At 42.6% G+C, this 117,920-nt stretch overlaps 2 protein-coding genes across 3 annotated transcripts; one reads left to right on the forward strand and one right to left on the reverse strand.

Moving 5' to 3' along the window:
- Positions 1 to 8,717: 8,717 nt before the first annotated feature.
- Positions 8,718 to 83,668, reverse strand: LOC137321897 (kinesin-like protein KIF24). 2 transcript variants are annotated; one of them, XM_067984751.1, is made up of 13 exons: positions 83,254 to 83,668; positions 71,227 to 71,861; positions 69,459 to 69,648; positions 53,970 to 54,067; positions 47,633 to 47,848; positions 44,049 to 44,136; positions 41,013 to 41,134; positions 40,113 to 40,218; positions 38,480 to 38,551; positions 33,981 to 34,090; positions 30,721 to 33,330; positions 14,673 to 14,766; positions 8,718 to 8,997 (listed from the first exon to the last, which is right to left on the reverse strand). In XM_067984751.1, the coding sequence occupies exons 2-13, from the start codon at positions 71,838 to 71,840 to the stop codon at positions 8,851 to 8,853; spliced, it is 4,467 nt and encodes a 1,488-aa protein (XP_067840852.1). In that variant the 5' UTR covers positions 71,841 to 71,861; positions 83,254 to 83,668; the 3' UTR covers positions 8,718 to 8,850. The 2 variants fall into 2 exon arrangements, with proteins under 2 accessions (XP_067840852.1, XP_067840844.1); XM_067984743.1 differs by lacking the exon at positions 83,254 to 83,668 and adding an exon at positions 82,873 to 82,928.
- nudt2 (nudix (nucleoside diphosphate linked moiety X)-type motif 2) lies at positions 83,354 to 90,455 on the forward strand. Its single transcript, XM_067984779.1, has 2 exons — positions 83,354 to 83,527; positions 90,115 to 90,455. Exons 1-2 carry the CDS (start codon positions 83,398 to 83,400, stop codon positions 90,426 to 90,428), a joined length of 444 nt encoding a protein of 147 aa, XP_067840880.1. The 5' UTR covers positions 83,354 to 83,397; the 3' UTR covers positions 90,429 to 90,455.
- The last annotated feature ends 27,465 nt before the right edge of the window (positions 90,456 to 117,920 follow it).

Raw genomic sequence — 117,920 nt, forward strand, 5'->3', positions numbered from 1 at the left:
TAATTGTAACAGGATGTGTAAATGTAATTCAGTCCCCATTTTAAAGTCATACATTCTATCCTTATTTTATATTTCCATTAGAAACTCCTATGTAAACCTGCCACGTTGTAATTACATCCTCCCACCAGTGGTGGTGCTGCAGAATTTCAACTTGTAGGAAGATGTAATTACAAGTGTGACAAGTTTTTTAAAGTACTTTCCATTATGGATGTGAATATAGGAATTTGTAATGGGAAAAAAGTTGACCGAGGAAATGCATGCAGATATAACATTTTTAATATACTGTGCACCATCCATTAATAGTTATTACTCTTGTAAAGAGTTCAAGTTAAATAAGTTAAGTGGTAACAAAGATGAGTTGGGTGCATTTTTTGGTTTAATTCCAGTGCAACTGGAGATGGTGACAATTAATCTCTTGCTACATATTGCAAGTTTGTACATTTGAAAATTTTTCAAATCAAAATCATTTTTGTAATTAGATCCGGTCAATACTTGACTTTTTGAATGCTCTCCAACTCCTCCCTACACTCTAGCATATCCAAAAATCTGTTGCCCATGTCCTGCCCTGCAATAGATCTTGCTGAGCCATAATCCTTGCCCTTGCTGGCCTCCACTGTCTCCTAATGCATCAGTAAAAATCCTTGTCCTTATTTCCAAATCCTTCCATACCCTACCCTACCTTTGCAACCTCTTCCAGCAGAGTCTGATAGTCTTTTGACTCTGGGCTCCTGTGCATCCCTCATTTGATTTCAGAACTTTCAGACATCTAGTCCACTTTCTGGAACTTCTTCCTTAAACCCCCTTGCCTTGCTACTTCCCTATATTTTTAAACATCTCTTCAAAATCTACCTTTTTTGACTGTGCCTTCAGCTAACTCCTAAATCATCTACCATATGGTCTGTACCTCTATGTGAAGCGCCTTGGAAAATTTAATGCATTGTCACCAAACAAATGCAAACTGTTGGTAAAATGGAATTTCAGGTCCATCAAATGTGAATATTGGAAGTAAATCATGGATGGTACAAGTAAACATTTTTAATAAAAATTTATGTTCCTATCGAAGCTAAAATGTACCAGTGTTTTGCAAATCAACATGCAGTGAAGTGGATGCTTCAAATCCATTATCGAAAGTCCAATTTGAAATAATTTTTATTTAAATTCAACATAATAGTTTGTGAAGACCTGTTTGATAATGTGATGATTTAAAATGTTTGAAAGCTGTTGTATGTGTACAGTCTACTGGCTCTACTACTAGAGCTCCAATCAAAGGTCCTGGGTTTGAATCTCATCCTCAACTGTTTAAACTTGACATTCACTGATGTATTTTGTTGACTTTCTATCTGAATATATGGAGTAACTGAACCAAAACCACATAGAGGATTTTCCAAAGTCAAGATCACTAAAATTTTTGCAGTGTTTTTCACATTTTGTTCAAGTAAATGCTGACAGTAGAACCTCTCTATGATGAACTTCTAATTCAAATTGTCATCACAATTTTGTAGTCATCAATACTGTTTCAGTTGCATGTTCAATTTTATTCTTTATGTAACTTTACACAAAATGTATACATGAGGTAAAACAAAACATCCCTACCCACCCAGTACATTTTCTGCTTTTAACAACTGATACAATGCAGGACTTACAAAGTGTGCTCAATTTATGCAGACTGTTTGTATCACCACCATTTCCTGGATATGATTTTATTTTGTGTGGGCGGGGTGGCTAATAAATTTATCAATGGAACTCATAAGTCAGCTGCTGGGAGGTGCATAACAGCAGCCCGGTGTGGGATGGTGTTCTTTATTTTATTCCCCTCAAATCTGATCGCTGCTGCTGTGTACTACAGTTGACCTCCATGTGGGAACATAGTAATTGCTAGACAAAAAAAGATCACGATCCATCTAGTTCGCCTTCTACCATCCTGGTAGTCGCATGATACGAGTGAGATTCAAACCCAGAGAAATTGAGGACTTGAACAATCTGGCATGGTAGTACAGCACCAGTGCCTTTGTATGAACATAGGGTATGTATATTGGGGATTTTGATGGCGTACATTAAAACAACCCTAGATGCCTAAATATTTGCAAAACTGTTAATTTTCTCCCCACCCCCTTCCTCTCCTGACAGTGCTCTCTCCTACATGGGTATGAGTCTGTTTCTCTGCACCTACCCCTACTACCATTTGTCCATTGCTCATGTGTGAGCCTAGACAGTGAATGTTGACAGGCATTATTTAACAGGCATCACAGCCGAGTCTGATGCTGCCCACACATGCTCACTTATCCAGGTTTTCCAGTCCTAACGCTGCTGATAACCCATTAAAATGAATTGGTTACTGTTGGCATTACAATAGGAAAACCTAAGCCAGCAATTTTTCTTTTTTTAAAAATTGACTTTAGCTTAGGGGAAGATTTTAATATTTGAAAATGGAACACCGAGTCAGTGTCAAGCACACTCAGGTCATGTACAGCATAGTTATGTGCAAAGTAAAACGCCCTCTATCCCAACCTCAAGAGCAAACCCTACTTCACCACAGCAACATTTTCTATTTCATCTTTCTCCTGTGGTCTCTAAGTGAGATTGACAATTAATGTTGAATTAAGGCTTTCTTTTTTAACCCCATGGCCCTACATTAATGTCACAGTGAATAGGCAAGGGACCTTTTATCCCATCAGTCCAGGCAGGATATATATCCAAGTCCCAGAGCTGAAGGTAAGTGTGCTGATATACTGCATCCGAGTGAGTGAACAAATTTAAGGGCAGTGCATAAATTGTGGTGCTCTAGGTTTGTTGTGATGGCAACATGAAGCTGAGGTGCTTCATATGGGCTCTGGAGCAACAAAACTACTGTAATCACAAATTTCATAAAATACATCCTAGTTTAATGTATAATATCATTCAGTCGCATTCAAACTCTGTACCTTATACTTTGGAGCTGACAAAAAAAGGTGGTCTTGTATATTTTAGGTAAGGTGAGGATGTCTCCAAGGGGACCCTATAATGGATTTCTGGGCCTGGCTTGATGAAAATATTGATGTAGTACTTGCTCTAAAAGTGCCAACCAGTGCCAGCAGAACAAGTTCTGAATGTAGCAATTTAGGAACAGGAGCAAGCCATTCAACTCCCCGATCCTGCTCCATTCATAAGATCACGGCTGATCTGTACCTCAATTCCATTTACCCACCTTAGCTCCATATCCCTTGATACCCTGACCGAACAAAAATCTATCAATCTCAGTCTTGGAAGCTCTAATTGTCCCAGCAGCCACAGCCTTGCGAAGGTGAGAATTCCAGATTTCTGCTACCCTTTGTGTGAAATAGTGCTTCCTGATTTCTCATCTAGCTCTAATTTTAAGATGATGTCCCCTCGTTCTTGATTTCCCCCATCAGAGAAAATAGTTTCTAAACATTTTAAGCAACGAGATCAGATCACCCCTCAATCTTCCATACTCAAGGGCAAACAAGCCAGGTTTATGCAACCTTTCCTCAATATAACCTTCCAAGCCTCAGTATAATTCTGGTGAATCTGCGCTGCACCCCTCCAAGGCCAGTATATTCTTCCTGAGGTGCAGTGCCCAAAACTGAACGCAGTACTCCAGATTGGGTTTGACCAAGGCTATGTACAACTGAAGCATAACTTCCCTTTGTAATCCAGCCCCTTGAGATAAAGGCCAACATTCCATTAGCCTTTTTGATTGCTTTTTGTACCTGTCTACTAGCTTTAAATGATTTGCATACTTTGGCTCCCAAATCTCTCTGCTCCTTTACTGTTCCTAGTATCTCACCAATTAGAAAATACTCTGAACTAGCTTTTAGGTCCAGAGTGAATGACCGCACACTTGCCTACATTAAACTCTTATCTACCATATAGTTTGCCCACTCGCTTAATCTGTCTATTTCCCTTTGCAATGTCCTGCTCCCATCTGCACTACTTACTGTCCCTCCTAATGTATTTCAAGCTGAACTATTGAACTTGAGTTACTGCTTTCTCAGTCTCATCAAATTTTGTAATATTTAGTAAGTCTGTTCCTGATGTACTGATTTATATTGGCAAACAAGATTTAACTGGAAGTAGGATTCAATAATTTGACATTTATTTGAATTTGATAAGCAGCTTCCTTTTATGGAAAAAGCAAAATTGCATAAATTTACTTAATTTAAGATAATACATAGATGGATTCTACTAGTTTTTATTTCATTTTTTAAAAAATGGTACTTGTTTTGGGAAGTTCAACTTCTCAGCAGCAGGACTTCTCTTTTCTAAATAACTCCAGTTAGAACTCCTTTTTAAAAAAAATAATTAATGTCACAAAGGATTATAGTTTACCATACTTTTGCTTCAATGTTTCTGATGGAGTTTAAACATTTTTAGCCAAATGGGTGATTTTTCAGGTGTAATCGAGGAACTGTATTGACCATCTGAGGGACCTGATTTAATGCAAAGCACTTCAGCTGTGCATGATAGTTCTGTTTCCTCACACTGCTGAGTTTAGTAATCCTCCAAGTTGGTTTGCCCATGAGGTGGTTATTAGTATTATTTCAATAAATTTCAAAAAACAAGTATGCTGAAGCTAATGATTTTTTCTAACTTTTGAAAGTGGTACTGATATTTTTCAAATTATCTGCAGCCAATGTTTAAATAAGACAAACTTATTAAAATGTGTTCACTTTTCTCTACAGTCTTTATTTGAAATACAATTGATTAAATAATTTTGATTTAAACATTCATATGAAAATGTTCAATACAATTTTCAAACTGGAAAATATATACTACAGATATAGAAAAAAAAAATTCAAATGAACTTGCATGGTTTCAGCCACTTGCAATAAAATATTGTAAAATAAATGGTACTTCAAATATTTCATACAGCCAGTGTATGCCCATATGTAATCTGTATTAAAGTATTCAATTCTTGAAACATCAAGAACTGGTTTAATCCATTGTTTCCTGTTATCAATTCTTGCTTCTGGGTGGAGTGATTCCTAAAAGTAAGAGTTGAAAATTTTGCCTATCCGAATCGACAGTAAATATCAAATAAACTGAGGAAAACTGAATTGGAGTGTTTTCTACTAGCAATGAGATCAAGTAGACAGAGCTCACTTTTCTCTTTTGTCTGTAGTAGTGGTGTAATCATCATAGTGCAGCAGAGCTGGGATCATTGAAAAATTGTTTTCCCAAAGGATTGCATTTAGTTAACTTTTTCATTTCCTTCTTTGATCTCCACTTGCAATATTCCTCAACAAGATGTGTTTGTTTACATTTGGTCAAAAACAGGATCAACACACTAATATTGCTCCCAGCAGTGCTTTTATTAATAAATGTAAATTAAGATGAAGAGTCACAGCCCACAGTGTAACACATGATTCAAGTTGAAAAGAGTAAAGGGACTCAGCAAGTTTATCCAGTGCATAGCTGAGCAAAACAGAGCAGAGTATTTGTTTGTTGGACTGTATGTTTATTGGGGGAGAACAGGATCGGTTTTTTTTTATATGGCTGGTCCAGTTAAGTTTCTGGTCAATGGTGACCCCCAGGATGTTGATGGTGGGGGATTCGGCGATGGTAATGGCGTTGAATATCAAGGGGAGGTGGTTAGACTCTCTCTTGTTGGAGATGGTCATTGCCTGGCACTTATCTGGCGCGAATGTTACTTGCCACTTATGAGCCCAAGCCTGGATGTTGTCCAGGTCTGTGCTGCATGTGGGCTCAGACTGCTTCATTATTTGAGGGGTTGCGAATGGAACTGAACACTGTGCAGTCATCAGCGAACATCCCCATTTCTGACCTTATGATGGAGGGAAGGTCATTGATGAAGCAGCTGAAGATGGTTGGGCCTAGGACACTGCCCTGAGGAACTCCTGCAGCAATGTCCTGGGGCTGAGATGATTGACCTCCAACAACCACTACCATCTTCCTTTGTGCCAGGTATGACTCCAGCCACTGGAGAGTTTTCCCCTGATTCCCATTGACTTCAATGTTACTAGGGCGCCTTGGTGCCACACTCGGTCAAATGCTGCCTTGATGTCAAGGGCAGTCACTCTCACCTCACCTCTGGAATTCAGCTCTTTTGTCCATGTTTGGACCAAGGCTGTAATGAGGTCTGGAGCCGAGTGGTCCTGGCGGAACCCAAACTGAGCATCGGTGAGCAGGTTATTGGTGAGTAAGTGCCGCTTGATAGCACTGTCGACGACACCTTCCATCACTTTGCTGATGATTGAGAGTAGACTGATGGGGCGGTAATTGGCCGGATTGGATTTGTCCTGCTTTTTGTGGACAGGACATACCTGGGCAATTTTCCACATTGTCGGGTAGATGCCAGTGTTGTAGCTGTACTGGAACAGCTTGGCTAGAGGCGCAGCTAGTTCTGGAGCACAAGTCTTCAGCACTACAGCTGGGATGTTGTCGGGGCCCATAGCCTTTGCTGTATCCAGTGCACTCAGCCGTTTCTTGATATCACGTGGAGTGAATCGAATTGGCCGAAGACTGGCTTCCGTGATGGTGGGGATATTGGGAGGAGGCTGAGATGGATCATCCACTCGGCACTTCTGGCTGAAGATGGTTGCAAACGCTTCAGCCTTGTCTTTTGCACTCACGTGCTGGACTCCGCCATCATTGAGGATGGGGATGTTTGCAGAGCCTCCTCATCCCGTTAGTTGTTTAATTGTCCACCACCATTCACGACTGGATGTGGCAGGACTGCAGAGCTTTGATCTGATCCGTTGGTTGTGGAATCGCTTAGCTCTGTCCATAGCATATTGCTTCTGCTGTTTAGCATGCATGTAGTCCTGAGTTGTAGCTTCACCAGGTTGGCACCTCATTTTTAGGTACGCCTGGTGCTGCTCCTGGCATGCTCTTCTCCACGCCTCATTGAGCCAGGGTTGATCCCCTGGCTTGTTGGTAATGGTAGTCTGTGGGACAGCTCTCCCAATTTTGGCATAAGTCCCCAGATGTTAGTAAGGAGGACCTTGCAGGGTCGACTGGGCTTGATGTTTTGCCGTTGTCGTGTCCGGTGCCTAGTGGTCCGATGCCAGGTGGTCCGTCCGGTTTTATTCTTATTGTGACTTTTCGTAGTGAGATTTTACAACTGAGTGGCTTGCTAGGCCATTTCAGAGGGCAATTAAGAATCAACCACATTGCTGTGGGTCTGGAGTCACATATAGGCCAGACCGGGTAAGGATGGCAGGTTTCCTTCCCTAAAGGACATTAGTGAACCAGATGGGTTTTTACGACAATCCGGTAGTTTCATGGCCATCATTAATGATACGAGTATTTTAATTCCAGATTTTTATTTAATTGAATTTAATTAATTGAATTTAAATTCGCCAGCTGCCGTGGCGGGATTTGAACTCATGCCTCTGGATTACTAGTCCAGTAACATAACCACTATGCTACTGTACCATTATGATGCCTGTGGCCAACTAACCTAATGACACTTATTGCTGAGAAGCCCATAGAACCTATCCATTGCTTGGCAAGGACCAAGCATAGGGACAGCTAAGTGTCCAAAGGGCATTACAGTAGTTACAGCCGATTAAAACATTTTTACTTTCCAGGACAAAGCACTGGTAAGCTTCCTGCTGCAGTCCAGCCAGGACCACTGGCTCGCAGTGCTCCCTACAGCTGAGTGGGAAGGGTCCCAGTCCCCCGTTACAGGTCTACCCATCAAGCTCCCATAATCAGCCAGAATACCGGCCGATCATCTACAATGGCCTGGAGTACCTTGGACCTACCTAGCTCATATAGCAGATTACTGAATCTGGCGCACACACTTGACTTGGTCTTAATCTTCCCAATATAATTAGAGAAGTGAGGCTATTCAACCCATCTTAATTCATCCATCTCGAGAATCTCTACAGTTCTGCAATTGCAGCATCCAATTGGCTCTTAAATGATTCCACAGTTTTCACTGCCACTACTCTAGCTGGACGTTCATTCCATAAGAACATAAGAAATAGGAGCAGGAGTAGGCCATATGGCCCCTTGAGCCTGCTCTGCCATTCAATCAAATCAGGGCTGATCTTCAACCTCAACAATGTATTTTGACCTGAAGAAAAATTTCCAGAAATCAGTCCTACATCTGCACTATACTAGCCCGAAACTGAACCCCCTCATCCTGTTCCCACAGTTTACTTTTAAGCAATTTGCCAATATTTACTTTTCCACACTGTTAACTATCTTCGATTCTCCAGATCACCTTTGAGAAATGCTTCTTTCAAGGCTTTCCTCATTACTCAACCCTCTGACACTGGCAATATGCCTTGTGGCTCTTCCTAGTGCTTGAATGTATCCCTTGTGCCTCGGATCAGAAATGGGCACAATACACAAGGTGTCGTCTGACCAGAACACCATTCTGTTTGATCATGACAACCTCTGACTTGTATTATACTTTTTTGGCTTTATAGTTAAACATTCTATTGGTTTTGTTTATTGTTGCTCTGCATTGGTTGGATATGTTGAGTATACTACTAGGTTTAGTACCCAACTCAACTCCAAAGCAATGCAGTTTATCTTTTACCCACACCCCGCCAAGAAGATTGTCAGTAGTTGGTCAAGACATACATGAACAATGGCCACTTGGACGAGCTACCAGAAGGTGATGTGCACTCTGGGAACCCAAGTCAGCAAGGCTGAGGCATGGAGAATGGGGGAGGAAATATAGTTTTAAATTTAGGATTCCAGACCTTTTCTGCATAAACAAAGTTTAAGATTAGATCTCAAAATGGAGAAGATATGTAAAGATTTATTTTTGTAACTTGCATTTAAATGAGAACAATCACTGCAAAAATTGTAGAATGGAGGTCAAGATATAGGCACTGGTTCTCTCTAGCTATTCCACTATAACGTACACTAAAGCTAAAATACAGACGACTTGGTGATTGAATTGTCACACATTGTCCCAGGATAAATTTGATACTTATGGATCTGGCCTTGCATGCGCTGGACGCATTTAGCTTTTAGCATCATGATCTCTTCCAGCTGTGTTACATAGTCCTTGAAATCCTGCCAAGAAATACAAATTATTGTTCAGGCAATTTTCTAATGTTGAAAATACTTACGCATAAGATAGACTGCACACCTATGTATCTAAGGGTTTCCATGGGAGAAGATGTGTTTACGAACACATTTCATATATATGTCACTTACAAAATGTTTTTATGGAGCACAATTGATCCACCTGATAATATTGATTTTTCCACTGAACAAGAAGGGATCATTGTTATTCATCTACTCATTGCTGATTATCTGTAGACTTCTTCAATATCCGATGCACCTGAAAGATTTGCTTTCCCGTAGAATTTGGTATCAGACAATTATTCTACTTAACCTAGCTGAGGTCATTAATTTATATTTATATTCATCTTCTGTATTTTTTAGGATATATCCCATAACAAACTATTTCTCATACTGGTAGCTATGGTATTCCACTGGGACTTGCAGAAGAAGATAAAGGTTTTGTGATCAAAACGTTGGGAGGTGGGAACCTAATTGAGATCACCAAGACAGGAGTGATAGGGGAGTGGGACTTAGTATGGGATAAGGTGCAAGTGGTGAAGTTTTGGACAAATTGATAACGAAGGATGGAATGCGGAAGGCTGGCAAGGAGATCATTGGAGTGATTGAGCGTGGAGCTGATGAACGAAAAGAAAGCGTTTCAGAAGCAGTAGGAGTGAGGTAAGGGTGGAGGGGATCAATATGGGTGGAGGTGGAAATGGGAAATAGATTTTTCTTGGTGATGGCTGATTTTTCTTGATAGAGTAAATAAGGAGGAACTTTTTCCACTGGCCGGAGGGTCAGTAACCAGAGGATACAGATTTAAGATAATTGGCAAAAGAACTTGGAGGGAAATGAAAATTTCTTTAATGCAGTGAGTTGTTATGACCTGGAATGCACTGCCTGAAAGGGTGGTGGAAGCAGATTCAATAGTAACTTTCAAAAGGGAATTGGATATATACCTGAAAAGGAAAAAATTGCAGGGCTAAGGGAAGGGGAATGGGACTAATTGGACAGCTCAAAGAGCTGGCACAAGCATGAAGGGCTGAATGGCTTCCTTCTGTGCTGTATGATTCTAAGATATAGGGTTTGAAATTCAGCTTGACAGAGGCGGCACACAATGGAGATCAATAACCATGACATGCAGTTGCTCCTCCCATAAAATAAATTTCTGAGGGAGCTTATCAAGGGGGGGAAAATGGACACTGAGCAAGAAAATAAGGAAATTTGAGGAGAGGGAGAGACCAAAAGCAGAGATGTTATGTTAAAATTGTACAGAACCTTGGTTAGACCACACTTGGAGTATTATGCACAGTTCTGGTCTCCATATTACAAAAAGGATGTAGAGGCAATGGAGAAGGTCCAAAAAAGATTTACAAGAATGATACCAGAACTGAGAGGTTATAACCTATCAGGAAAGACTGACGAGGCTAGTGCTCTTCTCTAGAAAAGAGACCTAATAGAGGTCTTTAAACTTATGAAGTGGTTTGATAGGGCAGGCGTAGAGATGTTTCCATTTGTGGAGGAGTCCAAAACTAGAGGTCATAAATATAAGATAGTCACTAATAAGTCCAATAAGGAATTCACAAGAAACTTGTTTATCCAGAGAGTGGTTAGAATGCGGAACTTGCTACCACATGGAGTAGTTGAGGTAAATAGCATAGGTGCCTTTAAGGGGAAGCTAGATAAACATGAGAGAGAAAGGAATAGAAGGATAAATTGATAGGGTTAGATGAAGTAGGGTGGGAGGAGGCTTGTGTGGAGCATAATCACCAGCACAGACCAGTTGCACCAAATGGCCTGTTTCTGTGCTATTGGCTATTTTGCCAAACACTATCATTTAAATTGGATCAGTATTTGAAAAAAAAACATAAAATAAGAAGGGAAAAGGGCAGGAAGTGGATTAGATTAGGTAGCTCCATGTGAAGAACTAGTACAAGCACATATTGAATAGCCTCTTCCTTTGCTGTAATTTCTAGGATTCTATGATTGAATGGAGTAAATCGATCTCCTGCTGTGCCAGTGAGGCATGAGAGAATGTTTGATTTGTCATCAAGGTTTCACTTCAGTGCAGTAGTGAGGGAATGCTTCACAATCAGGGTCTTTACATAAGAGCATAAGAAATAGGAGCAGAAGTAGGCCATACGGTCCCTTGAGCCTGCTCCACCATTCAATAAGATCATGGCTGATCTCTAACCTCAATTCCACTTTCCCGCCCGATCCCCATATCCCTTGATTCCCTTAGAGTCCAAAAATCAATCGATCTCATTCTTGAATATACTCAATGACTGAGCATTCACAGCACTCTGGGGTAGAGAATTCCAAAGATTCACAACCCGCTGAAGAAATTCCTCCTTAGTTCAGTCCTAAATGTCCGACCCCTTATCGTGAGACTATGTGCCCTAGTTCTAGACTTTCCAGCCAGGGGAAACATCCTCTCAGCATCTACCCTGTCAAGCCCTCTCAGAATCTTATATGTTTCAATGAGATCACCTCTCATTCATCTAAATTCTAAAGATAATAGGCCCATTCCACTCAATCTCTCCTCATAGGGCAACCCTCGCATCCCAGGAATCAATCTAGTGAACCTTCGTTGCACCGCCTCTAATGCAAGTATATCCTTCCTTAGGTAAGGAGACCAAAACTGCACACAGTACTCCAGGTGAGGTCTCACCAAAGCCCTGTACAATTGCAACAAGACTTCCTTACTCTTGTACTCCAACCCCCTTGCAATAAAGGCCAACATACCATTTGCCTTCCTAAATGCTTGCTGTATCTGCATATTAACTTTCTGTTTCATGTACAAGGACACCCAAATCCATCTGAACACCAATATTTAATAGTTTCTCACCATTTACAAAATATTCTGTTTTTTAATTTTTCCTACCAAAGTGAATAACCTCACATTTCCCCACATTATGCTCCATCTGCCACCTTCTTGCTCACTCACTTAAACTGTTGATATCCCTTTGCAGACTCTTTACGTCCTCATCACAGCTTACTTTATTTCCCACCTCAGCACACTTAGATACATTACACTTGGTCCCTTCATCTAAGTCATTAATATAGATTGTAAATAGCTGAGGCCCAAGCACCGATCCTGCGGCACCCCACTAGTTACAACCTGCCAACCTGAGAATGACCCGTTTATTCCTACTCTGTTTTCTGTCCGTTAACCCATCCTCAGTCCATGTTAATATATTACCCCCAATCCCATGAGCCCTAATCTTGTGTAACAACCTCTTATGTGGAGCCTTTTTGAATGCCTTTTGAAATTCCAAATATACTGCATCTACTGGATAAGACATTCGAGGCCCCATCTGCCTGCTCAGGTGGTCGTAAAAGATCCCATGGCACTATTCGAAGAAGAGCCGGGGAGTTCTTCACGGTGTCCTGGCTAATATTTATCCCTCAACCAACATCACTAAAAAAAACATTATCTAGTCATTAACTCGTTGCTGTTTGCGTGACTTTGCTGTGCGCAAATACAACAGTAACTAAACTTCAAAAGTATTTCATTGGCTGTAAAGCGCTTTGGGATCTCCTGAGGTCGTGATAGGCATTGTATCAATTTGGTTGGGAGACCAAAGTGGTTTATGGCAATTTGAAAAAAGTGAACAAAAAATGCCTAAGGGAAGCAACATGGGGACAAATTTTTTGTCAGTTTCCCGTCTGACAAGCCAGCCTGATTGACGGGCTGGTTTCAGTCGGTCAGGAGAAGAGCAAGGAAGAGGCAAGTGAACAGGTAGGTCTTAGAGTGTATGGATGGGAGGGGGGCATGGAGGCATCGGCGGGCCTGGGGGTCACAGGGAGGGGACTTAGTTATGGTGGGGGGGTCAGTCATGGGGGGGGATGGGTCGGAATCAGGGTTAATCACAGGGGTCGCGATCATTAGGGAGGGTCGCGATCATTTATTTTCGGAAGGCTTTTGATAAGGTCCCACACAAGAGGTTAGTGTGCAAAGTTAAAGCACATGAGACTGGGGGGGAATATACTGGCATGGATAGAGAATTTGTTGACAGACAGGAAACAGAGAGTAGGAATAAACAGGTCTTTTTCCGGATGGCAGGCAGTGACTAGTGGGGTACCGCAGGGATCAGTGCTTGGGCCCCAGCTAGTCACAATATATATCAATGATTTGGATGAGAGAACTAGATGTAACATTTCCAAGTTTGCAGATGACACAAAGCTGGGGTGGAATGTGAGCTGTGAGGAGAATGCAAAGAGGCTCCAATGTGATTTAGACAAGTTGGGTGAGTGGGCAAGAACATGGCAGGTGCAGTATAATGTGGATAAATGTGAGGTTATCCACTTTGGTTGTAAAAACAGAAAGGCAGATTATTATGTGAATGGTGATAGATTGGGAAAAGGGGAGGTGCAACGAGACTTGGGTGTCCTTGTACACCAGTCGCTGAAAGCGATCATTCAGGTGCAGCAAGCAGTTAGGAAGGCGAATGGTATGTTGGCCTTCATTGCAAGAGGATTTGAGTACAAGAGCAGGGATGTCTTACTGCAGTTATACAGGGCCTTGATGAGACCTCATCTGGAGTACTGCGTGCAGTTTTGGTCTCCTTATCTGAGGAAGGATATCCTTGCCATGGAGGGAGTGCAACAAAGGTTTCCCAGACTGATTCCTGGGATGGCAGGACTGACGTATGAGGAGAGATTGGGTCGACTAGGCCTATATTCACTAGAGTTTAGAAGAATGAGAGGTGATCTCATCAAAACATATAAAATTCTAACAGGACTAGACAGACGAGATGCAGGGAGGATGTTCCCGATGGCTGGGGAGTCCAGAACCAGGGGTCACAGTCTCAGAATAAGGGGTATGCCATTTAGAACCGAGATGAGGAGAAATTTCTTCACTCAGAGGGTGGTGAACCTGTGGAATTCTCCACCACAGAAGGCAGTGGAGGCCAAGTCATTAGATGTATTCAAGAAGGAGATAGATATATTTCTTAATGCTAAAGGGATCAAGGGATATGGAGAAAAAGCGGGAACAGGGTACTGAGTTAGACGATCAGCCATGATCATTTTGAATGGCGGAGCAGGCCCGAAGGGCCAAATGGCCTACTCTTGCTCCTATTTTCTATGTATTGAGGGGGCGTTGGCAATCGTAGGGGGGGTTGCTGCAGGTAGGCTTGTTGGGCCTGGGGGAACTACGCCTGCTCCTCCGGGCCCACAAGCTGTGCCAGAAAGACACTCACCTGCAGTTTCCGGCCTTCTTGCCTCCACTCATGGGGTGTGGAGGAGAAGGCCCAGGAATCGCGGCCCTGAGGGGTTGAAATCGCAAAACTTTTCAAAATGGAGGCCCGTAGCCTCCTTGAAAGGTTTTCGTGACCAACCCACATCCTGAGTGCAGGTTGGGCGCCCGCCCCGGTGAAAAACGGAAATGGGCAGGTCTGAAATTGTTGCAATTTTCAATGCTCCCCATCCCAACCCACCCATTTTTCCCATTTAAAATCCTGCCCTATGTGTCTGTTTTAGAATAGCTCCTTTAGCCCACTTTGTTACCACCTGAGCTTTTTAAATGCATAATGAAAATTCCTGTGACTGGTGGTTTAAAATCGTTGCCCACAGTACGTGATTGAAAAGATTGCCTTTTATTATTAAAGAATGTAGTTGTTTGAAAATATTCCTCCGCTTTGCCTAGTTTTAGGATTAGGTTTTAAGAAATCTCTTACCAATATTGTTAGTTTGTTCAGCAAATGTTCTTCCTTTTCAAAAAGACCTAACATTTCTTCTAGCTGCTCACAATGGGCTTGGACGACAAGTTTCCTAGAGTGCAAAGAACAAATGGTTTGAAATTACTGCTTCTTGTTGTTGAACTAGAACTAGTACATAGAAAGCTTTATTTGCGAATCAGTACAGACAGGAGACACAGTAGCCGAGAAATAGCAATAGAAAAAGGAAAAACAAAAACAAAATAGACCAAAGCACTCCCGCTCCCATACATATAGTTAAACAAATGATAGAACATTCTGTATTACCAGAGGCTCTGAATAAAATAATAGTTTTTAGGTGAAAGTTGCAAGGAGACTTGAAGGTGAAGCCAGAAGGAAAGGCTTTTGGAATCTCTAATACAGGCCAAAATACTGTCAATTCTATGGTGCACACAAATCTCTCAGCTTTGAAATAATTTTCTTAGGTTGCATGAAAACACAGCTCTCTTGACCTGCAATTCATTGCCCCATGGAATAGTAGGGCACAGGATGTCATTTGTGATTCCCATTGTGGCACGTTCTTGTAATCAACTGTCTAGCTCACCCAGAGAGCTGCAGACTATGTAGTAGTCTACAAGGAGGGTGGGAAAAGTTAGTGGGTCAATTACCCTTTGCAACTCTTTGCATCCCTAATTCCCTATAAAGAGTATTTGTGGATGCTTAACATCAGGTTTCAAGTTCATATTCCCTACAGCATGTGTTTAGCTCATAGAAATGTAGAAAATCTCAATGCTGGAATAAACAACATTCGTGAATTTCTGAGGTTTTGGCCTCAGTGGGATCGTTATCTGGATGGGGGTTAGCAGGGATGGAAACTGTATTGGCGGTAGAGGGCGGGGAAGACCCATTTACACCAGGTCTTCACCCCATTTTGGATCTTGCTTGGGGAATGGGGGTGGGATTTACTGGCCACGTCAGAGAAAGAGGCGTGACTGGTGGGATGACGCTACCTAGCAAAATTCCCGCCAGTTCCACCTCTCACGGCCCCAGCATTGCAGGTTCCAGGTGACAGAAGTGGGGCACATCAAATATGGAAAGCCTGCTCCTTATCAACTGCACACAATTAATACAAAAATGCCTGAAGATTCCTCATACAGGAATTCGCCTCCAGGATACATTTGACTACAAAGCACATGTCAGATGTCACACGTTGCATGTACTAAAAAAGCAGGAGCTTAACAAAGATGCACTTAAATAATTTTGCTTTTTGTTACCTTAGTACATTTGTTATCGTGGTTAACCTAATTATAGAACACTCCAAATATTTTTATGAAATTATGATTCTGAACAATAGTTAATTCTCACTATTCTTATACAATAATAGGAAATGCTTAGAACTATGGTTCTTTATTACTGGTTGTAATGCTTTAGAAATGATTAGAAATAATATGTTTTGTGTTCATCTTTTAAAGTTAATGTCAAATTGTATACAGATTTGGATTAGCTGAATGTAAAGTAGGCACTATGTAAAAGCAAGTTGCTATTATAACATTTTTCACTCCCTAAATTACAATATACTGTACTTCTACTGCTGTCTTTCGGATGAGACGGTAAATCAAGGAACCATCCGCCTGCTTAAAATGGATATAAATTTATCTCAAGACACTATTCGAAGAAGAGCACATGAACATACAAAATTGACGAGCAGGAAAAAAACAGCTGGTCCATCAAGCCTGCCACCCTAAACAGGGAAGTTCTCCTCTGTGTCCTGGCCAATATTTATTCCTCAAGTAACACCACCAAAACAGGTTATCCGGTCACTTATCTCACTGCTGTTTGTAAGAATTTGCTGTGCACAATCTGGCTGCTATATTTGTCTAGATTACAACAGTGACTACATTTCAAACGTACTTAAATGGTTGTGAAGTGCTTTGGGATGTCCTGAAGTGCTATATAAATTCCAACTTCTTTCTTTCGATATATAGTTTATAAATCTTACATCTTGTGCACTTCTTGTTTACAAAAACTTATTTCCTTTCACCTTTTTGTGTCACCTTTTTTCTATTATAAATTCCTATGTCCATAATTATAATGGAAAGGGCCTATTTAAACTTGACACCCAGTAATTACATCTTCCCATCATTGGTGGCACAATAGCGCCTAGGTTTTGTATCTCCCAACTCCTCAGTTTATACTGCAAAGAAATTCCGATGTTCCAACCAAATCTACTTCTTTACTTCCCAAATTAATGCAAGCTTTGTTTTTCAACTATAAAATGAAATAAAACTATTATATAAAATTAATAAATATAAACAGAATGCATGACTTTAAAATAGGGACTGAATTACATCAGCATAACCACGCTAAACTTTAAGATTACATTTGGTCTTGACTCTCTTGTGCAACACCATGGAACTAGTAATAATAGCCCCTTTTAATGCAATCTTTAGGACAAGGATACAAAGTCATAAAGGGAGAGTTTTATGTAAGAAGCCGTAAATGTAGGTAAACGTTTGCATGGTTCTGCTCCTGGCACGGAGCCTTGCTTGATGGGAGCGCAAATAGGGCGGGCAAGTCAGCATGTCTGATTTGTGACAGTCCTGATTTCCTGGTAATTAATTTTAACCCCAGAAAATCAGTACTGCTGCAAATTGGACATGCTAACCTCGTACGTGATTCTCTGATCTGTGCTACGATTGAGTAAGGCTCCATGCTGGCAACAGAGTTTTACAAAATTTACCATTATATGTCACATCAGAAAGTGACAATCTAGCAATCTAGTGGTCAGCTTTATAATAGCTATTATTAAAAATATATAATCTGAAACGTGCAATGCCGCAATCCTTATTCCATAGAAAATAGTAATGATTAATGATAGAGATATATGAGCAAACTCATTACGGAATGAGGTGCAAGCTAGTGTCCAACTTAGACGACGTAGCAGTCATAATGTTTCACTCAAGCATGAAACTTTAGATTAATAGGTACAACAGGTTAATTCAGGACTTCAGAAATGGACAGAACATTTTTCAACTCAATCATAAATTGGCACAGTGCTATCAAACAGTATAATAACTCAAACTCAGAAGAAACAATGGAATTCATCATCCTGGAACAAGTTAAGTCAGTTCACCAGAGAATTCTTATCCTTCACTAGATTATTTTCACACTGTTGAGATTTATTATTTACACACATACTTAATTGGTGAGAAGTGCTTTACCCTGGTTTAGGCTGCCTAAAAATGCAGTTCATTAGCTCCTAGCTAGAATTGATGCTGAAAAATGCAAGGGTTTTAATTCTTTGGCAGAGACTTTCTGAATCTGCTGAAAGGGAGGTTTTCTTCCCACCTTCCCCAATTTTCTCCTCTCATTTCCTGAAGATACTGACTCCTGCTGGGTATAGTTCCATGGCATGACCGCCTCCACTACTTAGTCCAAGTGACTATTCATAAACCGTGTCAACAGGCTTCTCAGCTGTGGAAGGCATCACAGCAGAATCCTGTTTTTAACACAAGCACACTTTATAGTATGAATAATTAGACAGTAATCAGAAGCAGGAACCTTAGTTGATTTTTTCCTCCTTAGTCATTGTCTAATTAGAAGATTATGCTATTGGGTTAGATAAAGAGGGGTGGGACGAGGCTCAGGGGAGCATAAACACCGGCATGGACCAGTTGGGCTGAATGGCCTGTTTCTGTGCTGTGCATTTTATGTAATTTGCCAGCCTAACAAAGTTCTGTGTGCTGTAATGCTGTGGAAGGAACTGGAGGAGCGGAATACAATTTATAATTCTGTAATTCCGGTGGGCTGAACGTTATCTCCAGATTATTTTCACAGGAGAGCAACATAACCTTGACCAGCAACAGATATACTACTACTATTTTGTTTTTGAATTGATGTGAGGATTCTACAATCATTTCAATGAAAACTAAATACAAATATTCCTTTTGAGACTTGTTGGTGACTCCATTGAATACAAGTAGCTCTGAGATTGAGTTATTTGGGACAGATACTGCACACCATTGGGTGGCTTCTCCTTCAGCAGTATTCAGGTAAGATTTCTTATAGTGAATCATCACTTGTGGTAGAAATTGTTGACAATTTGTAAAAAAGTTTTTTTTTTGTAGTTTGTTACCATTAGACATGTCCAAGTGCAATTAAATTCCCAGAGTTGCAAATGAATTTATTCATTCTAGTTTCAAGTGTTTTTATATGTATAAAAGTAATCTGGTCATGTCATTGCCATAATGAAGTTGACCTTAAGTCTTTGGCCTGAAAACCCACTCGTTGGTGCTGGCTTTGAGTCCATGATTAACCCAATGTTTTGGCCATAGCTGGTGGAAACAGGAATACAAGAGAAAATTGGTGATAAAAATTAGTTAAAATTAGGTTTTTTTTTGTTAAAAAGGAAAAAGGATTAAAATAGATAATTAGGCAGTAAACAATTAAAATTAAATTTAATATGATGAAAATAGGACAAAGATTGGGAGAAAGGAATGTAAGGAATCTTACAACACCAGGTTATAGTCCAACAGTTTTATTTGAAAAACACAAGCTTTCGGAGGCTTTCTCCTTCGTCAGGTGAAGTGTGGGATTCCTTGAATGTTACCGCATTTATAGTCAGAGAACAATACCTGGTGATTACAGATAATCTTTCCAACTGCCCGTTGTCAAGGCAATCAAAGTGTTCAGACAGAGAGATGTTACATACCGGACTACCAAATATACAAACGGCCAGAACAAAAGACAGAGAGAGAGAGAGAGAGAGAGAGAGAAAAACATCCGAAAGGAAGAGAAAGACAGAGAATGACCCGTTGTATTAAAACAAGATAATTTTTTTTCGCTGGTGGGGTTACGTGTAGCGTGACATGAACCCAAGATCCCGGTTCAGGCCGTCCTCATGGGTGCGGAACTTGGCTATCAATTTCTGCTCGACGATTTTGCGTTGTCGTGTGTCTCGAAGGCCGCCTTGGAGAACGCTTACCCGAAGATCGGTGGCTGAATGAACAGCGAAGAATCGCATAGACCTCCTCAGAAGACTAACGCAACCAACAGAGTACTCTTCGTCGTCCAGTACTTCCCCGGAACGGAGAAACTACGCCATGATCTCCGCAACCTTCAACATGTCATCGATGACGACGAACACCTCACAAAGGCCATCCCCACACCTCCACTACTCGCCTTCAAACAGCCACCCAACCTCAAACAGACCATCGTTCGCAGCAAATTACCCAGCTTTCAGGAGAACAGCGTCCACAACACCACACAACCCTGCCACGGCAACCTCTGCAAGACATGCCAGATCGTCGACACAGATACCACCATCACACGAGAGGACACCACCCACCAGGTACATGGTTCATACTCCTGTGACTCGGCCAACGTTGTCTACCTCATACGTTGCAGGAAAGGATGCCCCAGAGCATGGTACATTGGCGAGACCATGCAGACACTGCGACAACGGATGAACGGACACCGCGCATCAATCGCCAGACAGGAGGGTTCCCTACCAGTCGGGGAACACTTCAGCAGTCAAGGACATTCAGCCACCGATCTTCGGGTAAGCATTCTCCAAGGCGGCCTTCGAGACACACGACAACGCAAAATCGTCGAGCAGAAATTGATAGCCAAGTTCCGCACCCATGAGGACGGCCTCAACCGGGATCTTGGGTTCATGTCACGCTACATGTAACCCCACCAGCGAAAAAAAATTATCTTGTTTTAATACAACGGGTCATTCTCTGTCTTTCTCTTCCTTTCGGATGTTTCTCTCTCTCTCTGTCTGTCTTTTGTTTTGGCCGTTTGCATATTTGGTAGTCCGGTATGTAACATCTCTCTGTCTGAACACTTTGATTGCCTTGACAACGGGCAGTTGGAAAGATTATCTGTAATCACCAGGTATTGTTCTCTGACTATAAATGCGGTAACATTCAAGGAATCCCACACTTCACCTGACGAAGGAGAATGCCTCCGAAAGCTTGTGATTTTCAAATAAAACTGTTGGACTATAACCTGGTGTTGTAAGATTCCTGACATTTGTCAACCCCAGTCCATCACCGGCATCTCCACATCAGGGAGAAAGGATGAGGAACAAGCAGAAATAAAGTTCATTTTTGCAGTTAGAATTAATATTACAATAATAAAGCTTCTCCTAGCATAGTATTCCCCAACATAGTATAACCCTCATATAAAAAACAGTACAATTACGTGTGCTCCTTATTGTCCATCACCCTTCCCGTGTCAGTACAGTATAACTTATTCATGTTTTCTGAGTCACACTTGCACTTGAATGGGTGAAATAAACCAGCAACAAATCACAACTGAACCGGTATGGAATGTGCTTAAACCGGCAATGAAAACTATCAGCAATTTCAAAAAATTTCCAATCAAAGTTCAATAGCAGTCACTAATAGCATAGAGCAGAAGCAGGGACAAACATTTTGTCTGCCTACACACTCTCAGTAAGCACACAGATTAAGGTGGGTGCCCTTCTTGCTACTTTAATCTGGTTGCATGAAGAAGAGGAGGAAGAGAAGGCTTCCCTGCCACAAGGAGCATCAGTTGGGTCTCTTAGAAGACAAGAAGTAAGATAGGCTGCTCGAAGAAGGCCTTACCCCGCTCCTAGGGTTTACAGGCCCTGAGTGACTTTCCCGGATCTATCAGAGGAGCAGTGCACGAGGAGGCTGCCCTTCTCCAAGCAGGTTGTCGCGGACCTCTGCAGCCTCCTGCAACAAATCCTACTGCCTGCTGGCCCAGGTGGCCATGCTTTGCCTGTGGCAGTCAAAGTCACCACAACCCATAACATTTTTGCCTCAGGATCTTTCCAGCTTGCTACAGGGACATTTCCTGCATCTCAGCCTGCAGTTCATACGTGCAAGAATTAAGCAGGTCACCAATGCCCTCTTTGCCAGGGCCAACAACTACATCTCCTTCCCAATGGACACCAGCATTCAAAATAAAAAGGCTCTGGGATTTGCTGCAGTGGCTCGATTCCCTTGTGTGCAAGTGGTCATTGCCTACACACATGTAGTCAACAGGGCACCATTCGTTAATTAGAAGGGATTTTATTCCATCAGTGTTCAGCTCATCTGTGATCACCAGCAGCAGATCATGAATGAATGTACCAGGTTTCTAGGCATCTGTCAAGAAGCGTTCATCCTGCACCAGTCATCCTCCACCAATCCATGCGTCGAGGAACTTTAGAGGATAGCTGCTTAGGGACAATGGCTACTCCTTCCACACATGGTTGCGGAGGTGTCTCATCAACCCCAGTCCCCTGAACAGCTGAAGCCCTGGGACTACCAGGATGATCATAAAGCAAACTAAGGGGCTCCTGAGACAATGGTTTAGGTGCCCGGATATGTCTGGGGGCTCACTTAAATACAGCCCACAGGGAGTCTCACGCATCACAGTAGTATGCTGCATGTCGCACAACCTCGCTATACAAAAAGGATTGCACATGGAGGAGGAACGGCAAAAGGAATACTCATAATCTGATGAGGAAGATCTGGGATAAGGCGAGGAAGGAGCAGAAAGGGAGGGTCATTACACCACTGCAGCCAGAGATGCCAGAGTTGACTTGATAGCTCAGCGCTTCGATTGATCTGCTCATTCCCCTGAAATGTTACACATTCCCCCTCTGCATTAACAGTCCTTGTTACCTCTTTCACCATTCCCTTGACCCTGCAATAAAGAACATTTGAAACGTTCATCCAACTATCATATCTATGACACCCTGACAATACAGACTCAGTTGTTGCTTTGAAACCACACTACAGACAAAATTGCCCAGTGTGAAAAGGGTAATGCTTTAATGTCAAAAACAACAGGCCAGATTTTGCTCTAAAAATAACAGCAAGCCTAACAGCGCTGACCGTTATTTCATTGCAAATTGGACAGCAACTTCCAGCGACTGCACGTGCGCAGTTAAACGCAGAAATCCGAAATTGCTGTACCAGATGCCCTGCTCCTCGAGAAGCTTTGCGGGAAGGGGATCTCACCGGCTGACTTACAGTTGAAATGACTGCAACAGCGTGAAGTTCCTCTACTGCCCTGATGGAAACAAAGTAATTGCGCAAGAAAAAGGTACGTCAAATTTTTTTAAGTCTAAGCAAACTTTTAACTTTTAATGACTGCCAAACAACCTCTCTGGCACTGAAAATTTACTTTTACAAGTGTAGAGTCTCGTTCATTCAGATTTTAATTGTTGGACATTTTTTTAAAAATTAATATTTTTTTTACTTTTTCTTTCTGTCTCTTTTAATTCAATATTTCTTACCCTCTCTTTATTTTGCTTTCTGTAAATGATTTGACATTGAATTTACTATTCTAACTTACACTTCCTGGTTCTGTGTCTGCACTGCTTATTAACATGCTTCAATCTGATTGAATAAGGGGATACAGCAACTTGCTCCATTCACACAGGTCACAGATACCCAGGAGAGGGCGCCGTGCTGGACTGAGGACCCGATAAGAGGAACTTGCAGCACAAAAGCCCATGAAAAAGGGCAAGTCCAAGTCTAATGAGCGGCGGGAGCCGTTCGTTTGCCACTCAGCGCAAAATTACCCAGTAATTGCCCTGAACTAATTTTTCACCCAAGTGTCAACCCACAGTGTTTTTCTTCAATGATGGTTACCTAACACTACCACTCCTACAAGGTGTTCCCCCATCAGCTTCAGCATAGCTGGTGGAAGGCTGCTCTGGTTCATGTAAGGACCTTGGAGATGCTCGTGGCAGGTGACCTCTAGGAGTTCAGACCTGAAAGAGCCCAGCAGTAGGCTGCAGCACTTCGACTTCTGCCGGAACAGTCTGGGTATTGGTTAAGGGACGGCGAAGGAGCTGGCGTACTGACATCCTGAGAGAGAGAGCAACATGCATCGCCCCCATTGTGATACTGCCACACCCATGGGGCTGTGCATCATCACTCCCACTTATCTGTGGGAGAGCAGACTTGAGCAGATCAGTGATGCCTTTACAGCTCCTATCAATGTGGCCCACCAGTGGAGCATACATTGGAGCCCAGAGTCTGGATAGCAGCAGTATGAGCTTCCATCAGTTTGAGCTGGTGACACAGGCTCCTGGTGTGAGGATGTCCACGGAGGTTGCCACATGCTCCATGGAAGACTGCAGAGCACTTATGCCCTGCGACAGGAAGCTACACAAGCTGGAAGTGGACTCCCCAAACTTTCAGACATGGTACGGCATCTCCTTGGCAGCCTTTCCAATACATCATATAATTGCATGTGTGCAGAAAAGAGTTTTCTTTAGAAGGCTGAGCAATTGAAGTCAACATCTCTGTCCTCCTCAGCAGAGCTTAGAGCAGAGCTTGCCCTCCAGCAAGCCATCACTAGAGCTGTCCTTTCCACTAGTCCCTGCTCATTCGTGCTGAGTGCTTCATCAAGTGCATACTCCTCTAACTTTGTCTAACCCATCTGAGGTGCCAATCTCTGTGATGGTGATTGGGAGGGATGGAGTACGTGACTGTTCATTTTCCGGAGGATAGTCCACCTCCAAATTCTCCTCGATGGGGTCCAGGTGCTGAGAAGGGCTTAGGGATAGGAAAAAGGGATAAGAGTTAGTATGGCATTGGCAGGTTAGGTAGTAGCAGATGACAGATCCATTATGCAACATGACACTGTTAAGCTGCTTGAATGTGCAACTGCTTGAAGTAAATGAAAAGTTACTAGTAATAAGCAGACACCTTGTTCAATTAAGCACCCAGGCTTGTCATCTCCAAAACTTGGCGCTTTGCTAAACTAATGATGTTCAGGCCTGCCAGCTCCATTTCACTCAGGACCTGAATGTTGGGTGTCCTCCCCCGAATGTTGTGAACCGTTTTATCCTGCAGAAGGGGAGAGGGTTAGTGAATGGCTATTGAGAAGGAATGGGCCTGCTTCTTCATTTAGTGCTTATGAAGCAAACTGCAAGCAGGATGGGGAGGTGTTCAATGGAGTGTGAAATGAGGAAGGAGTAATCAGAGGAGTTCCTTGTTCTGCAGTTACAACCATGCAAGATCAGAATGCTGTTAGTGACTGCTATGAAGGCAGCATGCAAGAGGTGAGTTTGTGTTTGGAATGAGAATAAGAAGCAGTATAGTGTCCCATGGTGATTGGTTGAGAAACAGGTGATGCAAGGGAGGGAAGCATTTAGAGTGCTGGGAGCAGGGGGATAGTACTGTTGCCAGGTGTCACACAGAGAGATGGAGAAATGAAGAGCTGCACTCACGCTTGCTGCTCTGGTCAGGTTTTTGAAGCATTTCCTGCATTGAATCCAGGTCCTGGGATGATGCTCATGGAAATGACCATCTCTGCCTCTTTTCTCCAGGAGTGCTGTACGTTGGCTGTTGGATTTTTCTTCCCATTAGTGAGAAAGATAACGTCCCACCTTGCCCTCACCTCTTTCACCAGTACCTCCAGGAAGGCATCAGAGAATTTGTGAGCAGCCTTGCAAGTCATTTCTTCCTTACAGCAGTATCAGAAACAAACCAGAAGTGAATGCAACCTCCCGTTAAGAAGTGTGTTCAGCCTTTATGGGCCTCTGGAGGCCCGTTGGAAATCCCACCCTGAAAGTGGGTAGCCTGCCAGTCAGATGCAAATGGGGCCTGTTGTTAAAATCAGCAAGGCCTCACATTGACGACGTCAGGCGGATTGGGTGCTCATCCTGGCTTTGCTAGCCTGAAACCTGCTCCCAGTTAAAATTCCTCCTTATTCTTTCATTTCCACTCTTACTACCTCACTAACGTTGAACATAGATCATGCCCATATAAACGTTGCTAGTGGTAAAGGCAGAAGTTGATTTAAAAGGCCCCAAAACTATTATGAAAAGATTTGTAAAAAGCTTATGGGTGTTAAATTGCATAATCCCTGAAAACGGGCACAGGGATTGAGGTACGTGATTAACCCGTGCCCGATAGTTGCAATGCAGGCAGCAAGTTACATTCGTGCTGCCTGCTGTTTTAAATGATTGCTGCGTGCAGCCAGCGTTAACTGCATTGTTGATTGTCTGCATGCATCAGCAGGGGCCCCCGATGTTGCGAGTGGCACTTCTTAAAGGCAGCCTGCACCTCTTAAAGGGGAGGTGCATTGTGGCTGCAAGCGGTGGGAGTCGTTTCAAAACTGAATCTGTGCATAGTACTTTGAAGAATGGCTGTGCCTGGGAGAGAGCGTGCACCAAGGTTCTCTGATGTTGCACTGGAGGCCTTGGTGCAAGAGGTGGAGAGAAAGAGGGGCATCCTGCATCTGCAGGACATAAGCTGGAGGAAGGAGCAGAAGAGGTAAATGTCAGGACCATAGCTCCAAGAACATGAATGCAATGTGGAAAGAAGTTCAATGATTTAACACAAATTGTCACGGTGAGTGAGTTCAAACTTCAAGTGGCACATCGTACCAACTGCACCACTAGCCTCATCCACTGCTCAATTCACTACAACCCCATCACCCACCTACCAACAATCTCTTTGTCAGTACTGAACCATTCAAATCATATGCTTTATCTTACCCTCACACACTTAGCACTGTTGCAACCGACAACTCACAGTTCACACACACCGGTAGCTATTCAACCATGACAGCCACATCACTCCAAACATCTTGCAGGACACTCACTGACTTTCTTGCAGGAGAAGGTGGCGGATAACAAGAGGCAGCAGCAAGTGGCAGTGGCTCCATGGAACACAAACCTGCTATCCTCTCAGGATGACAGCATTCCTGCTCCCACCCCTGCCATTCCGCCAGTGCCCTTCCTGTTGCCTGTTAGGTAGCCAGCCCACTCCCTGTAGATTTTTAATACTTTACCCAAGTATAGGAAACCTCCAAAAACACATACAAATGCACCAGCAGCCAGAAGAAATAATCCAGCAATTAACCTGTAACTCCTTCATGATCCCTTTGAATAGCGCTGGTGGGGGGGGTCCTTCATGCCTTTAAGTCATGTTCGGCTGTGCGAGGTTAAGGCAGTGCATTGGATGAAGTGTGGAGCTCAAAAATAGCAGTGGTCCCCTTAAATCATCGTTGCACACTGATTCGCATCATAATCTCCCTACTCTGCGTGCTGCCGGCAGTCATAGGTGCTCACGCATGCGAACCCCTTTACCAAGAGGATCCTGCACACTTCGCGTCGGAAGTGTGCGCAAGACTCTCGGACCCCATTTTCAATGCTTAGTTGGCAGTATAACGCCTAAAAACCGGGCGCTACGTGGCCCAATTTCAACCTGTGTCCCAGCAGATTTTGATTTCTTTTTTGTTTTTGTTTTTTTTTGTGTGGTTGACAATTGCTTCACCATCTACCTTTGTGCCTCTCGTTCTGCTTTGACACGAGTACAGAACATAATTTTCAGTAAAATCACTGGCAGAAAGAATTTCATCTCTTGGTGATCTGTAATTGTTGACTTGTATTGTTGACTCAGGGAGACTGTCATTTCTTTGGATGTGCCAATAGTCAAATAGTTGATATTGTCCTTTACAAAAAGCAGTAAATTTCATTTTATTTTGGGCTCTGCACAATGGGCCATCATTTGCTATAGCAGGGCATCTTACAGCATCTTCTGTTAGTTAGGCTTGCCCTTGCATGTTTAATTTTTTGTGTGGCAAGTTGCTGATAACGTTGCAGAGAGGAAAACAGGGCAGCTGGGACCTGAGTGAACAGGGCAAGGAACTGTGTATCTACTTAACCAATCAGATTGAAGGATTGAGAAATAAACAGCGCAAGGACTGAGAAGGAAGTGTGAATTAGAGTGGGTGAATTCAATGTCACATCAGGTACAGAAAGAAATAAGGAGAGGAAAAGATAAAGAGAGAGAGAAAAAATGGACAGAAAGGAAAAGTAAAAAAAAAATTGAAATTTAACATTTTTTAAATCTCCAACAATTAAAACCTGAAGGGATGAGACTTTGTTAATTTTCAGTGCCAAAGAGATTGATTGACAGTAATTAACACTCATCACCTCATCAAAAGGGTACTTAGAATTGAAATGACAAGACTTAACTTTCTGCGGCATAGAAAACATAGAAACATAGAAAATAGGAGCAAGAGTAGGCCATTCGGCCATTTGGCCCTTCGGGCTTGCTCCGCCATTCAAAATGATCATTGCTGATCGTCTAACTCAGTACCCTGTTCCCGCTTTTTCCCCATATCCCTTGATCCCTTTAGCATTAAGAAATATATCTATCTCCTTCTTGAATACATCTAATGACTTGGCCTCTACTGCCTTCTGTGGTAGAGAATTCCACAGGTTCACCACCCTGAGTGAAGAAATTTCTCCTCATCTCGGTTCTAAATGGCATACCCCGTATCCTGAGACTGTGACCCCTGGTTCTGGACTCCCCAGCCATCAGGAACATCCTCCCTGCATCTAGTCTGTCTAGTCCTGTTAGAATTTTATACATTTCGATGAGATCACTTCTAAACTCTAGTGAATATATGAACCCTGTGTGAGAACCTCTCTGGATACATCGAGGGCATCCTGAAACCCATCGTACAGGGAACCCCCAGCTTCTGTCGCGACACTACAGACTTCCTACAAAAACTCAGTACCCACGGACCAGTTGAACCAGGAACACTTCTCACCACGATGGACGTCTCGGCACTCTACACCAGTATCCCCCACGATGACGGCATCGCTGCGACAGCATCAATACTCAACACCAACAACAGCCAATCTCCGGACGCCATCCTACAACTCATCCGCTTCATCCTGGATCACAATGTCTTCACCTTCGATAACCAGTTCTTTATCCAAACACACGGAACAGCCATGGGGACCAAATTCGCACCCCAATACGCCAACATTTTCATGCACAAGTTCGAGCAGGACTTCTTCACTGCACAAGACCTCCAACCAACACTATACACCAGATACATCGACGACATTTTCTTTCTATGGACCCACGGCGAAGAATCACTGAAGAGACTACACGATAACATCAACAAGTTCCATCCCACCATCAAGCTCACCATGGACTACTCCTCAGAATCAGTTTCTTTCTTGGACACACGAATCTCCATCAAAGACGGGCACCTCAGCACCTCACTCTACCGCAAGCCCACGGACAACCTCACGATGCTCCACTTTTCCAGCTTCCACCCTAACCACGTCAAAGAGGCCATCCCCTATGGACAGGCCCTGCGAATACACAGGGTCTGCTCAGACGAGGAGGAACGCGATGGACACCTACAGACGCTGAAAGACGCCCTAGTAAGAACGGGATATGACGCTCGACTCATCGATCGACAGTTCCGACGGGCCACAGCAAAAAAATCGCATAGACCTCCTCAGGAGACTAACACGGGACGCAACCAACAGAGTACCCTTTGTCGTCCAGTACTTCCCCGGAGCGGAGAAACTACGCCATGTTCTCCGCAGCCTTCAACATGTCATCAATGACGACGAACACCTCGCTATGGCCATCCCCACACCTCCACTACTCGCCTTTAAACAGCCACCCAACCTCAAACAGACCATCGTTCGCAGCAAATTACCTAGCTTTCAAGAGAACAGCGTCCACGACACCACACAACCCTGCCGCGGTAACCTCTGCAAGACATGCCAGATCATCGACACAGATACCACCATCACACGAGAGGACACCACCCACCAGGTGCATGGTTCATACTCCTGTGACTCGGCCAACGTTGTCTACCTCATACGTTGCAGGAAAGGATGCCCCAGAGCATGGTACATTGGCGAGACCATGCAGACACTGCGACAACGGATGAACGGACACCGCGCAACAATCGCCAAACAGGAGGGTTCCCTCCCAGTCGGGGAACACTTCAGCAGTCAAGGACATTCAGCCACCGACCTTCGGGTAAGCGTACTCCAAGCCGGCCTTCGAGACACACGACAACGCAAAATCGTCGAGCAGAAATTGATAGCCAAGTTCCGCACCCATGAGGACGGCCTCAACCGGGATCTTGGGTTCATGTCACGCTACACGTTACCCCACCAGCGAACAAATGTTATCTGTTTTTAATATAACGGGTCAGTTGCTGTCTTTTCTATGTTTCTACCTCTCTATCTCTGTTTTTTTTTGTTTGTTGTTTTTTTTGGTGATTTGTATATTCTGAGACCTGGCAGGTAACACCTGTCTGTCTGCACACTGATTGCCTTGGCAACGGGCAGTTGAAAAAACTGTCTGTTATCACCAAGCATTGTTCTGTGAATTATAAATGCGACTTCATTTCGAGGACTTCATTTCCACATCGTTCACCTGAGGAAGGAGGTAGCCTCCGAAAGCTTGTGAATTTAAAATAAAATTGCTGGACTATAACTTGGTGTTGTAAAATTGTTTACAACTAGTGAATATAGGCCTAGTTGATCCAATCTCATGGTCAGAACAAAATTTTTTCCCGTGTTTAGTTCATATCTACCGCACAAATGCAGCAACTTCACGACATTCAATGCATTTCATTGGTGAGGCAGGCAGCGAAAGGCTGTTTTCGCGAAGCTAACAGCGAAGCTGCGCAATTCGGATAGCAACTTTTGGATATTTTAGTTTAACCGCACATCTGCCCATCACCTGAAATTGCTGTACCATTTGCTCATAAATAATGGTGAGTGCCATTAACCTCACCGTTATTTTGACAGCAAAATCTGGGCCACTATATAGTGTACAGGATTCACACTGCCAGCTATCCCTAGTCCAGAAACCACTAGATTGGGAATTAGATAAATACTTGAAAGGAAAAAATTTACAGGGCTATGGGGAAAAAGCAGCGGAATGGGACTAATTGGATAGCTCTTTCAAAGAGCCGGGACAGGCATGATGGTCCGAGTGGCCTCCTCCTGCGCTGTACCTACTATGATACTATGATTGCTGGGAGGTGTCTTGGACAGGATGGATTAAAACCTGTTACACTCACGAGGTTTTAATTAGATGTATTTTGTAGAGATGGATTCATCTGTATGCTTGCCACAAATAACAGGAATTGTATTATTGGCTTAGTTAGCAGCCATCCAGATTTATTTTAACTATTATTAAATAGTGACATTAGTAGAGATATTATAGGGTACCTCCACCTTTAAATAAGGAGGAAAATCTAATTTAAAAAGTATATTTATTTTCATACTTACTGTGCTTTTTCCATTGCCTCCAGGTGCTGGGCAATTAAACCTCTAGATTGGCCACCATCTGGCTGAGGACTTGTTACAGTTTGACCAGTTGCTTCGTTATTGTTTTTATTATGGCTGATAGAGTCTTTGGTAGTAGGAATTGAATCTTGCTCTGCATAAAGATGGCTAAACTGAACAGATGTATTCTGAAGTAATTTTTCTTTAAAAATGCCTATCAAATCCTTATGATTGGATTCACACTGAAGTTGAAATTCATATTCATTATGACAGTCATTAAGGACCTCTTCAGTACTGCTTTCAGCTACCAAATCTTTTGTTTGTTGCTGTGATTCTTTAATATCAGCACTGTTAATCTGTTCTGTTGGTTTGCTGTTTGAAATTGTTGGGGTGGAAATGCTATCCTGAATACTCATTTGGTTAAGATATGAAGCTGTAGTGCTCTGTTCTCCAGCGTCTGAACAATATTGATATGCCATGGCTTCGTTCCCATCAGAGGAAGCTACACCACAATGCAAGCGTAAAATGAAAGAACTAATTTCAGTTTCTTCAGTGTCAGCATCATAAAGCTCACTTTTAAAGCATTTAATCCCTTCTTTGTAATAGTTACATTCGCTTGTCTGACTAATGTCTTTGGAAAGCAGATTCCCACATGGTGAGGCACCAAGTGATGCTTCATGATTCAGGTCTTGCACCGATGGAATTTGATAACCTAAACTTTCATTAGATGACAAAACTGGTGAATTAGTTGTTAAAATGTTGAGGTCTTTACAAGAAGTCTCTACATAGTTAATATTTGAACAATGGTTATTTTCATCTTGTGCAGCCATCTGCACTTTAATTCCATCATTCAAAATAAGATTTTGATCGTGACAAGGCTGTTTCATGTAGAGGGATGGATCTGATGAAAATTTCTGATTTTTTTTAAGATGGTCATGTGATATCATCCAGTTTCCAAAATGAATGGTCGGTGGTGATGAAACCTCATCTTTGTTACAGGGATCAGCTGGTGAAACCTCCATCTCAGCAAAGAACTGGTTACATGAGATAGTCATTCCTTCATTGGCAGGAAATGCAACTTTTGAGAGTGGCCTCTCCGTGGAAAGAAGGTTATCTAAAACAGTCACTACATCTTCAGAAATGCAGTCAGTGGATGTAATTACATTATTGCTAATATTACACACCTGCTCATCTCTCATTACCCTTTTTATTGAAGACTGTGAGTTCAAATGGGAATCAATATTTCTGCTAGATTGAAGCAAAGTGGTGTCTCCAGCTTTAGCACTTTTTACATCTATAGCAAGAGACAAATTACCGTTCATCAATGAATGCTGTGAAATAACAACATTGTCATCTTGGTGATAAGTTGAAAAACAGTGTTGCTTTTTCTTCTGTGGAGTGTTTTTGGAGTCGAGTGATAAATTATTTGGGTTCTCTTGATCACTATCAATATTGTTTTGTGAATATGATGGTGTTTCTGTGGGGTTATCTCCTGATGAATGGGTGACTACGCAGTCTTCTTCTGTACTCCACTGTGAACTGTTTTCATTACTGTCTTCTGACCTTGGGCTAACACATTGATCTTGGAAAAACAGGAATTCTTGAACATTCTTTCTTCCACTTCCTTCTCCCTTTTCCGTTTCACAGAAGGAATCTTGATTACCAGCAGTCTGATTTTGTCTATTACTCACGCTTTGGCAGTCAGAAATTGAATCACAACTACTACTGCATTCATTTTGATCATACGACTTTTGGACAGTACACTGTAGTGAGGAAATGCACTCATTTCCCTCATCATTCATTCCAATTTTAGGTTGATAGAATTGCTTGAAAAGCTCCTTCAAGGGTTGATACCCAAGCTTCTGTTGCAGCAACGGTGGCTGCTGAAGTTGTTGGAGTTGCTGATGATAAAGACGCAAGTGTCTTTCCTGTTCCTTTTGCAGAAAGTGCATGTCCATCATTGACTCTGGACTCTTATGACACTCACTTTCAAAATTTTCAGCATTATTTTCTTTATTGGGTGAATCATTTTTTGTTACCTGTTCAGTAAAGTGAAGTCGGTTTCTTGAAATGATTTCTTTTTGAATGGGATAAACTGCTTGAACTTTCACATTTCTAGTTATACTAAGTTGATTTTCTGGAATCAGATTATTCCTTTGTCCACATTGCATTCTTCTGGATGCTCCAGGTTTGGGGTTATTCAGATAACCCTCTTTAGTAATACTGCTCTTATCGGTTGCATCCTCATCCTTTGTATTCTTGTTGACATCTAAGGAACCTCTCTTAAACATTCCCTTAATGGGTGTAGCATGACTAAGCCACACGTTCTTTGAGCTAGCCTGGGAAAAGCCATTTTTATTTGCTATTTTTGGTGTGGAACAGAGAAGAACATTGGACGGATGAAAAACTGAAGATGATGATTTAGGCTGCATTGCATTTTTAGCCACACAATGGGATTGTTGAATTCTCAGCTTCACCTTTTTCAGTACTGATTTTTCTCCCCATGTTTTACATGGTGTTTCTCTGGTACGTTTTGGAGATGGACTTCTAAATCCTTGACATCTAGTATAAATTGTGCTGGCTGTTTTGGCTCCTCTCTTTAATTCTTTTACCCTGAAAATGTTAACAGTCAAATTAGCTGAAAAGATATTATGCTAATTTAAAAAAAAGTAAAAGAAAAGATTCAATAAATGTATCTAATTCTAAAGCTTTCAAAGCATTAAATATATTAAAAATGTAAAAGTAAGCAAAATATCATCTTCCATGAAGATTTGATTTATTTCTCTTATTTAGGATATTTTATTTATCTCTTGAACTAGCCAGTTTCCCCTCCCGAATCCAAGGGCACCAAGAGTCCTCTTACCACTATCCCTGTTGAGACCAGCTAACTCAGCACTGGTCTGTATGGCTGGCTATTCACTGGATAAACTTGCTAAGGGGAGCTATCCAGATGGCCATGCCTCTTTCTGCCGGTACTACAAGACACCATTAATAATTAGTCAGAAAGCCCTAATAGACAGAGAAAAACAAGCCTGGAATTTTAAGCATTTCTTAATTTTACAAGTTATTAAATCTAGATACTGGGTGGAATGTGAGTTTGCACATAACCTTTTCCACTGCAATCTAGATTCAAATCTTGCCCATCTTTCTAGAAAGAGCCAACTGTTTCTTAATTAAACCACTATCTCACAAATTCCATTGTGGAATTTACCCATTAACTAATATAACAGTTGCAGTAAAAGAAGATGCAACTTGCTGCTCACCTGTCTGCATAGCGCAATGTGTTCAGTGTGTGTTCTGTGGATACGTGGCTGGGTGAAATATTAGCGATCATACAGGTCTTAGAATTCCCAATAAATGAGTCTTTCAATACCTTAAAAAATACACACATATATATTTAGGGACAACTAAAATTTTGTACTTACCATGAGAAGAAAACATAATTAAGCAAAGTGCAATTGCAGTTTAAAATCATTTAATTAATTGAAATTTTCTTTACAATACAAGAAGATTTTTAGATCAGCTGTTTTTAAGCTTAACATCGCTACATACAAACTAAGACATTGGGCGCTAAATTGGGCTTCTAGCATGACGTGCGCCGGATGCCATCTTGGTAAAAGGTTTAGTGCATGTGCAGAGAACGAACACCAGCATCACGTAAAGTAAGGAGAATATGCGTTCAGTGTGCAACGCTGATTAAAGTGATAGACATTTTTGGCACTTAACACTCCGCTCAACAGACTGTCTTAACCATGACCATCCAAACATGTCTTAGAGTGCCTGGAGGACCCCCCACCAGCGCTGTTTAAAGGGGACATGCAGGATTTACAGGTTAGATGCTGGATTATTGTTTCTGGCTGCTGATGCATTTGTACCTATTTTTGGAAGTCTCTTATGCTTGAATACTAGAATGAGGGGACATAACCTAACATTTAGAGCCAGGACGTGCAGGAGTGAAGTTAGGAAACGCTTCTACACGCAAAGGATGGGAAAAATTTGGAACTCTCTTCTGCAAACAGCAGTTGATGCTAGCTCAATTGTTAATTTTATATCTGAGATTGACAGATTTCTGTGAACCAAGGGTATTAAGGGATATGGGGTTACGGCGGGTTAGGTCACAGATCAACCATGATCTCATTGAAGGCGGAACAGGCTCGAGGGCTAAATCCCACTGCCACTTGCTGCCTCCTATTATGCGCCACCGTCTCCTGCAAGAAAACGAGAAGTGTGTCTGGTGATGTGCCTGTCATGGATGAATAACTGCCAGTGTGTGTGGCCTGTGAGTTGTGGGTGTGCGGTTTGCAACAGTGGTAATGTGTGAGGGTGAGAGACAGCGTCTGATTGGAAGAGTTGAGCACTGATTGAAAGAGTATTTGGTAGGTGGGCGATTGGGGGGGGGTGTAGTGCGTGGAGCAGTGGATGGGGCTAGTGGTGCAGTTGGTAGGAGATGCCACTTGACAGTTGACCTCACTCACTTTGACCACTCATGTCAAAGCATTGAACTTCTTCCTGCACTGCATCCATGTTCATGGTGCTGTGCGCCTGGCATTGACTGCATCCCTACTGCCTCTTGAGCATATGTTCGAAGGGCCTCTTGCCCCCCCCCCCCCCCCCCCCCCCCCCGCAGATATAGGATGCCCCTCCTTCTGTCCGCCTCTTGCACCAAGGTCTCTAGTGCATCAGCAGAGAACTTTGGTGCACGCACTCTCGCAGGCCTGGTACCAACTCGGACCGGCAGATTGTTGAGGTCTAGCGTGCAGATTGGAGGATGTAGGATTTAGTAGTGTGCAACCTTTATTCAATGTTTTAACATAACTCCTCAGTGTATAAACATAGGGACGGGACTTGCATCTGTGTTTTACATGTACGATGTCTGATCTCCGTTCAGACCTGTATCTTATTTTTAGCAAACAACAGGCTGCCTGTCAGAGATACAGCCTGCCTCTAAGAGATTTGGGCTCCCCCTGCTGGTGGAAAGTGCAAATGTCGCGAATCCTCGTGTCAAGGCCTGTTTTTTTTCACATACACGAGGTACGTTCTCTGGTAGCACGAATTTACGTTTTTGGGGGTAAACCAATCTAACCCCCCATAAATTTAGGTTACTGTTGGGATTGCCACATATGAGGGGTGGAAGCATAATCTTATACAGGAGTCATTGCAATGAATAGTACTGTCGCTCACTCAGGGGAATGCATTCATCTGCCCCAGGCCCAATTCCACAATCCTGTCTATTCTGGCTTCTCCTCTGCTCGTTGCTTTTTTCAGACTGTCAGTCTCCCAATCCTCTCTCTCAGACGCCCATTGCTCTGCTCCATCTGTGCACAGCTGTAGCATATGGAACAGTCAGCATGCATTAAAGTCAAATTTTCTGGTATCTGGGAAGCATTTGGTGACTAATCAGGCATCTTAAATGTGGTTGAAAATTTTATAGCGACAAAGGAAGAGGGTTACTTTATACATGAATTGCCTTATAGATGAGTATCTAATCAATAACCGAGGGCCATCAAACCAGAGACAAATCCTGCCATCGCCTGATGTCCACATAGGCGCACTTCGCAAGTTATGTTAAACTTATATAGAATCTTGGTTAGACCACACTTGGAGTATTGTGAACAGTTCTGGTCTCCATATTATAAAAAGGATATAGAGGCACTGGAGAAGGTACAAGAAAGATTTACTAGGATGGTACCAGAACTGAGAGGTTAAACCTATCAGGAAAGATTGAGCAGGCTGGGGCTCTTTTCTTTAGAAAAGGAGAAGACTGAGGGGTGACCTGATTGAGGTCTTTATGATTATGAAAGGGTTTGATAGGGTAGACGTAGAGAAGATGTTTCCACTTGCAGGGGAGACCATAAATATAAGTCCATATATATATATAGTCACTAATAAATCCAATAGGCAATTCAGGAGAAACGTCTTTACCCAGAGAGTGGTTGGAATGTGGAATTCGCTACCACAAGTAGTAGTTGAGGTGACTAGCATGGATGCATTTAAGGGGAAGCTAGATAAACACATGAGGGAGAAATGAATAGAAGGATATGCTGATAGGGTTAGATGAAGTGGGGAGGGAGAAGGCTCATGTAGAGCATAAACACAGTCATGGACCTGTTGGGTCGAATGGCCTGTTTCTGTGCTGTACATTCTATGTAATTCTATGTAACAAGAGTGGCCCAATTTAAAGCATAAAAACCAACAGGAAGAATGGACCATGTACGGTAAAGAAAGAACTTGCATTTATATAGCATATCTCATGGCCTCAGGACCTCCCAAAGTGATTCACAGCCAATGAAGTATTTTTGAAGTGTAGTCACTGTTATAATATCGGGAAATACGGAAGCCAATTTATGCACATCATGATTCAACAAACAGCAATGAGATAAATGACTAGACATTTGTTGATGGATAAATATTTGCCAGGATACACAGATCTTGCTTGCTGTTCTTCAAATAGTGTCACAAGATTTTCTATGTCCACTTGAGAGGGCAGGCTGGGCCTCAGTTTAACAGCTCATCTGAAAGACACCTCCTAGCATGCAACACTCCCTTGGCACTACACTGAAGAGTCATCCTAGATTATGTGCTCAAATCTCTGGAGGGGGGCTTGACTCCACAACCTTTTGACTGAGCCACCGGTGACACACAAGTACAACTATATAAATGCAACTTCTTTATTTCTTCCTTTATTTTAAAGTTTAAGCATATATTCTTTTCAAAAAAATTAGTCCTATATAATTATCATATTCTAGTCAGTGAGTTCCTGATCACAATGGGGTGGTTGTGTTTACTTTATCTGCTCTTTTAATGGAGCAGTTTTGCCTAAATCCCTAGATATTGATAGAATAGGTAATATAATGATTCTTTCACTAACAATCAGCATAGTTGTTCTGCACATTCTTAAAAGAAAAGAATTATCCACTCAAAAAAACTCTTTTTACTGCATTATTTTTGATCTGTGCAGGATGAGAACACTGCAGTTGCATATTCCTGCCTTGTTGCAGATGAACTTTACTTCTCACCATCACATTGTGCAGGGTTGAACAGGATACATTAGTCACTTTACTTGACCCTGTGTGATTATGTACAGGGGAGGTACTGAATGAATTCAGAGTGGACTACCCTACTAAAGTTAAAAGAATACTCCTGGCTGCACATTCAAATGTAAGCAAACTGGCAATTGTCACTGCTGCAAATGAATTTGCCAAGTCACCTATATGTTAAGAGCCCTGTTTTGTTGTACAATATGATTTAATCAAGTAAATCACTTGTAGGTTACAGGGATATGTTTTATGGATTGATGCTCCCGGTGCAGTTTTATGCGATTGGAACACATACCAATTTAGACTTAGAGGCCAACACACTCTACAGGATTTTCCATTTATTAAACTTAATGCACTGCCCTCTACACTTGAATTCCTGATAGGCATTCCCATCACAAAGTTCTACCCCATGATCTGCTTTTTGTTCTGCCACTGCTAAACTTACCATCTCAAAATGGCCTTCAGAAATATGATATGCTAGAGCCTTATAATCATTTCTTGCACCTGAAGTTCTCAAATTGGGGGTCATGAGGGTTGCTGTTTGCTATTTGAAGTATGTGAGTACTGCAGATTGAATAAATTGTGAAAGGTTTCCAAAAAAATGGGACTGGATAGTCACTGGTGAAAGTTTCAGTTCTTTTTTTAAAATCTCAACTCGTGTGCGATGCTAAGTTTTATGAAGAGGAATATCTGTATAAAGCCTTATAAGAAAATAAATAATTTACCAGTGTGAGTTTGCTTTGCCTAAAGGGTGTGTGAGCATGTTCCTGGTCCAAAGCTCGAATACACTCTTTAAGCTAAAAAAGGAAGAGAAACAAGCACAATTTTATTGTAGAATATGGGGTACACATATGGATACAAGTGAAATATCATGTTTATTTCATGTCAGGATCATGTTCCTCACAAATGAAATAACAGTGTTATTTCACGTGTTATTTCACTGTTCCTCATTGCAATTCTGTTTATGCAATAGCAACAAAACTGCCATTCCCCCATACCCATCTTTTCTGCTCAACAATTCCAATTAACACTATACATTCTTGTTTAGTCAGGAGGGTAATTTGGTTTGAATCACAAACCTCTTCATGACAAATCTCAATGCTGATCTTTGATCACCTTGCTGTCTATTTAACCTATTGAAAATCCCCCCACCACTTTGGGCCATAGATTTTCAAAACAATGTAGTATCCATGTATAATCTTCCTTCCCACCTTCGCCCATGTGTCCTCACAAGAGTTACAATCAATCACAGAAACTTAAGATTGTTAGCATGCCGAAGTTCATGGTAATAAATGTCTTGGGCATGAGTAGCAGTTTTAGTAGTTTAATTCATTTGTTGCATCTTAAGCAGTTCAATAAGGGTTGGTTCCACTTTTCTGGAGTATCTTGCAAATGATTTACATTTTAATATTTGTAAATAATATGCACTTTTGACATTTTTTGGGGAAGGAGAAATTGTGGGGTGGGGGGGGGGCTAGGGTTGATGCTCACCCAATCCAATTGAAACCCACTCCCAGTTAAAATCCCATCGCTCCCTCTCCTAGCATAGGTTGCCTCTCATGGCAATTTTCTCTTCCCCATGGAGAAGCACCTGTATCTATGGATGGTGTGGTGCAGGAAAGCAGTGTAGGGAAAAGAAACTTTGGGGGATGGGAGGATTTTAACCCCCATCGCCTTGGGGACAGGGCAGGTGCGCAGTTAAAATAGCTGTGCAAAGACCTAAGGCTCCTTTCCCGCAGGAGTCTCAATGATATATGCTAATCGGGATCCTATGACATCAATAGGGCCCCGATGGCATTGTTACACCCTGAGTAACACTTGGTGGGGAAGAAAAGGAGGCCCTCTAAAGCAAGTCAAAAACTTTCCTTAGTGGGGCCAGGAGGAGCAGGAGTGCTTCTCCGGGTCCCACACAGAAAGCATGGGCATCCGTTGACGCAGTTTCCCACCCCCATTCCCATCCACGAACGGGCCGTGATTGCCCCCCCTCCCCCCCACACCTCCCTGGTGACTTATTTTGGTGCCGATGGGCAGCCTCCAAGCTCCGCGATTTTGACCTGCCCAAAGCCGGCCAAATGCCTCTTTCCGCCCGTTTTGGGCAGACCGCTGGCTGGCAGGATGCAAATGAGGCCCGAACTGTTAAAATCGGTAAGGATTCCCACTGCGACTCCCAGCGGAAAGCCTGTCGTCTCTCCTCGGCTTCCCTTTCAGGAGCTAAAATCCACCCCTTCATTGCACCATTCTGCATTGCAGCACACTAATAGGGTGTATCTCCTGGCTACTTGTACTTTTTAGTTTTTAAAAAAAGGTTATATGTATATAATGTACTCTCAAGAAAAGTTTGCTGTACAAACAACTTACAGCTAGGAGACTCTGATTTATTTCTGCTCCTTCTAGTTTAGTTTGCTTGTCAGAATCCCTGGTATCAGCAGCTCTCTCGCTCCCAGCTAGGTCAATGAAAGAAATCCTGGGCAGAGAATCAATATTAGACACTGTTGATGTTCACAAACAAATATAACTCCAAAGATTTCTGGTTTGCTGTGGAGATCAATGTATTCAGAAAAACATTTTTTTTATGTTTGTTCTTGGGATGTGGGCAACATTTATTGTCCCTTCCTTGTTGCCCTGACAACTAGGTGGCTTGCTAGGTCACCTCAGATGTCATTAAGTATCAACCACAATGTGTGCAACTACAGTCACATGTAGCCATGGATAGGGGTAGCAAGTCCTCTTTCCTGAAAGACATTAGTGAACTAAATACTGAATGGGTTTTCAGACAATCCAGCAATATTCATGGTCATTTTTTTTTTAAATGGTGCTGGGCCAGGAATTATCATATTTATTGAATTCAATTTTACAGCCATGATGGGACCTGAACTCAAAACCTTCGGGTAATAGTCCAGTACCATACCCATGACAATGCTTTGTATCTTTCCAATACCATGTTTTTCTGATAACATACTGCCATCATTACTGTGTATAAAGAATCTAGTGGATCCAATTTTGAGCTCCAGTTACACTTGCTCAACTCACAATACTGTACTCCCTTATCCTAACCATAACCATGACCGTTACAACTTGCAGAAAGATGCTTCGATATAATACTGATAATTTTCACGTTAACAATATCATGAATCAAAGAAACAAATTATTTGTCCACTACTACTAAAATACAAAAACAATCATGCATTTACTATAAATTAATGTTTTACAATTGATCAGATTTAAAAATTATTTGAAATGCAAGTAAGAAAATTTCACCTTCCAACAATTCTATCAGCTGGGTCTTTAAGCTGAATTTGAATAATAGCATGTGAACGTGAGGAATCTGTATTTATCCCGGAAGCACCTGTACTCCGTGCTTTACTGCCCCAAGAAATCACCTGAAAGGAGATTCAAAAGAGGCTAAAGAAATCAAAAAATTGACTTTACACTTAGAATCACAGAAAAATCATAGAAGGTTACAGCACGGAAGGAGGCCATTCGGCCCATCGAGTCCGCACCGGCTCTATGCAGGAGCAATCCAGCTAGTCCCACTGCCCCGCCCTATCCCCTTAGCCCTGCACATTTATTTGTTTCAAGTACTTATCCAGTTCCCTTTTGAAGGCCATGATTGAATCTGCCTCCACCACTCCCTCGGGCAGTGCATTCCAGATCCTAACCACTCGCTGAGTAAAAAAGATTTTCCTCATGTCACCTTTGGTTCTTTTGCCAATCACCATAAATCTAAGTCCAATGGTTCTTGACCCTTCCGCCTATGGGAACAGCTTCTCCCTATCCACTCTGTCTAGACCCTTCATGATTTTGAACACCTCTATCAAATCTCCTCTCAACCTTCTCTGTTCCAAGGAGAACAATCCCTGCCTCTCCAGTCTATCCACATAATTTAAGTCCCTCATCCCTGGAATCATTCTAGTAGATCTCCTCTGCACCCTCTCTAAGGCCTTCACATCCTTTCTAAAGTGGAATGCCCAGAACTGGACACAATACTCCAGTTGCGGCCGAGCCAGTTTTATAAAGGTTCATCATGAATTCCTTGCTTTTGTACTCTATGCCTCTATTTATAAAGCCCAGGACCCTGTATGCTTTTTTAAACTGCTTTCTCAGCCTGCCCTGCCACCTTCAACGATTTGTGTACATACACCCCCAGATCCCTCTGTTCCTGTACCCCTTTTAGAATTGTGCCCTCTAGTTTATATTGCTTCTCCTCATTTTTCCTACCGAAATGCATCACCTCACATTTTTCCGCGTTAAACTTCATCTGCCACGTGTCCGCCCATGCCACCAGAGTGTCTATGTCCTCTTGAAGTCTATCGCTATCCTCCTCACTGTTCACTACCCTTCCAAGTTTTGTGTCATCCCCAAATTTTGAAATTGTGCCCTGTACTCCCAAGTCCAAGTCATTAATATATATCAAGAAAAGCACTTGTTGAGATCCAGGTCAAAACTCTTGCAAAAAATACTATAAGGAACGTGCCAAGTGCTGTCAATTAACCTGGGACGCTGAAGAATGTTTCAACAAAGCAGAGGCCAGCCCCACCTCTTAGCGTCAATGGGACCCCTGCAGTGAACCAAATATTTGTTGGACTGAAAGTGCAAAAGTGAAGTAATGAACAAGTGTCAAACATAGAGCAGCCCAGTAAGATAATAAAAATGCAGTTGCTTCTTGCCAGATCCTTGCAGCCTTGGATTATGGCTACCCATAATATTTTTAGCTGTTGGATTGTAGTGTTAACATTTGCCAGATTTTAACTGAGCCCATTTGTTTTAATGAATGACAGAGGAACAAAGTGTGGGTTTGCGCTTGTGATCCTCTATGTGGTGAGTTACTGATCTACACTGTGGTATTGTGGAGAGATGGATCAGAGGAGTCTCCCCGCAGAGAGGGGAAAAAGAAAAATCGAACAAGAATCAATCAGGGATGCTCTTGTACACCTTCCAGTGGTTGCCTGGTATCCTTAGAGCTGCAATGGCAGGGGACTAGGAAAAGGTTACCTGCCCTCTTGGATAAGAATAGTACATGGCACAGAAAAAGGAAAGGAAGAAAATATATTAAAGGATGGGGGGAGGGGTGGCGGTGGGCACGAGGAAGACACATTCACAAAAAGAAAACACAAAAGAAAAACTACCTGCATTGTAAGCAGGTAGAAATTTGTGGCCTTAATCAACTTGTTCTTGCAGTTGAAGGATTTGTAATACTGATGTTTTGACGCTCTTCTTAGGTCACATAGATGCATACTATAGAGTATTGGGGGACAAATATAAAAAGTTTAAATCCATGTTTGCATATATTTCAAGTTGCTGATACCAACAGATCACAGCGTTTGATTTGGATTCATTCACCAGTAAAGCAACAGTGCCAACAACTGTATTTTGTTGGCACTGTTGCTTTACTGGTGAATGAATCCAAATCAAACGCTGTGATCTGTTGGTATCAGCAACTTGAAATATATGCAAACATGGATTTAAACTTTTTATATTTGTCCCCCAATACTCTATAGTATGCATCTATGTGACCTAAGAAGAGCGTCAAAACATCAGTATTACAAATCCTTCAACTGCAAGAACAAGTTGATTAAGGCCACAAATTTCTACCTGCTTACAGAACAAACCAGCGAATAAGAAATAAGTGCAAATAGGACTGAGTTGCCGAGGATGCATGGGCCGGATTGCATAGGCAAAATTAGTGAGTGCCCAATTGCCCAATTTTTATCTACAAATGTAGACAACTGACACGAAGTCTGAAATGCTGATGGCTGGCATGTGTGTGCACAATGCAACACAAAGAAAAATCAGCCTTCTGGAGTATTGATATTTTACTTAAAGAATAAATATGCTGCCGATTCAAAATTACACATATAGCTAGTCTCCCATCTTAACAATTTGATTTTAACAATGCAGTCTCTTCCTTTTCTAATCACCTGACTTAAGACCAGCTTTTACTTAGTCTTTTCAAGACTACTTTTAGCTCACTTTCTTACATTGCAACAGTGACTACACTTCAAAAGTACTTAATTGGCTGTAAAGTGCTTTGGGACATCCTGAGATTGTGAAAGGCGCTATATAAAATGCAAGTCTTTCTTTCATTTTCTTTCACTTCATCCTAAGGGATAGAAATTAGTTGACATGGCTGACCTGCCTCACTGTATAACAAATGATATTAAACAGGGAGACAAGGGTAGAAAATTGTAAAGTTGGTACTAGATCAATGTTTGTAATATCAAAAAAGAAAATGTTGCTTATATTTATGGAAACTACAGAGTTAAACTAAATATGCTTCACAATTTTTTTAATTACCTCTAACAAAGACTTTACTCCTTCCACCTGAATTTCACGCAATCCCACTACTTGCACTACATGGTTGCCATCTTCCCTGGCAAACAGCCTGGAAATGAAAATATGAAAAAAGTCATAAATAAGTAACTAAAATAACACAGTGCTCTTACTTCTAAACTAATGTAAACAAACAACAATCACCAAATACTTCTGCGAGGAAGTACTTTAGTTGTTTAAATATATTTATAATTTTGCTACACATGGCGCAAAGAGGAAACCTTCCTTCTTAATCATATTACTGACAGTGGGAGATTTTCGGCTTCACAAATTAGTGCATTCTGATGTCTTATTACACAGAATTTTTGACTGGTGCTGGTGGGATCAGAAGAGTGAATTATTATAAAATGTGCAAATACAAGAGTCACCCCCCTCAAAAAAAGAGAATCTAACTGCAAAAATTCATATAAGTGAGCAGTTTAATTATTAACAGCTAACTTAAGTTTTTTTAAATGAAAGATACCAAACATAAAAGTTGACAGAGCAAAAGGAGGCCATTCAGCCTATTGTATTGGTACTGGCTCTGCTAAAGCTATCAAAACTAACCTCACTGCCCTGCTCTCTGCCCATAGCCCTCAATCTTTCTCTGCTTCAAATATTTGGTATTATTCTCTTAAAAGACGCAATTGTCTCTGACTTCAACAGTGGTAATTTTGACTTTGGGCTTTAGTGTAAGACGGGCGATATCGGATCAGCCGTCTGTTACAACTCTCATAAAAATAATTTCTCCTGATCTCTCTCAAGAATAAGTGGTTTTCTCATTCCTCCGACCAAAATGAACCACCTCACACTTTGCTATATTGAATTTAATTTGCCATTTATCCACCCACTATGCAAGTCTGATTATATCGTCCTATATTTTGGTGCAGTCTTTCACATTATTGGCGAGACCCCCCTAATTTGCTTTCATCTGCAAATTTCAACACCATACCTCCATTTATGTACATGGCAAACAACAGTGGTCCCAGCATGGATCCCTACAGGACACCATTTTCCACTTTCTGCCAGTCCGACAAACTTTCCTTAACTTCCATCCTCTGTTTTCTATTTTGTATCCATCTTTCAATCCATTCTGCGACCTGATTCCTGACTCCACACCCCTTGACCTTTGTCACGACTCTCTTATGTGGCACCTTATCGAAGGCCTTCTGGAAGTCAATGTATATCACATCCACTGGATTGAATTTTTTGAAGAGGTGCCTAAGGTAGTGGACAGGGGAATGTCTATGGATGTTGTTGATATGGACTTCCAGAAGGCATTCGATAAAGTCCCTCATAAGAGACTGTTAGCTAAAGTTGAAGCTCATGGAATTGAGGGCAAATTATTGACCTGGTTAGGAAATTAGCTCAGCGGCAGGAGACAGAGAGCAGAGATAATGGGCAGGTACTCAAATTGGCAGGACGTGACTAGCGGTGTCCCATAGGGATCGAGTTGGGGCCTCAACTATTCACTGTATTTATTAACGACTTAGATGGCGGGATAGAGAGCCACAAATCCAAGTTTGCCGATGACACAAAGATAGGCAGCATTGTAAGCAGTGTAGATGAAAGCATAAAATTTCAGAGATATATTAGTAGATTAAGTGAATGGCCAAAACTGTGGCAAATGGATTTCAACGTAGGCATGTGTGAGGTCATCCACTTTGGACCTAAAAAGGATAGGTCAAAGTACTTTCAAAATGGTGAAAAGATCAAAACAGTGGAGGTCCAAAGAGAATTGGGGTCCATGTACATAGACCATTAAAATGTCATGGACAGCTACAGAAAATAATCAAAAAGGTTAATAGAATGCTGGCCTTTATATCTAGAGGACTAGAATACAAGGGGGTAGAAGTTATGCTACAGCTGTACAAAGCCCTGGTTAGACCACACCTGGAGTACTATATTCAGTTCTGGCCACCACACCTTAGGAAGGATATACTGGCCTTGGAGAGAGTGCAGCATAGATTTAGTAGATTGATACCTGGACTCTAAGGGTTAAATTATGAGGAGAGATTAAACAAACTAGGGTTGTATTCCCTGGAATTTAGAAGATTATAGGGTGATTTGATCGAAGTTTTCAAGATATTGAGGGGAACTGATAGGGTAGATAGAGAGAATTTTTTCCCGCTGATTGGGGAGTCTAGGACTAGGGGACATAGCCTAAAAATTAAAGCCAGGACTTGCAGGAGTGAAGTTAGGAAACGCTTCTACATGCAAAGGGTGGTAGAAGTTTGGAACTCTCTTCTGTTAATTTTAAATCTGCGATTGATAGATTTTTGTTAATCAAAGGTATTAGGGGATATGGGGCTACGGCGGATATGTGGAGTTAGGTAACAGATCAACCATGATCTCAGTGAATGGTGGAACAGGTTCGAGGGGCTAAATGGCCTACTCCTGTTCCTATGTCCTTGGTATATTCTTTCTGTCACTTCTTCATTCTTCTGATTCCACCAGCACCAGTCAAAAATTCTGCGAAGAAAGACATCAGAATGCACTAACTTGTGAAGCTGAAAATCTCCCACACTCCGTACCTATCCAGTCACTTCTTTCAAAAACTCTTGAATTTGTCAAGCATGATTATCTTTAATAAATCCTTGCTGGCTGTTGTTGATTAACCCATGCATTTCTAATTGTTTACTAATTTTACTTATAATGATAGATTCTAAGAGTTTGCCCACATTACACTAACTGTTCTATAGTTACTTGGTTTATCCATCTCTCATTTCTTGAACAAGTGTGTTCTATCGGCTACTCTCCAGTCCCATGGCGTAATTTGCATATTTAATGAGCATTGAAAAATTGTGGCCCAAGCCTCTGCTACCTCCTCTGATTTCTTTCAACAGCCTAGGGTGATGCCATTTAGGGCCCAATGACTTATTTACCTTGAGTTCTGCTAATTTTTTTCAAAACTATAATACATTTATTATTTTTTGCCTCCCCATTTTCCAGTATATTGTCTCTAACATAGCAACTATTAGATAACAAGCCAAATTTAAGCCCATAGAAAGGATACTTTCAGTTCCTCAGCACCCAAAATGATACTAAATCTAAACAGGCCAACCAGTTCAGGACTGATGTGAAGATTCATAAAAAGAGTGATTAATACTTGCAACGGTCTTCCAGCTGAGTAGTGGAGGCAAAACAAATCTGGCGTCATTCAACAGGCGGTTAGGCATTTTAATAAAGGGAGTTGTCGGTTTCTATGGAAGGATGAGCTAGATGGATAAGCAGCTTCCCCTTCATCTGTACTTATTTTTCTGATCTTTGTGAAGGGGTGAGTGCACGATTTTGTTTGTTTACAAAGCATCACACTTATCTATTATGATTCTGTCCATCTCTCAAAGTCCAATAATGTGCAATTTGAAAAATATTAGACAAATGGTATGTCACTTTTTAATGCTCGTACAGAAATATATTCTAAAACATGATTTTGTCTTACATAAAATCAGAAATACCAAATGCCATTTTTCTAAAATGGTAATTTTTCCAATGTTGTATCTTTACTAAATACTGCAGTATGTAAATATTTTCATTTTGCCCTAAAATGTATATTTGCATTACCATACCTTTTTCGACTATTGAGCAAGTCATATAGTTGGCCACAATATATCTCATAGAAGCTTATCCAGATGAAAAGCACTCTGCTTGGCTCAGATGTCTGCAGCTGCATGAAGATGTCCTCAGCAGCAAGTGCATATAGCCCTGGATTTTGAAAAGTTCCAATCATGGTATGAGTTTTTCCAGCTCCTGTCTGTCCATATGCAAAACAAGTTGCCTTTCCACTAGGGAGTTAAAATTAACAAAGAAAATACAAAATGTGAAGTTTGTTTTAGGAATAAATTTGTTTTCTATTGATCAGCCGGCTATCTGCCACACATGGAAACCCATCACCATGTTTAAACGTCTCTAAACCAAGCTACTAAGAAATTCACACAGGTAGAGTTTTTGTTTGCCATACGTGGACAGCACACTGTCTTCCACTAGGGACACACCCAAGTTACCTAAGTCCAGAGAGCTTAAACACATCAGCTATATCATCCTAGAGCCAACTCAACCTCAACGAGATCTCACTTCTCTTCTTCCATCCCCTCCCCAAAGTAGTTAACACACTTAGAGGAATTGTACAGCTATTCCCAATGATGATTGGAGCTGAAAACTGGTGTTAGCATGTGGTACAAACATATGGAGCAACCTCCCTCCCAAAAAGAAATTGGCTACAGTAGTTTATCAATTAGGATTTCTGTGGCCAGGATGGCCTTAGCAAAATCCTCCCAACAGTGAAAAGAACTATCAATTTAGTTAAATTTACCTGCAAGGGGAAATTTTCCAACTTCATACATTGCACTGGTTTGAAAATCATGTACAGCGTTTACCGGCAGCACAAATTTGGAAAATTTCCCCTACAGTCTATAATTTGTACAGTGTATGTGATCCCAGAATCCTTATATCATCAAGGAGTAGACAATGATGTAGTTAGATACTGAAAAGAGAGAGATTTTTTACAGTAATATATTGTTTTGAAATCTGCATATATGGATCAGTCAATAATTTAATTGTTTTTGTTTCTGACTTGATCCTGGTGATGAGTCTCAACTGTCAAGAGCACACATCAGAAATTCTGTTGGGCAACAGGCAGTACTGATATATGCTCTTGGCAGAAGCACAAAGTTAGAAAATGACCCCTCTCGTATACACAACTAGGGTTTGCTTTCGCCCCCGTCATCCATATTCTCAAAAGGCAATACTCTTTGGATATCATAATGATGCATTCTGAAGGTGATATGAAGATTTCGTGTACGATGAATATTGTTTAAAAACTATACAAGAAGTGGGGGTGTGCTAGTTTTTCATTACATGTTGAACAAGTTACAGTTTTTTAGAAAATAAATAATGTATGCATACATAATTAATATACATACAATATTTTGAAGTGTGGTATAAGGACTCACTTCCTGTTAAACCACCCTAAATCACTTCCTCTTGTCATACTTCTGTCAACTATTAAACTTAACTTTATCATACTTACTTCTCAATTAGTCCTCCTAGTTGTGTTTCCAAGGCACGTGGTGCCATGGTGCAGTTCTCTACAGCATCACCTGCCTGAGGGTCACAAACATCAGACTCTCATCTGACTATTCCCCCTTGCTGCCTCTTCTTGCCCCTCATGTTGTCCTGGCCTCAGAATAGAGCCACCAAATTGGCCTCTTCTCCCCATCTGACCTGGCCCATGTTCTGAAATGTTGTGTGGTTGCCTCTTATCTACTTGGGCCTGGTTACTAGTGGAGTCCCATAGGGATTGATGTTGGGACTGCTGCTCTTTGCAATCTTTATTAGTTACTTGGACTAAAGTGTTGGGGAATTGTCCGCAAATTCATGGATATACAAAGATTTGACCGAGTATTAGGACCTTACCTGAGAAAAAACAATTACAATCAGATCTAGATGCGATGGGTAAATGGGCCTGCGTTTGACCAGTGGCAGCTGGTGACCTTTTTGACAGGTGAGGCACAGCTATAAATGCCTAACCAAGCCAGTATGTCACAATGGCAATGGGCACTTCTTGTGGAATCCTACCTCCCACTTTATCAGCTATATATTATCATTTTCTAATTGCATTGTTTAGCAGTTGTTTCCTTTTAAACCTTTACATCCAGGATTAGACTTAAAGCAACTAAAAACTTTGTAGAAAAAGACTAACTGGAGCATCACGAGACTGTTTTGCAAAATTTTGCTGCACAGAGTTGACTAAACTACAGTGACCATTACAGATCAGTGGTGATTTTTTTCAAATTCCCTAAGTTGGATGGAGCATAATATTATAACAATTTGCATTCACATTAGAAGCTCCATCCTGGAGCTCTGTATACCATGCAGGGTTCAGAGTTTAAGATTGTTGATCAGGAAAGCAACCTAGGTGTTATAGGGCACAAATCAATTAAGGTTGACGATCAGTGCCATGAAGCTATAGCAATATTAAGTAGAGTATTAGGATGGATTGCTAGAGCGATCCAACAGAACAAAAAGCACTGCACTATCCTTGTATATGACCTTGGTTAAGTCTCATTTGGAATACTGTGTCCAGTTTTTGTCCCCTCACATGGTAAATGATATTTCCTGTGGAAACAATTCAGAGAAGGCAATTATACTAATACCTGGGTTAAAGGCCCTTAATTATAATGATAGGCTTGGAGAGCTGGGTCTTTTTACTTTAGAAAAGTGTAGACTGCGAGAATATTTGATCGATGTCTTTAAAATAATGATGAGATTAGACTCTGTCCATGTGGATAGACTAGTTAGATAGATTAAGGAGTACCAGGGGACATGCATATAAATTACATAAGCACAGAATTAGGTTAGATGTTAGGTTAGATCTTTTCAGAGGGTAATCGACGTCTAGAACAAGTTACCAGCTTGTACAGTGAGTTCAGATTCATTGCAAGTGTTCAAAAGGAAGCTGGACGAGTTCCTAGTTAAGTCTGATATCACAGCTTACATAGAACTTACAGGACAGAAACAGGCCATTCGGCCAAACTGGTCTGTGCTGGTGTTTATGCTCCACATGAGCCTCCTCCCACCCTACTTCATCTAATCTTATCTGCATATCCTTATATTCCTTTCTCCCTCATATACTTATCTAGCTTCCCCTTAGAGGCATCTATGTTATTCGCCTCAACTACTCCATGTGGTAGCAAGTTCACATTCTAACCACCTCTGGGTAAAGAAGTTTCTCCTGAATTGCCTATTGGATTTATTAGTAACTATCTTACATTTATGGCCCCTAGTTTTGGACCCCCACAAGTGGAAACATCTCTACATCTACCCTATCAAACCCTTTTATAATTTTAAAGACTTCTGCTAGGTCATCCCTCAGCCTTCTCGGTTATGGAGAAAAGAGCCCCAACCTATTCAGTCTTTCCTTGTAGTTATAACCTCTCAGTTCTAGTATCATCTTTGTAAATCTTTTTTGCACCTTCCCCAGTACCTCTATATCCTTTTTGTAATATGGTGACCAGAACAGTACACAGTACTATAAGTGTGGTCTAACCAAGGTTCTATGCAAGTTTAACATAACTTCCCTGATTTTCAATTCTATTCCTCTGGAAATGAACTTCAGTCCTTTGTTTGCATTTTTATGGCCTTGTTAACCGGTGTTGCTACTTTTAATGATTTGTGAATGTGTACCTCTGGATCCCTTTGCTCCTCTACCCCATTTAGACTCTTATCCTCCAAGGAGTATGTGGCCTCCTTAATCCTCCCACCAAAATGCAGCACCATACACTTATCTATATTAAAATTCATTTACCATTTACACGGCAATTCTGCAAGTTTATTAACTTCTTGTATTTTGTCGCAGTCTTCCTCAATATTAACTGGTATCAAATTTTGTGTCAGCTTCTAAAATGTAGCTGAGGCATTGGACAATATGTCTCATGGTCACTGGTCCCCTGGATCTTGTCTTGATCACCCTCAGATATCGGAGAAAATTTCCTAGATTTTTTTTCTGCTCAATTGATCTGGGTTTTTTCCTCTAGTTTCCTGGCTCTCCCAAATCTTGTAGCCATTGAATGAGGGGTGGGGAGGGCAGATGGCGATGGGAGTCATTGTGCTCAATTGCACCATGACAATACGAGACAGGCTCAATGGGCCAGTTGGTCTTCACCAATGTGCCATCTTCGTATGTTGGCATGCTTCTCCCCACCCACTCCAACGTGGCCCACAGAGTCCTGAGGTGGCCTTTTCACCAATACCTCCCAATTGACCCAATCCTGTCCACATCCCTGAAGATTCCTTGAGGTGGCTTTTTCCCCCGGTAACTGTTGCTTCTCCCTTGCCTAACCAGGAACTGGTTTTTAAATTGCAATGGCTGCATTCCCTACAACTTCAGGGAAGCGCCTATTATTTAAACTACAAACTGAATTTTAAATAACAGAGCCATCTTCCAGCAAAATCTTTTGGAAGCCTGTTTCTTCATTTAAACCTGGGAGAAGGGGGGGATTAATGACTTATGGTCTTCAGTCTCCTGCCTCTCTCCCACCCTGCTGTCATCCCCATCCCCACTGCCTATACTTTCCTTCCACTCCAATCCCTCTTACCTCCATTCTCACCCATACCTCTACCCCTCAACACTCCCCGACCATCTCATCACTCCCTCCGCTGGTTTCAAGTGCTCCTTATCACCTCCCATTCCCTATTACTTCAACTCATTGTTCCCAACCTCACTCAAAACCGTAACCTTCACCCTGTTTTCCATTCACCGCCGGCAAATGCCCCTATTGCCACACTGCTAACTGTGACCCGCAAACTGGTATTGTTATTTAAAGCACGTAGAACCATAGAAAAGATACAGCACAGAAGGGGGCCATTCGGCCCATCGTGTCCGCGCCGGCTCGAAGAACAACCAGGTTCCCATTCTAATCCCACCTTCCAGCACCCGGTCTGTAGCCCTGCAGCTTACAGCACTTTAGGTGCAGGTCCAGGTACTTTTTAAGAGTTGAGGGTCCCTGCCTCTACCACCAATTCGGGCAGTGAATTCCACACACCCACCACCCTCTGGGTAAAAAAGTTTTTTCACTGTCCCCTCTAATCCTTCCGCCAATCAGCTTAAATCTACGTCCTCTAGTTCTTGAACTCTCCGCTAGGGGAAACAGGTACTTCCTGTCTACTCTATCTGGGCCCCTCATAATTTTGTACACCTCAATCAAGTTACCCCTCAGCCTCCTCTGCTCCAAGGAAAACAACCCCAGCCTATCCAATCTCGCCTCATAGCTGTAATTTTCAAGCCCTAGCAACATTCTTGTATATCTTCTCTGCACTCTCTCCAGAGCAATTACATCCTTCCTGTAATGTGTGACCAGAACTGCGCACAATACTCCAGCTGTGGCTTTACCAGCGTTTTATACAGTTCCATCATTACATCCCTGCTTTTGTATTCTATACCTCAGCTAATAACGGAAAGCATGCCACATGCCTTCTTCACAACCTTATCTACCTGTACTGCCACCTTCAGAGACCTGTGCACATGCACTCCAAGGTCTCTCACTTCCTCTACCCCTCTCAATACATTCCCGTTTACTGCGTATTCCCTTTTACTGTTTGCCCTCCCTAAGTGCATTACCTCACACTTCTCTGGGTTGAACTCCATTTGCCATTTTTCCACCCACTCCACCAACCCATTGATATCTTCTTGGATTACTGTGCTTTTACTAAGATCTACCTCCCACAACTAACAATCCCAGTGCTCAATGTTCCACCACTCCAATACATCCATCCCAGTGCTACCACAACACTCTCACCACTACCACACTCCAGCAACCGACTTGAAAATTTCCCACACACTATTCCAGTCCCCAATATATCCAGAATCATCTTACCATTGCTCCAATACCCAATGACTCATTCCCCAATACTCCCATGCCCCAATTTTCCTCGGTTCTTCCCACTCCGCACTCCCATTACTCCCAGATCTTAGAACACTCTCTGAACACTACCACCCCTTTGTGCCCTGTACTTCATACTCCTACCTATCTACATACAATGTGAAGCATCTTCCCCATGATGTCCTCTGCTTCCTAGACTTTCAAGAAAAGGGAAAACACAGAATTTAATACATATCTTATACTAATAATCAAGGCCTCAAATTTACAATTTCAATGAAAATGTAGACATGATCACATAATTTGAACCCGAAAATAGTGTCAACATCCCCATAATACTTTGTAATAAAAATGTAATTTTAATTATTCAATCACCAAAATTCATTGGCCCTGATCACACATTATACATTACGTGGCATGAAACAGCATATCCTTCGACTTAGTATGAACAATGCCATATGAAATTCACTAATATATGTACAAAAGAAAATCAAATGAGGACAACAATGATGAAATAAAAGTGACATACCCGTTGAAAACATGCTGGATGAGGGGGTATGCAGTCTTCAAGTACACATCATAATTGGTACAAGTCTCCTCAAATACTTCATCAAAATAAAAAACATGCTGAAAATGAATCACATATTGGATTTAATTTTTTGGAAATGGGAAATGATTGGTTAGAGGATTTCAATCTGAGAAATGTAGCACTTATAAGGGACTAGAGTTCTGGGCACTAGAGTTTGAGGATTATTTGGATCTCTTGCTGCCCACCTCACTCATTATGGTAATCAACTTTGGAATCTGAGAGAGAAATAATAGCGCCGATTTTAACCCGGGGTAGGGGGGAGTCCCCCTCAGACTCTTCGGCATGAGGTCTGGGCCATTTTAACTCCCAGGCCTCATTTAAATTTGACGGACGTACTGCTTTCCCGATCGCAAGCAGATCAGGCAGCTCGCCTATCTGCACACGCAATATCCGACGCGACTCCTGAGGCCTAGTTGAAGTGGGAATGCAACTCTTAAAGCAAGGTTATATTTCCTACTTGCATTTTTCATTGAACAACTCTGGAAAACTTTTTGGAAAGACTGATGAGTTACAGGACTGCCCCCTTCTTTTCTGAGGCCTCTGAAGGTCCTAGTGGAGGAAATGAGGGCCAGGAGGGAGCAGCTTTTCTAAAAAAGCCGTGAGAGCTGCCCCAAGGCCAGGACGAATAAGACCTGGAGAAAGGTGACTGACACGATCAGTGCCACCAGCATCACCCTAGAACCTGGCTTCAATCCAGTCCTCCTTAAATTATGGGGATGGTACCGGAGGACTGGAGGATTGCAAATGTTACATCCATTTTCAAAAAAAGGGAGGGGGATAAACCCGGCAATTACAGGCCAGTCAGCTAAACGTCGGCTGTGGGGAAACTTTTAGAGACAATAATCCGGGACAAAATAAATTGGCATTTGGAAAAGTATGGACTAATAAATGAAAGTCAGCACGGACTTGTTAAAGGAAAATCATGTTTGATTAACTTGATTGAGTTCTTCGATGAAGTAACAGAGGGTTGATGAGGGTAGTGCAGTTGATGTTCTGTATATGGACTTTCAAAAGGCATTTGATAAAGTACCACATAATAGACATGTTAGCAAAATTAAAGCCCATGGGATTAAACATAGGAACAGGAGTAGGCCATTCAGCCCCTTGTGCCTGCTCCAACATTTGATAAGATCATGGCTGATCTGTGATCTAACTCCATATACCTTCCTTTGGCCCATATCCCTTAATACCTTTGGTTGCCAAAAAGCTATCTATCTCACGTTTAAATTTAGCAATTCTGCTAGTATCAATTGCCGTTGGCAGAAAAGTTCCAAACTTCTACAACCCTTTGTGTGTAGAAATGTTTTCTAATCTCGCTCCTGAAAGGTCTGGCTCTAATTTTTAGACTGTGCCCCCTACTCCGAGAATCCCCAACCAGCGGAAATAGTTTCTCTCTATCCATCCTATCTGTTCCCCTTAATATCTTATAAACTTCGATCAGATCACCCCATAACCTTCGAAACTCCAGAGAATACAACCCCAATTTGTGTAATCTCTCCACGTAACTTAACCCTTGAAGTCCAGGTATCATTCTAGTAAACCTACGCTGCACTCCCTCCAAGGCCAAAATGTCCTTCCGAAGGTGCGGTGCCCAGAACTGCTCACAGTACTCCAGGTGCGGTCTAACCAGGGTTTTGTATAGCTGCAGCATAACTTCTGCCCCCTTGTATTCTCGTCCTCTTGATATAAAGGCCAGCATTCCATTAGCCTTATTGATTATTTTCTGCACCTGTTCATGACACTTCAATGATCTATGTACCTGTACCCCTAAGTCCCTTTAGACATCCATTGTTTTTAAACTTTTTACCATTTAGAAAGTACCCTGTTCTATCCGTTTTTGATCCAAAGTGGATGACCTCACACTTGTCTACATTGAATTCCATCTGCCACAGTTTTGCCCATTTACCCAATCTATCAATATCGCTTTGTAATTTTATGTTTTCATCTACACTGCTTACAATGCCACCAAACTTTGTAAACAATTTTACAACACCAAGTTATAGTCCAACAATTTTATTTGAAATTCACAAGCTTTCGGAGGCTTCCTCCTTCCTCAGGTGAATGTGGAAATGAAATCCTCGAACCCTTCGCATTTATTAATCACAGAACAATATCTGGTGATTACAGAAAGTCTTTCCAACTGCCCGTTGCCAAGGCAATCACAGTGTGCAGACAGAGAGGTGTTACCTGCAAGGCCACCGAATATACAAACAACCAAAAAAGAGAGAGAGAGAGAGAGAGAGAGAGAGAGAGAGAGAGAGAGAGAGAGAGAGAGAGGCAGAAACATAGAAACATCCGGAAGGAAGAGAAAGACAGCAAATGACCCGTTATATTAAAAACAGATAACATTTGTTCGCTGGTGGGGTTACGTGTAGCGTGACATGAACCCAAGATCCCGGTTGAGGCCGTCCTCATGGGTGCGGAACTTGGCACTCAATTTCTGCTCGACGATTTTGCGTTGTCATGTGTCTCGAAGGCCGCCTTGGAGTATGCTTACCCGAAGGTCGGTGGCTGAATGTCCTTGACTGCTGAAGTGTTCCCCTCCTGTCTGGCGATTGTTGCGCGGTGTCCGTTCATCCGTTGTCGCAGCGTCTGCATGGTCTCGCCAATGTACCATGCTCTGGGGCATCCTTTCCTGCAACGTATGAGGTAGACAACGTTGGCCGAGTCACAGGAGTATGAACCATGCACCTGGTGGGTGGTGTCCTCTCGTGTGATGGTGGTATCTGTGTCGATGATCTGGCATGTCTTGCAGAGGTTACCGTGGCAGGGTTGTGTGGTGTCGTGGACGCTGTTCTCCTGAAAGCTGGGTAATTTGCTGCGAACGATGGTCTGTTTGAGGTTGGGTGGCTGTTGAAGGCGAGTAGTGGAGGTGTGGGGATGGCCATAGCGAGGTGTTCGTCGTCATTGATGACATGTTGAAGGCTGCGGAGAACATGGCGTAGTTTCTCCGCTCCGGGGAAGTACTGGACGACAAAGGGTACTCTGTTGGTTGCGTCCCGTGTTAGTCTTCTGAGGAGGTCTATGCGATTTTTCGCTGTGGCCCGTCGGAACTGTCGATCGATGAGTCGAGCGTCATATCCCGTTCTTACTAGGGCATCTTTCAGCGTCTGTAGGTGTCCATCGCGTTCCTCCTCGTCTGAGCAGACCCTGTGTACTCTCGCAGGGCCTGTCCATAGGGGATGGCCTCTTTGACGTGGTTAGGGTGGAAGCTGGAAAAGTGGAGCATCGTGAGGTTGTCCTATGGACCCAAGGCGAGGAATCACTAAAGAGACTACACGATAACATCAACAAGTTCCATCATCAAGCTCGCCATGGACTACTCCTCAGAATCAGTTTCTTTCTTGGACACACGAATCTCCATCAAAGACGGGCACCTCAGCACCTCACTCTACCGCAAGCCCACGGACAACCTCACGATGCTCCACTTTTCCAGCTTCCACCCGAACCACGTCAAAGAGGCCATCCCCTATGGACAGGCCCTGCGAATACACAGGATCTGCTCAGACGAGGAGGAACGCGATGGACACCTACAGACGCTGAAAGACGCCCTCGTAAGAACGGGATATGACGCTCGACTCATCGATCGACAGTTCCGACGGGCCAAAGCGAAAAATCGCATAGACCTCAGAAGACCAACACGGGACGCAACCAACAGAGTACCCTTCGTCGTCCAGTACTTCCCCGGAGCGGAGAAACTACGCCATGTTCTCCGCAGCCTTCAACATGTCATCAATGACGACGAACACCTCGCTATGGCCATCCCCACACCTCCACTACTCGCCTTCAACAGCCACCCAACCTCAAACAGACCATCGTTCGCAGCAAATTACCCAGCTTTCAGGAGAACAGCGTCCACGACACCACACAACCCTGCCACGGTAACCTCTGCAAGACATGCCAGATCATCGACACAGATACCACCATCACACGAGAGGACACCACCCACCAGGTGCATGGTTCATACTCCTGTGACTCGGCCAACGTTGTCTACCTCATACGTTGCAGGAAAGGATGCCCCAGAGCATGGTACATTGGCGAGACCATGCAGACGCTGCGACAACGGATGAACGGACACCGCGCAACAATCGCCAGACAGGAGGGTTCCCTCCCAGTCGGGGAACACTTCAGCAGTCAAGGACATTCAGCCACCGACCTTCAGGTAAGCGTTCTCCAAGGCAGCCTTCGAGACACACGACAACGCAAAATCGTCGAGCAGAAATTGAGTGCCAAGTTCCGCACCCATGAGGACGGCCTCAACCGGGATCTTGGGTTCATGTCACGCTACACGTAACCCCACCAGCGAACAAATGTTATCTGTTTTTAATATAACGGGTCATTTGCTGTCTTTCTCTTCCTTCCGGATGTTTCTGCCTCTCTCTCTTTTTTTTTGGTGGTTTGTATATTCGGTGGCCTTGCAGGTAACACCTCTCTGTCTGCACACTGTGATTGCCTTGGCAACGGGCAGTTGGAAAGACTTTCTGTAATCACCAGGTATTGTTCTGTGATTTATAAATGCGAAGGGTTCGAGGATTTCATTTCCACATTCACCTGAGGAAGGAGGAAGCCTCCGAAAGCTTGTGAATTTCAAATAAAATTGTTGGACTATAACTTGGTGTTGTAAAATTGTTTGCAATTGTAAACCCCAGTCCATCACCGGCATCTCCACATCATGACCAATCTTTGTGTCATCGGCAAACTTAGATATGAGACTTTCTATGCTTAAGTCATTAATAAATATTGTAAATAATTGAGGCCCCAAGACAGATCCCTGCGGGACTCCACTAGTCACATCCTGCCAATGTGAGTACCTTCCCATTATCCTTACTCTCTGTTGCCTTTTGCTCAGCCAACTTCCTAACCAAGTCCGTACTTTTCCCTCGAATCCATGGGCTTCTATCTTAGCTAACAGTCTCTTATGTGGGACCTTATCAAATGCCTTCTGGAAGTCCATATAAATAACATTCATTGACATTCCCTTGTCCACTACTTTAGTCACCTCTTCAAAAAATTCAATCACGTTTGTCCGGCACGACCTACCTTTCACAAATCCATGCTGGCTCTCTCTGATTAACTGAAAATTCACGAGGTGTTCAGTCACCCTATCCTTAATGAATATAGACTCCAGCATTTTCCCCACAACAGATGTTAGGCTAACTGGTCTATAATTCCACGGTTTCCCTCTTTCCTTTCTTAAAAAGCAGAGTGATATGTGCAATATTCCAATCCAGAGGGACAGTTCCTGAATCTAGAGAACTTTGAAAGATTATAGTTAGGGCATCCACAATCTGCTCACCTACTTCCTTTAAAACCCTGGAATGGAAACCATCTGGTCTTGGGGATTTGTCACTCTTTAGTGCTATTATTTTCTTCATTACTGTTGCTTTACTTATGTTAATTTTATGGAGTCCCTGTCCCCGATTCAATATTAGTTTTCTTGGGATTGCCGGCATGCTATCCTTTCCACTGTAAACACTGACGCAAAGTAATCGTTCAACATGTCCGCCATTTCCCCATTGTCAATGACAATATCCCCACTTTCAGTTTTTAAGGGGCCAACACTGCTCCTGACCACCCTCTTTTTCCTAATATAACTATAAAAGTTCTTAGTTTTGGTTTTGATATAACTTGCAAGTTTCTTTTCATACTCTCTGAGAGGAGCCGAGCCGAGCGGAGGGAGGGTCCGATAAAAGGCGGGATTTCAGAGCGCTGAGAACAGCTGAGAGGAGCCGAGCCGAGCGGAGGGAGCGTCCGATAAAAGGCGGGATTTCAGAGCGCTGAGAACAGCTGAGAGGAGCCGAGCGGAGCGGAGGGAGCGTCCGATAAAAGGTGGGATTTCAGAGCGCTGAGAACAGCTGAGAGGAGCCGAGCGGAGCGGAGGGAGCGTCCGATAAAAGGCGGGATTCCAGAGCGCTGAGAACAGCTGAGAGGAGCCGAGCGGAGCGGAGGGAGCGTCCGATAAAAGGTGGGATTTCAGAGCGCTGAGAACAGCTGAGAGGAGCCGAGCCGAGCGGAGGGAGCGTCCGATAAAAGGCGGGATTTCAGAGCGCTGAGAACAGCTGAGAGGAGCCGAGCCGAGCGGAGGGAGCGTCCGATAAAAGGCGGGATTTCAGAGCGCTGAGAACAGCTGAGAGGAGCCGAGCGGAGCGGAGGGAGCGTCCGATAAAAGGTGGGATTTCAGAGCGCTGAGAACAGCTGAGAGGAGCCGAGCGGAGCGGAGGGAGCGTCCGATAAAAGGCGGGATTTCAGAGCGCTGAGAACAGCTGAGAGGAGCCGAGCCGAGCGGAGGGAGCGTCCGATAAAAGGCGGGATTTCAGAGCGCTGAGAACAGCTGAGAGGAGCCGAGCGGAGCGGAGGGAGCGTCCGATAAAAGGTGGGATTTCAGAGCGCTGAGAACAGCTGAGAGGAGCCGAGCGGAGCGGAGGGAGCGTCCGATAAAAGGCGGGATTCCAGAGCTCTGAGAACAGCTGAGAGGAGCCGAGCGGAGCGGAGGGAGCGTCCGATAAAAGGTGGGATTTCAGAGCGCTGAGAACAGCTGAGAGGAGCCGAGCGGAGCGGAGGGAGCGTCCGATAAAAGGTGGGATTTCAGAGCGCTGAGAACAGCTGAGAGGAGCCGAGCGGAGCGGAGGGAGCGTCCGATAAAAGGCGGGATTTCAGAGCGCTGAGAACAGCTGAGAGGAGCCGAGCCGAGCGGAGGGAGCGTCCGATAAAAGGCGGGATTTCAGAGCGCTGAGAACAGCTGAGAGGAGCCGAGCCGAGCGGAGCTGCGACCGAGTTCGAAGTGACGTCAGGAATCAGATCGGGACGCGACACAGGGGAGGCACCTGATTGGTGAGTAGGTTCAGGTGAGTATTTCTACTTATCGACAGTAACTGAAGTAAAAAGAAAGGGAAGGTCTGCAGGTCTTATAGGAAGTAGCGTTTATTTTTTATTCAATCAAGGTCCCTCGTGTAGTTAACATTCTCTAAATTGAGAACAATTTAAAGGAGTAAACTCCTTAAAGTTAGTGGTAAGTAGTTTTTCTTTCCTTTTTTTTCCTCTTGACTTTGGAGTTGTTCTTAAGCTAATTTAAGGGTTAAGTCATGGCAGGAGATCCCAGGGCCGTGTCATGTTCCTCTTGTGGGATGTGGGAATTCAGGGCTCCTTCCTGTATCCCTGATTCCTTCACCTGCGGGAAGTGTGTCCAGCTGCAGCTATTGTTTGACCGCTTGACGGCTCTGGAGCTGCGGATGGACTCACTTTGGAGCATCCGCGATGCTGAGAAAGTCGTGGATAGCACGTTCAGTGAGTTGGTCACACCGCAGATAAAAATTACTGAGGGAGATAGTGAATGGGTGACCAACAGACAGAGGAAGAGTAGGAAGGCAGTGCAGGGGTCCCCTGCGGTCATCTCCCTCCAAAACAGGTATACCGTTTTGGATACTGTTGGGGGAGATGGCTCACCAGGGGAAGGTGGCAGTGGCCAGGTTCATGGCACCGTGGCTGGCTCTGCTGCACAGGAGGGCAGGAAAAAGAGTGGCAGAGCTATAGTGATAGGGGACTCGATTGTAAGGGGAATAGACAGGCGTTTCTGCGGACGCAACCGAGACTCCAGGATGGTATGTTGCCTCCCTGGTGCAAGGGTCAAGGATGTCTCGGAGCGGCTGCAGGACATTCTGGAGGGGGAGGGTGAACAGCCAGTTGTCGTGGTGCATATAGGCACCAACGATATAGGTAAAAAACAGGATGAGGTCCTACAAGCTGAATTTAGGGAGTTAGGAGTTAAACTAAAGAGTAGGACCTCAAAGGTAGTAATCTCAGGATTGCTACCAGTGCCACGGGTTAGTCAGAGTAGGAATGACAGGATAGCTAAGATGAATACGTGGCTTGAGAGATGGTGCAAGAGGGAGGGATTCAAATTCCTGGGCCATTGGAACCGGTTCTGGGGGAGGTGGGACCAGTACAAATTGGATGGTCTGCATCTGGGCAGGACTGGAACCAATGTCCTAGGGGGAGTGTTTGCCAGTGCTGTTGGGGAGGGTTTAAACTAATGTGGCAGGGGGATGGGAACCGATGCAGGAAGTCAGTGGGAAATAAAGTGGTGACAGAAACAAAAGGCAGTAAGGGAGAGTGCACAGAACATGACCGGACAGATGGTCTGAGAAAGCAGGGCAAAGACCAAGGGAAGTCTAGATTAAACTGCATTTATTTCAATGCAAGAAGTCTGATGGGCAAGGCAGATGAACTCAGGGCATGGATGGGTACATGGGACTGGGATGTTATAGCTATTACTGAAACATGGATAAGGGAGGGGCAGGACTGGCAGCTCAATGTTCCAGGGTACAGATGCTATAGGAAAGATAGAGCAGGAGGTAAGAGAGGAGGGGGAGTTGCGTTCTTGATTAGGGAGAACATCACGGTAGTAGTGAGAGGGGATATATCCGAGGGTTCGCCCACTGAGTCTATATGGGTAGAACTGAAAAATAAGAAGGGAGAGATCACTTTGATCGGATTGTACTACAGACCCCCAAATAGTCAACGGGAAATTGAGGAGCAAATATGTAAGGAGATTACAGACAGCTGCAAGAAAAATAGGGTGGTAATAGTAGGGGACTTTAACTTTCCCAACATTGACTGGGACAGCCATAGCATTAGGGGCTTGGATGGAGAGAAATTTGTTGAGTGTATTCAGGAGGAATTTCTCATTCAGTATGTGGATGGCCCGACTAGAGAGGGGGCAAAACTTGACCTCCTCTTGGGAAATAAGGAAGGGCAGGTGACAGAAGTGTTAGTGAGGGATCACTTTGGGACCAGTGATCATAATTCCATTAGTTTCAAGATAGCTATGGAGAAGGATAGGTCTGGCCCAAAAGTTAAAATTCTAAATTGGGGAAAGGCCAATTTTGATGGTATTAGACAGGAACTTTCAGAAGTTGATTGGGAGAGTCTGTTGGCAGGCAAAGGGACGTCTGGTAAGTGGGAGGCTTTCAAAAGTGTGTTAACCAGGGTTCAGGGTAAGCACATTCCTTATAAAGTGAAGGGCAAGGCTGGTAGAAGTAGGGAACCTTGGATGACTCGGGAGATTGAGGCTCTAGTCAAAAAGAAGAAGGAGGCATATGACATGCATAGGCAGCTGGGATCAAGTGGATCCCTTGAAGAGTATAGAGATTGCCGGAGTAGAGTTAAGAGAGAAATCAGGAGGGCAAAAAGGGGATATGAGATTGCTTTGGCAGATCAGGCAAAGGTGAATCCAAAGAGCTTCTACAAATACATAAAGGGCAAAAGGGTAACTAGGGAGAGAGTAGGGCCTCTTAAGGATCAACAAGGTCATCTATGTGCGGAACCACAAGAGATGGGTGAGATCCTGAATGAATATTTCACATCGGTATTTACGGTTGAGAAAGGCATGGATGTTAGGGAACTTGGGGAAATAAATAGTGATGTCTTGAGGAGTGTACATATTACAGAGAGGGAGGTGCTGGAAGTCTTAACGCGCATCAAGGTAGATAAATCTCCAGGACCTGATGAAATGTATCCCAGGACGTTATGGGAGGTTAGGGAGGAAATTGCGGGTCCCCTAGCAGAGATATTTGAATCATCCACCGCTACAGGTAAGGTGCCTGAAGATTGGAGGGTAGCAAATGTTGTGCCTTTGTTTAAGAAGGGCGGCAGGGAAAAGCCTGGGAACTACAGACCAGTGAGCCTGACATCTGTAGTGGGTAAGTTGTTAGAGGGTATTCTGAGGGACAGGATCTACAGGCATTTGGAGAGGCAGGGACTAATTAGGAACAGTCAGCATGGTTTTGTGAGAGGAAAATCATGTCTCACGAATTTGATTGAGTTTTTTGAAGGGGTAACCAAGAAGATAGATGAGGGCTGTGCAGTAGACGTGGTCTACATGGACTTCAGCAAAGCATTTGACAAGGTACCGCAAGGTAGGTTGTTACATAAGGTTAAATCTCATGGGATCCAAGGTGAGGTAGCCAATTGGATACAAAATTGGCTTGACGACAGAAGACAGAGGGTGGTTGTAGAGGGTTGTTTTTCAAACTGGATGCCTGTGTCCAGCGGTGTGCCTCAGGGATCGGTGCTGGGTCCGCTGTTATTTGTTATTTATATTAATGATTTGGATGAGAATTTAGGAGGCATGGTTAGTAAGTTTGCAGATGACACCAAGATTGGTGGCATTGTGGACAGTGAAGAAGGTTATCTAGGATTGCAACGGGATCTTGATAAATTGGGCCAGTGGGCCGATGAATGGCAGATGGAGTTTAATTTAGATAAATGTGAGGTGATGCATTTTGGTAGATCGAATCGGGCCAGGACCTACTCCGTTAATGGTAGGGCGTTGGGGAGAGTTATAGAACAAAGAGATCTGGGAGTACAGATTCATAGCTCCTTGAAAGTGGAGTCACAGGTGGATAGGGTGGTGAAGAAGGCATTCAGCATGCTTGGTTTCATTGTTCAGAACATTGAATGCAGGAGTTGGGATGTCCTGTTGAAGTTGTACAAGACATTAGTAAGGCCACACTTGGAATACTGTGTACAGTTCTGGTCACCCTATTATAGAAAGGATATTATTAAAGTAGAAAGAGTGCAGAAAAGATTTACGAGGATGCTACCGGGACTTGATGGTTTGACTTACAGGGAGAGGTTAGACAGACTGGGACTTTTTTCCCTGGAGAGTAGGAGGTTAAGGGGAGATCTTATAGAAGTCTATAAAATAATGAGGGGCATAGATAAGGTCGATAGTCAAAATCTTTTCCCAAAGGTAGGGGAGTCTATAACGAGGGGGCACAGATTTAAGGTGAGAGGGGAGAGATACAAAAGGGTCCAGAGGGGCAATTTTTTCACTCAAAGGGTGGTGAGTGTCTGGAACGAGCTGCCAGAGGCAGTAGTAGAGGCGGGTACAATTTTGTCTTTTAAAAAGCATTTGGACAGTTACATGGGTAAGATGGGTATCGAGGGATATGGGCCAAGTGCAGGCAATTGGGACTAGCTTAGTGGTATAAACTGGGCGACATGGACATGTTGGGCCGAAGGGCCTGTTTCCATGTTGTAACTTCTATGATTCTATGATTCTCTTTTTGTAGCTCTTACTATCTGTTTTGTGCCCCTTTGTTGATCTTTGTTTCTTTCCCATTCACCAGGATCTGTGCCATTTTTTGCCTTTTTGTATGCCCTTTCCTTATGTCTTATACTGTCCCTTACCTCTTTAATTGTCCATGGCTGTTTTTTTTGGCAAGTAGAGTTCTTGCCCCTCAGGGGTATAAACCGATTCTGTATCACGTTAAATGTTTCTTTAAACATTTCCCACTGATCATCAGTCATTTTACCCATTAACAGATTTGCCCAGTTTACTGTGGACAGTCTCTGTCTCATCCCATTGAAGTTGGCCTTACCCAAGTCTAGAATCTTAGCAGCTGACTCACTTTTTTCCCTTTCAAACACTACATTGAACTCTATCATGTTATGATCGCTATTGGATAGATGTTCGCGTTACAGTTAAGCCGTTAACTAAATCTGGTTCATTACTCATTCCTAAATCTAGTATGGCTTGCCCCCTTGTTGCCTCTAGGACATACTGCTGTAGAAAACTATCCTGGACACACTCAAGAAATTCACTACCTTTCTGACAGTTGCTAGTCTGCTTTTCCCAATCTATGTAAAGGTTAAAGTCCCCCATTAAGACCACTGTGCCTTTCTTACACGCTTGTCTAATCTCTGCATTTATACAATCTAGCACTTCAGAGTTGCTGCCTGGGGTCCTATACACAACTCCCACTATAGTCTTAGATCCTTTCCTGTTTCTCAATTCAACCCATAAGGTCTCTGTTGGCTGCTTACCTTTCGTTATATCCTCCTTTATCATTGAAGTGATTTCATCTCTAATCATTAAGGCTACTCCTCCCCCTCTTCCAGTTTCCCTGTCTCTCCTGTTGACCTTATAACCCGGTATATTCAGTTCCCAATCCTGACCATCCTGCAGCCATGTCTCTGTAATAGCTATCATGTCGCATCCTCCAATTTGAATTTGAACCTGTAGCTCATTTAATTTATTCCTTATACTCCGTGCATTTGTATATAGAACTCTTAGTTGGGCCACACACCCTAGCCTGACCTTCAGCTTTGATGTTGGGATAATCGCCTTACGCCTTCTAGTTTTCACTTTATCTGCAGTGTCTAAAGTACACGTTCTTTCTGCTGCTCTACGGTTTTCCCTTTCACTTGTTCTTGAACAACTGTTTGTACTGTGTGTATTGTAAATTCCCCCTGGGTCTTCCCCTCTCTTGCTGCTCTCAACTTTACTCCCTTCTGACTACCCGCTCAGGTTCCCATCCCCCTGCCGCTCTAGTTTAAACCTTCCCTAACAGCACTAGCAAACACCCCCGTGAGGATATTGGTCTCGGTCCTCCTTGGGTTTTTAAAAAAATTCGTTTATGGGATGTGGGCGTCGCTGGCGAGGCCGGCATTTATTGCCCATCCCTAATTGCCCTTGAGAAGGTGGTGGTGAGCCGCCTTATTGAACCGTGTGTGGTGACGGTTCTCCGGCTGTTAGGATTGTTGGGTAGATGCCAGTGTTGTCGCTGTACTGGAACAGCTTGGCTAGAGGCGCAGCTAGTTCTGGAGCACAAGTCTTCAGCACTGCAGCTGGGATGTTGTCGGGGCCCATAGCCTTTGCTGTATCCAGTGCACTCAGCCGTTTCTTGATATCACGTGGAGTGAATCAAATTGGCTGAAGACTGGCTTCTGTGATGGTGGGGATATCGGGAGGAGGCCAAGATGGATCATCCTCTCCGCACTTCTGGCTGAACATGGTTGCAAACGCTTCAGCCTTGTTTTTTGCTCTCATATGCTAGACTCCGCCATCATTGAGGATGGGGATGTTTGCAGAGCCTCCTCCTCCCATTAATTGTTTAATTGTCCACCACCATTCACGACTGGATGTGGCAGGACTGCAGAGCTTTGATCTGATCCATTGGTTGTGGAATCGCTTACCTCTGTCTATAGCATGTTGATTCCACTGTTTACCAATCATGTAGTCCTGAGTTGTAGCTTCACCAGGTTGGCACCTCATTTTTAGGAACGCCTGGTGCTGCTCCTGGCATGCTCTTCTGCACTCCTCATTGAGCCAGGGTTGATCCCCTGGCTTGTTGGTAATGGTAGAGTGAGGAATATGCCAGGCCATTAGGTTACAGATTGTGCTGGAATACAATTCTGCTGCTGCTGATGGCCCACAGCGCCTCATGGATGCCCAGTTTTGATCTGCTAGATCTGTCCTGAATCTATCCCATTTAGCACGGTGGTAGTGCCACACAACACGTTGGATAGTGTCCTCAGTACGAAGACGGGACTTCGTCTCCACAAGGACCATGCGGTGGTCACTCCTACCAATACTGTCATGGACATATGTTGGCTCCTGAAACTCTGCCTGTAGGACCTCAACCCTTTTCCAACCTATGTCATTGGTTCCAACATGGACCAGGACTTCTGGCTGTCCCCCATCCCCTGGCAGAATGTCCTACATCCATTCGGTGATATCTTTTACCCTGGCACCAGGGAAGCAACAAACCTTTCAGGATTCAAGTCTGCAGTTGCAGAAACGCCTGTCTATCCCCTATTGAATCCCCTATAACAACTGAATTTCTACACTTTCTTGTGCCCCCGTGCTGTCGAGTCTCCCATGGTGCCATGGATATGCTTCTGACTGCACTCCCCCGAGGTGTCATCACCCTCACTGATATACCGATTTGTGAGTGCCACATTCCCAGGGGAATGCACGGCCTGCCTGTTCCTCCTAGTCTGCCCGATGGTCACCTACTCCCTCTCCTCCTGATCTCTTTGTAGCTACGGGGTGACTACCTCCTGAAATGTGCTATCCACGAAACCTTCATCTTCCCGTATGCATTGTAGTGACGCCAGCCGCCCCTCAAGCTCAAACTCTGAGCTCGAGCTTGAGCAGTTGGCGGCACTTCCTGCATATGTGGCTTTCCAGGACACACAAAGTGTTCTGGTGTTCCCACGTGGCACAGGGTATGCAGACGATGGGCCTCAGCTGTCCTGTCATGTTAGCTAACGGTTATTCAAAATTGTCTTTTTAGCTTTAAAGCTATTTAACTGATTAGCTAACACTAAAACACAAACTCTAACCACTAAAAAAAAACTGACCAATAAACGAAATACTTATCTGTCACTTACCCCGACACACCTCTTGGCAACTTGGCAAATAACTCTTGTTAATTCGTCGGTTTAGACAACGATGATCATTTGCTTTTATAATTACATTTTGCATATCAGACAGCAATACAAATCCTCCCCAGTATATAAAAAACAAGTTAACAGAGAGACACAAACATCTGGGAGACTGTCTCTCAGCATGCAATAAACACATTTAACCAGCCATAGTTCATAGTATATAGACTTACAAAATGATTTTAAATGTAACAGAACTCCTATCCATCACAGCCACCTCCACATAGGCAAGTCATACCACATATTAAATCCATACAGAAAGTAAAAAGAACATTAAGAGAATCCTAATTTAACCTGTATCTAAGAAGGAGCTCCAGGTTGTAACACAATTTCACAGCTCACAACAACTGAACACCCTGATTTTGTTACAGTGAGGTATGTCACCACCCTGTGAAATGCAATGAAATAAACCTCAATAACATGAGTTGAACTCAGGAATCATCTATGTTTCACCAACCATCTGACAAGAGTGGGTATAGGTGCCAACAGAATAAAATTTCCCCCCTCTAGACTCCATCTATATAAAAATGTGTGTGTGTATAAATAAATACATGAAAAAAAATGTTGAGAGTCACTTTTGAGCCAGCTTATTAGTGTTGACCATTCAAAATATTAGTGTCACTTTCTAGCATCCTCTTGGTAGTAATTATGTTTTACATGTTGCTTTTAACCAATAGCATTTAGTCTGTGGAACATGATTTTAAAATTTTATCTGTCATTGTTCCATGACAAAAATGCTATTCCTTGGTCCCTGGTAACCACATGACAAGAGGAATAGCAAAACAATGTCAAAGTAACTTCGTGGAGCAGTTTCAATAGATTTCCTTGGGGAAAAAAAATTCCCTTCGAAAAATGTTACCATGGTCAAAGAGATATGTAATACAGGCAGGTGAGAAATGGAATAGCAGAAAATATATAAATACTTATCTGTGAGCAACTGGTAGTATTATAAAGAATAGATGTGTGGGGATTGTATTTCAAGGTCAGAACACATTTTGCAATTCAGACGGTTATACTGTCTTCTAACATCATGTAGCCTACATATTATCCTATAGGTGCTTTTTTTTTAATATAAACTGAATTGCTGATGATTTTTTTTCTGACAAATTGAAACTACTCCTAAGAGGCATTCATTGTATATTCACTGGCCCACGTTTAAAGTTGAAAAAATTAACAAAGAGAAATAAAAAGTCCTACTTGTTGGAGATACTGCGTCAAATCAACGGCTTCCTTTTTTTCATGAACAAGGACAGATTTTCTCTCTTCCACTTTTGCAACATCAATTTCCCCGCGTCGCACCTCTCGCACTCCTAGAGGTCGCTTTCTAACACATACACGGATTTTCTCAATCTCAGTCCATGTTTGTTCTTTCCCAGGGTTTATATGTCTAGGAATAAAAATGTACAGAATAAATATCAACTACGCTAGAATCTATTAACTACATTACAACAATGACGACACTTTAAAAAATACTTTATTGGTTGTAAAGGCTTGAGTCATGAAAGGCACTATGTAAATGAAAGTTCTTTCTTTCTTTCTTTCTAGCTACTCATTTTTAAAATGATGCACCATTTGAGGCAGAGATAGATAGATTTTTGGATTCTCGGGGGGAATCAAGGGATATTGGGATCGGGCAGGAAAGTGGAGTTGAGGTTGAAGATCAGCCGTGATCTGATTGAATGGCGGAGCAGGCTTGACGGGCCATATGGCCTACTCCTGCTCCTATTTGTTAAGTTCTTATGTAGGAGGAGGCCAGCTGCCACCTTCTAAGAGCAAGTAGGGATGGACAATAATTGCATCCACATCTCAAGAACAAATTTTTTTAAGATGTTGCAAGACAAGCAAGGTAGAAAAAGCGTCAGAATCACTTCCTCTCAAGTATCTATTTATAGCTCTGAATGTCGGAGCAACTCAGTCATGAGGAAGTAGAGTTCTCCATCAGCGGTAGGGAGGCCAGGGCCAAAGAAATTCCCAGCATGGAACTCCCTCTGCCTGCTCTGATATCAAGGGCCATGTTTGGGGTGAATGGAGGTTCTGTCCTGCAAGGCTCCAGTGCATATCTAGATTCCTGCTGATTTCCTGCCCCCTCTGCTGCATGCCCAGCAGACTTAGATTAGAAGTGTACTGTCTGGTCTTTGGATTTTCAGAGCCAGTATCTTTTTGGAGTTCCCATTTCGCTACAATAATGTATAACCAAACTGATGTACCCGTTAGTGACACTTTTTTAAAAAATCAGTAAAAAAGATTGTCCTTTTGCACAGACCTGGGACCTAGCAACTTCTAGTCTGTATAGCTTAGTACCAGACCAAGAGCTGCACTTTTCAGTATTGGGCACTTGCATGCAAATGATGACCCTCTCCCAAGGACCTACTGTCATAGCATCTAAAAGACCATGTTAGCTACCCAAAAGAAAAACAATGTTATTATTACAGAAAATGTTTATGGCTAATATACAGTGACAGAAACAACGTGCTAGTAAATCACCAGATTAAGAAATCTAATGACAGATGGAAATCTGATGACCATGCAGACCCCTTGGAATCCCCTCACGGACCCAATAGGATCCAGAAGCCCTATGCCCCAAGTCATCAGGGAAGTCCAATGTGATATTTTTTGACATCATACTACATTTTAAGTGGAGATAATATCATGAAAATATATTTAATACATACAGACTATTCTACCAAAGCAATAGGAAAATACATGTTCATTCTGATCTCGCTGGCTGTCAGAAGCATTAGGAGGCCTTGAATGCTCAAACTCAATTCACATAGTACCAGTAGATAGCATCAATCCCATGTTCAGTGTGGTGATCCACTGTTGCTTAATATTGTGGATTTTATTTTTCATAATGTAATATAATTACATTCATTCAAAGGTTTACTATAAAAAGAATGAGTTTTGTAAGAGCTGTAAAACCTAAAAAATAGTGCATGATCTAATCTTGAAATAGTCATTACGATACCTTATGAGAGCATGTGGTAGTCCATAATTATATCCTGAAACGTGCAAAATCATTTGTGTGTTTTGGATTTCACTATTGTCACAAACCCATGCGTTGTTTGGTAAGAACATTGTTGGGTGACCATCTTCCCTCTCAGGAAGAGAGTGCATATCCTTTAGACATAATTTGGCAGATAGTTGGTCAACTGGAGAAGGAGGTTTCAACAATCTAGAAGCAGTATCCCGATGTTGATTTGCACAGGATGATATCTGAGGATAACTACTGGGGTCAGGCACCTGACTGAAGTGGTGCCTTTTGTTATTACATAATGACTCAAAGTCCAAATGTCGTCGAGGGCCAGGCTTAACTTTCTCCACAAAGAAATTAAATGAACCTGCCTGGGCACGTTCTGTATTTTCACTGGCACCATGTTCCTCTTCTTGTACAGCTTTTATGATTTGAATGAGCTGGAACAAACGTTTTTGATCATGCATATTGTGTATCCCCAGCACAGAATAATCATTCATGGTCAGCTTAACCAGCTCCTGTGATTTCAGAAAACCCATTGCAGTAAATTGAGTGTAATACTGTTCCAGTCCTGCTTCACACAGACATTCGTAGAGGCACGAGGACATCCTACCAAACTTATATTACCACTGGAAAATAAAAATTTGCAAATTAGATTTTCAATTTTAGCATTACTTTGGGAAATAGTTCACTGAACTAATCTTCAATCTCTTTGATCTCAACAAACTAGAATCTCCCAGAAAATAAAATGGAATAAAATTATTTAATCTTACTTTCTTTAATACCTTTGTTATTTTTTTTTTGGAGTTTTCCTCAGGGGAGGGATTTGAGATGAGGAGTAGAGCACTCTTTTGGTGATTTCAACATTGAGCATTCCCATGTCAGGTACAGCAAGAGTCAGAGTTAAACTCTCTACGCTGCTACGATATTATGCCTACTTCCAAACTCAGTCCTTTACTGAAGCAATGTGAATGTTCTCATTCTCACAGTAGATATCATCAGTCTATGTGAAATAATGTCAATTCATGCCTAATTAGACAGTTTGTGCTTCGGACGAACAGCTACTGGGGACTGAGGCAAGGCAAGTCAAACTAATTTCAATTAGGGCCTTTCATTGACAGATGGAATAAAAGTATTCTCTTTCTATCTAGATTTGATTCAAATCCAGATTCTGAACATTAAAATGAAATGCTGAGTATTAAGAGACCATCTTGTGCCTTTCGTCTCATCTAACATTTATAACAGAAACAGAAACTCTGCTTTCAGAGTAAACAAACCATTACACATATTGTAGACAGTAGATTCAGAATGTTAATTTAGTACCAACACCTACTTCATTGAAAAAGGATTATAACTAACTTTAACAGCTTCAATTTTTAAAAATTGCACATATTAAAGACAAAAGAACTTGCATTTATATAGCACCTTTCATAACCTCAAGATGTCCCAAAGCGCTTTACAACCAATTAAGTATTTTTGAAGTGTAGTCACCATTGTAATGTAGGGAACCATGGCAGCCAGTTGTGCACAACAAGGTTCCATAAACAGAAATGAGTGAATGACAATATAATCTGCTTTAGTGATGTTGGGTTGAGGGATAAATATTGGCCAGGACATTGGGGAGAACCCCGCTCTGCTATTCTTCGAATAGTGCCATAGGATCATTTACATCCACCTGAGAAGACAGACAGGGCCTCAGTTTAGCGTCTCATCTGAAAGACGTCACCTCCGATCGTGCAGCATTCCCTCAGTACTGCACTGAAGTGTCAGCCTAGATAGAGTGCTCAAGTCTCTGGCGTGTGACTTGCACCCACAATCTTCTGACTAAGATGAGAGATTGCTGATGTTAGATACACAACGGGGCTCTGGTTTACTGAAAAACAAACCATTGCATAATAGTAAACACACACTTCACAAGGCCAAACTCTGTGGTTAATTTTCAGCAAAAATTCAAAGCCTGTTGTGCATCTTGTTTATACCAAGAGCAAATGTAACCAGTCCAGGGAGTAGATTTGTTTTAGGCCCAGTGTTTTCACTAGGTTATTTACATTCTGGTATCCATACACTACGGCGGGAGGGGGGGATTGCACTTAAGCTAATGTATTTTAATGTTGCACGAAGGTTTTTTGTGTGATGCATTTAAAGCATCACCTCAAAATGCATCACCAGCAACAGACCTGTAACTGCCAGTGATATACAGCTCAAAATTATCGCTCCAGATATAAACCAAGTTTGAAGGCACATAATCCCTCATAGTACTCCTTGGGTGTTTTCTATAGTTTAAGTGAACAAAGGATGATTCCACAATCCGGTTCTCTCAATGATAATTGCAGGGAGTGTATTTCAAAAAAATGCAGTCACATAGCCCAAAATACCCTCCACATATTGTTGGGAGCACTGGACTGCAAAAGTAGATTTGGAGAGATTTTACTGTGACAGAAAAATTGCTGGATGCGCTATTTCTACAGTCAGAGACACTTCCCACACGTGGTCATCCTGGATACATGAAGCATTCAAGACTTCCCACTTTGTGCAGCTATTAGAGCCTTCAGCTGTCCCCTCAGACTAAATTAAACTGTCTTCTCTTAAAAGTTGAATAATATCATAGAATCATAGAAAGGTTACAGCATGGAAGGAGGCCATTCGGCCCATCGAGTCCGCGCCGGCTCTATGCACGAGCAGTCCATTCCAGATCCCAACCACTCGCTGCGTAAAAAAGTTTTTCCTCATGTCACCTTTGGTTCTTTTGCCAATCACCTTAAATCTATGCCCTCTGGTTCATTACCCTTCCACCAATGGGAATGGTTTCTCTCTATCTACTCTGTCCAGACCCTTCATGATTTTGAATACCTCTATCAATTCTCCTCTCAACCTTCTCTGTTCCAAGGAGAACAATCCCAGCTTCTCCAGTCTATCTACGTAATCATCCCTGGAATCAATCTAGTAAATCTCCTCTGCACCCTCTCTAAGGCCTTCACATCCTTTCTGAAGTGCATTGCCCAGAAGTGGACACAATACTCCAGTTGTGGTCGAACCAGTGTTTTATAAAGGTTCACCATGACTTCCTTGCTTTTGTACTCTATGCCTCTATTAATAAAGCCCAGGATCCCGTATGCTTTTTTAACCGCTTTCTCAACCTGCCCTGCCGCCTTCAACGATTTGTGCACATACACCCCCAGATCCCTCTGTTCCTCTACCCCTTTTAGAATTATGCCCTCTCGTTTATATTGCCTCTTCTCATTTTTCCTACCGAAATGCATCACCTTAAACTTCATCTGCCACATGTCCGCCCATGCCACCAGAGTGTCTATATCCTCCTGAAGTCTATTACCATCCTCCTCACTGTTCACTACCCTTCCAAGTTTTGTGTCATCTGCAAATTTTGAAATTGTGCCCTGTATTCCCAAGTCCTAGTCATTAATATATATCAAGAAACGCAGTGGTCCCATCACCTACCCCTGGGGAACACCACTGTACACCTCCCTCCAGACCAAAAAACAACTGTTCAACACCACTCTCTGTTTCCTGTCATTTAGCCAATTCTGTATCTATGTTGCTATTGCCCCCTTTATTCCATGGGCTGCAATCTTAATAGCAAGCCTACCATGTAGCACTTTATCAAACACTTTTTGAAAATCCATATAAACCACATCAACTGCATTGCCCTCATTTACCCTCTCTGTTCGTGCTTCAACCGCTCAAATGTAATTGTAGGCTAACTGCACCACAAGGTTGAACTTCTTCTAAAGCTAAACATCACGCTCTTCTAGACTTTAGCAAGTTTTGCTAGAAGCTTTCTGCAACTGGTGGGCACCACTGGACATAACTTGCTTTATCAGGATAGATAACCAAATCTTGTTTTAACATTTATGCAGCCACTTTTAGTTTAACTGGGTCTCCTGTATTACAGATGCCCTCCTCTTGAGGGAGGCACTTGTTAGTTTATTAAAGTTTTTGTCCTGATGGCATTGGACTCTTGCCCACTCTATCAGTCCAGACAAAAGAGGCACAATCTCTTGCTACTAAACTCAAACTGAAACTGCCTTAACTTACACAATACCCCAACTGTCACAGGACAAACCAGCCAGCCAATCAGGGAAGAGCTAATCACATTCCTTATATAACTAATTAATTAACTTATTACTGGCTCAAACCAGCTCAATGGTCAGGCACAAAGTAAACAAGTTTAACAGTTCCTAATATTGAACTGCTAAAATGAAGTAGCTTTGCTGAATATTTTGTGACAACACAGCTTACTATGTTGTGGAAAGAGGCTTGGGTACCCATCAAATCATTTTGGGAAATGCAGCTGGTTGAAGGCATGCACATTTTCTTGGCATTAATGTGGAGTATTGATTTGTTTTATTGATAATTTTAAAATGGGAGCTGGTTTGATATCTGTTGAGAAGGGAGGGTTGAGGATTATGGAGATATTAACAGCACTGTTTTTTAAATTCTTAAATATTTGTTGGCAAACAATAACCTGACGGAACTATATTGTGGTCATATAACTCAAGAATCTGAACGTAGTGTTTGTTGGAAGTACAGAAGGATTTGGAGAATCAGGGGCAAGAGTGCTGCCATTGAGCCAAAGCTGACATCTGAGAATAGTCTAAAGTACAGAAGCCAAAAAGGTAAAAAGACCCAAAAATGTAACTCAAAGTGGATGACTTTTCCACTTTGAGTTCCACCAATTTTCTCAGTACTATTTCCTCAACTATGGTTATCATAAGTCATTGTACCTCTTTCATTGTATCCTTTCATTTGCACAATCACTCTGTTCTGTGAAAACCTAGGCAAAGTACTCATTTTGTATCTCTGCAGTTCTTCCATCCTCTGAGAAGATTTCTTTCTCGAACTGACCCTACCCTTTTTTAAAAAAAAAAGTTTTAATTTTCATTCTGTGTTTATAACATCCTTTACAATTTCTCTTTGTTACCTGCCAGTCTTTCTTCATAGCCATCTTAGCCTTTTAAATTGTTTTTTGTTTCCCCTCTATATTTTCTATGCTCTCTAATGGTAGCCCTAGATTTGCAATATGCCTCTTTTAAGTCTAATTTTAATTTCTGTACTCAGCCACGGAACATCAGCTTTTGCTGTAATCCCTTTCTGAGAATGTGTCTAGACTGTTCTCTGATTATTTCCAATTTGAACGATTCCACTGTTAATCCACAGTTTCAGCGAGAATTTTTTTCCCCCATTTTATCTGGGCTAGTTCCCTTTTAATCATGTTAGGAACATAGGAACAGGAGTAGACCATTCAGCCCCTTGTGCCTGCTCCGCCATTTGATAAGATCATGGCTGATCTGTGATCTAACTCCATATAACTGCCTTTGGCCCATATCCCTTAATACCTTTGGTTGCCAAAAAGCTATCTATCTCAGATTTAAATTTAGCAATTGAGCTAGTATCAATTGCCGTTTGCGGAAGAGAGTTCCAAACTTCTACCACCCTTTGTGGGTAGAAGTGTTTTCTAATCTCGTTCCTGAAAGGTCTGGCTCTAATTTTTAGACTGTGCCCCCTACTCCTAAAATCCCCAACCAGCGGAAATAGTTTCTCTCTATCCACCCCATCTGTTCCCCTTAATATCTTATAAACTTCGATCAGATCACCCCTTAACCTTCGAAACTCCAGAGAATACAACCCCAATTCGTGTAATCTCTCCTTGTAACTTAACCCTTGAAGTCCGGGTATCATTCGAGTAAACCTACGCTGCACTCCCTCCAAGGCCAAAATGTCCTTCCGAAGGTGCGGTGCCCAGAACTGCTCACAGTACTCCAGGTGCGGTCTAAACAGGGTTTTGTATAGCTGCAGCATAACTTCTGCCCCCTTGTACTCCAGTCCTCCAGATATAAAGGCCAGCATTCCATTTGCCTTATTGATTATTTTCTGCACCTGTTCATGACACTTCAATGATCTATGTACCTGAACCCCTAAGTCCCTTTGGACATCCACTGTTTTTAACTTTTTACCATTTAGAAAGTACCCTGTTCTATCCTTTTTTGATCCAAAGTGGATGACCTCACATTTGTCTACATTGAATTCCATTTGCCACAGTTTTGCCCATTCACCTAATCTATCAATATCGCTTTGTAATTTTATGTTTTCATCTACACTGCTTACAATGCCACCAATCTTTCTGTCATCGGCAAACTTAGATATGAGACTTTCTATGCCTTCATCTAAATCGTTAATAAATATTGTGAATAATTGAGGCCCCAAGACAGATCCCTGCGGGACTCCACTAGTCACATCCTGCCAATGTGAGTACCTTCCCATTATCCTTACTCTCTGTTGCCTTTCGCTCAGCCAACTTCCTAACCAAGTCCGTACTTTTCCTCGATTCCATGGGCTTCTATCTTAGCTAACAGTCTCTTATGTGGGACCTTATCAAATGCCTTCTGGAAGTCCATATAAATAACATCCATTGACATTCCCCTCGTCCACTACTTTAGTCACCTCTTCAAAAAATTCAATCAGGTTTGTCAGGCACGACCTACCTTTCACAAATCCATGCTGGCTCTCTCTGATTAACTGAAAATTCTCGAGGTGTTCAGTCACCCTATCCTTAATTATAGACTCCAGCATTTTCCCCAGAACAGATGTTAGGCTAACTGGTCTATAATTCCCTGGTTTCCCTCTCTCTCCTTTCTTAAAAAGCAGAGTGATATGTGCAATATTCCAATCTAGAGGGACAGTTCCTGAATCTAGAGAACTTTGAAAGATTATAGTTAGGGCATCCGCAATCTGCTCACCTACTTCCTTTAAAACCCTGGGATGGAAACCATCTGGTCCTGGGGATTTGTCACTCTTTAGTGCTATTATTTTCTTCATTACTGTTGCTTTACTTATGTTAATTTTATCGAGTCCCTGTCCCCGATTCAATATTAGTTTTCTTGGGATTTCCGGCATGCTATCCTCTTTTCTACTGTAAACACTGACGCAAAGTAATTGTTCAACACGTCCGCCATTTCCACATTGTCAATGACAATATCCCCACTTTCAGTTTTTAAGGGGCCAACACTGCTCCTGACCACCCTCTTTCCTAATATAACTATAAAAGTTCTTCGTATTGGTTTTGATATCCCTTGCGAGTTTCTTTTCATACTCTCTTTTTGTAGCTCTTACTATCTGTTTTGTGACCCTTTGTTGATTTTTGTATCTTTCCCATTCACCAGGATCTGTGCCATTTTTTGCCTTTTTGTATGCCCTTCCCTTATGTCTTATACTGTCCCTTACCTCTTTAGTTGTCCATGGCTGTTTTTTTTGGCAAGTAGAGTTCTTGCCCCTCAGGGGTATAAACCGATTCTGTATCACGTTAAATGTTTCTTTAAACATTTCCCACTGATCATCCGTCGTTTTACCCATTAACAGATTTGCCCAGTTTACTGTGGACAGTCTCTGTCTCATCCCATTGAAGTCAGCCTTGCCCAAGTCTAGAATCTTAGCAGCTGATTCACTTTTTTCCCTTTCAAACACTACATTGAACTCGATCATGCTATGATCGCTATTGGATAGATGTTCACGCACAGTTAAGCCGTTAACTAAATCTGGTTCAATACTCATTACTAAATCTAGTATGGTTTACCCCTTTGTTGCCTCTAGGACATACTGCTGTAGAAAACTATCCCGGACACACTCAAGAAATTCACTACCTTTCTGACAGTTGCTAGTCTGCTTTTCCCAATCTATGTAAAGGTTAAAGTCCCCCATTAAGACCACTATGCCTTTCTTACACGCTTGTCTAATCTCTGCATTTATACAATCTAGCACTTCAGAGCTGCTGCCAGGGCTCCTATATACAACTCCCACTATAGTCTTAGATCCTTTCCTATTTCTCAATTCAACCCATAAGGTCTCTGTTGGCTGCTTACCTCTCATTATATCCTCCTTTATCATTGAAGTGATTTCATCTCTAATCATTAAGGCTACTCCTCCCCCTCTTCCATTTTCCCTATCTCTCCTGTAGACCTTATAACCTGGTATATTTAGTTCCCAATCCTGACCATCCTGCAGCCAAGTCTCAGTAATAGCTATCATGTCATACCCTCCAATTTGAATTTGAACCTGTAGTTCATTTAATTTATTCCTTATACTCCGTGCGTTTGTATATAGAACTCTTAGTTGGGCCACACACCTTAGCCTGACCTTCAGCTTTGATGCTGGGTTAATCGCCTTACGCCTTCTAGTTTTTATTTTATCTGTCGTGCCTAAAGTACACTTTCTTTCTGCTGCTCTACGCTTTTCCCTTTCATTTGTTCTTGAACAACTATTTGTACTGTAGATTTCCCCTGGGTCGTCCCCTCTCTTGCTGCTCTCAACTTTATTCCCTTCTGACTCCCCGCTCAGGTTCCCATCCCCCTGCCACTCTAGTTTAAACCTTCCCCAACAGCACTAGCAAACACCCCCACGAGGACATTGGTCCCAGTCCTGCTCGGGTCTAACCCATCTCGCTTGTACAGATCTCACCTTCCCCAGAACCGGTCCCAATGTACCAGGAATCTAAATCCCTCCCTCCTACACCATCCCTGCAGCCACGCATTCATCCTGTCTATTCTCCTGTTCCTGTACTCACTAGCACGTGGCACTGGTAGTAATCCTGAGATCACTACCTTTGAAGTCCTTCTTTTTAATTTATCTCCTAACTCCTTAAATTCACCTTGCAGGACCTCATCCCTTTTTTTACCTATGTCGTTGGTACCAATATGGACCACGACTACTGGCTGTTGACATTTGCTTTTTTTCCAGTTAAGTACATTTATCTTTGACGCTTCCTTCTCCTTTTCAATTTTTATATTGAACCTAAATATGTTATGGTTGCTGCTTTCTAGACATTCCCCTACCCATACATTATCTACTAGCCCCATTTCATTTGCTGGAACTAGATCCACAACGTCTAAGTCCGTTCCCTAGCCACCAACTCCATCCTGCTGCCTGGTCACTGTCTGAGGCTGAACCAGACCGTTCGCAACCTTGCCATCCTATTTGACCCTGAGATGAGCTTCCGACCACATATCCACTCTATTACCAAGACCGCCTACTTCCACCTCCGTAACATCGTCCATCTCCACCCCTGCCTCAGCTCATCTGCTGCTGAAACCCTCATCCATGCCTTTGTTACCTCTGGACTCAACTATTCCAATGCTCTCCTGGCGGGCCTCCCAACTTCCATCCTCCATAAACTTGAGCTCAGCCAAAACTCTGCTGCCCGTATCCTAACTCGCACCAATTCCCGTTTCCCCTATCACCCCTGTGCTCGCTGACCTACATTGGCTCCCGATTTTAAAATTCTCACCCTCGTTTTCAAATCCCTCCATGGCCTCTCCCCTTCCTATCACTGTCACCTCCTCCAGTCCTGCAACCCTCCGAGATCTCTGCGCTCCTCCAATTCTTGCCTCTTGCGCATTCCCGGCGACCGTGCCTTCAGATGCCTAGGCTCTGAGCTCTGGAATTCCCTCCCTAAACCTCTCCAGCTCTCTACCTCTCTCTCCTCCTTTAAGACACTCCTTAAAACCTACCTCTTTAACAAAGCTTTTGGTCACCTGCCCTAACATCTCCTTATGTGGTTCGGTGTCAAATTTTGTTTGGTAACGCTCCTGTGAAGTGCCTTGAGATATTTTACTACGTTAAAGGTGCTATATAAATGTAAGTTGTTGTTGTTGTTGTTCTACAGAACTAAAAACATACTGATCTAAAAAGCAGTCCAGGACACATTGTAAAATCCTTCCTCTTCTCCACCACTTACATTACTTTTACCTAGTCTATCTTTGAATAATTAAAGTAATTCATTATTGTGGCCTGTTATTTCAGCATATTTCTTTAAATGTGTTTACATATCACCTTCTCTATCTCATTTCCACCGTTTGTCAGTTTATAATAAACTTCCAATAGAGTAACAGCTCTCTTCTTATTCCTTAACTCTAAACAAAGATTCAGCTTTTGCAACATCCTCTATATCACCCCTATGATCTATGTTATGGTACTGTAGTGGGATCTTTCATTTATACTGCCTTCCTTCCTCTTTTTTTTGCTCTATCCCTCTTCAATAATTTATAACCTGGGGTGTTTAGCATCCACTCCTACCCTAACCTAAGCTACATCTCTACTGATGTTATTATAGCATATTCCCATAACAATTTGTGGCGCGAGCGCACCAATTTTAATCAGAATACCTTGTGCATTTGCAACAACAGCAACTTTCATTTATATAACGCCTTTAACGTCGTAAAACATCCCAAGGTGCTTCACAGGAGCGTTATCAAACAAAATTTGACCGAGCCACATAAGGAGGTATTAAGACAGGTGACCAAAAGCTTAAGAACATAAGAAATAGGAGCAGGAGAGGCCCCTCGAGCCTGCTCCGTCATTCAATAAGATCATGGCTGATCTTTGACCTCATATTTTGATCACCCAATCACCATATCCTTGATTCCCCTAGAGTCCAAAAATCTATCTATCTCAGCCTTGGATATACTCAATGACTCAGCCCTCAGGGGTAGAGAATTCCAAAGATTCACAACCCTTTGAGCTTGGTCAAAGAGGTAGGTTTTAAGGAGTGTCTTAAAGGAGGAGAGAGAGGTGGAGAGGTTTAGGGAGGGAATTCCAGATCTTAGGGGCTCGGCAGCTGAAGGCACAGCCGACAATGGTGGAGCAATTAACATCGGGGATGCGCAAGGAGGCAAGAATTGGAGGAGCGCAGAGGGTTGATCCTGGTTGTTAAAATCACAAGTTATTGGAGACATGAAACTTATTTAAAAATTCTAAACTTACTTACTTACCCTTGGAGGGTTGTAGGGCTGGAGGAGGTTACAGAAATAGGGAGGGATGAGGCCACTGAGGGATTTGAAAACAAGGATGAGAATTTTAAAATCGAGGCGTTCCCAGGCCAGAAGCCAATGTAGGTCAGCGAGCGCAGGGGTGATGGGAGAACAGGACTTGGTGCAAGTTAGGATACAGGCAGCAGAGTTTTGGATGAGCTCAAGTTTATACATATAACTCAAATCTGCTTCTGTGTATTTTATAAGATACTAACAAGTTATATGAAATACATTATATTTGTAGTTTGCATTTTATATAACAGGATCATGTAAGTAAAATCAACTTTTTTCTTAGGTTGAAATCACACATCAAGTATAGGCTGGCTATGTAATCCTGCTTAAATTTACACAAGATAATTTACTTTTTTTTTAAATTGAAACTTTTTAATTCATGTTTTCAATAACTGGGTAATCAAGTCTGACCACTGGGTATTTTTGTTACACTTTATAGAACAGTATCATTCAAAGTATATTTTAATTTGAAATTAGAGACCCAGTATAGCTTGATCATGCAATTCTATTTAAGTTTACAGTAATTACAGTAAGTTTAGAACGTTTAAATAAGTTTTATGTCTCCAATAACTTGTGATTTTAACAACCAGGATCAACGATAAATGTCATAGGTTGCCACTGATCTTTCTATAAGATTACCTTTGCATTGCAGTTGACATTATCGAGTTATTCTCTCGGGTATAAAAGTACAGTAAACTGATTTATTTAAGACGCCATTTTCAACATAAATATAAGCTCATACCCTAGATATTATACAAAATGTAGACGTTTGCCGATGTTTATTCAGTCGCTGTTGTGAGCACCAACTTACCGGCCTTGCAGCTTCGTCTCTCCTGCTATAACCACAGCACGGCTGGAATCCATGGCAACGCCGCAAGCCGCGCACCAAAACCCCGCGCCGCGGGCCCGCGCCCTGCGATGACCAATCAGAGCACGGCGCCAGTTTGCCGGGGGGAGCGCTTTATGACCAATCAATGAGGAGCCGAAACCCGAGCCCCGACCAATCAACAGCGGCGCGGTGGCGCTGACCAATCATAAGGCCCGGTAATTCACAGGCACCAATCAGAGCTCGGCACTGGTTTGACAAAGATTGAAAACTTTGAGGAAAGCTTCTGAGTTGACGGCGAATGGAAGAGAAAAGAGCGAACCGTAAAAAAAAACATACTACAGCCAATATCCGTAACTATCGCACCTGGTCTCCGTCTGCGGACTTCCAGTCCCCTCATTTCCGGCCCTTCTAATTCGTGTCTCTAATTGGTGGATTGGGATGCGAAAAGCTCAGCGCTGATTGGCCGCCGCTGCTGTCAATCACGCGGGTACTTCCGTTGTTCCAGCCATGACTCTCCGGGCCTGTGGATTGATCATTTTCAGGCGGTTAAATGCGGGATTAGACTCCAAGCCTCAGGAAATCGAGTACCTACTTTTACAAACTGCTTATGGGCACCATCACTGGACGCCTCCTAAAGGTGAGGCTGAGCCTGTGAATACCCGAATGGCGGGAGTACCGCCTCTTGGCAAGTGCAGGGCAGGAAGGGGCCGAGATAGAGACCGGGCCGGGCCGGGCCGGGGTAATGGTGGGCACGAAACTCCTTTTAAAGATTGGAGACCTTTTCAACGTTGGGGAGCAGCAGAGCTTCCATTTAAAGAGCTGAGCCAAGCAATCTGAGGAGTCTCGGTTTGGATGGGGGGGCCAAGGCGGGCCTGGCCAATAGTAAAACTGACCCAAGTCCATGCAGAAGTCGCAGCTGCGCCGGTTTAAAGACTGATTTCCAACCTCTCCCATAGAACCATAGACTAATATAGCGCAGGCGACTATTCGGCCCATCGTGCCTGTGCCGGCTCTTTGAAAGAGCTATCCAATTAGTCCAATTTCCCCTGCTCTTCCACCATAGCCCTATATATTTTTCCCTTCAAGTATTTATCTAATTCCTTTTTGAAAGTTACTATTAAATCTACAGCCACCTCCCTTTCAGGCAGTGCATTCCAGATCATAACAACTCTGCGTAAAAAAGAAACATTTCCTTATGTCGCCTCTGGTTCTTCTGACATTTGGGGAACGGCTTTCCCGATTTCTGAGATGCCACTACTATTTCTTCAGCTGCTGCACGTACTCTGCACAGACACAATCAGTAGAGTGAGGCTGTGACTTAGGTGGATGCTGATCAGATTTGCACTGTTAGGTGTGGGCACCAAATGTATTCATTAAACAAGGTATGGATTGAGGGTCATTGAGGGACTGTCAATTGCCACAGATTCAGTAATCCAGGACTGAGATGATTAAGCAGGTGCTGATCTAAGTTATATGTAGAAGTTAAAACACAAAAGCAGTCCATTTGAAGTTTATCCTTCATGCCAATAAATAGTTATAATCACATTTACCCACTTTGTTCCCATATACTTTATCCCTTGTTCTTTCATCTACCTATCCAGTCTAATGTTGAATGCAGACATAGTTTCTGCCACAACCACTAACCCTGGAAGTTAATTCCACAACTCTGCATGTGAAGAAGTTTTTCTTGCTCACTGTTCTAAATCTCTTGCATTCAATTTTGTAGCTATGGTCCCTCGTTCTAGGCCACTCAAATGCTGGAAACAGTCTGCCCCATTCTTTCATCATTTTAAACACCCATCATATCACCTGTAATCTGCATTGTTCTAATGGGGGAAAAAAGTTGTGGGTACTAAAAGTACACAAATGACCTGTTGTTAATGCAGGGTCTTTTATAGATATGTCATTGCAATTTAACATTAAAGATACAATATAAGGATAGTCAAACACATGAAAGCTGCAACACTGCATTAAACTCATTAGATGTGCAAAAATAAGTGCAGCATTGCCCACATTCTCGAACAAATTTTAAAAAATATTATACTAGAGAAATGACTTCTGCCAAGATCCAAAGATGTAGTCACCGTCAGTTCCAAAAGACAAGTATTTATTGGAATCAACTGTGATCGTATTTCTAGTTGTAATTTACTTAAAAGTAGCTGACCAATATGGTTGAAAAAGTTGGTCTAAAAATAGCCTCTCCAACATGTATCTTGGCTCAGAGCATCAGGGGTAGAATCAGTATGGGTGGAAATAAGAAATAATAAAGGGCAGAAAACATTGGTGAGAGTAGTTTATAGGCCCCCTAACTAACTATACCGTTGGACAGAGTATTACTCAAGAAATAATCAGAGCTTGTAACAAAGGTAAGGCAATAATCGTTTGGGATTTTAATCTTCATATAGACTGGACAAATCAAATTGGCAACGGTAGTCTGGAGGACGAGTTCATGGAGTGCATTCGAGGCAGTTTCCTAGAACAATACGTCATGGAACCAACCAGGGAACAGGCTATTTTAGATGTTGCATTGTGTAATGAGACTGGGTTAATTAGTAATCTCACAGTAAAAGAGCCTCTGGGGAACAGTGATCATAATATCATAGAATTTCACATTGTGTTTGAGAGTGACGTACTTAAGTCCAAAACAAGAGTCTCAAACTTAAATAAAGCTTATTACATAGGTATGAGGGGTGAATTGGCTAAGGTAGATTGGGAAATTAGATTAAAAGGTATGACTGTAGATAAGCAATGGCAAACATTTAAAGAAATATTTCAGTATTCTCAATGACTATACATTCCATTGAGAAATAAAAACTCCACAGGAAAAGTGATTCATGTGTGGCTAACTAAAGAAGTTAAGGATAGTATTAGATTAAAAGAAGAGGCCTATAATGAAGCGTAGAAGAGTAGAAAGCCTGAGGATTGGGAGACTTTTAGAAACCAGCAAAGGACGACCAAAAAATTGATAAAAAGGGAGCAAATAGAATATGAAAGTAAACTAGAAAGAAATATAAAAACAGATTGTAAGAGCTTCTACAAGTATGTAAAAAGGAAGGGAGCAGCAAAAGTAAACGTTGGTCCCTTAGAGGCTGAGGCAGGAGAAATTATAATGGGGAATAAGGAAATCGCAGAGACGTTAAACAAATATTTTGTATCTGTCTTTACAGTAGAAGACACAAAAAGCATACCAGCGATAGTGGGGAACCAAAGGGCTCATGAGAATGAGGAACTTAAAGTAATTATTATCTGTAGAGAAAAAGTACTGGAGAAACTAATGGGGCTAAAAGCTGATAAATCCCCTGGACCTGATGGCCTACATCCTAGGGTTCTAAAAGAGGTGGCTGTAGAGATAGTGGATGCATTGGTTATAATTGTCCAAAATTCCCTAGATTATAGAACAGTCCCAGCGGATTGGAAGATAGCAAATGCAACCCCGCTATTCAAGAAAGGAGGGAAAGAGAAAACTACAGGCCAGTTAGCCTGACATCAGTCATCGGGAAAATGCTGGAATCCATCATTAAGGAAGTGGTAACAGGGCACTTGGAAAATCATAATATGATTCGGCAAAGTCAGCATGGTTTCAGAAACCGAAATCGTGTTTGACAAATTTATTAGAGTTTTTTGAGGATGTAACTAGCAGGGTAGATAAAGGGGAACCAGTGGATGTGGTATATTTGGATATTCAAAAGGCATTCAATAAGGTGCCACGTAAAAGGTTGTTACGCAAGGTAAGGACTCGTGCGGTTGGGGGTAACATATTAGCATGGATAGAGGATTGGCGAATCGTATAACTAGGGCGGTAGAGAAGGCTTTAAACTAAATAATGGGAACGAGGGATCAAGTAAGGGAAGATGTGATAAATTAAAGAAAGAAGACAAGGCAAGAGAGCAAGGTAGCAATAAGGGAAATGATAATCAAAGAGTGGCAGTAAGGGACAGAGCATGCAAACTTAAGAGTGCGCCAACAGATAAGACTAGAGGTTGTAAAAAGACAGTACGAAAGGCTTTGTATCTGAATGCACGTAGCATTCGTAACAAAAATGGATGAATTGACAGCTCAAATAGAAATAAATATGTACGATCTGATAGCCATTACAGAGACATGGCTGCAAGATGACAAAGGCTGGAACCTGAATATTCATGGGTACTTGACATTTCGGAAGGACAGGAAGCTCGGAAAAGGTGGAGGGGTAGCTCTGTTAATTAAGGATGACATGAGTATAATAGAGAGAAATGACCTTAGTTCTAAAGACCAAGATGTAGAATCAGATTGGGTAGAGATAAGAAATAGTAAAGGCAAGAAGTTACTTGTGGGAGTAGTTTATAGCCCCCCTAACAGTAACCACACTGTAGGATAGGGTACACAGGAAGAAATAATCGGGGCTTGTAAGAAAGGAACAGCGATAATCATAGGTGATTTCAATCTACATATAGATTGGAAGAATCTGATTGACAAAGGTAGCCTGGAAGATGAGTTCATAGAGTGCTTTCGGGACAGTTTCTTAGAGCAGCACGTTCTAGAGCCAACCAGAGAGCAGGCTATTCTAGATCTGGTAATGTGTAATGAGACAGGATTAATTAATGACCTCATTGTAAAGGAGCCTCCAGGTAGCAGTGATCACCATATGATGGAATTTCACATTCAGTTTGAGGGAGAGAAGAGTAAGTCTAAGACTAGTGTTTTAAACTTAAATGAGGGCAATTATGAGGGCATGAAGACAGAGCTGGCTAAAGTGAACTGGAAAATTAGGTTAAGGGATAGGTCAGTAGAGATGCAGTCATTTAATGAGATATTTCATAACTCTCAGCAAAGATACATTCCAGTGAGAAAGAAAGACTCTAGGGGAAGGACGTACCATCCGTGGCTAACTAAAGAAGTTAAAGATAGTATCAAATTGAAAGAAAAAGCATACAATTCCACGAAGATTAGTGGCAGGTCAGAAAATTGGACAGAATATAAAAAACAGCAAAGAAAGACTAGAAGAATAATAAGGAGGGAGAAATTAGAGTACAAGAGAAAGCTAGCTAGAAATATAAAAACAGATAGTAAGAGTTTCTACAGGTATTTAAAAAGGAAAAGAGTAAGTAAAGTGAGCGTTGGTCCTCCAGAGAGTGAGTCTGGGGAATTAATAATGGAGAATAAGGAAATGGCGGATGAATTGAACAGATATTTTGCTCCCGTCTTCACTGTAGAGGGTACAAATAACATGCCAGAAATAATTGTGAATCAAGAGGTGAAAGGGAGGGAGGAACCTAAAACATTTACAATCACCAGGGAAAGGGTTCTGAAAAAATTATTAGAACCAAAAGCTGACAGGTCCCCAGGTCCTGACATTCTCATCCTAGGTCTTAAAAGAAGTGGCTGCAGAGATAGTAGATGCATTGGTATTAATTTTCCAAAATTCCCTAGATTCTGGAAGGGTCCCATCAGATTGGAAAATAACGAATGTAACTCCTCTATTCAAGAAAGGAGGGAGATAGAAAGCAGGAAACTACAGGCCTGTTAGCTTAACATCTGTCATAGGGAAAATGCTAAAATCTATTATTGAGGAGGTTATAGCAAGGCACTTAGAAAATCTCGATGCAATCAGGCAGAGTCAACACGGCTTTGTGAAAGGGAAATCGTGTTTAACTAATTTGTTAGAGTTCTTTGAGGAAGTAACAAGCAATGTGGATAAAGGGGATCCTTTGGATGTGGTGTACTTGGATTTCCAGAAGGCTTTTGACAAGGTGCCACATCAAAGGCTACTACACAAAATAAGAGCTCATGGTGTAGGGGGTAACGTATTAGCATGGATAAAGGATTGGTTAGCTAACAGGAAACAGAAAGTAAGCATAAATGGGTCATTTTCGGTGGCAAGATGTAACGAGTGGAGTGCCACAGGGATCAGTGCTTGGGCCTCAACTATTTACAATCTATATCAATGACGTGGATGAAGGGACCGAATGTATGGTTGCTAAATTTGCTGATGACACAAAGGTAGGTAGGAAAGTAAGTTGTGAAGAGGACCTAAGGAGTCTGCAAAGGGATATAGATAGGTTAAGTGAGTGGGCAAAAATTTGGCAGATGGAGTATCATGTGGGAAAATGTGAACTTGTCCACTTTGGCAGGAGGAATAGAAAAGCAGTATGTTATTTAAATGGAGAGAGATTGCAGAACTCTGAGGTACAGAGGGATCTGGGTGTTTTAGTACATGAATCACAAAAAGTTAGTATGTAGGTATAGCAAGTGATTAGAAGGCAAATGGAATGTTGTCATTTATTGCAAGGGGAATGGAATATAAAAGTAGGGATGTTTTGCTACAGCAGTACAGGGCATTGGTGAGACCACATCTAGAACACTGTGTGCAGTTTTGGTCTCCTTATTTAAGAAAGGAGATAATTGCTTTGGAGGCGGTTCAGAGAAGGTTCACTCGACTGATTCCTGGGATGAGGGGGTTATCTTATGATGAAAGGTTGGACAAGTTGGGCCTGTATACACTGGAGTTTAGAAGAATGAGAGGTGATCTTATTGAAACATATAAGATCCTGAGGGGACTAGAAGGGGTAGATGCTGAGGAGATGTCTCCCCTTGTGGGAGAGACTAGAACTAGGGTCCACAGTTTAAAAATAAGGGTTCTCCCATTTAAGACGGAGATGAGGAGATATTTTTTCTCTCAGATGGTCATGAGTCTGTGGAACTCCCTTCCCCAGAGAGCGGTGGAGGCAGGGTCATTGAATATTATGGACCCTCGGGGAATCAAAGGATATGGGAATCAGGCTGGAACGTGGAGTTGAGGTTGAAGATCAGCCATGATCTTATTCAATAGCAGGGCAGGCTCGAGGGGCCATATGGCCTACTCCTGCTCCTATTTCTTATATTCTTATGGATAAAGGATTCCAGTGTGCAACTGCAGTGGGGTTATTAGTAAATGTGATTCAAAATCTTGGTGTGACTTATCATGTGGTCATATGGTACAAATGGAAACTTCCACAGTGGAAACGAATATCGGGTGGAGTGTAAAATAGGCTGCCGATTTTCCACCACACAAGACGAATTTCACCCCCTTAAGATTGATTTATAGGCATTTGCTATTCTAAGAACACAAAAATCTGTCAGTCAAGATTCTTTGAGGTAGTGGACAAGATAAAAAAAAATAGTTTTCAGTAATGATTTATATGGCATTATTGCTAATTGGGACGGTTCCTTAAGGACATTGTCTCATATGTCCATATCTTTTTTAAGGCCATGTTGATCCAGGTGAGGATGACCTTCAAACTGCACTTCGTGAAACTGAGGAAGAAGCAGGACTAAAAACCAAGGATTTTAATGTGCTTGATGGGTACAAAAAAGAAATAAAATACAAAGTGAAGAATATACCCAAAACTGTTATCTATTGGCTGGCAGAACTGAAGAACTGTAACACGGAAATAAAACTCTCTGATGAGCACCAGACATTCCGCTGGTTAAATGTGGATGAGGCCTGTAAACTTGCTGAATATCAAGAAATGCAGGAAGCACTGAGAGAAGCTCACCAGTTCATCTCCACAAATAAATAAGAACAGATTATTTGTGAAAAAGAAAAAGGCCTGGATTGTTTTATTTATTAAAGTTTTGAAAGTTTCTTCCCACCTTTTCCAACCCTTTTCCTTTGCTCTCTGAAACTTCAAGGCAGTGACTCAGTGCAATTGCGCAGGTGGCAGCAGTCCTTCAACACCTTGCTCAAGTAACCATTCTTCATGTGTGAACCTGGACCTTGAATGTTGGCACGCAACAAAATGGAAGCGTGTCCTGACCATGCCAAATTCCCACACACACTTTCCAGCAGGGCTCACTGGACACTGACCAGGGACAGGCACCCTATGGTGAATGTTTGAAGAAAGAAAGAACTTGTATTGATATAACACCTTTCATAACCTCAGGAAGTCCCAAAGTGCTTCACAGCCATTGAATTACTTTTGAAGTGCAGCCACTCTTGTAATGTAGGGAAACATGGCAGCAAAATTGCTCACAGCTAGGTCCCACAAACAGCAATGAGATAAATCACAAATAATCTGTTTTAGTGATGTTGGTAGAGGAATAAATATTGGCCAGTACACCATTAAGAACTCCTCTGCTCTTCAAATAGAATCATAGAAGGTTACAGCACGGAAGGAGGCCGTTCGGCCCATTGATTCCACACCGGGTCTATGCATGAGCAATCCAGCTAGTCCTACTGCCCCGCCCTATCCCTGTAGTCCTGCACATTTTTTCGTTTCAAGTACTTATCCAGTTCCCTTTTGAAGGCCATGATTGAATCTGCCTCCACCACTCCCTCGGGCAGTGCATTCCAGATCCTAACCACTCGCTGTGTAAAACAGTTTTTCCTCATATCACCTTTGGTTCTTTTGCCAATCACTTTAAATCTATGCCCTCTGGTTCTTGACCCTTCCACCAATGGGAACAGTTTCTCTCTATTCACTCTGTCTAGACACTTCATGGTTTTGAACACCTCTATCAAATCTCCTCTCAACCTTCTCCGTTCCAAGGAGATCAATCGCAGCCTCTCCAGTCTATCCATGTAATTTAAGTCCCTCATCCCTCGAATCATTCTAGTAAATCTCCTCTGCACCCTCTCTAAGGCTTTCACATCCTTCCTAAAGTGTGGTGCCCAGAACTGGACACAATACTCCAGTTGTGGCCAAACCAGTGTTTTATAAAGATTCATAATGACTTCCTTGCTTTTGTACTCTATGCCTCTAATAAAGCCCAGGATCCCGTATGCTTTTTTAATTGCTTTCTCAACCTGCCCTGCCACCTTCAATGATTTATGCACATACACCCCCAGAGCCCTCTGTTCCTCCACCCCTTTTAGAATTGTGTTCTCTCATTTATATTGCCTCTCCTCATTTTTCCTACCGAAATGCATCACCTCGCATTTTTCCACGTTAAACTTCATCTGCCACGTGTCCGCCCATGCTACCAGAGTGTCTATATCCTCCTGAAGTCTCCTCACTGTTCACTACCCTTCCAAATTTTGTGTCATCTGCAAATTTTGAAATTGTGCCCTGTACACCCAAGTCCAAGTCATTAATATATATCAAGAAAAGCAGTGGTCCCAGCACCGACCTCTGGGGAACTCCACTGCACACCTCCTTCCAGTCCGAAAAACAACTGCTCACTGCTACTCTCTGTTTCCTGTCATTTAGCCAATTCTGCATCCATGTTGCTATTGTCCCCTTTATTCCATGGGCTGCAATCTTAATAGCAAGCCTACCATGCAGCACTTTATCAAACGCTTTTTGAAAATCCATATACACCACATCAACTGCATTGCCCTCATCTAACCTCTCTGTTACCTCATCAAAAAACTCTATCAAGTTGGTTAAACACGATTTGCCTTTAACAAATCCGTGCTGGCTTTCCCAAATCAATCCACACTCGTCCAAGTGACTGTTAATTCTGTCCCGGATTATTGTTTCCAAAAGTTTCCCCACCTCCGACATTAAACTGACTGACCTATAGTTGCTGGGTTTATCCTTAGACCCTTTTTTGAACAAGGGTGTAACATTTGCAATTCTCCACTCTTCTGGCACCACCCCCAAATCTAAGGATGTCTGTGGATCTAAGGAAGATTGTGGCCAGTACCTCTGCAATTTCCCCCCTTCCCTCAGCATCCAAGGGTGCATCCCATCCAGACCAGGTGACTTATCTATTTTAAGTACAGCTAGCCTTTCTAGTACCTCTTCCTCAATTTTTAGCCCATCCAGTATCTTAACTATATCTTCCTTGGTAAAGACCGAGGCAAAGTACTCATTTAATACCTCAGCCATGCCCACTGCCTCCATGAGCACATCTCTTTTTTGGTCCCTAATTGGCCTCGCCCCTCTTACTACCTGTTTACTGTTAACGTGTCTGTAGAAGACTTTTGGATTCCCTTTTATGTTGGTCGCTCGTCTATTCTCATACTCTCTCTTTGCCCTTCTTATTTCCTTTTTCACTTCCCTTCTGAACTTTCTATATTCTGCCTGGTTCTCACTTGTGTTATCAACCTGACACCTGTCATATGCCCCTTTTTACCGCTTCATCTTATTCTCTATCGCCTTTGTCATCCAGGGAACTCTGGCTTTAGTTGCCCTACCTTTCTCCCTCATTGGAATGTACCTTGTCTGTACCCGAATCATCATCTCTTTAAAGGCCGCCCATTGCTCAATTAGTTTTGCCTGCCAATCTATGATTCCAATTTACCCGGGCCAGATCTGTTCTCATCCCACTGAAATTGGCCCTCCTCCAATTGAGTATTTTTACTTTAGAGTGGACAGAGTCCTTTTCCATAGCCATTCTAAACCTTAGGATACTATGATCGCTGCTCTCTAAATGCTCTCCCACTGACACTTGGTCCACTTGGCCCGTCTCATTCTCTAGAACCAAGTCCAGCAATTCCTCCTTCCTCGTTGGGCCGGAAACGTACTGGTCGAGAAAGTTATCCTGAACACATTTCAAAAATTTCTCCCCCTCTTTGCCCCTTATATTATTACTAACGCAGTCTGTATTAGGATAGTTGAAATCCCCCATTATCACTACTCTATGGCTTTTGCACCTCTCTGTAATTTCCCTCCTCTATATCCTTCCCACTAGATGGTGGCCTGTAAAATACTCCCAGTGTAATGGCACATCTATTGTTCCTTAACTCTAGCCAAATAGATTCTTCCTTGACCCCTCCAGGACATCCTCTCTCTCCAGCACTGCAATATTCTCCTTAATCAATACTGCCACCATCACCCCCCACCCCCACCACATCCCCCACCCCACCCTTTCTTTCCTTCCCTATCTTTCCTGAACACCTTGTATCCAGGAATATTTAGTACCCAATCCTGCCCTTTTTTGAGCCAGGTCTCTGTTATTGCCACAACATCGTATTCCCATGTGGCTATTTGTGCCTGCAGCTCACCAACCTTGTTTACCACGCTTCGTGCGTTCACACATGCATCACACACCCGTCTTAGGCCTTCTTGTAATCTCTCTTGATCTGACCCCATCTAACACCTTACTATTTTTTACTCTAGGGCTATCTTTCTGTCCTGATCCTTTGTGCCCCTTGTTTCCCCTTTCCAATGCTACATCTTGGTGCCCAACCCCTCCAAATTAGTTTAACCCCCCCCCCCAACCACAGCACTGGCGAACCTCCCCGCGAGAACATTGGTCCCAGCTCCACTGAAGTACAACCCGTCCAGCCTGTACAGATCCCACCTCCCCCAGAACTGGTCCCAATGCCCCAGGAATCTGAAGCCCTCCCTCCTGCACCATCTCACCAGCCACACATTCATCTGGTCTATCCTCCTATTTCTATACTCACTAGCGCGTGGCACAGGGAGTAATCCGGAGATTACTGCCTTTGAGGTCCTGCTTGTTAATCTCTTTCCTAACTCCTTAAACTCTGCCTGCAAGATCACATCCTTCTTTCTACCTATATCGTTGGTTCCGATATGGACCACGACCTCTGGCTGTTCGTCCTCCCCCTCCAGAATGTTCTGCAGCCGCTCAGTGATATCCTTGACCCTGCCACCAGGGAGGCAACATACCATCCTGGAATCACGTCTGCGGCCGCAGAAACGCCTGTCTGCTCCCCTAACTATAGAATCCCCTATCACTATTGCTCTCGTGACCTTTCTCCTCCCCCCTGTACAACTGAGCCACCCATGGCGCTCTGGTCTTGACTCTGGCTGCACTCCGCAGAGGAACCCTCTCCCCCACCAGTATTCAGAACTGAATACTGGTTAGAGAGCGAGATGCACTCAGGGGATTTCTGCACTACCTGCCTGGTCCTCCTTGTCTGTCTGGCGGTCACCCAGTCCCTCTCTGCCTGCACTTTCTTAAGCTGGGGGGTGACCATCTCCTGAAACGTGCTATCCACGTAGCTCTCAATCTCGTGGATGCACTGCAGCGACGCCAGCTGTCGCTCAAGCTCCGAAATCCTGAGCTCGAGCTCCTCCAGCTGACATCGCTTCCTGCACCAGTGGTTGTCCAGGACACGGGAAGCGTCCTGGCGTTCCCACATGGCACAGGGTGTGCATTCCATGGGTGTGAGCTGCCCTGCCATGCCTCGATTTATTAGATTAACTAAACTTAACAAAAATGAACCAAAGACTTAAAAAAAAGACACTCACCAGAAAAAGAAAACCTCACCAGCTAGCAGCCAATCAGCTCCTTCCCTTGTGCTGACGTCACTCTTGATTTTCTTACCTCGCTCCTTCAAGCCCCGAACTCTTTATACTTGATTGAGGCCTACTCCCCAGGCCTCGCTCTTAATCTAGTCCGGCGCTCCGACACTCCGCCCCCGACTCCGAACAGGCCCGCTCCTTACCTCAGTCGCCTTGATTGAGGCCTACTCCCCGGGCCTCGCTCTTAATCTAGTCCGGCGCTCCGACACTCCGCCCCCGACTCCGAACAGGCCCGCTCCTTACCTCAGTCGCCTTGATTGAGGCCTACTCCCCGGACCTCGCTCTTTATCTAGTCCGACGCTCCACCCCCGACTCCGAACAGGTCCGCTCCTTACCTCTGGCGCTCCGATTGAGGTCTACTCCCCAGGCCTCGCTCTTTATCTAGTCCAACGCTCCGCCTTCGACTCCAAACAGGTCCGCTCCTTACCTCAGGCGCTCCGAATAGTGCCATGGGGTTTTTTACATCCACCTGAGAGGACAGATAGGGCCTCTATTTAACATCTCATCTGAAAGATGGCACCTCTGACAGAGCAGCATGCCCTCAGTACTGCACTAAATGCCAGCCTGGGCAAGAGTGCTACCACTGAGCCAAGACTGACTCCACAAAAAGCAGATTAACTGGTCATACATCTCATTTCTGTTTGTGGAACCTTGATGTGCACAAATTGGCTGACACATTTACTTACAAAACAACAGTACTTCATTGGCTGTAAAGCACTTCAGTTTATCCAGAGGACATGAAAGGTGCTATATAAGTACAAGTTCTTTCTTTTCAGGATGTTAGTTCATCAATCTTCCCGCAGCTGATTCCATGGGCTGACTACCGTGACATTTCCTGGGCTTTGTACATGTGCAATGTCTGTACCCCTCAAAGTCTCTCTGAGACCTCTGCACAACCTGAGTTTGACTTTTTGTATTGCCTCCTCACTCTATTCAATAGCTGCTAATCTTGCTGCATTATTTTCAGCCAGAACTGTAGAAGCAAGCTCTCCCTGACCAACCCCTTCCTAATATGCAGTATTTCATAGTTAAAACATTTTTTCCATCTACACTGAAAACAATGTTGTGAAATCAAATTAAAAATTTTTGTGGTGAGTTTCATCACAAATGTTAAAATGGAATACTTGCTGACTATTTGGAGAATACAAGAAATATTCCAGTCCTAAGGAAGGTTTTTATAAATGCTTAAATAGGCTTTTCATTTATGTTGGGAGGGGAAAGTGAAGCTCTACTGAATGTATTTTCAGCACTGCTGATTTAAATTCTTCATGAACTGTTTTGAATGAAATTTGTCACATAACCATTTAAAAAGTGCAGCACAAATTGTTAATACCAAGATCTTGCATAAGCGAACTTTAACAAACTAGCTTTGCACAAAGATTCTATTGTATGTGTTTAGAATAGTTGGATATGTAGCAAGCTAAACAAAAACGTTGTTGTTCACACCTACTGTTTTCAGTTTCGAAAGATATTTTATCATTTAATTATGTGTTATAAAGGGGAAAATGTTGTCACTATTTTCTTTGATTTATTTATTCTCTGCATTGTTTAAATTATTTTTCATTATATCTGTATTCATCTTTTCCCGCCCTCTGTTTTGATTGGATTATCTCCCCTTCATCTCCCACATTGGGCCCAGCCTCTGGCCACAAAGCTTGCCATTTAACATATTACTCCATTTTGTTTATCAACACTATAAGCAGCAGAATATATATCCATGTGGAACTCAACTTGTACAGACCTGAACAGACAGAACACTTCAACTGATCACCCCTTTGTGCTTTCCAGCACTAAGCTTATATTTTCAATCCATTTAGTTAATTTGCCTATAATTCTTTTCATCTTTATCTTTAAAAGCAGTATGGAATGGATTTCCATAAATTTGCCTGCATTTTGAAGGACATGTATTTCCCATGCATATATACAAAATATTTTGTAACTCCAAAAACATGATTGTCAGAGATCCCGCTCTGAGCAGAGCTGAATGTTTACATTTCTTATTCTGCTGGTTTTACCGTTGAAATTTACAGGTGTTGTGGTTTGAAAGGGGTATTCTCAGCCTGATCCTTCTTTGGTGGATTTAGGATTTATCCAATAATGAGGGTGCACTGCTGAGAATAGATCTTTCCAAATCTGCAGACCTGCAAAATTCAAACAAGAGAAAACAGCAGAATAAGAAATAAGCGCAAATTGAAACTGAGTGGCTAAGCTTTGTGGATTGAGTAGCTAGAGCTTGTGACGTATGGGATATAATTTGGACACCCCAGCCTTTTGGCTTCTATGATGTTCAGTTGAAAGTTGTAAAAATGTATAAAATGCCCTTGAAGAATTTTCCTACTGCCAATTTTATTAATTGTATTAAAATTTCCTAGTCTCTTTCTCACCTTTTTTTGACTATCAGAATTGCATGAGCCAATCTCCAGTACTTTAGTACAACTATATGTAGCACCTTGAGATATTAACAAGAACTTTGCCTATTTCCTCATTCATTTTCCTAAAGGATTGTAAGACATCTCCCATCCAAGTGCCAATTTTATTAATTGCTTTGAGTTTCTTCATTAAAAATGGTTTAATAACTTTAATGTTGGAAATTCTAACCCAGTTTGATTGGGTCTGAATTTGTCCACAATCTTTCCTGGAAACTGATAAGAATTAGTTTTAAAACATCCACCATTTACTGATCTCCACACAATAATTATACCCAACAGATCACTTAATGGCAATCAATACTGTACAGAAAAAAATAACATTAAAAAAGATTTCATTTTTTCAGCATTTTGTACAGGCATCAAACAAAAATTCTGAACTAAGGTATTGTTTGGGGTGAGAGTTTTGCATCACCATGTGGGGGGACTGACACTTATGGCAGGGCCCAAGGCTGATGCCTATGAAATGCTTTGATGTTATCCACAGACCTTGTGGCTGGAGTCAATCAGCCAAGCCCAGAACATGGTGAATTACCGCCAATTGAGGTGCTGGTCACTTGGAGACTTGACAGTGGGAACAACCTCCCTGGACGATGCTACAGCAATGACAGCTTAAGCAAGAGCTACAAATCCATTGTGGGAAGTAAGGGGGAGGAAAATACCTTTGAAAGTCATAGAAATTACAGGGAAAAGAAGGTATTGAGGTGGGAGATATAAACAAAATACTTGTATTTTAAGAAAATATTGCAAATCCAGAGCGGGAGGCATGGTAAAAATTACATTTTCTATAATGTAAATAACTGGGAATAAGAGATTTTATAGGAAGAATAACAGTTATTTACACTTTAAGTGAGTTTTGTAAGGCGGTAACTAAATAATATTACAACCCTTACATGTGAGACCTGTATTTCTCAGTATCCATAAAGCAGGGTGTCCAACGCGCAACCTGTGGGCCAAAAGCAGTCTGCAAACTCCTTTGATCTGGCCGACAAATCTCCTGCTTGTTCTTTCCTTCTTTGTGCTTGTGCACACAACTGACTTAATGGGGTGGACTTCATGACACGTAATCGGGAAGTTACACTCGAAATTACGCCATGTTTGCATTTTGCCAACGTCTATTTACACCCAAATTTCCTGCCAATATTATTAACATACGCCAGAACGTAAAATTGGTCATAAACAAGTGGAAATCAGCATAAACAATCAGGGTGCCAGGAAAGAGTAGAACTCACACCATATTTTCTTTCTTTAACTATGAAAATTAAAGTTTCAATCCATCTAATCATCATTCATGCAATTGTGGAAGATATTTGAATTTTAATGTGACTTATACTGAAGCCATCAAAATGCATTCAAAGAAACAGAAAATACAGTGTATATGGTCTTATTGAGGATAAATTTTTAAAAATCACTCAAAAAAATGTTTCCTGCTGCGCTTAAAATTCTGCACTATATACACGTTTTGAACCAGTGTAATTGCAAAAAATTCATCTGTGCACCCTATTAGCCTGGGGGCGGGGCCATTATAATGATCCAATATACGTTCAAGCACAAGGATCGATAGACGGGCATAAAAGAACAAGGAAATTCAGGTGGAGCATAATTACATGTTTAACACACTTGCGCTCGTGTTTCCTCGCTCTTTTACACCCCAATTACATGTCTCTAGGCGCAAATCCGCAGAAAATTCCACCCACGTCATTTTAAACTTGTCGGGCCTAAGGATCTGTAAAAGGCTGCTCCCTGATGGTTGGATTTTGACCAATCAGGTAGCAGCTATTTAGCACCATCCAGGAATCAACTTTTACCAGTTCACTAGGCCCAAAAGTTTTAAAGAGTTGAAGTTTCAAACTTCAGGGCAGGGGAAAAAGGGAGGGGGAAAAGGACTGGGGAGAGGAGAAGGATGGTGGGAAAAGGGGAAAGGAGTAGGGAGGATGGGTGGAAAGAAGGGGATCTCATTTTTTTGTGCATGAAGGTCTTGCTTTATGGGTATATAAGGGTTGGCAGTTTTGCTTTTTGTGTACGTGGAGGGGAGGGTCTTATTTGTGTAATCATAGGCGGCTCACTCACTGATTTTGATATGTGTATCTGGCCCCTGTTCCAAAAGGTTGGCTATCCCTGGAGTAAAGTAAAGAATATTTTGAGTCAATCACATAGTATAGCTTCAGTAAATTTGATGTAATAGAGTGATTACTGAATCACAGTTGGGTTTAGACTGCAGCAAGACCATGATAAACATCAGAAACCGAATTCCTGGTTCTGACCTACCCATGAACAATGCCAGGAGATCTTGTACCTTGTTGGTGTTGCGCGCTAATTTTTTAAATTCATTCATGGGATGTGGGCAAGGCTGGCAAGGCCAGAATTTATTGACCATCCCCAATTGCCCTTGAGAAGGTGATGGTGAGCCGCTTTCTTGAACCGCTGCAGTCTGTGTGGTGAAGTTTGTCCCATAGTGCTGTTAGGTAGGGAGTGCCAGGATTTTGACCCAGCGACAATGAAGGAACGGCGATATATTTCCAAGTCGGGATGGTGTGTGACTTGGAGGGGAACGCGCAGGTGGTGTTGTTCCCATGCACCTGATGCCCTTGTCCTTCTAAGTGGTAGAGGTCACAGTTTGGAAGGTGCTGTCGAAGAAGCCTTGGTGAGTTGCTGCAGTGTATCTTATAGATGGTACACACTGCAGCCACAGTACATCGGTGGTGGAGGGAGTGAATGTTTAGGGTGGTGGATGGGGTGCCAGTCAAGCCGGCTGCTTTGTCCTGGATGGTGTTGAGCTTCTTGAGTGTTGTTGGAGCTGCACTCATCCAGGCAAGTGGAGAGTATTCCATCACACTCCTGACTTGTGCCGTGTAGATGGTGGAAAGGTTTTGGGGAGTCAGGAAGTGAGTCACTTGCCGCAGAATACCCAGCCTCTGACCTGCTCTTGTAGCCACAGTATTTATGTGGCTGGCCCAGTTAAGTTTCTGGTCAATGGTGACCCCCAGGATGTTGATAGTGGGGGATTCAGCGATGGTCATGCCGTTGAATGTCGAGGGGAGGTAGTTAGGCTCTCTCTTGTTGGAGGTGGTCATTGCCTGGCACTTGTCTACCGTGAATGTTACTTGCCACTTATGAGCCCAAGCCTGGATGTTGTCCAGGTCTTGCTGCATGCGGGAATTTAATGGACTAACTGGACATCATATCTGCAACCTCTGATCTCTACCAGATCTCATTGCGGCACCTTACGATTGTGTGCGTAATATAGCTGCTTGCAGATGCATACAAACATCATAGTGCCACTGTGTCTTCTTCATTTTCTCTTCCATGCCTAACAGCACATGAGGCAGCCCATTTCTTCCACAGCTTTACATCCAGCAGATCATGCTCTTGGCTGTTCCTGTAACAAAGTCTCTTTTTACATGGTCAGGCCACAACTTCCTACCAGGAAAACTGGATAGGTGTGATGGGGGGTTTGCCACTCCACTCCCATTGGAAGTGAGTACCTTGCTATATGTCAACCCGGTATTCAGAGGCCGGAGTTCTGTTCTCTTGCTTGCCAGTCCTCCAATGATGGGGCGATGGAGGGGCATTCCGCTTCTATCGGACGTGAATATCCCACTGGATGTCAACCCAGTATTAAGAGACTCCGCTCACCAGGACAGTCTGGAGTGGGGCTCGAACCATAAGACCATAAGAGATAGGAGCAGGAGTAGGCCATTTGGCCCTTCGAGCCTGCTCCGCCATTTAATGAGATCATGACTGATCTGATTTTTACCTCAACTCCACTTTCCCGCCTTTTCCCCATATCCTTTAACTCCCATAACCTTCTGACTCAGAGGCAGGAATGCTAACACTGAGCCAAAGGCTCACTCTGCCACTTGTGTGCATGTCAAATTACTGTAAATCTGCAATTGGTAATTTAAACTAAATAACGACAAATTACAAAATGCTACAGAATATAAATTCAGTTTTATTGTTCATCTTTACAAGAACTATGATTTTAAAATATTAATGACACATGTTCAGAACTCTGGTCATTTCTTATAAAAATGTAAAACAGTCTTTCATCTCAGTAATGAAACGCCTTCCACCTGAAATGTTAACTCTGTTTCTTTCTCCAGTTCTGATGAAAGGTCTTCGACCTGAAACGTTAACTCTGTTTCTTTCTCCACAAATGCTGCCTCACTTGCTGAACTTTTCCAGCATTTTCTGTTTTTATTTCAAATTTCCAGCATCCACAGTATTTTGCTTTTCATCTCAGTAATATGTTCTAAAGAATGTTATTTTGTATACTGAATTAGAGATTAAAATGAAACAGAAAAAGGGAGCTTATGATGAATGTAAGGTTCATAATACAGTAGAGAACCAGGCTGAATACAGATAGTACAGAAGAGACCTAAAAAAGGGACTAAGAGGGGCAAAGAGAGAGTATGAGAATAGATTAACGGCTAACGTAAAAGGGAACCCAAAAGTCTTTTATAAACAAATAAATAGTAAAAGCGTAGTCAAAGAAAGCATGGGACTGATTAGGGACAAAAAAGATCTTCTTGTGGAGGCAGAGGGCATGGCTGAGGCACTAAATGAATACTTCACATCCATCTTCACTAGAGAAGAGGATGCTGCCATTGTAGCAGTAAAGGAGGAGGTAATAGCGATATTATATAGGATAAAAATAGATAAAGAGGAGGTACTTAAAAGATTGGCAGTATTCAAAGTAGAAAAGTCACCTGGTCCAGATGGGAAGCATCCTAGGTTACTGAGGGAAGTAAGGGTAGAAATTGCAGAGATTCCGACCACAATCTTCCAATCCTCCTTGGATATGAGGATGGTGCCGGAGGACTGGAGGATTGCAAATGTTACACCCCCTGTTCAAAAATGGGGAGAGGGATAAACCCGGCAATTACAGGCCAGTCAGCCTAATGTCGGTGGTGGGGAAACTTTTAGAGATAATAATTCAGGACAAAATAAATTGGCACTTGGAAAAGTATAGGCTAATAAATGAAAGCATGGATTTGTTAAAGGAAAATCATGTTTGACTAACTTGATCGAGTTCTTTGATGGAGTATTAGAGAGAGTTGATGAAGGTAGTGTGGTTGATGTTATGAATATAGACTTTCAAAAGGCATTTGATAAAGTACTACATAATAGACCTGTTAGCAAAATTAAAGCCCATGTCATTAAAGGGACAGTGGCAGCGTGAATACAAAATTGGCTAGAGGACAGAAAGTACAGAGTTGTGGTGAAAGGTTGTTTTTAAGACAGGAGGGAAGTATACAGTGGTGTTCCCCAGGGGTATGTATTAGGACCACTGCTCTTTTTGATATATATTAACGACCTGGACTTGGGTATAGATGGTATAATTTCAAAGTTTGCAGATGACATGAAACTTTGAAATTATACAGAAAGGGAAGTTAGATTATGAAAAGAAATTAGCAAAAAATATAAAAACAGATAGCAAGAGTTTCTATAGTTATATAAAAAGAAAAAGGGTGGCTAAGGCAAACATAGGTCCCTTAGAGGATGAGACCGGGAAATTAATGGTGGGAAACATGGAGATGGCAAAAATGCTGAACAAATATTTTGTTTCAGTCTTTACAGTAGAGGACACTAAGAATATCCCAACACTGGACAAACAGGGGACTCTCGGGGGGGAGGAGCTAAATACGATTAAAATCACTCAGGAGATGGTACTCAGTAAAATAATGGGACTCAAGGCGGATAAATCCCCTGGACCTGATGGCTTCCATCCTAGGGTCTTGAGGGAAGTGGCAGTAGGGATTGTGGATGCTTTGGTGATAGTTTTCCAAAATTCCCTGGACTCAGGAGAGGTCCCGGCAGATTGGAAAACTGCTAATGTAACACCGTTATTTAAAAAGGGTAGTAGGCAGAAGGCTGGAAATTATAGGCCAGTTAGCTTAACATCTGTGGTGGGTAAAATTTTGGAGTCTATTATTAAGGAGACAGTAACGGAACATTTAGATAAGCATAATTTAATAGGACAAAGTCAGCATGGCTTTATGAAGGGGAAGTCATGTCTGACAAATTTGCTTGAGTTCTTCGAGGATATAACGTATAGGGTGGATAAAGGGGAACCAGTGGACATAGTGTATTTAGACTTCCAGAAGGCATTCGACAAGGTGCCACATAAAAGATTATTACTTAAGATAAAAAATCACGGGATTGGGGGTAATATTCTGGCATGGGTGGAGGATTGGTTATCGAACAGGAAGCAGAGAGTTGGGATAAATGGTTCATTTTCGGACTGGCAACCAGTAACCAGTGGTGTTCCACAGGGGTCGGTGCTGGGTCCCCAACTCTTTACAATCTATATTAACGATTTGGAGGAGGGGACCGGGTGCAACATATCAAAATTTGCAGATGATACAAAGATGGGAGGGAAAGTAGAGAGTGAGGAGGACATAAAAAACCTGCAAGGGGATATAGACAGGTTGGGTGAGTGGGCGGAGATTTGGCAGATGCAATATAATATTGGAAAATGTGAGGTTATGCACTTTGGCAGGAAAAATCAGAGAGCAAGTTATTTTCTTAATGGCGAGAGACTGGAAAGTACTGCAGTACAAAGGGATCTGGGGGTCCTAGTGCAAGAAAATCAAAAAGTTGGTATGCAGGTGCAGCAGGTGATCAAGAAAGCCAACGGAATGTTGGCTTTTATTGCTAGGGGGATAGAATATAAAAACAAGGAGGTATTGCTGCAGTTATATAAGGTATTGGTGAGACCGCACCTGGAATACTGCATACAGTTTTGGTCTCCATACTTAAGAAAAGACATACTTGCTCTCGAGGCAGTACAAAGAAGGTTCACTCGGTTAATCCCGGGGATGAGGGGGCGGACATATGAGGAGAGGTTGAGTAGATTGGGACTCTACTCATTGGAGTTCAGAAGAATGAGAGGCGATCTTATTGAAACATATAAGATTGTGAAGGGTCTTGATCGGGTGGATGCAGTAAGGATGTTCCCAAAGATGGGTGAAACTAGAACTAGGAGGCATAATCTTAGAATAAGGGGCTGCTCTTTCAAAACTGAGATGAGGAGAAACTTCTTCACTCAGAGGGTGGTAGGTCTGTGGAATTTGCTGCCCCAGGAAGCTGTGGAAGCTACATCATTAGATAAATTTAAAACAGAAATAGACAGTTTCCTAGAAGTAAAGGGAATTAGGGGTTATGGGGAGCGGGCAGGAAATTGGACATGAAGCTGAGTTCGGATCGGTCAATGCCCTGTGGGTGGCGGAGAGGGCCCAGGGGCTATGTGGCCGGGTCCTGCTCCGACTTCTTGTGTTCTTTAGATTTGTGGTTGGGATCAGATCAGCCATGATCTTATTGAATGGCGGAGCAGGCTCGAGGGGCCGATTGACCTACTCCTGCTCCAATTTCTTATGTTCTTATGTTCTTATGTTAACTCTGAAATGTAGTAAACAATGTGGAGGATAGTAACAGACTTCAGGAGGACATAGACAGACTGGTGAAATGGGCAGAAACATGGCAGATGAAATTTAATGCAGAGAAGTGTGAAGTAATCCATTTTGGTAGGAAGAATGAGGAGAGGCAATATAAACTAACATTCACAATTTTAAAGGGGATGCAGGAACAGAGAGACCTGAGGATGCACATATACAAATCTTTGAAGGTGGCAGGACAAGTTGAGAAGACTGTTAAAAAAACACATGCGATCCTGAGCTTTATTAATAGAGGCATAGAGTACAACAGCAAGGAAATTATGCCAATTATAATTATAAAACACCGGTTAGACCTCAGCTGGAGTATTGTCTTCAATTCTGGGCACCACACTTTAGGAAGGATGTCAAGGCCTTAGAGAAGGTGCAGAAGAGATTTACTAGATTGGTGCCAGGGATGAGGGACCTCAGTTATGTGGAGAGACTGGAGAAGCTGGGGTTGTTTTCCAGCCTAATAAGTGAATTCACCCTATGATATGGTACTGAGCCATACAAATCAGGGAGATCCTTGGTTCAGTCCCTGTTCTGTATACCAGCATGGATTGCTACAAGTGACCTCAACTCTACACGAGCAAAAATTTTTGAGGATTCCTGCTCCTGGTGGCTATCCTGTGACCCTTGCTGAAAATGAGTGTGTGAAGGGCAGAATTGAGTTCAGCTTTAATTTCCCTTTCCTCCTACTAGTAGTCACTGTCTGGGCTCACACATGAAGAATCACCATTTGGGTACATGACTGACGGGTTGCTGTCACCTGTAGAGTCATCCCCCACTATGAGTTATTATTTTCAGGAGAGGAGAGAAGAAAGCTAGCAGAATTTTTTTGTATTTTCCCTATCCAAGTTATTTTCTCTCCTGTAACAGTTCTTGCACACCCAGTTAGAAGCAATTAGCAATTTAATTTTTTTCCCCCACCCTCTACTCCCAATTGCTTGGTGCTTTCCTTAATGGCTTGTCCAAGATAAGGAAATCAATATTTATGGAATAATGTTCTGCATCTTATCATGAATTCTATGAAGGATATTAGAGAAGTGTTCATGAATATAGAACATTGGCAGTTTCATAACCTGTTGAAAATAAGCGGCCAAAAATCCACGGCTTTGCCAGTGCACTCCTGCTGTAAGTCTGGCGAGAGCGCAGCGGAAGGTCAGGAATATGCCAGGTCCCTCCATCCACTACAAACAATGCCACCCAGCTTAGGGGTGGGGGGCATGGCCAGGGAGAGGGGACTCCAGGCTAGGGGTTTCCTTGTCCCCAGCCTGGCGGAACAGCAGTGGGCAATATGACCTGAGAAAGGCGGTGTACAGGCTGCTGCAAGAGTGCAAGGGGATCCATCTCAGGGTTCAGATCTGGGACTTTGTCTCGACCCCCCCAAAATTTTGACAATGCTAAGTTTTTTTTCAATTCCCTGGTCAAAAGGTAAACACGGCATGTTTCTGGGGGATGGACCTTGGCACCCCCTCCTCATCCATGAAGCAGGCTACCTCTGCTGCATTTTACACTCCCCCCTCAACTGGCACCCACCTAGATTAGTAAAATTAATGAATCTCCTGCTGACCCTGGAAAGTCCAATTGGACCAATGGCAAAGGTTCCTGACTGGCCGACTCTGACACTTCGCTGGCATCAAAGGCCCACTGATTATTGGCTCCTAATGGCTTAAATTCCAATCTCAGTTTGCTTTAGACTTTGGCACTATTGTTCTCAAAAGTTTATACATTTTAATACTGAAAGTATCCCAGTAACCCTAAACTTATCCAGCCCACTTCAGTCTTGGAAACAAATGTTTCATGGGGAGTCTTTCAACGTGCTCAATTAATAGAAGACTAAAACATTTCAGTCATGGAACTGTGATAGTCCAAATTCTAAGCTTTCCTAGCTGCTGTTTGATATTTCCAACTAGTTCAGTAGATTCTCCTAATGAAAATTAAAAATTATCCTTGTACAAGACCCTGCTTCGGCCTCATCTGGAACAATTGTGTCCAGTTTTGGTCCCCGCCCATGAGATCATAAACTTACAGCACAGAAGGAGACCGTTTGGCCGATCGTGCCTGTGCCGGCTCTTTGAAAGAACTATCCAATTAGTCCCACTCCCCTGCTCTTTCCCCACAGCCTGTAAATTTTCTCCCCTTCAAGTATTTATCCAATTCCCTTTTGAAAGTTACTATTAAATCTGCTTCCACCACTCTTTCAGGCAGTGCATTCCAGATCATTATAACTTGCTAGATAAAAAACATTCTCCTCCTTTCACCACTGACTCTTTTGCCAATTACCTTAAATCTGTGCTCTCTGGTTCCCCACCCTCCTGCCAGTGACGATTTCAGTGGGTGATTTCGAGGCCTTGGAAAGGGTTCAAAGTAGGACTACTAGAATGGTCCCTAGTTTACAAACCCCTAGTTATCACAATAGGCTTAGAGAGTTGGGTCTTTTTACACTAGAAAAGCATAGACTTTGGGTTGATTTAATTGAAGTATTTAAAATGATAAAGGGACCAGACTGTATCTGTGTGGACAGACTGTTTGAACTAGATAGGTTAGGGAAAATGAGGGGTTATGCATACAAGCTATATAAGAATAGATGTCAGGAGGATTTTCTTTATGCAGAGGTTTATAGATCTTTGGAATAAGTTACTGACTTGCGTGGTGAGTGCAGATTTGCTGGAACAATTCCAAAAAGGAGCTGGACGAATTCCTTGCTGTAGCTAGTATCACTTCGTACAAAGGTTAGGTGGGATGTTGGATATGCACCGCATTGTCATGGTGATCTCCTGAACTTTTGGGGGGTCGGAAAGGAATTTTCCAGATTTCTTTTTCCTGTATTGGCCTCGTTTTTGTTTTTATCTTTCTTTTTGCCTTTCCCAGGAGATTTTTTTTATTCGTTCATGGGATGTGGGCGTCGCTGGCGAGGCTGGCATTTATTGCCCATCCCTAATTGCCCTTGAGAAGGTGGTGGTGAGCCGCCTTCTTGAACCGCTGCAGTCCGTGTGGTGACGATTCTCCCACAGTGCTGTTAGGAAGGGAGTTCCAGGATTTTGATCCAGCGACGATGAAGGAATGGCGATATATTTCCAAGTCGGGATGGTGTGTGACTTGGAGGGGAACGTGCAGGTGGTGTTGTTCCCATGTGCCTGCTGCTCTTGTCCTTCTAGGTGGTAGAGGTCGCGGGTTTGGGAGGTGCTGTCGAAGAAGCCTTGGCAAGTTGCTGCAGTGCATCCTGTGGATGGTACACACTGCAGCCACAGTGCGCCGGTGGTGAAGGGAGTGAATGGGGTGCCAATCAAGCGGGCTGCTTTATCTTGGATGGTGTTGAGCTTCTTGAGTGTTGTTGGAGCTGCACTCATCCAAGCAAGTGGAGAGTATTCCATCACACTCCTGACTTGTGCCTTGGAGATGGTGGAAAGGCTTTGGGGAGTCAGGAGGTGAGTCACTCGCCACAGAATACCCAGCCTCTGACCTGCTGTTGTAGCCACAGTATTTATATGGCTGGTCCAGTTAAGTTTCTGGTCAATGGTGACCCCCAGGATGTTGATGGTGGGGGATTCGGCGATGGTAATGCCGTTGAATGTCAAGGGGAGGTGGTCATTGCCTGGCACTTATCTGGCGCGAATGTTACTTGCCACTTATGAGCCCAAGCCTGGATGTTGTCCAGGTCTTGCTGCATGCGGGCTCGGACTGCTTCATTATTTGAGGGGTTGCGAATGGAACTGAACACTATGCAATCATCAGCGAACATCCCCATTTCTGACCTTATGATGGAGGGAAGGTCATTGATGAAGCAGCTGAAGATGGTTGGGCCTAGGACACTGCCTTGAGGAACTCCTGCAGCAATGTCCTGGGGCTGAGATGATTGGCCTCCAACAACCACTACCATCTTCCTTTGTGCTAGGTATGACTCCAGCCACTGGAGGGTTTTCCCCCTGATTCCCATTGACTTCAATTTTACGAGGGCTCCTTGGTGCCACACTCGGTCAAATGCTGCCTTGATGTCAAGGGCAGTCACTCTCACCTCACCTCTGGAATTCAGATTATGTGACTGTTGGTGGGAAGGAACACTGGAGGTCATGATGCTTAGTTGTGTCGTGACAGTTTGGGACAGTTTAATGGACCGGCCAGTATTTTCTTGTCTGTCTTATTGTATGTTCTATGTGACTGACTCTTAATGCCATCTAAGATGATCTAGTATGGCACTCAGAAGAAGGCCTTCTCAAGGCAACCAGGCATGGCTATATGTGGGGCCTTGACAGTGTCACCCCACAACCTGACAGCAAATTAAAATCACAGTTAGAAACATAGAAGTTTACATCACAGGAGACCATTCTGCTGGCGCAATATTAAATTAATCCCACAGCTCTGCTTTCTCCCCGTAGCCCTGCTATCTTCCTCTGCTTCAAATTTTTGTCTACTCTTCCCTTAAAATTCTGCAAGACAGATTAATGGAAAGTACCTCTAAATTCAACCATTTCAAAAAAAATAGATATGCTAGAGTAACACTTGCCATGGGCAACACCTCTCAGAATGACTTGTGTCAATGGTATCAGTATATTGAGATGTTGCTGGCTGTCATTTTTTTTATATGTTGTCTACTTTTGCTATTTTCTTTTGTTCAGTATTTTGCCACAAGGAGGCCTCAGTTGAGCATGCTAGATTTCTATGCTGTATTCATCTAGTATATCTTTTCTTTGAAATAGATAATTACAGGACTCTACAGAGGTTACATGTAAATATGAAAACTGGGAATTAATTCTAAAAATTAAAAAAAAAAGCTCCATGGGAGACACATTTTGAGGCAAGTAGTTACCTATTCTGCTCCTTTAAGATATTAGAATTATGTGATCCATCTATCAATGCCTTATTTTATTTTTGCTTAAATTCTTCCTTTGTTGACATTCAGTATTTTATGCAGGTTTAGAATGAGCAAGTATAATGGTCCATCTGAGAGCCCATTTAATGGGGTAATTTTGTACATTGTTACTAAAGCAGCAGCTTTTGAGGAAGTACTTCTTATTTACCCCACTTGAATTTGGTTGCAATTGTACAGCCATGTTAGCATTGTCTTGGGTGCGCATCAGTGCAAAATTAGCGGCGTAATCTCGTGTCAGGTCCTGATCTAACTCCAGAATGCTCTGAAGCTGAGTGCTTCCAGATCCCTTCAGGAGGCCGTTTTACACTACTTGAGCTTGGCAATGCACTGTACGACATACAACTCCAATCAGGTGTGAAGTTGGATTTAAAAACTGCTCAGGCCATCCTTTGGATCTCCTCCTTTATAAACTTAGTACTGAATCTTTTTATTGTTATGATAAAGGAGATATTGTGCTTGCTTCCACTAAAAAATAACAATGAGGAGGTGGGCAGAGTATACACGTGCATAAACATGCACGAGCGCACCTCACCAACATTCTGTAATTCACAGTCCTCAATATAGCCTAGGTCTTGCCTGCCACATTTTGTACTCTATAGCTGTCGGTCTTAGGTCGGTAGTGTGTTATAACTGCAGCCTTTAGTGTCCTTAGATTTTTCTATTCTCAAAGATTAATTCCAGTATCAGTTTTATTGAGGTGAGCCGTTTTGGTTTCATATTAATGCTAGGACGCCAACTACATACAGACAAATTGTAACACAAGATCCCAAGGCACCAGATGAGCAGTATGTGTCCTGATAACTACTGCAAAGAAGTTCCAACACTAAAGCTACTTTTATTCTGGTGTTAGAGGGGTGCTAGTGCCACTGCCACCCAATAACACAGGTTTCATGCAGTCAATGGCAACTCCAACGTAAACTTGCTGGACTTACTAAGTCCAGATGCAAGGAAGACCCAGTAAAAACAGACCAGGGAATGGATATTGTGAATCTGGTCAGTTTACATTGGAATTGCCTCCAGTTGCGCAAGCCCCACCCTGTCAGGGCAGCACTAACACCCTCAGCATAAAAGCAAGTTTATAAAACAGTATTTAAAGCAGAGAGCAATCTTGCACTCTAACTCTCCCTTTAACAAAAGAGTTCCTTTGTGATACCATTCATTATTCAGGATGCCTGGGGTGTAAACTAGTGCAAGTCGATCAGGTAAATTTGAGCTTATGTTAAAATTATTTAAATTTTATAGAGGAAGATGATTCATTCATCATACGTTGTATTAAATTGACAGAGAAGGTTATGCACATTGTTTGTGTTAACAATGAAATTGGGACAGAGGCTAGGGAGCCTGCCCAATCTTAAACCCAGGAGCTGTAAACGGCCTGGTGACTTTTGAAACTCGTGAATGGTTATATAATGATGTAAGATAGTCATTATCCAGACTCGGCAAGGAGTTCACAATGACGTTCATTATGAATTGGTACCGGTATTGATATCCCTATCAGGGACAACCTTTAAACTAGGGCTATGCCATCCGGCCCACACTAAATTATATAGTGCAATGCTGCGAGAAATAGTACATGGTGTCCATCAACGCAATGCAAGTCCGGATTTAGACCAAGCATGACCCCCGCAATCTCGCCAGGCCATAAAATACAGAAAAGGGATGTAGCCAAGTGGATAGGTATTGGGGTTACTGCAGGCACTTCAGCATGGAATAGGTTAGATATTGAATCAATGTGGGAAAGTATGAAGATAAGAAATAGGAGCAAGGGTAGGCCATTTTGCCCCTTGAAAATGATGAATCGATGCAAAAACAACTGAAGAGCATTTTAAAAGGCAAGAATAAGGGGGATAGAGATGTGATATATGAAATCCCATAGGGAACGGTGCCAATAACCGAACTAACGAAAGGCATGGAGCAAATAATGGCAGGAGTAAATGACATAATCAATGGATGTAATCGGGAGTATAAGGACCAGAATGTATCCAAAGCCATCACATGCAGCATTTATGGGGGTTTTGTATTAAATCAGAAATACAAGGGTTGAGCGATATTGAAAATAACAAGATACCAAAATGGATTACGGATAAACATTTACAGGAGTGGTATAAGGCAGACTATGGCCTATGTATGGCTAGAAGATATGGAACAATATATCTGGTTTGAAAACTATGTAATACCACTACAGGGAAAATGGTTTTCCCAATTTTGATAGTATTAACTCACATACGGGACAAACCTAGGGAGGTATTTAGCATACAGTCAGTGGGTCTGCTTGAGGGAGATACGTTTAAAGAACTAATCACCATTGCTAAACATCTGGTAAAGAGACATGAAGGAGAATAGAAGAGAGTGGACTTGTCTTCTTGTAGACTGGTGTCGGGGACCTGGATTTGTCGATGTGACATACTCCAGCAGAATATGTCTACCTGCAGGTTCACTTTGGGCAATGAGGACCCTGAATGCCTGGTGAGAGTTATCAACAGGTGGGTTGATACCCATGTGGCCTATCAAACCCGAGGTCGGTACTGTATAACCACCAGTGATGTTTCAGGCATGGCACCACCATCTATCCTATCACTTATTCCCCTTTCTTCCTCACGCCCATGGAAATTGCTTCGGTTCGGGAACATACTCTCATGCCAATGCGACCATCATAATGTGATGGGGATTCACGTTAATCTCACACTACAGGAGGAGGCATTGCAAGCTGTAATATCCTTTGGTCACCCTATTCCTCCATTGTCATCGAGTCTTAAGACCATCCTGGCACGGTCACATGCCTCACTTCACCACCTGGTGAAGATGAAACAAGCTAATGGGCTTATAGAACAAAAGATACAAAGCTAGGAGACCATGAATGGTGGGAAGCAGTGTATAATGTGAGACCACATCCATGGATTAGAATGATTAGTAAGGCTTTAATATGTACACAATGTATACTCTAGTGTTTATTATGATCATTTGCTTATGTGTAATGAGATGTCTAATTCAAAAACAAGGTAAGGAAATATTCTTTTTGCATACCTCATGGCAAACCTGTCTTAAATGGGAACATGAACCAATGATTAAAAAAAAGCTAACAACCAAGGACAATGCTCTCGATATATGAAGCGAATCGGTCAGAAGATCACACTCACTTGAGGAGGGACTGAAGGGCAGGGGTTAAAACCCCATGAACAGTGTGAATTCAAAACCTTTTGGTCCTTCGGACATTACATTTGAAGGAAAGGGTTAACTTCGCCCTATTTGGACATTATAAGTTTAAAACTGTAAAGGCAACAATGTGCAGAAGCTCCGAGAAGCTTCGGACAGAACTTTGGTTCTCAAAACAAAACAACTGACTTGGAAAAACAGTGCTGAGATAGTTAGAAATCCATGGGAAGACAACTAAAATTACTTGGGTTCACACGGACAAGAAGATGTAGCAGGTTTCACAAGGTGAAAAGGCTGCACCTGGGTTCACATGGTTTTGAGTGGTCCAGCCAACCGTCTATCATTAATGCAATTGTGGGTGAGTGGCCAAAGTGGGACTTCTCTTAACATCCCCAACTGGCAAAAATCATATAAAGATGGGACATTGCGACAGATTCTTTACTGCAGTCAGAGGAGTCTTAAGAATGTCCAAGGAGCCTTAAGGATGTCCAAGAAGAAGAAGCTCAAGTGCTATGAGAGCACTAATCACTCTAACTGCCTTGATGCTGAAATCCTTGGCTTTTAAAGTTGTATGTATTGCTTGATGCTTGTGTGAATTGTTTAAATCATTAAATAATCAATTTGATTAACAAACCTACCGCGTATATGTGACTTCAATCATAGAATCATAGAAAGTTACGGTACAGAAGGAGGCCATTCGGTCCATCGTGTCCGTGCCAGCCAAAAAAGAGCTATCCATCTTAATCCCATTTTCCAGCACTTGGTCCGTAGCCCTGTAGGTTACGGTACTTCAAGTGCACATACAAGTACCTTTTAAATGAGTTAAGGGTTTCTGCCTCTACCACTCTCTCAGGCAGTGAGTTTCAGGCCCCCACCACCCTCTGGGTGAAAAAAATTATCCTCAGCTCCCCTCTAATCTTTCTACCAATTACTTTAAATCTATGCCCCTGGTCACTGACCCCTCTGCTAAGGGAAATAGGTCCTCCTTATCCACTCTTTCTAGAGCCCTCATAATTTTATACACCTCAATTATATCTCCCCTCAGCATCCTCTGCTCCAATGAAAACAACCCCAGCCTATCCAATCTTTCCTCATAGCTAAAATTCTCCAGTCCTGACAACATCCTCGTAAATCTCCTCTGTACCCTCTCTAGTGCAATCACATCTTTCCTGTAATGTGGTGACTAGAACTGTACGGAGTACTCACGCTGTGGCCTAACTAGAGTTTTATACAGTTCTAGCATAACCTCCCTGCTCTTATATTCTATGCCTCAGCTAATAAAGAAAAGTATCTTTCTTTGACTGACTATTGTCCAGGTTCACAAATCATTGGATCATCTGTATCCCTACAATGAAGAATTTTGTGGAGTACTTCCAATGATGCAAAGACATTTAATCTTCCTTGAGCATATAATTTTCACCAATATCCTGGAGGAAGTGATCTCAGGTGGTGATGTTGTAAATGAGCATCCTGTTTCATTGTTTTGTCTCTGAAGCCTGGGCTGCCACTCAACTTGCCCAGACCAATAACTTCTCCTGGTATAATCCTACCTCCCCCCTTACTAGTAATCTCTCATATTGAACTTTTTGCTTTGCTCTGACAACAACTGGAAGTCTTGCCACTGACTGAACAGATACAATGTTACTCCATAAGTCTCACATCCCTTGGGAATAAACTGTGTCATCACCTCTACCAAGGAAATGGCATCCTGCTTAAAGCTTTCTATTTTCTTTCTCAACCACATAAGTTTTTTTTTCTTTTTGATCATTTACATATGTTTTAAATTATTTTTTAAAATCTGAAATACAAACTATTTTAATAAATACTAGTGCATCTCCCGTGACATTGCTCATGAATAATCTGGAGTATAGTTGCAATATTTAGCTGCTAAGATGTTCCTGTGGTTATCCCTTTAAGATCACAAAATACTTTCAGAGCTGTTTAAGTAAGGGAGTAACTGCAGATACAACAGCCTCGAATTTCTGTGAGGTTGTCCCTGCCATTACTACAGCAGAGCCCCTGGACAAATGGCAGAAATGGGTGTTTCCAGCCACTTACGCCATTTCTTCAGGGGAGCAGGACTGTTGATCTCTACTGAAGCTACAGAGGGAGATCGGGATAATTCCTGCAGATATTCAGGACCAACATTTGCTTTTATAAATCTAGATGAAATATCCCCATTTTGTTGAAACACTGATGAAGTAACTTAATCCCACGTTGCTCCTATTGAATAAGCATAGTTTAATTCAATTAATGGACATCCTGATTAAATATGTATACAGAATAATAGAAAAACTGCTCGTTTTACTCACACTCTGCAGTTATCGGGCCAGATACAATAACAAAAGCAATAATCAGGCTGTTATATCTGTGCATGGTCCATGGACAGTACGGGAAATGGGGTCAATTTACAAGGACGTGGGGGTCTTTAACACATTACCGCAATATCTTCGAATCAGTATGTATCCAAAATAATGGAACCTTGCCTGCTGCGAGTGCACACTGGGAATTCACGTGCACACCCCACGAGTTCCTATCTGTTTCCATTCACTGTAAACTGGGTTGACGGAGAAGGCATAGTATCATAGTAGGTACAGCACAGGAGGAAGCCATTCAGCCCATCGTGCCTGTGCCGACTCTTTGAAAGAGCTATCCAATTAGTCCCATTCCCTGTTCTTTCCCCATAGCCCTGTAATTTTTTTCCCTTCAAGTATTTATCCAATTCCCTTTTGAAAGTTGCTCTTGAATCTGCTTCCTCCACCCCTTCAAGCAGTGCATTCCAGATCGTCAGAACTCGCTGCGCAAAATAATGTTTCCCCAAGTTGCCTCAAATCTGTCCCCTGCTGATCGCCTCAAATCTGTCCCCTCTGGCTTCCAACCCCTCCGTCACCGCAAACCAAGCTGGGAGCTGGTGTGATGCACTTCTCTTAGTGTTCTGGCGGCAGTCACATCAATTGTATATAACATCTTCCCAAATATGGACAGGCGTATTATAACAAGAAATAAAAATGAAGCTGCATTTATAAAACACCTTTCACAACTTCATGACATCCCAAAGCACTTTACAGCTAATGAAATATTTTGGAAGTCACTGTTGTGATGCAGGAGAACACAGCAGCCAATTTGTGTACAGCAAGGTGCTACAATCAGCAATGAGATAAATCACCAGATAATCTGTTTTAGTGATGTTGGTTGAGGGATAATTATCGGCCAAGACACTGGGAGAAATCCTTTGCTCTTCTTTGTATACTGCCACAGTCTTGTAGTCCACCTGAGTGGGCAGACAGTGTCTTGCATTAATGTCTTATCTGAAAGACAGCACCTCTTACAGTGCAGCACTTTCTCAGTACTGCCCTGAAATGTCAGTCTAGATTATTTGTGCAAGACTCTGAATTGAGGCTTGAACTCATGACCACCTGAGTCTGAGGCCAAAGTACTACCACTGAGCCAAGGCAGACACCTTGAAGGTTTTGTTATTTTATCATAGCCCTTCTGTATTTATATTGAGATTGAGGATAGTTAAATAGATTTTAGAGGAAAGGTTGCCTTTTTAGCAAGGCTTCAATTACTCCATATTGCATTAGAAGTCTATAGTTTCTTTAAAGTATCTGGCAGTGCAACTGTTGTTTATACTGCATATTTTGGGAATAATGAGACTTTCTCTTAAATATAAAAGTCTTTAGAATGATTTCTGTTCCAGTTTTTAAAATCCTGTTTTTAAAATGACTAATGCAGAGCTGACCAGTAAGTTAATCAACTTATAAGCAATGCCATGGAATGGTAGACTATGAGTTTGCAGCCACACTTCGCCACATAGCGAGATTCCTCATCTGAGCAGAACCATCAGGGGAGGTGCTAACTGGAGGTCAGATGCTCCGCACCACAGAGGAAAAAGAAAAAAAACTCAGAGTGAATCAACCTGACCTACTCTTGCCCATCACAAAGGAGCTGTTTTGGCAGAGTCCTACCAGAAGTCACTCTCCTACTCTCTCATTCAAGTGCGGTGGAAGGAGAGTGGGAATTTAAAACAATTTCTAATAAAATCAAGGAGGAAGGCAATAATTCCAGGATTGATTCTTTATAGAATGATCAGCACCTGGAATAGACTTTTGGACCTGATAGAGAAGGCCACAAACCTGGATGCTGTGATCGAAGCTTACTTACATTGGATGGATGAACTATGATGGGCTGAATGGTCCTCCTCATCCATATTAATCTTGTAAGATTATATATAATTTTTTCTTTTATTATATTTTTATCCTTGCCAATTTTATCCCTCCCCTCTGAAATTCATTGACTACTTGCGGTGGTACAGTCCACAGGTGGCGGGGATCTTCTGGTGCCTCAATCAAGTAGTCTTTCTTCATGTGTGAGCCTTGACGGTGAGTGCCAGCAGATTGTGGACAGTAGTATAACTGACCACAATCTTGTCCTCACCTGATGTCTACACATGCGCATTTGTAGCAAGGATTACTGGATAATGGTCAGCAGCAGGAACTGTGGATGACTTTCCTCTTCCTAACTCAGGCACAGTGTGGGCAATTGTTGACACCCAACTGAGATCAGCTAATTGAACATAGACCAGGCAATCGAACCTGGGACCGTCTTGGTCCACGTGGCTCAGCTACTCATTCTATAAACTCACTGAGCCATTGAGGGATTTTGTATTTTTTTTAAGATCTCTGCAATTTTGGTGCGAGCTGGAAGCAGGCGGGAGCTTTATTAGCTCATTCAAATTGCAATGCTATGACATCAGTATCACCCTGATGCAGTTTTGAAGTACCAATGGGTGGAGTGTGCACCGGTCACACTCCACCCATTAGTACTTGGCGTAGAGCAGCCCTGACCAGCGGTTCTGAAAGGAATCGCTGCCAGTTGCTCAAAATAAAAAGTTTAAAGAAAGGTTTTTAAATGATTTTTGTGAGGTCAAGAGGGGCAACGAAGCTCCTCCTGGCCTCACAAA

Source organism: Heptranchias perlo, chromosome 1, assembly GCF_035084215.1.
Source record: "Heptranchias perlo isolate sHepPer1 chromosome 1, sHepPer1.hap1, whole genome shotgun sequence".
Lineage (NCBI taxonomy): Eukaryota > Metazoa > Chordata > Chondrichthyes > Hexanchiformes > Hexanchidae > Heptranchias > Heptranchias perlo.

What these genes read in the sequence shown, in the direction of transcription:
- nudt2 (XM_067984779.1), top strand. Translation starts at nt 83,398, where the DNA reads ATGACTCTCCGGGCCTGTGGATTGATCATTTTCAGGCGGTTAAATGCG. An exon ending in TCACTGGACGCCTCCTAAAG is followed by an intron (nt 83,528 to 90,114) that starts GTGAGGCTGAGC and finishes ATCTTTTTTAAG; the next exon opens with GCCATGTTGATCCAGGTGAG.
- LOC137321897 (XM_067984751.1), bottom strand. Translation starts at nt 71,840, where the DNA reads ATGTCCTCGTGCCTCTACGAATGTCTGTGTGAAGCAGGACTGGAACAG. An exon ending in GAGTAAAGTCTTTGTTAGAG is followed by an intron (nt 41,135 to 44,048) that starts GTAATTAAAAAA and finishes ATCTCCTTTCAG; the next exon opens with GTGATTTCTTGGGGCAGTAA. An exon ending in ACATTGCGCTATGCAGACAG is followed by an intron (nt 33,331 to 33,980) that starts GTGAGCAGCAAG and finishes TAACATTTTCAG; the next exon opens with GGTAAAAGAATTAAAGAGAG.